Below are 144179 nucleotides of genomic sequence, written 5' to 3'. Positions count from 1 at the left end.
ATAGTGCAGTTCCAAAGAGGAGATATTCTAGGCCACACAATTCAATCTTTGCTTCTGCAGTTGCAGCTTCAGTTTCAGCAGTTTCCGGCTTCAAACTAGGGTAGTCGATATCTTGCAAACCGTTCGTCGGATTGACTTCATTCCACCACCAAAAGTTGCAGCTTTCAGAGGAGGTTCAGATGAACCTACAGCGCAGTTCCGAAGAGGAGATCTTCTAGGCCACGCAAGTCAATCTTTGCTTCTGCAGTTGCAGCTTCAAATTCAACAACTTCCGGCTTCACATGTGTGAGAGAGAGAGAGACCCATTTCAGCACAGTAGAGAAGAGACTCATATCTGCGCAGTAGAGAGAGAGAGATGTGATGAGATGAGTGAGTCTAAATGAGGAAAAGTCCTCTTATATTTATACACAACGTTGATGGGTGAATAGATGCGACTGTTGGGCTTCTGAGCCTACATGAGTTGTAGGTCGGCTTGATAATAATTCCATAATCAAAATAAATTCATATCTCCATGAATACTTATCGGAATTGGATGATCTTTATATCAATCCTACACCTCTCGACGAGAGGAATCTAATAAAAATATTATTAGCCATGAATAAGATGACCCACATGAAGTTTTTCCCTGGTTGCCAATTTTAACACTAATAGAGTTATTCTCGGTAAGCACAGTTGGAGAAGTGATATCTCTACGTAATGATTTGTACAAGATGAAGATATAAAAGCAAGGAATAGCTCCCTACTTCATGAAGATCTCTGATATGAGAGATCAACTTCAAGAACTAGGAGAAGTCATGTCTAACAAATAAATGACAATTGTAGCACTCAATGCTCTACCTAAAGATTGGGGCAACTTCACATCAAGCATATATGCCACGAAGGAAACTAACCCACTAAGTGAACTTTGGTTTCTAAGCAAAATTGAGGAGACTAGACTCAAATCCAAGGGTGATGTGGGATCAAAAGAGAAAGCATTTGCTACCATAGCCAAGAGAAAGGGAAAATTTGGCAAATTTGGTCCACGAAGAACAAACAACAGAGTTATGTCCAAAGTCCAATGCTTTGGTTGTCAAGAATATGGACACTGCAAAAGGGATTGTTCCAATCTTAAGAAGGACAACAACAAGAGAAAAAGAGAAGAAGTGAAAGAAGAAGAAAAAAGCAGAAGAAGGAAGATCCTCCAGATCTCTACTATGACTAAGTCAACTTCTTTACGTAAGTCTTCTTTCAATGTTTTGAGTATCGTAGGAGCATATAGAAATAGGATAGAATGAATGGTTTAAATATACCCTCTAGCATATAGGAGCGTGATGTAGACATAGCTCAAGATATTCATGTAGAAAGAATATACCTATTAAAGGACATCATCCATGATGAAAGAAAATTGATCATGATTAATACTTAGAAAGCCTCCATCATCAAAAAGGAGGAAGCATTTGCAGGATGAAAGTCTTCAAGATCCTCTGACAAAATCTTCAAAATAAGGTTCATAAATAAGCAGATGTATCAATAGGAGTTCCATTCATGGTATTCAAAGAAAGGATGATATGCAGGTGAGAAAATATGAAGCAAGAAAATTGAGGAAATCTCAATCAAGAAGGACCAACAAAAGAAACTGAGATTATCAAAAGAAGAATCAAGATGAGGTATGTATGCATCAATATTTAGACATGTTATCATATGTATTATTGAATCATGGGAATAGTTTTAAACATGATCAAGTATAAAAGGATCTCTTTCACCAATGACATGCTCGAAAGCATGGATTACAAACCAATGAAGGTCAACATGAAGAAGTACCCTCATAAGGAGTATGAGATGGTTAACTAAAAAATCTATGAAGAAGCAGATGAAGAAAGAGATCAAAGATGTCAAAACACCATGGTCACAAAGAATCATTATCTGACAAGATCCATCAAGAACATATCCTGAAAGAAGGCATGACAACTCTGATAAATAAAAATATCAAAGGACCCTTGACATCCATGAAGACCTTGGACATATTAAGATACAAATAACTGATTGAAGTTTACAAAGATTTCATGATGGAAGGCCATCCAACAAATCATTATTTGATGAATTAATATCAGGATGAAGTCAAGAAGGGCTACAAAATCGAAGTATTGGAAAAGATAGGCATAACGAAGCATCCATATGATACAGATTCCGAAATATAGTCAAATGACAAAGGAGTAGCTAGATGACGAAATATCCTGACATATATCAAGAAGGCCACTATCCACAAAGGAAGAAATGACATAAAAATCTAGGAAGGAAAGTGATTGATGGTCAATGCCCTACAAAGAAGAAGCTCAACAAAACTTCATGACATCAAAGGAAGAAGGAGATCCAGCAGCTGAAGGACCCATGGAGAAGAAGTTGTTGATGAATGGACAAGTCCCTAGCTAAGAGGGAGTTCCAACAAGTTCCTAATTACAAAGGAGCTTGAGCAAGTTCCTTGTCAGAGGAAACTTGGGCATACCTTCCCCAATTAAGAGGAAGAGATAGACACAACATTCTTGTCTTCACTTTGGAAGAAAGAATGGAGGATTGGGTAATCATCTGGCATCTAATGCTCTTTGAGGATGTGTAGGGCATCCAAGATAAGAGTAGGCAAGAGGACCGATATTCTTTGAGGGCTCGGAACCCAAGACAAGAATAGTCCTAGAAGGTCATACTCAGTGAACACCCAGGTGGGTATGTACCTTGAGAGACAATGATAAAGGTGTCTATAAATCATTGGTCTCACCAACATTGTGCTTTGATCTTATGAGAGGTAGAGTTTTTAGTCAAGGCCTTGCTATAAAACAATGTTGGTTACTATGATTCTATAACAGATGGATTTCCAATCTGGTTTCTCTTATGTGAATTCTTCAAGATTGAAAAAATATCCAAACACCTTGTAATGATTTATGAATACCTCCCTAGTAAAGAGGGAGTGTTGAAGAGAGTGTAACTAGGTTAGGTCTTCATAAATGTAATTTTGATATTTGTATTTATAAAAGAAAAGAAATATTATTTTTGTTATTTATATCAATGAGTTTCTTGCTCATTGAATAGGTCTAGCACATGTTAAAGTGCTATAGGGAAGTGAAAGAGTCAAAAGAAATGATGAAGACCCTTAAGGGCATGTTACACAATGTATATACTTGTATTAGAGTAAAAATAATACCTCCAAGCAAAGTCACAAGTCTCCTCCATGCAACACATCACCAAAGAAGAAAATTCGAAGTGAAAATGATAATTCGGCCTCAAGTCGTCCTAAAGGAGGGACATACCTCTATATATAGAGGTTGTCCACTCCTCCGACAAAAAAGGACCATCATCTCTGAAATCAACAAGAAACAAGACGAGTTAAGGGTGATAAAAAGTCGAAGTAAGGAGCCTCTAGTGCAGTGAAGGAAAGAGAAAGTATATCGAACCTTGGAGGATTGTTCTAAGGCCTACTGCAGCCAACGTACAAAGATATAGAGGGTCTCTATTGTCTTAGCATCCCTCTACTACAGTCATCCATATTTCATTGTTTGGGCTAGATAAATAGGCCTACAAGGCATCTCACTCAAGTGAAGAAAAAAGAGGACATTCACCTAAGGAATCCCCTCACACGTGCAAAGAAATAGGGTTGCACTGTTGTCATATCATGACTGCAACTATTTCGAAGAAAGAGATCGGTTGGGTAAAGAGAGAAGGCACTCCTCATATGTGAAAGAGTCCACTAAGGATAAAGGAGGAATATCTCTTCTAGAGATAGAATATCTAGAACTAATATCAGTTTTCGGAAGAAGAATGAAGTGTCGGAAGAAGGGGGACGAAGTTCCTTAAGAAGGAGGACGAAGTGTCAGAAGAAGGAGGACGAAGTGTCAGAAGAAGAAGACAAATAGTTGACTTGTAACTGGAGGATATTCTTCTCAAGGGTCTAAGATTTGACATTTATCAATAGAAGCTTCAATAAGAGAATTTTGAGAAAGGGTTTTCCTCTCTAAGAGAGAGAGGCTTTACCCTAGCAAAGAGCCAACATCTTGTGTTCTTGTCTTTTGTATTTTTGGTAGAAGTTTGATGAAGTAAGAAGAATATACACTAATAATAAGAAGAATATCAAGCTAACAAGAAAAGTAAAAGTTCTTCACAAATTGTTATCATTGCTAAAAGAATCCTATCATAACTATTTGCCCTAGATTCTTCAACACTTCGCTCTCATGGCACTTATTAGCAAGGCATTGTTCCCTATACTCTTGAGAAAAATGGAGTGTTCAAGAGTAAGAATAGGGAAATCATGGAAATGAATTATTGTATGCTTCATTACCAAAATATGAAGTCGTCTTTCAATGGGAGAGGTTGTTTATGAACATATCATCATTTCCACCCTTAGACATGCAATCATTTATATGACTCCTTATGCATTGTTGGATATACATGAGCCTTGTATCTCAAACTATGTATCTTTAGATCAAGTGCTTAGATACCCTCACCTCATCAAATGTGACGAAATATAGCACATGTCCATCATACTTCTCACAAGACTGTTTGGCTATAGTGAGGCATTTCAAGGCCCAGCTTCTCACCAATTCACTAAACTTCATGATGTTGTCACTAATGAACATTTTTCTCATGCTCCACCAAGACCTCTTCCATCACTTCTTTCTCATGATGATCCCAATGATGTGTCTTCGCATTGTTATGAGCTGGTTTCATAACACGCATGTATCCATGGATCATGTCTTTTATCCTCTCACTAGTTTGTTTGTTGATGATCCCCTACTAGATGTAGTGCCCCTTTCATCATCTCTAGATGTCGTTGGTCCACCTATATGTACTCCAAGTACTTCCACTATAGTTGTAAGACCGTGTATTGGGGATCCATGTTCCTCTAGTCCCTCCTCTCTCTTAGATTTTTCTTCTAGTTCTCTGTTTTCGTATCGAAGTACTACCACCTAAAAAGTGTAACGTATTGATACTTCATCTGGTCACACTCAAATCAATGATAACCCTTTCCACTTGGATGACAATGATGATGATGATTATACTCATCATTATTCCCATCCCCACCTAAGTGGGTTGTCACTACTCTCATTAATGTTGATCTTCTCACATGTCCTTCCAAACAACAGTTAGCCACCACACCATGGGCCTTTTATTTCAACAAACCCTCTTATTTTCAAATAATTGTGTGTTTCATTGAAGATTATTTAGCATGATCAATCCCAATGAAGATCATGAAGGTATTCCTTGCAAGCAGTATGACCTTTCAGGACCCCTGGCTTAGCTTTGCAAGGAAGTATTATGATAATCTACTGTAATGCATATTGCAATAATTTGTGGATGTAATGAGGGTGTCAATCCATTAAAAAATATTTTTAGCCTAATCAATTCCAATGAGGATGATGAAGGTTTTATCTACTAGTGATATGGTTTTTCATGACCGCCAACTCAACATTAAAAGGGAATACTCTGATGATTTATTGTGTTGCATATTGTGATGATTTGTGTATGTAATGTCGTCAACAAAGTTACTAGCTTAATGAGAGAATGACCTCAAATTAAGAACTCTAGTTCTAAATACCCATAATTTTTGGTAAAAATTTATGAAAATCAACCCTTGAATCAAAAAGTGGTGCTCCCAGAATCATGCTCTTTTTTTGGTGGGGGATGTTAGAATTTCAACATTTTTTCTACCATCACCTTAAAAAAACAAAAAGTGGTGCTCCCAAAACCACCCCTTTTTCCAGGTTTAAAATTACAACTACATTAAATTTGTCGCCTTGACAACCAATACCATTCTAAACAAAAATCTTAAAATCGACTCTTAAATAAAAATTGTTAGTAGCAATAGCACTCGCTTTTCTTCAAGATTAGCATTACAACTTGTCTGGCATTGTGATCTTGGCAATTAATATTATTACGAATTGAAAACATGAAATCAACCTCCAAATGAAAACATACTACTAAAGTAGCACATTTGTTATTTTAAGAGGGATTACATTGAGAAGTGTATCAAGAAAGGCTCAATTTGGCTTAGCCATGGTCAAATTGAGAAAATTCGAAATTTCCACATCAGCAAACAACTTGGAGGTAGTTAATTGAGGTGACATGGCTCTTTTCACTCAGTTAGATTAGTAAATTCGAGTTAGAGGACTTGGAGTTCAGTTATGCATGTGTGATTTCTAATTTATAGCAATCCAATTCAGTTATTTCCAATTGTACTCAGTTAAACTAGTTCTAACAATTAATAGAACTAGTTGGAGATCAGTTGTGCAGTGGGACAGTTGTCTAACTCAGAGATCATCCAATTAACTAATCAATCAACCAAAAATATCTCATGCGTGCAAGGAATTTGAATTGCTCGGCTATGGTGGAGATTCCAAGATAGTATAACATCAGTTGTAAACTAGTGTTGAGTGTACAGGTGTTGTAGGCAATCAGTAATCAATCCTTGGGAATTGCACAATAATTTTGGAGGAAGAATAGGGGCTAATTTCCTTAGCATTTGTGCAAGGAAATAAGGGCCTTGGTGAGCAAATATTTGGCTAAGTGTTGGCCAGAGCTTGTTCATTGAGAAGGAGAACAGTTATTCTTTTGTAGGTTGAGCTCAGAGCTAGAGCTAGCAATTGTAATAGTTTCTCAATTCATTGATTAATGCAAACATGCTTGAGGGGTTTCTCCCAATTGGGCTCCCCTAGAAATCATTTTTTATTTGTGATTTTTCTTATTTCATGTCTATACATGTTCTAAATTATGAATTTAATTCCACAAATCAATGGAGTAGAATTGTGTCTCTTTATTTTAGATTTAATTTCTTGATCAGTTGTAATTCTATCAAATTTCTACACAGTATCGAAGCAGGATTCGCATTAGAGCAAGAATTTTGAATTTGTTCCTTGCGAGGTTCAACTTTACAGCATCAGTGTAGCAGGATTTCCTTAGAGTTGGGAGAGTGGCCTTCAATAGACTGACATTAGAGTATGTCTTGGAAAGCAGCTCAAATTTCAAAGCCTGGAAGGATCACATGGAGGTAGTGCTTGATGAAAATGGATTATTAGATTAAGTCAAGATAGACATTCCAAAACCAGGATCATCTAATGCCTAGCACCTAGCCCAATGGAAGAAATATGTAGTCAAGGCAAGGATAATAAGTTTGGAGGGAGTGAGAGACCACACTGTCTCAAATCTCCATGGTAAAGAGACACCATTTTCCATATGGAAGGCACTGACTGAGCTATTCGAAAATAGCAGTGACCAAATAAAATTTTGCCTCAAAGACAAACTTTGAAACATTAATATGCAGAAGAATGATATTATTCTGCATTATCTCACCAAATTTACAAAAGTCTAGGATGAGCTTGGAGGGGTTGGTGTGAATGTTTCATAAAATGACTTGGTGAGCCTAGCTCTTCTAGGCCTTCCAAAATCCTGGCACGGCTACCAGGACTCTATGAATGGAAGGGAAAAATTACTGAATTGGGAATGCTTATGGTATGATTTGATACAAGAAGAAATTAGGCGAAATAATAAAGATGGAGGTTCATTCAAGGGAGAAGATGAAGAGAATTTTTCATTGGTTGGGAAGGGAAAGAAGGGAAAATGGAATAAATCTCAAACCAAACCAGGTTCCAACCAAAAGGGAAAGAAGAAAGACTTGTCCAAAATAAAATTCTTCAATTGTCATGAATTCGAGCACTATGCTACAAAGTGTCCACACAAAAATTCTAGCAAGAAGAACTCAAGAGGAGCAGTAGGTGAAGCATTGGCTTCACAGTTCAAGTTAGAATTCACCGTGATCGTATGCATGGTCAGCACTCGGATGGGGAGTGTGTGATACTTGGACTCAGGTGCCTCGTTCCATATGAAAAGGTGTAGAGAGTTTTTCAGTGACCTGGAGGAAACATATCTCCAAATGTATATTGATCTTGGGGACGATGGAAGGTACAATGCAGCCGGGATTAGTACAGTGACCTTTAAGAGGGAGTCGGGATCCCCTCTTTGACTCAAAGATGATATGTTTGTACCATGCCTGACGAAGAACCTCATATTTGTAGAAGTTTTGGAAGATTATGGCTATGATGTTATTTTTAGTAAAGGGGAAGCCTTTCTGAGACACATGGCTACTGGGTAGGTGAAGAAGATCGAGGTTCGTGTGAAGAACTTGTACAAAATTGATGTGGAATATTATGTTGCATGAAGCAGTAAGGTAGAGAAAGTGCAGAGTCGAGATGTTGGTGAACTTGGGTACAGAATACTTGGTCATTTGCACTATGGTGCCCTTAAAATTATGCAGCAAATAACCATTGGCCTACCTAAAGGATCACTTGATCAACAAGATGTTTGCAAGGGTTGTACCTTAGGGAAGTATGTAAAATCTACATTCCATGATTGAGACAGCAAAGCAAATGAAGTCTTGGAGAAAATCCACTCTGATGTTTTTGGACCCTTCTCGATAGCCTCCACTGCTAGACATAAATATTATGTTATTTATATTGATGATTTCTCAAGAAAATGTTGGATCTTCTTCATGCAGAATAAGGATTAGACATTCTCAAAATTTGTAGAATTCAAGGCACTAGTTAAGAAAGAGACCGACAAGATGGTGAAGGCTCTCAAGATCGACAATAGAGGTGAGTATGTTTCGAATGAGTTAAAGGAATTTTGTGCCTAGGGAGGAATTCAAAGAAAACTGACATCTCCCCGCAACCCGCAGTTGAATGGTGTAGCTGAGAGAAACAACCATAGCATTGTGGGAGTTGCGAGAGAAATGCTACATAACCAAGACCTGCCACTGCATTTGTGGCCAAAGGCATGTAACATAGCAGTCTACTTGCAGAACCAAAGTCCTCATCAAATTCTCGGTATGATTACATCAGAGGAGAAAGCCAAATGTGTCTTATTTGAGAATTTTTGGAGCCTTTATTTATTTCCATGTCTCCAAAGATTCGAGGAAGAAACTTGAGTCAACAACAGAGTTGGGAGTTTTTGTGGGTTACACCGAAACTCCACACAATTACTGGGTGTACTTACCTTCCCTCATAATGACAGTTGTGAAAAGGGATGTAAAGTTTGATGAGGATAAAGCAATGAGATGCTCTCTTGAGAGGAAGCTTTAAATCCCACCATAAGAGGAGCTTTTAGCTCCAAAGGAGGAGCATCTGGAAGTTGTGGAGTAGCCACAAATGGAGGAGCAAAGAGGAGGCAAAGTGGAGACATCCACTCAAGCAGAACCATCTAGAGAAGGTAGAAAAAGAACCAGGGAATTTGAAAGACTAATGAAGGATGTGAGGGAGAATGTGGGAGCTGCTTCAAATCCGCGCAAGAAAGGGAGGTCACCTGAGAGGTACACTAGCTACATGGCTCTAATGATTGAACTTGTAGAGATTGAGCCATCCTCTTTTGAAGAAGAAGTTGAGAAACCAAATTGAGTTGATGTAATGGTTGAATAATATGAATCCATCATAAAGAACAGTGTTTGGGAAGTGGTCCAAAGACCGACAGAAAATTCAATTGTGGGTTCGAAATGGATCTTCAAAGTTAAGCATGCAGTAGATGAAAGCATAGAGAAGTATAAGGCCAGATTTGTGGCCAAAGGATTCTCTCAAATTGAGGTAATTGGCTATGAGGAAACCTTTTCTCTCGTAGCAAGGTATTCATCCATTACATCGATTCTTGCACTCGTTGCACAGATGGGGTGGAATATCCACTAGATGCATGTAAAAACAACATTTTTCAATGGTGTTATTAAGGAGGAAGTGTACATAGAGCAACCAAAAGGTTTTGAGACATTTGATTGGAAGTCTCATGTGTGCAGACTCAGGTGAGCATTATATGGTCTCAAACAAGAACCCCAAGCTTGGTACACTCAGATTGATAGTTATCTCACTGGATTTGGCTTCACCAAAAGTGAAGCAGATGCAAACCTCTATCATATTTAAGTAGAAGGTAAATTGTTTATCATTGTTTTATATGTTGATGATTTAATATTGGCAGGTGATTAGAAGTTGATCAAATCTTGCGAAGAGGACCTTGCAAGGGAGTTTGAGATGAAATACAAGGGTCTCATGCACTACTTCCTCATGTTTGGAGTATGACAAGGTGATGGGGAATTGTTTGTGTCTCAAGGAAAGTATGCTACCAAGATACTTTAGAGATTTCACATGGAGAATTGCAATCCCATGGAGATGCCTCTAGAAACCAACTGGAGGAAGGAGAATGGAACTTGAGGTGAAGAGGTTGATACTACCATTTACCGGCAGCTATTGGGTTCACTAATGTATCTTGTGAACACACGACAAAATATGTGTTATGCAGTCAACTAGCTAAGCCAAGTTATGGTTAAGCCGACCAAATTGTATTGGAAGGTAACAAAGCATGTTTTATGGTACCTCAAAGGCACTATCTAGTATGGATTATGGTACACATGGACAAAGGGAGTGAAGTTACATGGCTTCACACATGCATATTGGGGCAGGGAGCCCATCTGACCGAAAGAGTACATCGGGTGAAATTTTCAGTGTTGGGCCTGCAGCAATTTTATAGTACAGTAGGAAGCAAAGATTTGTGGCACTCGGCTCAGTAGAAATTGAATACGTGGTTGCAATTCAAGAAGCATGTGAGGCAATATGGATGAGAAAGATACTTATGGGATTGTTTGGTCAGGAGACGGATCCAACTGTGATCTATTGTGATCATCAAAGTTGCATTAAGCTCTTTGAGAATCAAATATTTCACGACCGATCCAAGCATATAGATATCTGATATCATCATTTACAAGACTGTGTACAGAGGAGGATAATGTTCCTACAATACATTCTGACTAAGGAACAAGACATTGACATCTTAACAAAGGCATTGTCAAGAGGGAAGTTCGAATTCCACAGGTACAGGATAGGGGTGGTTGATAATCCCCTTCTTGATAAGAGGGAGTGTTGAGAAGTGTAGCAAGAAAAGCTCAATTTGGCTTAGCCTTGGTCAAATTGAGAAAATTCGCAATTTCCACATCAGTAGACAACTTGGAGGCAATTCATTGAGGTGACATGGCTCTTGTCACTCAGTTGGCACAGTAAATTCGAGTTAGAGGGCTTGGAGTTATTTATGAATGTGTGATTGTTAATTTATAGCAATCAAGTTCGGTTATTTCCAGTTGTACTCAGTTAAACTAGTTCTAACAGTTAATAGAACTAGTTGGAGGTCAGTTGTATAGTGGGACAACAGTATAATTCAGATATCATCTGGTTAACTGATCAATAAACCAAAAATAGCTCATGCATGTAAGGAATCCGAATTGCTCAGTTGTGGTGGAGATTCCAGGGTAGTGTAACATCATTTGTAAACTAGTGTTGAGTGTACAAGTGTTGTATGAAATTAGTGATCAATCCTTGGGAATTACGCAATCATTTTGGAGGAAAATCCTAAAGAATAGGGGCTAATTTCCTCAGGATTTGCTCAAGGAAATAGGGGCTTTAGTGAGAAAATATTTGGCTAAGTGTTGGCCAGAGATTGTTCATTGAGCAGGAGAACAAATATTATTTTGCAAGTTGAGCTCAGAGCTGGAGCTAGCAATTGTAATAGTTTCTCAATTCACTGATTACTGCAAACAGACTTGAGGGGTTTTTCCTAGTTGGGTTCCTCTAGAAATCACTATGTATTTGTGGTTTTGCTTATTGCATGTCTATGCATGTTCTTCTAAATTATGAATTTCATTCTGTAGATCAGTAGAGTAGAATTGTGTCTCTTGATTTTAGATTAAATTTTTTGAGTAGTTACAATTCTATCAAATTTCTACAGATTAAAATTGCAAAGTTTGAGATCATAGCTTAAAAAATCAACATTGTTCCAAAAAAACATTAAAAAAGAAAGTAATAATAAGAAAAAAGAATATATATAAGAGTATTTAAATTTAATAATTTTAATAATATATAAATTAATAATAAAAAATTAGAAATATAAAAGGAAAAAATAATTTTAAAAAAATAAGACAAATTAATAATAAAATTATAAATGGTAACTTTTTTTTGAATTTTTATTATGTATAATTGTGGAGAATGTAATAAAATAATAATTAAAAATAATAATAATAATAATAATGGGTTGATAAGAAGAAACCCTAGCGATGGCTCTACAGAACCCCGTCGCGCTCCTGTTGTCAACTAGGGCTCGCTCTGTAGTAGATTTCGGCTAAATGTTTACACTCTCTTCGTTTTGGTGAATGTTGTTATTCCGCTGACACTCACCGGCTCCTGGCTCCAGGGATTATTGTCTTGACACAGTTGCACAGTGGTTTTTGGCATATGTCGGCGGGCAGCACTTTTTGTGAAACACCCATCACTTTCTATCAGTTGAGATGGAGGATGACTTGATCGATTACTCCGAGGACCCCTATGACTCGGTGCCTATATGGACAGTTTCACCATTTCAGTTGTTTGTTGCTACCTCCCCCATCTACTTGCAAATCCCATCTTCTCTAGCGGGTGACCCTAAGGGTTTCTCGGTGCCTTTCTTCTCTCATCCTTTCCCACCGACTCAGAATTTTGTGTCGTCAGTCGATCCAACCCCCTCCTCCCTGTATTTTTTGGGCTCTCCTAGTGCATCTCTCCTCCCGGACTCCTCTTTTTCCTCTCCCTCTTTGACATCTCTGCAGTTCCTTTCCTCCTGTCTTAACACCCCCAGTACCTCCTACCCATCGGATCTATTGAGTACCTTCTCACCTAAGGTTCCTCATCAACCTAACCCTTTGTTCCAGGGCCCTCCTTTCCATTACTCTACGACTCCACCTAGCCCCTTTTCCTCTCATGTTGCCTCCTTTCCTATTACATCTGGAAACGTCGATGGATCCTCCCTCCTGCCTCCTGACAATGGTGTTGGTATTAGGGTTTTTTCTGCACATGGTCCAGTCTCAAACGTCCCGATCTCTCCTCCTGCAGGAAAATCCCCCCGATTGGCTAAAAAGTACAAGGGCATCAAGACCGAAAACAAAAAACTCTCGCTCATACTTAGTGACGGGCTGCAAATGGGGGACGTTATAGAAATTGTTGACAGGGCACTTGTCGTACGTGTGTGTGGGCGCTCTTACAGCACGGCTCGCCTTCGGCAATGGGTACTGGAAATCTGGGGACAAGTCCTCGAGGAACTACCGTCCGTAGTCACACTTTCTCGGGGATGGTTTGCACTTAGATTTCAGCGTCCTAAATATATCCCCTAGGTATTGTCTAAATATTGGCATATTGAGCTCGCCCCGGTGCTGCTCAAGCAGTGGAGTCCCCTTTTTGACCCGAATCGCGAACATCTGGGGGTCGGCCCTATTTGGGTTCGTCTGCCTAGACTCTCGCTCCATTTCTGGTCAGAAGACATCTTCAACCGCATTGGCAACACTCTGGTCACCTACTTGGATTATGATAAATCCTATGTGATTACTAGCAACATGGCCATGGCACGCATCCTTGTTCACCTGGACACTCGGGAAGGCTTGGAGGAGAATCTTAACATTCAATGGCGGAATACCAGTCACCTTCATATCCTTGACTACAAGGGGGTTCCCTATAGATGTTGTCACTGCCACAATATTGGCCACCTATACAAGGATTTCCCTCTGTTGGCTACTGATTCTGCCTCTGCACCACAACATGATAGCAACACCGTGGACATTCCTTCTGGTGCTTAGAACAAGAGGACTACTTCGAAATATGGTCGCCCCCCTTCTACAAAGGATTTGTCGTGTAGTTCGAGCTCGACTCCTGTTCGTCCACCCTCTCCTCGCATTACCAGATCTCGGGCAGCGGCGACAGCAGCCATCTCATCAGGTAATCCTCCCCTCTCTCCCCCTCATGTTAATCCCTTTATTACTAATGCTCTCCATATTGCATCTTCTGCACTTTGCACCTCTGCACCTGCATATATTCACACTCCTCTCACTTGTCCCTTTGTTTCCTCCCCTCCCTTCTTTTCAGACACCCTCCCTACCATCCCTGATATCTCGCCAATTGCTCCTCTCTCTGAGTCTTCCTTGGATTCCCAGCCGAGTCACTCCTATAATCTTCGCTCGATGGTTAAATTTTCCTCTGATGACTATTGCGGTCTTGCCATTGTCCCCCCCACCCAAACCGTCCAAACCGACCAAGGGTCACCACTCTTAAATCTCCAAAGCTATCATCCAAGTTGGTCTGGATGTAATCGAAGGGCGTCAACTTCCTATTGATAGGGTCCTTAGAGCATTGACATCCCCTACCTCTGGTCCTCCATGAAGTCGTTATCATTTAATTGTCGTGGGTTGGCTAGTCCTGCAAAAAAATTAGCCTTTCGGACACTGTTGGAACTTGAGAAGATGGACATTATATTTCTACAGTAAACCCTTGCCCTCATTAATCATATTATTCTTACCCTTGAAGCACTTGTTACTGGATGGTACTTTCATGTCCTCGATGTTCGAGGTCATTCTAGAGGCATTGCATTTGGTTATAACCCTAGGTCTATCAGACTTCTTAATGTTTTGGGGGGTGATGGATTTAATGGGGCTGATATTTTCTCATCTGATTTCGATAGAGATTTGGGATTGATTAATGTATATGGTCCTTGTATTAATTGGGCTACCTATTAGGAATCACTCCTTGATTCATCCTTCTTGCAAGCTAATAAGATCATTTTAGGGGGGACCTCAATTTATCTATTGGCCACACCAAATCATGGGGTCGGAATGCACGGGTTTATCCTTTCTTTGAATCTATCTGCACCCTCCTGAATGAACACCATTTCATCGGTATTCCTATGGCTCGTCCTCAACCTACCTGGTGCAGTATAAGAATTGGGGATGTTATGCTTGCCCATAGACTGCATCGTTTTCTCATCAAAGAAGTATTACTTGTCCAATTTTCCCTGTGTCATCAATGGGTGAGATCCGGGGGATTATCTAATCATTCTCCCATAAATCTTGAATTTGCAACTGTTGATCGAAAGCCTAAATCCCCCTTCAAGTTTAACTCTACTTGGCTCAAGGACGCAATCTACACCAACATGGTCTCAGATTACTGGAAATCCCATCCCCCTCTTCCTGGCCAATCCCATACTGAATGTTTTGCAAAGAAGCTCCTCTGCCTCAAGCACAAAACTATTGAATGGGCAAAGGAAAAAAGAACCAGGGATGAGCAGCATCTTAATGATATTGAACTCGAACTTACAAACCTGACTAGAGTAAATGGGAGGGGTTTTGAATCTGCTGAGTCTAAAGAGCGCCTTATTCATCTTGAAGCAGAGAGAACCAGAATACTAAAGGACAAAGAGGAGACTTGGAGACTAAGGAGTTATGCCATTTGGCTACAATATGGGGATGACAATACTAAATTTTACCATCAATTTGCTAATGGGCATCATGCTATCAATACGATTTGGCACCTGGAGGATGAGACTGGTCAACAAGTTCATTCATTTAATCATCTTGCTATGCTCAGCTCCTCTCATTTCAATAGGATTTTCAAAGTGCCCCAAGAAGCTACACTTGCTAAAATTCTTAAAGCGGCAAGGTTTTTTCCTAGGTTTTTTGATTAAGAAATAGTTGAGGACCTCACCAAACCTATCACTATGGGAGAACTGGAAGGCACCCTCAAATGGTTCAAGAAAGATAAGAGTCTTGGCCTAGATGTTTGGCCGATTGAATTCTATCTAGCATTTTTTGAAGTATTGGGAAACGACCTGCGATAGGTTATTGAAGAATGTTAAACTTCTAGATGCATGTATGATGCCTTCAACTCTACTTTCATTGCCTTGGTTCCCATATCCGACTCCCCTTTGGCCTTCAATGATTTCAGGCCCATCTCCCTCTGCAACATACAAGATCATCACCAACCGCCTTAAGCCTATATTATCCGAACATATCTCTCTGGAACAATTACCTTTCCTCAATCATCCTCAAATTCATGAAGCAGTTGGTACTGCCCAAGAGGTTCTTTATTCCATTAAGATCAAAAGGCTCAAGGGTATGATACTTAAGATTGACCTTGCAAAGGCATTTGATCGTACAAGTTGCCTTTACCTGAGAATTCTCTTGACACATTTGGGGTTCCCCATTGGTTTCATACAATGGATCATGTGTTGCATATATTATGTTTCTTATAGTGTTCTTATTAATGGTTCTGCATCACCCTTCTTCCATGTCGAGCAAGGACTTAGACAAGGATGTCCTCTCTCCCCACTTCTTTTCTTGTTGATCATGGAAGGTCTAAGTTGCCTTATATCTAAGGAGAAAAGGTTGGGTAGATTACAGGGTATCAAAATTACCAATGGATGCATACTTACTCATTTATTTTTTGTTGATGATGTACTAATCTTCCTAAATGGTTCTATTGGTGATACTACATCCCTTTCATTGATTTTCAGAACTTTCTGCTTGGCAACTGATATGGAATGTAATAGTCAAAAATCGACTGTGACTGCGGTTGGTTGTTCACCTCATGAAGTTCACTATGTTAGCCAATGATTTCCTTTATTGTTCTCCCTTTTGAAGAAGGGCTCAAATACCTTGGATTTCAGCTCAAGCCTATACAATATAAGATCGCAGATTGGAGTTGGCTAGTGGCCAAAATTGAAAGGCGACTGAATATTTGGCACCACAGATGGTTGTCCCGGGTTGGTCGACTCATTCTCATCAAATTGGTTCTTGAAGCCACTCTAATGTACTGGATGTCTTTGGCTTGGATTCCAAGGGGCATATTGAATAGGATACAATAGTTATGTTGCAAATTCCTTTGGAAGGGGCAACATGAAGGGAAGTTATATGCTTGGGTCAGATGGGAACACATTTCCCTTCCTAAGAAATGGGGTGGTTGGGGCATGAAAAATCTTGTTGCATTTTCCAAAGCATTAGCTGCCAAAATGGGATGGCACGTCATGACAACCAAGAATCTATGGACTAAGGTGGTCATACAAAAATACGTAAGTCCCCTACACCCTCTGGACTGGATCAGGCTACCCTCTTGGAACAGGGGTCATATCTCAACCATTTGGAGAGTTGTTCTAAACTCTCTCTCATATATTCGGGATGGGCTTACTTGGAGGATTGGATCTAGATCCCTGGTCCGATTGGGAATGGATCCTTGGTCTGGTTGTGGGAATGCTTATCATCTCCCACCTGAGCTCTTACATCTCCTCTCTATATCTGGTCACACTTGCCTTGCACACATTGTTGATCCAGACAATAGCTCCATATATTGAAAAGCCTAGAAATCTGCTAAACAATTGAATATCCAGCACAAATGGCATAATGAGTGGTAATCCTACATAAATTCTCTCTCTGAATCACATGTCAAGATTACTAAGGGTGAAGATGTACTTATTTGGGCACATTCTCAGCATGGACAATACTCTCCTAAGGATGGATATCCCCTTATCTTTGCAGCACAAAAGCCCCAGATCACATATTGGTGGTGGACATCTCTTTGGAAGCTGAAGGCTCCTCCCAGAGCCAGACTATTCATGTGGTGTATCCTTCGCAACATTGCTCCTACAGGGGATAATCTTCAGAAGCGAACCTTTCATGGCCCCACCTGGTGTATCCTCTGCAAGCTAGCATCTAAATCCATAGATCATCTCTTTTTGCAATGTTCATGCACCATTTCCATTTGGAACAATGTTATTACATCCCTCCAACTCCCCTCACGCTGGAAAGGTAACAATCTCTTGGAAGCTTTGCAATTGTGGTGGTTTGTTGCACAACCCATCAAGGCTAGGAATATCCCTCTGCTGATATGTTGGTGCATTTGGTTACTAAGAAACAGATATATTTTCTCCAATCATACCTCGCATTGGCCTCATGCGACTGCACATATCATTTCTATATACAACAGCATACCTAATGACGATCGCCCCCAAAATGCTCATATCATTACCGCAGAGAACATTGACAGGAACATCCCTTGGGCTTACTTTGATGGTTCAGCACAGCAGCAAGGCTGTGTGGGAGGGGGTGTCCTATTGCATTTATCAGACATTCACTATTACAAAATATAGATGGGTCTAGGAGAGGGTACAAATAACTTTGCAGAGCTCATCACACTCAGACACTTACTTTATTTTGCACTTGAGAAGGGTTGTACTTGCATCCAAATTTTTGGAGATTCTAAACTCATCATAAACTGGTTTAATCATCAAATTGCATGTCACGTGCACACACTCCAGCATATATTGGATGAGATTTATCTTCTGAAATATCATTTTGACTATATCTCTTGTCATCGCATATACAGGGAGCGCAACTAGATTTATGACAGTGTTCAGTTCATCTCCTGATGACTGTTCACATTCCTAATTTAATTATTTACATAAATTCACCCAATCATGAGGATTAGGTGTCAACATTTCCCCCCTTAATCTGAAGGGATGTTGGTGAGTCCAAGCATCGTTCTAAATCTTTCAAGTTTTTCTCTTCCAAGCGCTTTGGTGAAGATGTCTGCAATTTGCTCATTTGTGGAACAACGACGGAGATGGATTGTTTTGGCCTCAACATGATGTCGGGTCAGATGATATTTAGTATTGATGTGCTTTGTTCGATCATGGAACTTTGGGTTCTTGGCCAACTTTATTGTAGAGGTGTTGTCAATCATGAGTGAAGTTGATTGTACTTGTTTTACCTGCAAATCTTCAAGAATTTTCCTGAGCCACACAATTTCTTTTGTTGCTTCAGCTGTTGCCACGTATTCTGCTTCTATTGTGGAATCTGCTGGAACTGATTGTTTGCGTGATCTCTAGGAGACAGCTCCTGATCCAAGACTCATAGCATATCCTGAAGTAGATACCCCAGTTTCTTTGTCTCCATCTAAGTCTGAATCAGAGTATCCGATCAAGCTGAAGTCATCCACCTGTGTGTACTTGATTCCAAAGTCTTGAGTTCCCTTCAAGTACTTTAGAACTCTTTTTGCAGCAGACCAATGTCCCTCACAAGGCTTTTGCATAAACCTGGAGAGGATTCCAACAACAAATGAAATGTCTGGTCTGGTAGTAGTTAGGTAGTTGGGACTTTCTACAAGCTGTCTATACTTTATTGCATCCTCAAATTCCTTTCCTCCAATAGATGTGAGCTTTAAGTTTTGTTCCATTGGAGTAGTAAGAGGATTGCACTCTGTCATGCCAAACCTGTTCAACAAATCTCCAATGTATTTCTTTTGAGAAAGAAATATGGACTTTGGATGTTGGGTTACTTCAATTCCAAGATAGTAATGAACATAGCCCAAATCAATCATTTCAAAACTTTTCCCCAATTCCTTCTTTATGGATGCAATGTAGCTTTCATTGTTCCCTGTCATTAAAAGATCATCTACATATACCACAAGATATACAGCTGTTTTGCCAACTTTCTTGACAAATAAAGTTGCAACATCAAGATCAAAATGATTGAAATTGAGTTTCAGAAGATGCTCAGTTAGTTTTTCATACCAGGCTCGCGATGCTTGTTTGAGGCCATACAAGGACTTCACAAGTTTGCATACTTTATGTTCATGTCCTTTCACAGCAAATCCTTCAGGCTGGGACATAAAAACATTCTCTTTTAGATCTCCATTCAAGAAAGCAGTTTTTACATCCATTTGATGGACTTTCCAACCGTTCTGAGCTGCTAGTACAAAGAGTGTCTAGATGGTGGCCCATTTTGATGTGGGGGCAAAAGTCTCCTCATAATCGACCCCTTCCTTCTATGAAAAACCTTTTGCCACAAGCCTAGATTTGTGCTTGTCAAGTGAGCCATCAGCTTTATACTTGTTCTTGTAGAACCACTTGCAGCCAATTGGTTTGGTTCCAAATGGAGGATCAACCAGCTTCCAAGTGCCGTTCTTTATGAGGGCATCATACTCCTTTTGCATCGCTTCTTTCCATTCATCATGAGAAGCAGCTTCTTTGAAGGAAGTTGGTTCAAAATCTGTAGACAAGTTGAATTCACAATCATAAGAAACATCCATATCAACAGGTGAAATAGAGTCATCTACATCACCTCCATTTTGTCGATTTGAATTTCTGGTTCCTGTTTTTCCAATTTCATCAGGATGAACACTTTCAAGTGTCTTCGTCAGCCACTTTGGGGGACCTTTCTGAGATGGTCCAGGCTGCTCTGTTGATTGAGTTGGGACTGAATCAAGATTGAGTCTCCCAATTCTATCAATTACATCACTTAAAGCATCATCCGTTGTTGGAGTTTCATGCGGGGGAGAGTGTTCTTCAGAAGAAGATTCCACATGTTGATCTAGTATAGGAATCCCCCCTTCAAGATGTGGAATCTGATTATCAAATTCTTGAAATGATTTTGTTTTTGCGAATCTATCCAAGCGATCAAGTTGCTGCTCAACAACATTGTCAGTTTTGGATGATTCAAGAAAAATTACATCTCTAGATACAACAAACTTTTTATTTAGTTCATCATAGAGGCGGTATGCTTTGGAGGTGTTTTAATACCCCAGGAAGATACACTTACGACTTCTAGCACCAAGTTTGTTTCTATGTACCTTTGGTATCAAAGCATAACAGGTGGAACCAAAGACCCTGAGATGTTTTACCGAAGGAACATGTCCATACCACAATTCATAAGGAGTCTTGTTTCTTATAGCATTAGATGGACATCTATTCTTTATATATGCAACACATAGAACAACATCAGCCCAAAACATTATCTTTACATTATTTAAGAAAAGCATGGATCATACCATATTCAAGATTGTTCTATTCATTCTTTCAGCTACACCATTCTGTTGGGGATTATAAGGCACAGTTGTTTGATGTTTGATCCCATGTTGGCAAAGATAGTTTTCAAATTCATTTGATGTGTATTCTTTTCCATTATCAGTACGAATAGACCGAATATGAGATTGTGCACCATTTTCAATCCATTTATGGAAATTCTTGAATGTTTTAAAAGCATCAGATTTGTTCTTCAATAAATAAACCCAGCACATTTTGGTGTAGTCATCAATAAACGTCATGATATATTTATTTCCATTTGCAGAAGAAACAGACATTGGACCACATAAATCTGAATGAATGAGTTCAAGTTTCCTATGTGCTCTTGAATGTGAATCATGAAAAGACTGTTTGTTATGCTTTCCTAGAATGCAAGCATCACATTGCTTAAGTTTTCTAGGAATTGTAGGCAAACCAGCAACACCATTTTTCTTCAGTAAGCGGAGACTGTCATAGTTCAAATGTCCAAATCTAGCATGCCATAATAAACTTGATGGAAGTGTACCTTCTTCATGATGAGAATTGTATGAGAAATGTTGTGCATGAGCAGATGTTCCTTGCAGTTTGAGAAGCCTTTCTTCTTCTATTCCCCAATTGACAAGTGAGTGGTTAGATGCTTTTCTTACCTCAAGCTTGCCATCAAACATATGAATGGAGTGACCTTGCTGGCGGATGTGGAACAAGGACAGCAAGTTTCTCTTGAGCTGTGGGAGATATAGAACATGATCCAGAAGAAAGTCTGGAAGACCAGGCAGTTTAAGCCTGATTGTGCCAAGCCCTGATGGCTTGATTTTTTATTGATCTGCAAAGTATACTGCTCCATCAACATTATTAGTGAAATCTCCAAAAAAATCTTTTCTATGAGTCATGTGGCAGGTTGCTCCTGAATCAAGCAACCAATCATTTTTCCATGAAGCAAGTGAAGCATTAAACAAATCTTCATTGACTCCAATGTTACATTGTGCCTCAACATAGTGAGCGGATTCAGGTGCTTTACCTTTGTCTGTATCATCAATTTTACCTTTCTGTTGGTTTCTTTTCTGCTCAATTTTGTCCCATGGTAGCTTGCATGTAGAGGCATCATGTGATCGATTTCTTTTGCAGCGAATGCAGTGCAAATATGCCTTTTCTCCGTGAGAATATCTGCCCCCCCCCCGCCTTTGAAATATCTTCCTCTTCCTCTCCGTCCTCCTCTTCCTCTTGTAGAATCTTGAGCAGGATGCTTTTCTTTATGAGCAAGGCACACAGTCTCTTCAGAAGATTCAAGGGTTGTCTTCTTTCCAAAAGCTTTCTCTCTTTCAGCAAACTTTTTCACAAGAGAGTCAAAGGTTATATCTTTGAGATTTCCATTTGCTTGCAATGACTCAAGATAATTGGAGTAAGTAGGATAAAGTGCCTTGAGAAAAGCAATAAGAGGAATATCCAATTCAACCTTAGTGGATTTTATATCATGCATTATAGACTTTACTTCAGATGCAAGAGCAAGAGGATCATTATTTTGCAGTTCAAGAGTGAAGAGTTTAATCATGAGTTGAACGACTTCAAGTGCAGAATGTGAGTCATAGAGTTCTTTCATCTTTTGTAAAGCTTCAAAGGCAGTTGAATATGACGAAATATGGCGACTCACCTCTTCATTTACAGATGCTGCGATTAATGCATAAGCTTTGTTGTTCTTGTTTTCCCAAATGATGAGCTCTTTGTCTGAGGTAGGCTGTACTGGGTCATTGTCTCCTTCTCCGACACACACTCCTTTCCACAACTCATTGAAAATGAGGGTGTGTTTTATCATCCGGGACCATTCAGGATAGTTCTCCTTGCCAGTGAGAACTATTCCTACCATGGATATGATTGAATGCATTCTGTAAAAAAAACTTTTGCTGATAGAATAGAATACTTCTGCCAATATACAGTAAAAATGTACTCAAAAGGGCATTCTCAAAGGGTATTATTGTCCACTAAAACTTCTAACATAAGGTTTTCATGTACCCATTGAATCACTGCCATCACAACTTCAATACACAGAGAGAAAATGACTTTCAAAATGTACACGGCTACCAATAAAAACATTCAATGCATACGTAGTATACGGCCTCTTTTAAAAGGGCTCAACGCATCATGGACGTTCTGGCAGGCCAGCGTTTAATTATTTGAAAGGATATACCATGACCAGCGTTCAAATATTACAACAGCGTTCAATTATATGAAAGAATATTAGAACAGTCAGAAACAAGTCCGCTTGTTGTTCATGTAACCCATGCATCCATGTGTATGGTAGCGGCCAAGGGATGTCTGCATGCGGCAAGGGAAGGGCGAGGCTCCTCAAACTGCCTTCCTCTAGTGATGGTCTCCAGTTATGGTGGTAGTCTCCTCTGACTGGAACAGAACTCTCTGCGGTCCTTCTCCAGATTCAATCACTCAAGTTTACAACCTTCAATTGACAATCCATAAAAAAATCAACGTAGAGGGAAATCCAGCGCCGAAAATGACTGTGCAAACTAGAGACTAATGGTGCGATGATGGCGTGATTTGCAACTTAATGGTGCGCTAGCAATGAAATGGGCACAGGAAAAACCATCATAGCAGATTGAGAGCCTTGATAAAGAAATATGAAGAAACACACATTAGAAAAATATGAAACGCATGTCCGGATGGAAACCACTGAAACGCACCAGTGAAAAGACTAACCAATGCAGGTTGGAAAATAACGCACACTGACAGACAGGCGGGGGCGTAACAGAGTAAGGGCGGCTAGATTTCAATAGACAGCGTTCAATGGAATGAACAGCATTGAAGGGTATACACAGCATTCAAATGTCAGACCATTCACAAAAATTTTAACGTACAGCGCTTCTTTCAGGACAGTATGGACAACGCTGGACAGGACAGTATGGACAGACACCTTCTAGCTGATAGAGAGCCAGGTAAAAGGAATATGGCAGACAGACAGAGGAGTTACAAGGAGCATGAGAGCTAAAAATGGAGTTGGCTCTGATACCATGTCAGGCCAGGCAGTAACTCCATTAGGCAGAAAAACTGATTCTTATTATTCCATCAGGTATGTCTTTGTTATATACAATAGGGTGTGACTGTTCAGTTCATCTCCTGATGACTGTTCACATTCCTAATTTAATTATTTACATAAATTCACCCAATCATGAGGATTAGGTGTCAACAGACAGATTATCCAAGGAGGTCGCACTCCAGCCACAGTGGCAATGGTTGATTCAAGAGCAGACTGACCATGATTTCTACCAATATTTCCACCGACCATATGAGGACCAGCCACTTGATGGGGCCAACAGGCCCTGATTTGATGATATTTTCTGATATATCTGTGTATATATTTATATTAGCTCTTTCATGTATATATTTTTGACAGACTTTCTATCAGTTTTGTTTAGATTCCCAATCTGGGAAATTTTTGATGAGTTACTATATGAGAGTGGCACAGCCACCTATACAGCATATGCTCTTTAGCATCTACAACATGTAATTTTCAACATCTTAATGAAAATTGTGATTTTTCCTTGGGGAAAAAATAATAATAATAATAAGTTTTAAAATAAAATGGGAAAAAATGATAAGAGAAAGTTAAAAAGAAAATTAAAAAAACTTAAAATTAAAAAGGAGTGGGTTGCTATGTGGTGAGGAGCAACATAAACATTTTTAAATGTAAATTTATATATTTATTTCAATTTTTAGAAATTTTGAAGTATAAATTTATTTATTTATTTCAATTGTTTTCTTAAAAAAAATTAAAGTTTTCTAAACTTTTTAGATTTTAGAGAAAAAAATATAATGATTTAATTATTTTTTTTCAAGATTGAAAATTTTATATTTTTTTAATTAATTTTTTGTAATTTCAAAATTATTTTGCTTTATTTTTTAATTCAAGTTTTTCTTTTTAATTATTATTATGTTTTCCCTAAATAAAGCGATATGATGTTATGGCAATGGTGTCTCTCCGCCCATAGCCATATGTGATGATAAATCTTCAAATAGTATTTCCATGCAAAGGGATTGGGAACATTAATGGAGTTGAGTGTTAGAGGATGTATTGCATTTAGGGCACACCAAAGGACATGACTATGGGAAGGATAGAGATGGTTTGATCAATGTGCGCCCAACTTAGCATACAAAAAATAATCTGACAATCATGGCTCCCCAAAAACATAACAAGCCCTTACAACCACTTTAACAGCTCGATGACAGAAAATTGTTTGGCTGATTTCCTATTCAATCTCGTAATCCTCTACTTGCATGTTATTCACTGCCAATTTATGGTATCCAGTTTCTATTAGCATTGGTATTGTTTTTATGGCTCCTCGTCCAACTTGAAGTCGATGTCGCATCAACCACCTACGCTTTTCTCTAAACCACCCCTCTTTGTTCGTAATCATTTGCAAGCGACGAAATCGTTGTAGGCATTGAGCATGCCAATAGTGAGTAAGAAGAGGTTGTCACCATGGTAACTGAGTTTATACCAAACGCTGGTTTGACTCACGCTAGAGACATTAAATTCCACTGCACCATGCAATTATGTTGGGAACGTTAAAACTTTTGTGGCTCATGCCCTAGCTCTCAAGACAACAATCGTAAGGACATCTATGACCATCTAGAGCTCACTGATAATCAAAATCATTTTCTAATCACTCTTATTTATTATTGGTGAGTCAAGACGCATGGAGGGAGGATACATGTTGAAACTCCCTGATCCTTTGTTCTTTATCAGAAGATGCAGGCAACAACACTACTTTCTGATCACTGGTTTTCATGGTGTTTTCTCAAATTTTATTTTATATTTTTTGTTTTATAAATTTCTTTAGACATTTTATATCTACAGGTTCAATTACCATACTAGCAAGCCTTTTAAAAATTGTATTGTTTATAACTCATATGATTGTCGTTGTGACTTTTATATTATCAAACTTGGTTCCCTACTTGCGCAGGTCCCTTTGTTTTGTTGTTTCTTTAGGATTGTTTATAACTCATATGATTGTCATTGTGACTTTTATATTATCAAACTTGGTTCCCTACTTGCGCAGGTCCGTTTGTTTTGTTGTTTTTTTAGGTCTCTATTATGAAAGATCATTTATGCTTTACTTGCCTCCATAACATTAAGCTTTTGCTTGGTAGTAGTCCATCTTAGCAAATTGTGAATGTATCTATGAATCATATTTGGAGTATATCAATATAGATCCATCTCAAGCACAAATCTGCCAAGAGCCGAGAGATCAAATCTCATTATATGTAAACCTCTTTTTAAAATGCAATACTTGAAGAAAGATTTACACGTCAAGAGATTTAATCCCTTTTAGTACTTGATAAATCTGTGATTAAGATAGCTCTATGGTGGTTTTTTGTCTCTCCATATAGACTGTGTAATTTTTCATTGTTTAAATTGTACTTTTGAATAATTTATTATTAATAATATTTTATATTAAAATTTGAATTAGTTACACACTTTCCTCTTATTAAAGAGTAACTAAATTATTTTACCATATATGTGTGTGTTAATATGGATATTCTAATAATTTATTTAAGTTCTATATTAAAATATTTATAAGAGAAATGGAAGGTTTTTTCTTAATTTTAATTATTTTATTTCTTTAAAGTTGTATAAAACTATATTATTTAACTATCAAAATATTTTATTTAAAATTATATTATTTAACTATCAAAATATTTTATTTATTACTCCAAGAGAAAAAGTGAAATATCAAGGAACTAAGTGAGCACAATGAAAATGCAATTATTAATATTCTATAATGTTTTTAATTAAAAATAGCCAAATATGTATAATCATTTATGTTTTTATTATATCCAACAATATTTTTTCATTTAAACTCTTTTTTAAGGGGTATGTGTCAACTCCAAGTTAAGCCCGAACAGAATTACAAATCCCCCTCATACTAGATTGTAGAATGTTTTGTTGTTTTTTTAGATCTCTATTATGAATGATCATTTATGCTTTACTTGCATCCATAACCCTGAGCTTTTGCTTGTTAGTAGCCCACCTTAGCAAATTGTAAATGTATCTATGAACCATATTTTGATTATACCAATAGAGATCCATCTCAAGCACGAATATGAGCAGAGAGAGATCAAATCTCATTATATGTAAACCTCTTTTAAGAATGCAATACTTGAAGAAAGATTTACATGTCAAGAGTTTTAATCCCTTTTAGTACTTGATAAATTTGTGATTAAGATAGCTCTACAGTGGTTTTTTGTCTCTCCATATAAACCATGTGTAATTTTTCATTGCTTAAATTATACTTTTGAATAATTTATTATTATTCAAATAATTTATTTAAGTTCTATATTAAAATATTTATAAGAGAAATGGAAGGTTTTTTTCTTAATTTTAATTATTTTATTTCTATAAAGTTATATAAAATTATATTATTTAACTATCAAAATATTTTATTTATATAAAATTATATTATTTAACTATCTAAATATTTTATTTATTACTCCAAGAGGGAAAGTCAATGAACCAAGTGAGCACAATGAAAATGCAATTATTAATATTTTATAATGTTTTTAATTAAATTTAACCAAATCCAAATATGTATAATTATTTATGTTTTTATTATAGCCAACCATCTTTTTTCATTTAAAGCCTTTTTTAAGAGACATGTATCAACTCCAAGAGCTAAGCCCCGGTTGAATTACACATCCCCCTCATACTAGATTGTAGAATGAGCCTCTCTCCTCAATAATGAAAAAGCATGCTTACAAACAAAACAAAAAAACCATTATGTTTTTAGTTTAAAATGTTCGCTTTGTTTTTGGTTTTGTTTCTCATCTTTCGATGTTTTTCATCTTTCAATGACAATTTAGGCCGTCATCATAGAAACATTGCAATTTTAAGCCAAATACATAAATAAATAAATAAATAACAACAGAAATTAAAAGAAAGACAAACTAAAAAAAAAGGTGCTACTTGTAACACTAAGTTTCAGTTAAAAGGTTGATTTTGTAATTTCAACACACAATAATACCAGTTGTCATGGCCACAGTTTCAAACAAAATAAATTGTTAACCACAAAGAAAGTTGAGTGATGTTGCTAGCACCACTTTTCATTTTAGGGGTCAATTTTATGGTTTCTATTTGAAAAGGTATTGAATATGGAAAACATGATTTCAATCAAGTGGTAATTTTAACCTCAAAAAACAAGGTGATGTTGAAAACACCACTTTATGTTTTTTGAATGTCAATTTTAATGTTTTTGTTCGCAATCTTACAGAGAATAGTTGCAAAAGTTTGTGAACTTTGAAAAGTAAAGGTTGCTACTAATGGTACCAATTTTTGAAATAGGTTTGAAATAGTCACTAGATGCAACCTCTAAAAACACTAGAACTCTTTAAAATTCTCTTAACGTTGTTTTTTATGTGGCCCTTCATTCAATTCAATATAAAGAAAGGCATAGAAATTATAATTAATTTTTGCTCAGACCACATTTCTATCCTATATTTGATTTATTGGTAGGCTTATCGAGACTACATGTAATTAACCCATTTTATTGTATTTTTCTATATACGACTAGATTAGCTTACGCACCCTCTTGAGGCTAATGCCTTAAAACCCTAAAAAAAATGTCCATAATTAACTCATTTTATTTTTCTATATATAACTAAGTTGGTTTACTCACCCTCCTAGGACTAATACCCGTAATTAACTCATTTTATTTTTCTATATATAACTAAGTTGGTTCACTCACCCTCCTAAGACTAATGCCTTGAAACCCTAAAAAAAAATGTATGCATAAAGCAATGTTCAATTAATGTATACATACAGCAATGTTGAATTATACCTTGTTCACTAGAGTTATTCAATTATAATTATACCTTGTTCGCTAGAGTTATTCAATTATACCTTGTTCACTAGAGTTATTATTTGATAAAAGATTAGAGATTCTTCTAACGTACTTGTCACTTGTGCTCATCGTTCAAGCACTATTTCATTTATGATATATTTTCCACTTAATTCAATTCAATTCAATTGAGATTTATTGGAGATTATTTCATTTATGATGTATTTTCCACTTGATTTAATTGAATTGAGATTTATTAGAGATTCTACTCTTTATCCGTTATTTTATGATCTCGACGTCATTAACAATAGCAACGAACCAAGATTTGTTTTTTACAAGGAAGATATATGGTCAAATGCTCATTTGACCACACCAAAATGCATGTTTAAAAAAATACCAACGTATAAAAAAATACCAGATATATGGTCAAAAGGCTATAAATACCAAAATGCATGTCTGCAAAGGAGGAAAAAAAACCAACAAATATCTAATGAGATTGTTTTCACCGTCCATAACTCTGGAGTTACAAAAATGAAAATAGAAATAAAATAATGATGGAAAGAAAGAACGAACCCAAAAAAAAGGCTGTTGAATATGGCCATGGGAAAAGAGCAACTAGAAGAGGCTTCACAATACTCCTCTGTGACAGCGGCATATGGGCGTCACAATGTTGGACTTTGAGAGATGAAAATTTGTCTCCATATGAGTGACATATTGTCTAAACTTATAACTTGAGTCTCCAAATTAAAGGGGCAATGTTGTGGGTTTCCTCGATCAAAGACATTCAGATATAATTCAGCCTTTGACCATGTCATTTAAGGCCTTGAACCCCATTTTATGTGCAAAAGCGCGAAGACCAGAGAAATATTGTAGACCTAATCTTGAAATGAGTGCACCTAAACATATTCTTTAACCCCGGAATATGACATCGTCCCAGCCATAGATATCAGAACATTCTAAATCCTGTGCCTCACCTACGTCAGAACCTTGATAACGATCATATTTAGAAATCCCTGCACCAATAATTATTTTCAAGATCTTCCTAAGGTATGGATCAAGGATGCATCCCATGATGGATCCTTAGTGTGCTTAAATCTGTGATAGATCCTGCTCTAAGAATCTAATAGAATTATGAAAATAACGGATAGAAAATGAAAACGTAACGTACAAAGACCATAGATTAAATTCTGGAAGGTATTTAATTGAATTCAATCTATATTCATTTTCTAACATTTCGTTTACATTTATTATGTAAGAATTACTTGCATTTCATCACAACATATCCCTTACCGCCTTAGAAAGCATGACCCAAATGCACAGCATGAAAAATATAGATTTCAACAGATTTGGAACCAGCATTGACGTTTCTGTATGCAGCTATTTCCAATAACCATATTGGACTCTTATATTTCAGCTATCTCAAGGCAATGTCATATTAGATCGATACGTGAGATAACAAAATGCAAATCAAACATACAACAGCATTCTGTGAAAATGTTGCATAACATTGCCGAAAAATCAGGGTAAAGGTAGTCAATATATCAGAAAAACATCTGGATCATCAAATATTCAAACGAAAGGACTAGGGTTTCAAAACATTTATTGTGCACTTATTTGCACTTTAAGGAAAAAAATAAACATCTATATGCCCTTGCAACATTTTCTTTGCAAGATTTCTGCTGTCAATGCAATATTTTCCGAGTTCCTATAAATATTGCCCCTTAAATTTCTAGGAAATCTTTAAAATCTGTTAAGCATGTCCTAGATCATCTGTGAACAGTTTCCAAGTCCGATGTCAAGCTGATTTCTGAAAGTGTCATCCACAAGCATTGATGCTAAGAACAGCTGCCATATAACAAAACCATATATGCATCAGCATATCCACAAGACAAGCATGATGGCTGCCTCTAGAAAAGTAGCGCTACATTTCTTTAAGAAAAACATTCTCAGGTCAATATCCTTTAATTCAAGGACACTGCTCGAACTCCTAGGAAGCAACGATAAATACATTCCCTTGAAAGTTTAATCAAAGGAAAGAAATAAAATTCTGGACTCTAACCTACTGAAACAATGAACCAAAGGACTTTCAAAAATCATTACGGTTCATCAAAAAGAGAAGTTGGTGCTTAATGACTAGAATCCTCCTTTTCACAGAATGCCGTATATTGATCTACATCCAACAATGACTCCAAGTCTGCAGCGTTATTCATGCGTACTTTTGCTATCCATCCACCATCGTATGGGCTTCCATTAACCTGGAACAAAAACACAATTATCATCCCTACAAACATTGGGTAAGGAAGGTAGTTTATAAATAGTACAAGAAATTCAAGAGCATGGCAAGCAACTTGAAATTTAAAAACTACGCCAGACTTATGCAAAATGTTATGTATCATGCTACAGTAAGTGGAATTTGCTCAACCAATGCAAATATGACACTGCACACAAATTGGCTAAAGAAAAACACCCAAAAATTCTGGCTTATATTAAATGTGTAAGTTAACTTTGTATATAGTTAGCACGCTTGTATTCTTGTTTGAATGAACAATCATCCAATGGTTCTCGAGGTTAATAGTAAATGGTAAATTAAAAATCGTGAATTGATGACTGACTGACCAAGAATATACGCGGCAACTCCTGGCCCTCAATGAATCATATAATCAGTCCAATTGCTAGTCTAGCATAGACCTGCAAATCTGCATGACCTTAGATTCTATGCTGAAAACTCTCATTGCAGGTGTCCAAGCAAACAGATTGCTCCACCCCATGAAGTGAACAATTTGCATCCAACCAAAAAAACCTGAATTGGGAGACTCTTTCAACAACGTATTTGGCTCACGTATCATAAAGTTGACCTTCGTTCACCATAGTCTTGTCTTGTGTTTGACAAAAAATAGTGAAGAATATAACAGTTAAAGAATACGAACATTATATAAAATTTCAAAAAAAATTAAAAATTATAAGAAAAAGAGATGTACGTGTATTGTTGATTGCTTGCTACATAGTTGAACAAGTTTTGGTTACAAAAGAATTTGCAAAATGTGTTCTGCAAAAGTTTGTTCAGAATCTAACAGTGAAAGAATACAAACATTATATAAAATTTCTAAAAAGTTGAAATTCTAACAAAGAAAGGAGGTCTATGTGTATTATTGATTGGTTCTCTATGAGGCACGTCTTCAACAAGGGCAATGTTATGGACAGTTGCCGAGGTGATTTCCACCTTCAACATCAAAATTAGGGTAATAGCAACCTAATGGAATATCATTGATGGGTTCCGGGAAGATGCATTTGTCGTTGCACTGAAGACACGATGAATGCCGCAACTGCTTATCCAGGTGACCCAACGGATAGGCATTAACCCATGTGCAATCTTCACATCGATGGCTTTTGCAAAAACAATTATTGAGTTATGGAATTTAAGTTTTCTATTCAGGGGGTGAGTAAAAATTAAAGTGCAGTTTTTATATTTGGTGGGCGGGGGGTTGGTCAAAGTAAGGCAGGGTGCTAGGTGAGATGATAGAGAGGTAACACTCAATATAAGGAATCATTATGAGACATCAATACTTATGTCACTTTATATATTATTATGTGACCAATGTGACTTTAAATGTTGATGTTAGAGGTTAGATGGTTAAACCACCTAAGGATGCTATATAAGCTATGTAATTATTATTATTATAGCATTCTTTTTAATCTTTATTATTATTATTATTATTATTATATATTTTTTCATTTAAAATTTGGTCAACAAATCCCTTATTCATTCTTTGCTTCTTACTCTATGCTCTCATCCCTTTATTTATTCTTAAATTATGGTCAAAGACTGTTATTCTTAAATTATGGTTAAAATTTGAATTTTTTATTAACGTTCACATCAATGTTTACTTAGTCATTTCTTCTAGCGTTTACATAGTTAACTACTTTATAAACATCACAGTATTCTTTTCTTATCCATCTTGCTACTTGAGTCCCTGATGATGGGTGGCAAGACCACTCGAAACGTAGAACATCATAAAACCTGCACACAGCATTTATCCAGAAACTTATCAACATGATTATGGGCTGTGGAAATATACATGATCAATGTTGCTAGGCATTTGGCTAATTTTGTGGCAACAAGAGCCCAATCCAAATCCCACTGGGTGAGGAACACTAGACTACACCAATGAATTTACTGGGGACAACAACCAGGAATGTGGAGAAGTGTCCTTAGGTTTTCTACAAGGTTTCTCTTCATAAATGCTTAGATGGATAGTTGTAAATAGCCCATGCTTTGGTACTCTTCATGTCGCATTAGTGATTTATAATGATGTGGACTAGGTCACTCACTACATGCTACATGGATCTCATACATAGTTCTTGAACATATAGACTTGGCACATGATAATGATCTTTGAGGAGCATTCCGCTTATCCCTTGCTTGGCACATGTTTTGATGATGGCTGTCCTTAGAGATCAGGGTTCATAGCACACGTTTTGAAGTTTCCTTAACACGATAAGTAGATATAACAGCTTAGCACAAACGTGCGTCCTTAGGTTTACCCACTAAGGTTTTCTCTTCATAAATGCTTAGATGGATAGTAGTAAATAGCCCATACTTTGGTACTCTTCATGTTGCATTTGGTGATTTATAATGACGTGGACTAGGTCACTCACTTCATGCTACAGGGATCTCATACATATACTTGAACTTATAGACTTGGCACATGATAATGATCTTTGAGGAGCATTCCACTTATCCCTTGCTTGGCACATGTTTTGATGATGGCTGTTCTTAGAGATCAGGCTTCATAGCACACGTTTTGAAGTTTCCTTGACACGATAAAGTAGTTATAACAGCTTAGCTGTGGAAATCACCTTTATCATGTTTGTTATATTTTATGATAATCTTCTGGAGATCTGAAGTTTGAACCTATCAAATTCCCACTCAGAACCCAAGAAATGGAAAATAATGGATTATACTGCTGTGAAATAAGATTCCCAAAGCAAGAAAACGTGGCCCAGAAGATCAGAAAATGCCCCCATGAGTGAAGATAGTGAGACAGGATAATTTCTATCCTCAATTCGAGGTTTGTTTTCAATCGTGTCAAGCATTTTGCAGCATAAATATGTGGATATTTCAGCATTATCTTAACATTTTGAACAGTCAGCAAAGCAGGGCACTCTTCCTCAAAGATCATGAAGTTATATGTCTACAGGACAAGCACAAAAAAGACCCTCAATTAAAACCAGTATTGCAGACCTTCAGGATAGATAAGGAAAATATTAAAGTACTGAGCAGCAGCACCCACAGTTCTGGGTTGCCATGACTCATGATAGCCACTTGTCCTCAATCTGGATCCATTTGTTAATAGTTTGTTCTAGACAATCATTGAATTTCTTGCACATATTCCATGGGGATCCACTCTTTGTGGATGTTGTTAACTTTGTTTGAGCACCTCCCCTAAGAAGTGAATGACAATTAGCAGAGATTTGCTACAGCAGAAAAGGGTCCATTCTGGGCACTTTGTCTGGCCGCAGAGGGCAGCCTGGAGGTGAAGATATTTGTCAAGGTATCTCCTTGCCATATTTATGAGTATGGGAACATAAAGAAGTTTGAACCTATCAAATTCCCAGACAGTAACCCTAGAAATGGAAAATAATGGACTATACTGCTGTGAAATAAGATTCTCAAAGCAAGACAAAGTAACTCAGAAGATCAGAAAATGCCCCCATAAGTGAAGATAATGAGAAAGGATTATTTCTATTCTCAGTTCAAGGTTTGCTGTCCATTGTGTCAAGCATTTTGCAGCATAAATGTGGATATTTCAATGTTATCTTAACATTTTGAACAGTCAGCAAAGCAGGGCACTCTTCCTCAAAGATCACAAAGTTATATGTCTACAGGACAAGCACAAGAAACACCCTCAATTAAAACCAGTATTGCAGACCTTCAGGATAAATAAGGAAAATATTTAAGTACTGAGCCGCAGCACCCCCGGCTCTGGGTTGCCATGACTCGTGATAGCCACTTGTCCTCAATCTAGATCCATTTTGTAATAGTCTGTTCTAAACAATCATTGAATGTCGTTCACATATTCCATGGGGATCTGCTCTTTGTGGATGTTGTTAACTTTGTTTGAGCGGCTCTTCTCTAAGAAGTGAATAACAGTTAGCACAGAGATTTGCTACAGCAGAAAAGGGTCCATTCTGGGCACTTTTCTTGGCAGCAGAGAGCAGCCTGGAGGTGAAGATATTTGTCAAGGTATCCCCTTGCTATATTTATGGGTATGGGAACATAAAAAAGTATCAAGACCTCGAGTATGGAGCACCTAGTTCTCTTTAAGGGCATTCATCAGCTTTCCTGAAAAATGCCCAAGTATGAAAGTCAGAGGTATATGAGCAGTCCTAAATACAACAAGTGCAAGGAAGGGTCAAAACATACTTAGGGCATACATGTTAGAAGAAATGAGAATTGGAAGCACTTTGGAAAAGGATCATAGAACCAATACTGCTCCAAGAGTATGGCTGGATTGTTATGGAGCAAAAGCACTTGAATTGCAACATGGCGCAATTCGTGTCTTTGGCTAGGGATCAACTGCATATGCTTTTGAAAGCCACTGGAGCAACTTCAACCATATTCACTCCGAGAAAAGTGACAAGTTATTCTCTAGAAAACCACAACAGAAAAACTTGTCACAGTGGCTCATTAGGTTGATGAAAGTGAACTGTTGTGATCACCCGGACAAAGTTTTAAGTCTATCCAATCATGATTGTGGTCATGTCTGTTTTGCACATGTGCTTGCAATAGTGGTCAGGGCCAAGTGCAAGTCCTGGACGACTTTGGCGCAACAGATATTCCCAACTCATGGTGCCATTGACTAAGGACACTAATTTGAATGTTACAAGCTAGCTACAATAACTGTAAACTCTCCCAGATTGGTGATGAGAGAATTTGCTGCAAAAGGATATTGGGAAACCAATTTTAATCTCTCTCTCTCTCTCTCTCTCTCTCTCTCTCTCTCTCTCTCTCTCTATATATATATATATATATATATATATATATCAAAAGAGCTTGTTTATGTTATCAGTGATTTGCACTTGCTTTAAACAATGTGACCAAAGATTCATCTAATTCTTCTTCTTGATGGTTTGAGCCCCTTCCAAAAGCATTAGTAGATCAAGATGATCTCGACACTGATTGTGATAGAATAAGTGGTAAATTTAATGGTGATCATGATTCTAGTGGCTCCACTACCTCAAGTGCTCTTAATGATTTAGAGCTTTACGATGTAACAAGTAAACAATCCAAACACACTAAAATTTGTGTTAATGTTCTATTGTTTAAGGGGTCTCAATTTTGTAAAATATTTCAATGTTAGTCTAAGGGCATGTTTTTAAATCTTCAAGATAATCTCTTTGAAATATATCTTTAATGAGAAATATTCGATGTATTGGAAACACGACATGAACGAAGGAGCTTGGACTACACTTACAATCCAAAAATTTGATTTATCCCATATTTTTCCGCAGTCGATTTTTCATATAATATGATAACACCAAAAAGAGTTATTTCTAGTTGATAGAATTGTAAAGTTGTATCCACATCACAATACAAACTACGATTTTTTTCTATTCCTTAATAATTGCATACATTAGCAACCCAATCACGACCTTTATCCTTTGGCCATGTGTAAAGATCTTCTCAACTAGATCTTTATAGAATTCCTCTCCTGAAAAGCTAAGTCGACCAGTACAATATTCATATTCATCCCAAAAGTTGATCAGCATGTTCATATGTCACATTTTGTGCAACAACACTCTTGCAATGCCATAATAGTACAAGGCCTCAAAAAGAGGAAAATTTCTTTAGGTTTTTCATTCAATCTTTAATCTGTTACATTGCACAATTAGACAAAAATTAGAATGTAATGCCTACCATTACTGATCCCAGTGATTATTAATGCTACCAATAATTCTCCCGTAGCAGACTTCATTCAACACACAATGGAGGAGAAAGAGCTATGAGTCAATTGAGCCCCCAAGTGATTTTTAGGAGAGAGAGGTTGATTAAATAATAAATCCTTATTCAATGGACGAAGATCAAGTCAAATATAAGGATTTTGTGAACCTGTACTATTGATAACAGGATTTGGATTAATAGTACTTAATAATTGAGGCCCAACTCCAACAAAAGACTTAAAGGGCAATTGTGTGCAAAGCTCTTCTCTCTCTTTTTCCTAACGAGTTAATCACCATGCTTGTTATTCAAAATTTTACTTATCTAGATCAATACTGCAATGCCAAGGAAGTCCAGTAACCAGGGTAAGTTGACAACACAAGCAAAGTAATGGCTTTGTAGTAATTATCCTAAATTTATTTCATTCAAAGGAAAAAAGTAACTTACAAACAACAACTAGCCATGAATATTCTCACCCACCTTCTTTGTGTGGGAAGGGGGCTCCTATCTTACCACTCAATAGATGTAGCAATCATGATGAAAATGTATTTTGATTCATAATTTAATGCATGCAGCACTTTTCAGGAAAAAAAACTACAAATAACAAAAAATTCATGTATGCATTAACACACGTCTTGGGCATAGCATCGATGACAAGACTCTAACTCATGGGATTGCAACTGCAACTCCTAGATATTCTATTAAACTTAAAAAGTACACAAACACTTCAGTCACTCAGTGCTGACATAATTCTTTGAAAAACCAAGTTATAGACAAAAGTTGCCACATTGTTACTTTTAATTACAAGGTTGTACACACATTTCATATTCTTTATACCTAATCAACTCCCAAACTTCTTTGTTTTCTGCAAAACGTGGTTGTTTAGGTTTGCACTGCTTCAATTTCCAAGGCATTCTATCTTTCTTCAATGGAAATTTTCAACCTTGCCTTGTGAGCCACCCCATTTCAGACCCTACCCTTACACATACCATGAAATACCCTTGCAATTTCTCAATATGCCACAAACTAACTTTGCAACCCATCACAACATAACCTTGTAATCTGTATCCACACTACCTTGTACCTTGCAATCTACTATCATGCCACAACCTATCCTTGTGATAGTAATTGTATAAGAAGATTTGATGGTCCTTAGCAGTACAAGCTTCAGGACTGATTTTCTATAGCTTGCCTGTTCATATGCCTTCAATTTTTGCCAAGATTGTTTTAAAAATATGTCTAATATATATCAATGGGGCCTGTATGTCTACAAGGAATTGATTCATTAACTACTCCTATCTAATCATATATATAAATAAATTGGTAATTTAAATGTCAACCATGAACATCACTCACATATTAGCATTGCTTCAACCCTCAAAACTTTAAAACTTTAACCTCAAGTGCCCTCTATGCAATGAGGTAATATTGTTGTAATTTAACCATTTTATATATAAATATAAAAATAGATATATATTAATATTCAGTGACTGGTAGATGAATGCACATGCAGGCAGCCGGTAAAGTTGTTCTGGTCATAGAGGAGAAACAAGACTTCAGCATCAGCACTAGAACTTTGTTTATACGAGTTGGAATATAACAAGCTCTGTTAACTACAAAAAACCAGTGTTCCACGGGGACGCGTCCCCCAGGGTGGGGTGCACGCACCCCGCGCACCCCACGCACCCGGGACGGGGAGACTCTCGGGGGTGCGTTTCCCCACGTCCCCCTTTTGGGGAGACTCGGGGAGACGCAAGGGGGTGCGTTTCCCCAGTGTGGGAGACTCGACTCCCCGAATGGGGTTCTTCTGGGCGTCCCCCCCGAAAATGGGGTTCTTCTGGGCGTCCCCCCCGAAAATGGGGTTCTTCTGGGCGTCCCCCTTCATTTTTGTCTAATTACCCTTTATAAACTAAAAAAAAAATAAAAAAAAAATGAAAATTCATTTATTAAAAAAACATAAAAAATAAAAATAAACTAAATTAATAACTACAAATAAAAAATTACATTAATATTGAAAAGTAAGTTAGGGTTAAAAACTTAAAACTTAATTCGACTTTTTAGTTTTGACTTGCCGCCTTTCATGAAAACGCATTACCCTTCATTGTTCAACGCATTTTTTCGGTTCTCTTCCATTTTCTGAGTTCTGAACAAACCTTCAGCGCATACTCCAGGCAGTCCAGGCAGCGACAGGTTCAGGTTGCTGTTAGGTTGAGGCAGCAGCATTCTCCCACAGCCGCAGCGAAATCGTGGACAGGTTCAGGTTGCTGTTAGGTTGAGGCAGCAGCGTTCTCCCACAGCCGCAGCGAAATCGTGGACAACATTCTCCCACGCCGGCAGCAACATCCTCCCACGCCGGCAGCAGCATTCTCCCACAGCTGCAGCGAAATCCTTCCACTCCGGCAGCGGCATTCTCCCACGCGGGCAGCGCCATTCTCCCACGCCGGCAGCGACATTCTCCCACAGTCCCACGCAACAGATGTTAAGTTTTAGCACTGAACAGAGGAGGAATTCATTTCTGAAGTGATTTTGTGAGGAGGACGTTCGGAGGAATTAGTTTTAACACTGAACAGAGGAGGACGTTCGGAGGAATTCGTTTCTGAGGTGATTTACTGATTTTGTGAAGTAATTTTGTGGGATTTTTTGCTGTCTCTGAGGTGGTTTCTGAGGTGGTTTCGTTGGGCTTCTCAGCCTTCACTAATCTGGCAATTTATTATTTAAATTTTAATGCTGTTATTAATTATTAAATTGTTTTAACAGACTTGTGCCAAACCCTCCACGCAGGCAGCATTGCTGCTATACCATGGTCCTCCACCCAGCCGGCATATTTCAATATTTGCTGTAACTGTAAGCCTGTACAGTGTAAAGTGTAATGCAACGCAGCTGCTCCAAAGTCCAAACTTCCACGCAGCTGCTCCAGACTGTACACAGTGAGTTTGACTGCAATTTTTTTTAATTTTTTTTTTCATTTTTCACTGTTTCAGTGTTAAAGTTTTGAAGTTTTTTCATTTACATGTCATTAAAAATTAAAAAACTCAGAACTGTAAATTCAATTGTTTGTCAAATTCACTGTTAATTTTTTTTTTTTTTTAACTCAGAACTGTAAAATTTAAATTGTTTGTTAAATTCACCGTTTAATTTTTTTTTTTTTTAAAGCAAACCCTTCTTGCAGGGCATTAAATAATACAAAATCTGCAAAATAAACTATTTGCAAAATGAGTGACAGCGACCAAAGTGGCAGTGACAGTCAAACTGAAAATGAATATGATTCTCAAACGGAAACAAGGAGTCCTCTTCAAACTGAAACGCAACCAACAAGGAATGAAACCCATTTCAGTAGTACAGCTAGTGCTAATGTCATTTCACCGACTCCAACGGCAACCCCATCAAAGTCATTGGCAGAATATGCAAAGGGGACATTCAATCCAAGCAAACCTCTTTTGCTATATGCTACCAAAATCACTGGCCCTTCAACCCAACCAAAACCGGGAAGCACAAGAGGTGGGACACGCCATTGGAAATGCAACATTTGTGCCCATTCTTGGGCTGGGAGTTATAGTCGTCTCAGGATGCATCTTTTGGGTGTAGGTGGCAAAGGGGTTAGCATATGTTCACATTTAACACTGCTGCAAAAATCAGAGCTCTTGAGAATGCAAATGGCAGCAGATGCAAAGGGCATGTTCTCAAGCAAAAATGTCATGGCCCAGCCTCAAGAAAATTCTAATGAAGCCACAAGCTCAAGAAGAAAATCAAAGAAAGATATGCCTCCACCACCTCATATTGGGACTAAGGGTTCCCGCTCTTGTGCAGTGGGACCAACTCTTGCAGGGATGTACAGTGAGTTGAATCGTGATGATACAGATGATGCCATTGGCAAATTTCTTTTTGCCAATGGAATTCCTTTCCATGTTAGTCGTTCTCCTTACTAAAAGGAGATGGTCAAGGCAATTGCAACAGCAGGACCCTCATATGTGCCCCCAGGTGAACATAAGTTGAGGACAGTGATATTAGAAAGGCAAGTGGCCAATATTAATGTGCAAAAGGAAACTTTGAGGCAGACATGGGTGAGGGAAGGTTGTTCTATTGTTATGGATGGGTGGACAGACATTGCCAAACGTCCACTCATCAACATCATAGTCACTTGCCGAGAGGGGCCTTTCTTTCTTAGAGCTATTGATTGTTCTGGAAAGCGCAAAGATGCAGCTTTCCAATTTGAGCTTCTTCGTGATGCTATAGAGGAGGTTGGCTCTACAAATGTTGTACAGGTTGTGACAGATGCAGCAGTAGTGTGTAGATCAGCAGGATTAATGGTTCAGAGTAAATACAAACATATTTTCTGGACCCCTTGTTGTGTGCATGCACTCAATAATGCATTGAAAGACATTGGCAAAATTGAGTGGGTATCTAACTTGGTGACAGCTGCAAGAAATGTGCAAATGTTTATTTGCAATCACCACACCTCCTTAGCCATGTACAGGTCTCATGCGAGGAAGGAATTCCTCAAGCCTACTGATACCAGATATGCTAGTTATTTTCTTTTATTAGAGAGGATGTTGGAGGTGCAGTCAGCATTGCAGGCCATGGTTGTGACTCCAGATTGGAACAGATGGGCAGAATCCAAGACAGAGGAAGGGAAGAAAATCAGGATTCAGATATTGGATAATGATTGGTGGACAGATTGTGGTTATTTGGTGTCACTCTTACGTCCTGTAGTTGAGGTCATTCGCTACACTGACACAGATTCTCCTAGTCTTGGAGAAATCTATGAGACTTTTGATAGTATGTTGGATCAAGTAAGGGTGGCCATTCGTGAGAAAGATCCTTCCTTAGAGTTCTATACGACTCAGATTCGACCCATTATTCAGCGTAGGTGGGATCGAATGAATACACCTTTGCACATGGCGGCATATGCACTCAACCCAAAATGGTATGTGGCAAGAAGTGGTAGAATTCTTCCCATTGAAGATCCAGAGGTCAAAAAGGGATTTCGAGCAGCCATTACAAAGATGTATAGTTCAGAAGAAGGGAGATCCATTAGGAGACAGTGGATGCAATTTTCAAGTCTAAGTGGTCCCTTCAACAAGCCGGATGCAAGGGAAGATCGCAATGATTTAGGCCAGACTGACCCCATTGGTTGGTGGACCATGCATGGGGATGAGGCTCCAGAGATCCAACATCTTGCTATTCGCTTATTGTCTCAGATTGCTAGTTCCTCTGCAGCAGAGAGGAATTGGTCCACATATAGCTTCATCCACTCTATCAAGAGGAATAGACTTTCCTCTAGGAGAGCAGAGAAGCTAGTTGCAGTGCATAGTTCTCTACGTCTTGCACATAGGAAGACACCAGAGTATCGGAGGGGACCAGCAACACGATGGGATGTGGATCCAGAGGATAGTGCACAGATAGATGATGAGGATGGACCAGATGAGTTGCAGCATGGTTTGGTTGGAGTTCCATTGGTTACTCAAGAGAGTGACTCTGACTCAGATAACGACATTCCCATTGATGTTCCTGATGACTTCATGCAGCAGATGGATGTAGAGGACCAATCATTGAGATTGAGTCCTTGAAGTTGATTTTATTTTCAGTGTTCATTTTGATTTTCCATTTTTACTTTTAAGTTTTAACTTTTAACATTTGAGTTGTGACACTAGATATTGATGACCGACTCTTCACTCTGAACTATTTTTGAGTTTGAAACTTTGAGTTATATAAATTGAAAATTTGAATTTAGTGTTCAATTTAGAATTTAGAAGACTAGAATGATGAATGATGTATTCAAAATTTTCAATTTAATTTTTAGCTCAATGATTCAATATAACAGTAAATTATAGAATGATGTAAATTATAGAATGATGATTGATGAATGATGAATGATATGGATCAATGTACATTGTATTTGAATATTTCATATTGAATTTTATTATTGAATCTTGATGAATTAGCATTATTGAACAATGAATATGAACATGAAAATTTCAAAATTATATACATATATATAATATATATAATTAAAAATTATATTATATATACCTCGACGTCTCCCCGTCTCCCCTAAATTTCCCTAAAATTTCAGGGTTCTCCCACACGTCCCCTTTGTGCGTCTCCCCGCACCCGCGTCTCCCCGTCCCGGAGACTTGGTGGAACATTGCAAAAAACTGATAGCTACCTTAACTTGTTTCAGTGCACTGGGAAATTGGGAGCACATATAATATTAATCAAAGACCCATGTAAGCTTGGTGTGAAAGTTTGGTGTAGAACCCCAACTCAACTAGGATTACATATAGAATTGTCCAAATGAGTAAATCTAATACATACTGGATAGCTTATGGGACAAGCTCTCACCAAAAGAGGAAATCTCATAACATAAAACCTGCTGTGCATCAGCTGAAGAATACTTAAATAACTACCATGTTAAAGGACAAATAAATAATCATACATTGATATTAAAACAAAGCAAATTCGGTCACTGTTGAAGACAGCAGGAATTAAAAAACCTTACCAAACCAGGAGAGCCACTAAGCTCAGAGTTGACTTCAGCAACTTCCCCAGAAACTGGCGAGAATACATCACTGGTTGCTTTCACACTTTCTACAGCACCAAGAGTACCCCCTTTTGAAACAGTAGCTCCAACATCTGGTAGTTCAACAAACACAACATCTCCCAGATGATCCTGCAATAAGCAAACTTGAAGAATTAAACAAATAAGAAAAAAAATGCCCAATAGAAACAGATACCCATAACAGTAAGTGCATTCTCTCTCATTGCTCCAAAGAAAGTAATAAGCAAATTTAGCACAAATAGTCTTGGTTCTCTGTACATGCTTAAACTTAAACAAAACCTATAAAACAGCAGCATTGTGAACAAATCAAAACAGGCATGCTGTTGTCAAACTGTCATTCAATATATAAACAAAACGACCAAAGTCAAAAACTGGATGATTTAAAAGATAAGATATCAACTCAGATCCTGCATTCTCTTATTAATCCATTGAGAGATCTAACTCCTAAAATACAGGCAAATTGACCAAACTTATTACCAACCTGAGCATGGTCAGTTATTCCGATAACAGCAAGAGGGCCATCAACTTTGACCCACTCATGTGAATCGGTATATTTCAAGTCCTTGACAACTGCAAAAATTGATATTAAAAATCTAAAATCAGAAATCTGAATTTGCTGAAATGTAAATTAAATCATCATGTACTCTTTATCACCTTAATTGTGGTTAAGATAAACAAATAAACAATAAATGTGTTATATGTATTAAAAATTTAAAACAAGCAAAAAGAATGAAATAAACAAATATAATAGCCAGTAAATTAAATTCCGGTATAATTGAAGACAACACATCTTGGCATGTAAAGCACACATGTGAAATCCATGAACTACACATACTAAAAGAATGATGAATGTTTACAACTTTGCACCAAGTCACTTCATGCCTTAATTTTTCTGCATAAATGCTTTTATTTTTTACCTGAATTAAATTCTCAAGAGAAAAGGGATACTTCAACAACCCCACTTACATTGCACTCACACAAAGTCAAAACCCCTTCTGTACCTCCATTCTACTTGCTCTGAGTGATATCAGGACATCACTCTAAGGTCGGGACTCAACCCCATGAAATTCTTATTAATCAAGCTTAATGTTTTAGTCTAGCGCAGCAGAGGTGTCTGCACAAAGTCAATGAGTACCTTGAACTTAAGTCTTGGTCATGCATTCCAACTTGAATCAATAATAAGTTAATAACTATAGTTGTTGATGACACAGGAAGCGCTCGTCAGTCAAGTAGTACCATTCATATATTTCTGACTTGGAATAAAAACTGTGTTTTTTCAGCAAGATAAAGGGAATTACCATTGTTTCGCGCAGTTAATTCTTCAGGTCAATTTCCAAATGACAACGAACGAAATGAATAACATTCCCGAAGTTCTGCTTAATCCTTACACAGATAACACCTGACACATATTAATATACCTTCCAACTTCATATAGTCCACTTCTACCTCCTTTGGACTGATGTAGAGAACTTGGATCAGTAGATACACATAGGGCTGCCAGCCCTCAGCACAGATGAAGAAACAAGTTACTAAGGTAAAATAGTTCATCACTAAATTGCCAAGATAACGATGTGTGCCAATTGTACAAATCACATGACTACCTTCTTTACACCAATGAGAGTTCAACCTAGGATGCTATAAGAGATACTTCTGAACTATGACGCCACAAGATACCCGATTGCCACTGCTTGTATTTGGCAGTTGTATGTTACTTAGCAGCATTTTTTGTTTGACATTTGTACCACGGTTCATTGTTAAGTTTAATGCATGAATAGTTTCATTTCTATTTAGTTTGCCACTGCTTGTCAGATGAAACCCACAAATAGGTTTCAAGAGTAATTCCCAACAAGGAGGTGTTTACATTTTGACAGTTGTATGTTACTTAGCAGCATTTTTTGTTTGACATTTGTATTGCAGTTCATTGTTAAAGTTTAATGCATTAGTGGTTTCATTTTCTATTTAGTTTAGCCTCCAGATGTCTTATGCACTGGCCTCGACCTTTTGCATATGACGTATTTGATAATCATATTGGACATCACAGGTCACCTAGAACATTAACATACATAATACTTCTGTCTTCCTTTTTCTTCTATAGCTAATGGCTATGAACCAACTGTAAACATAAAACTGTTGAAAGCAGAAACTGAACTGTATACGTTGATTTAGATGAGCAAGGAAAACCAGCTAAAGTCAGGACAAACCCCTCGTTTTATACTGTCTTATATGAAAACAGCAATGATAAACAACTTACTTTGTATGTCCCTCCACCATGCTTTTTGAGTAAGAAACAAAATGAATTAACAGTGTGTATGTATACATGTATCTATTTGTATCATAGATGAACAATGGCCAAAAGATCGCAATTAGAAACGTTAAACAAATTCACAATTTTTTGTAAACATCACACATTTTTTGGAAACAAACACCAAAAATTACCAGGCTGTCAAAAAAGGCCAACGTAAGCCCAACATTTGATTTCTTCTGGTCATTTCTCTGACTTTATTTTTTGTTGGAAGCCATAACTAGCAATATTAAATTCTTATACTAAAAGTTGACATTCTCCTTTATCTTTCATTCTCTATCCCTTTACTTAAACTTTTAACATTACCATCAATAATTCTAGGATGTCTGAGAATGATCCAACCTCATCAAACTTCATATGAAGAAAATAGAATTTCATATCCCATTGAGAATTCAACAAACTTGTCAGTTTTCAAAGTTTCAAGTTTCAACATTTCAGGATTAGTGGGATTTCAACATCTCAAGACTGGATTCTATCATGTAAAGGGTTTGGGATTGGCATTTAATCAAGAGCACCAAACCCTTGATGTTCACTTGTGAACTCATCTGCTATGACCTTGGTAAAAATGTACCCTTCACTCGTGCCAAAACCACTAATTAGGCATGTTAAGCTTTCTGCCTCGTTTTAATGCATGGCTAGCCAATTTCATCAAAACTGGAGAGTGTTGACTTGAGAAACAACAATATGGATGGACTTGGATCCACGACTAGCACCAAGTGTTGAGAAATGTAACTAGTATTGGTCTTCATAATTGTATTTGAGTCATGACATGATGTATTTATCAAGAGAGAGAAAAGAAAAATTATTTATAAGCATTGGTATCATGCTCTATTTATTTTGTTTCTAGGTCAAAGCACCCATTGAGTGCTTCTAGGGTTTGTGTCATGAGTCATTATCCATGTCATCATGTAATAGACCCTTCTTGGGCTTATTGTGTCAAAGAAACAAAATTTATTTTATGTAATTGGTCATGTAAACCATCCTCCACCAAGTCGGCTTGCCATTCATCAAGTCAGTCTCATTAAGAGAGCTACAACCACTATAAATAGCAGTGTAACTCAACCTATTGGTGCATCCACTCAAGAAGTTCGATCTGCAATTCTAAGGAGGTGCGAAGACAAGGAAAAGAAGCGGCAAGGCTAAAAAAAGGGACAAAGAAAGCCTAGTGAAGAAGGCAGAAACTCTAGCGAAGGAAGAAAGGATATTTTTCTCTTGTTTCCCGCTCACACGTGCGAGGATCTGAAGCTGCAGGAGGGCTGAAGTTGCAGACCTTCAGTAAGGCTGAAATTCTTGATGCAGGAAGCTAAAATTTTGTGACTGATGTAGTATTGATGCAGTTTGACTTGAGTTGACTTTTCGAGTTTGGCTAATCATCTTGGGAGGCTGACTTGGTGGATTGGAGGTGGTCTTTGTCTTGGTCTAAGGGTCTTGGTTGTCTCATTTGATTTGGTTCGAAAAGAAGAGGAGAAGTTTTTGGGTTTTCCCCTAGAAGAGGGGTTTTGCGCTGGCTGAGAGCCTACATCCTGTGTCTTTGTTGTGCTGATCTTCATGTACTTACGTTTTTGGTAGCTTCTTGATGATAAGAAGATATAAAAGAAGGTAATAAGAATTCAAAGAAATCACAAGTAACTATAAAGATAATAAAATCTTTCTGCCTTTATGATTTTCTAACATGATATCAGAGCTAAGGTGAAGGAGAAAGGAAAAGGAAGCTTGAAGATCTTTGGCTCTCATCATTAGCACATCTCTAAATCAATTCAAAAGATTCTCTATTTCAGTTAACTAGCTAGATACAATACGAATTCTGGATTGTTTCAATAAGTACTAGTGATACAGTGAAGGATGACGGTAAAATTATTACAAGCCACAACATGCCAGATTCATAACCTGATTGAAATGCAAAGGGAGATTGGTACAGAAATGCGAAGCAGTCTATACTACAAATAGGCCATATGACAGTGACACATTCAAGATCCATATGACAGTTGTCACCACAATCTATGCTCTACTATCCACCCATGTGATGAGAAGTAAATCTAAGTATGGCAACCATCCTCTCTTTGAGAGAAACAAGAAACATAACAGATCTCTTTCTATGATAAAGGACTGTCCTATAATTCATGTGCAGAATAGCTATCCCTATTACAATTCAAAAGAAGGTTGCATAGGTGAAGAAAGCAGCCCTTGACCTCGGCATCTTTGAAGTAATCATGACATCTTAGAGAAAACGTTGTAGCAAACTTCTTGTGATCATGAAGGACTAAGGTAAGTAGAGGTACATACAATTGTTTTTATCCATATAATATCTATTCCATATTAGATTAGGGTTTTGAAATCTCATTTTTTATTGGTATCTAATTTTGGTCCCTCGTAGAAACCCTAGATTTTGGTCTCTAGGGTTTGTAGGTAAAATGGTAAACCCTATTAAGGATAAAATTGTTTTTTCAAACCCTAGGATTGATGTTTTGAATGATATCATCTAGAAACTGAGGGTTTGGATCTGAAAACCCTAGGAATTTCTCCTCCATAAAGATACTATGAAATCCCTAGTTTGTAATCATACTCTTGTACTTGTATACTTTTGGTGGTACTTGTCAAGTAAATGTTGCAGGTACATAAAGAATTGATGATCATATGCTATGAGGATGTTGATGCTTCATAGTAAGAGGGGGCTCTTCAAGAAGAAGATTCCACCTTCTCGCAAAAGATAAGTATTCTTTATCTTTTTCATTATATTTTATTTCTTTATATATATAGCTTTATTATTGTTGCTCATATATAATCCTTTTTCTTGTAAGTTATATTCTAAAGGATGTAAATAAAAGGAAGGATTGTGGCTAGATTCAAAGGGAGACGTCAAAGGAAAGAATTGAATCATGAAAGAAGCCTTGTTGCAGAAGAAACCCTACAAGGTTTGTGAAAGAAACAACTTAAGGTATGTATAAAGATTTGTAGCAGGTCTTCTTCATATATGAAGGTACAATCAATTTGTATTTAAAAGTTTGCTTTATATTACTAACTCTAGGGTTTTGCTATAGAATCATAAAGATTCTTATATTGTTAGGTTGATGGATCTCTAGATTAAATCAACCCTTGTCATACTCTCTATCTTTTGTTCACTTTGGTAAAACCCTAACCTTTAGGGTTCACTATAAAACCCTAGCCTTTTGATGTTTGGGGTTTGATGTTATAATGAAACCATAGCCTTTTTAGGGTTTGATGAATTAGGGTTTATGACAAAACCCTTGCAGAAGTTAGTGTAAGATCCTAGGAATGAAACTCTAGGTGTATACGCTGATTGAAACCCTAACTTGGTTGTTGTATATCTAATATTATAGTTTTGATGATTATATCTAGGGTTTACGACAAAACCCTAGTAGAGATTGATATAAGATTCTAGAAACCCTAGATGCAAAATGCTTTCGCTATGATTGAAATCTTAACCTGATTTAGTTGTTGATATCTAAGGTTTAGTTTTAATGATGGTATCTAGGGTTTGTGACCAAAATCCCTAGCAAAGATTTTTGTGAAAGTCTAGGACATAAGTGTAACCCTAGTTGATTGCTAAACTAGGTCTATGTTTTGAATATCTAAGTGTTGATTACCCTTGATTGATAAAGATGAATTCATGCTCTTCCTCTTGCACATATATATATATATATATATATATATATTTGTGCTTGGTTGTACTTGTTGAAGATTTACAGGTACATAGTCTTCAAGGTGTTGAAGATGCTTACCCACCCCATACTTGATGATGATGTCGAGCATCATGAAAAGGGCGAGTTGTAAGAATCTTGATGACATTGAAGTTTAGATTGATAGATGACCTTGTTACCATATGAAGATAAAGAATGATGTTCCTGAAGGAATGAATTTTTGGAAGGTCAAAGTTCTCCGATGATATGATAATGTGAAAGAAAGAGCCTGTGTGGCTAGAAGAATAATATTGTTGATGGACTTGTCCCCTAGTTGAGAAGAAGCTTCGATAAAGGAAAGTGTATATCTCCCTAGTTGAGAGGGAGACATATTGTGACAACTATAATGAAGACCTTGAAGAAGGAATGAGATCAGAGAATGGCTAAAGCACGACAAATGGTTATTCGTGATTAATAAAGTTGCAAATAAGACTTGGATGTGTTGAGACGTGGTGAGGATGAGTTTGGTGCTGCTGAAGAAATTGAAGAAGGAAGCTTCCATCAAGATGTGTTTGGATATTGTGATGACCTAAGCAGCATCAGAATGATTGAAGACCCTAGAGTTTTCTGCTAGCGTATAAAAACATATATATTGGAAGTTTGATACTGGTTGGGGTCATAAAGCTATTGGATGTTCTAATGGTTGAACAGGTAGTTGATGTGTGGATCTCTCCCTAAGAAGTTTGAATAATTGATAAGGATGCTTGGATTGGTGGATATCTTTGATTTGGTTAAGAGGGAGAGATGAGTACCATAAAACTACCCATATGATGGTACTTGGGAGGACATCTTGGCCTGGTTAGTATTGAGATCTCACTTGTTGTTTGGCCTTGATGATGTCTGGATCCTGGTGTGGGACAATACCTTGGTCATGTGGAGCTTTGTTTGTGTTGACCTTGTTGAGATACCTGGATCCCTAAGGGTTGGTGTCAAGATATAGAGCCCTGTATGGTATCTATATTGATACCAAGGTTGTAGCTTGATGGTACCTATAGTGGCAAGTTGCCTTGATGACACCTTGGTCCTTGTTAGTGTCTTAGATCCTTGTATTAGTGTCTTGGAAATGACACTTGGATCCTTGAAATAGTGTCATTGACACTTGGATCTTTATGTGTTTGATACCTTCGCAGTTGTGGTATCCCTAACATTGTGTATGATGTTGTACTCTTCTTGGAACATTTCAAATTGAGGTCAACCTTGTACTGGTTGAACAATTATGAATACCTCGCTAGTTAGGAGGGAGTGTTAAGAAATGTAACTAGTATAGGTCTTCATAATTGTATTTGAGTCATGACGTAATGTATTTATCAAAAGAGAGAAAAGAAAAATTATTTATAAGCATGGGTTTCATGCTCTATTTATTTTGTTTCTAGGTTAAAGCACCTATTGAGTGCTTCTACGGTTGTGTCATGAGTCATTGTCCATGTCATCATGTAATAGACTCTTCTTAGGCTTATTGTGTGAAAGAAACAAAATTTATTTATGTAATTGGTCATGTAAATTCCTCCACCAAGTCAACCTGCCCTTCATCAAGTCAGCCTCATTAAGGGAGCTACAACCACTATATACATAGGAGTGCAACTCGACCTATTGGTGCATCCACTCAAGAAGTTTGATCTGCAATTCTAAGGAGGTGGCAAGACAAGGAAAAGAAGTGACAAGGCTTGAAAAGCAACAAAGAAACCCTCGCGAAGAAGGAAGAAACTCTAACAAAGGAAGAAAGGATATTTTTCTCTTCTTTCCACCTCACGTGCAAGGATCTAAAGCTATAGGAGGGCCGAAGTTGCAGACCTGCAGTAAGGCCAAAATTCTTGATGCATGAGGCCAAAATTTTGTGATTGATGCAGTTTGACTTGAGTTGAGTTTTGGAGTTTGGCTAATCATCTTGGGAGGTTGACTTGGTGGATTGGAGAAGGTATTTGTCTTGATCTAAGGGTATTGGTTGTCTCATTTGATTTGGTTCTAAAAGAAGAGAGGAGAAGTTTTTTGGTTTCCCCTAGAAGAGGGGTTTTGCCCTGGCTGAGAACCTACATCCTGTGTCTTTGTTGTCTTGATCTTCATGTACTTTTGTTTTTGGTAGTTGCTTGATGATAAGAAGATATAAAAGAAGGTAATAAGAATTCAAAGAAATCACAAGTAACTATCAAGATAAGAAAATATTTTTGCCTTTATGATTTTTTAACACCAAGCACTAGTACTGATGTCCCTAGAGAATCAAGACAAAAGGCCAGAGGAGGATATGTAGTTATTTGTTGAAGCATGATGTTTTTTAGACTCTAGAGTCCAATTAGAATATTCACGTTAATATATTTTGTTGCAAATACATATTGCACCTAGTGCCATTTTGTTATATTAAATGGCCTAGATGTTATATGCATGAGCAAACTTTGCATATTTAGTATCTTATGGTTTGAATTTCAATTGATGTGCTTGTGTGTGTCTTTGCATGGTGGAAGGTGGAGACTAAAAGGCTCAATATGGAGGAGGTACCTAAGTAGTTAAGTTGCCTAACACAGTGACATGGGACATGGAGGACACAGAAATACAAGTACCCAACACGTGACACGGCAACCCCTAGAACAAGATTTATATTTATATATATAATGTGTCTGTCTGTCATGTTCTAGGGGCCCCCGTGTTAAAAAAGATATATATATATAATTAGTGGATTACAAACAAAAAAAATGAAATATAAACAAAGATTCAATTTAAAAACTAAAACATTTACATGATGATGATACAAATTCAATCATACATACAACTAGTACTATATCAATGATAATAAATTGACAAACACAAAAGAAATTAAAACCATACACTGCAATTTTCTCACTAATTCATCAAAATCAAAATGTATTACATAGATACTGACATCGAGTCATTGCTACTATAGGTGGGAATGTAAATGCCAAATACAAAACAAGGTAGATACTAGAACCATAGATAAAGATGGAAGAATCTCATAACTCATGACTATTAGTAGTCCCCCATGTCATCAACATCACTGCCACCATTGCCCTCTCCTCCATCCTCCTCTGTATCCAATCTAATCTCTGCATTTGTTGATGTGGGGGATGACCCCTCAATAGGATCACCATCATCAAAAGTGATTGATTCTTGCACTAGTTTTTAATATCCAAGTTGGCCAATCCCAACGCAACAATGTTGTCCAGACTCCAAACCCATATCAACGGGAAACACATCCCACATATTTGTCTCTCCCTTCAACCACTCCTCCCTCTACCTATAAATAAGAAGGTTGGTGTGCACATACACCATTGTCTTTGCCCTCGATTACTCAAGCTTGCTCTTCTTCAAACTATACAAATTCCCATATGTGCTCCAATTCCTCTTGCGACAAGAGGATGAAGTAACCTAAGAGAGGAGCCTCTAAGCTAATTGTTGTAGAAGAGGGCATGTTGCTCCATGAGTTGACTACCAAGCATAAAGCTTCTTAGCCCCACTATCTACAATCACGTCATAGCCTCCACATCTCCTAGTGCTAGTGTATAACTCTACAAGGCATCCTCCACCTCATCAAGAGATGCTCTATCCTGATATATCCCTCTAAATGCATCCTTACTCCCTTGTGAAATCTCAACATCCATGTGAGAAGGGAATCTATGTGAAGATTCTCCACTGAGCCATTCATTGTTGTAGTATTTGGGATTCAATGAGTGCGCCAAGCAAAACAAAGGTGTGTAATTCTTGTCTAAGTTGCTGACAAGAATAACATGTATGGTGGTGAAAAAAGTCCTCTATTGTCTCCTAGTCAGGGCACTCATTCTGAAAAATAATGGTCCTCACAGACTCAATCACGGAATCCCACCCTATTACGCACTGAAATGGGTGTGACTCGATAGGAGGAAAATGTTCTACTTTTGACAGCCATTCAAACAACCAGCCAACCAGTAGCCTCTAATATTCACTTCTTGATGATGATATGCCATGTGCCTCCACCATCTACATCAAGCACATACCTTTCACCATCCGACGTTTCCACTTGGATGAAGGTGGGTTGCTATTCAAAAGGTACTTTGATCATTTTGCAATTGAGTGCTTATACTTGTTTGTTTTGGGCATTTAGTATGGATAAAGGGGTGATCTGGAAGATTGACCAATCTTGATTGTAAATATGTTCTCTCGTCTTACCATGGGTTTAATCTTTAGCCCTAGTCCAGTGGGACCTCCCTTAAGGCTTAGGGTTATAGGAGGGGCACTACTTGGAAAACCCAAATTGAGATAGCATGTTCATTATCCCCTACACCATACTTGACACTTTCCATGTCACATTACAAGCCCCTTATACCACCTCCATTCTTCAAGTCTAACTTGTCATTAGTTCATTGGGATTTGGCACCATCATGTCCACACTCCTTGAGTAGGGCCAGAAAAAATTGCCCTGGAGGTTGATGCAGTGAAAAGAATGAAGAGCACATCATGGCCACAACAAAAGAAAAAGAAGAAAATAAAAATGCAAAATATGGTTGGGACATAATATAGTGCATGGGCAAAAGCCTAGAATGAGCTCTACCCTCCTCATTTTGCAATCACCTGGTTCCTAAACGCATGATGCTCCATTACATCAAAAGGAACCCTTGCATGTCCCAACCCTGATGAGCGATGAACTGTCTCATCTTAAGGGGTAATATTAAATGCTACATCATAAAGAGCAAGCTCTAACCCTTGAGCTATGCACCATAATACAAAGCATTATCAAGAAAAAGTAAAAGGCGCACTAGAGGGGTGAAAAACACAAGTCGAGCAGGGTAACTCATGCATCCATGATTTCTCCCTCCTTACATCTATACACTCAGGATACGGACTCCCCATCAGCTAGTCCCCTTGACCTTTTCCCCTCCATTGCCATACATTTACACTAACACCTATTGATTGAAGGGTTGACCTCGGAAATGCCACTTCCCCTTAAGGGTTGGAAGCACCTAATAGGGTTGACCATTAGCCAACTCTATCAAGGTAGGGATCACCTTTACGGGACTTGGTCGAGTTACATATCAGAAGGAGATCAAGTTTGAAACATTAATATGCCCTTAACATCCAAGTTTGTTCCACTTAGATGCTCATATGGTCTTAGTCTCTAATGGATAGTTTCTTTCACTTGAGTTCATGTTGATTTTGTCAAGTGGTCCACATCAACCGAAGCCTTAAGGGCACCCACTCCACTATTAGAATAATGCTATTTAGTGATTAATGTTCATTCTTATTAGTTGTTTCTATTTTTATCTTTTTAGCAGTTTCTTAGAAGAAACTGGTTGTTTCTATTTCCTAATAGAAACTTGATGTTTCTATTTCTGTAAATATCTCTGTATTACTTATTGAGCTTCATTTTGCTCATGTAAATTAATTCAATTCATTCATTGATTATGGTATCAGAGCTTAGGTATTTTTCGAAATAATTTTTCATTATCTGAAAAATTTTGCTTCATTTCGAAATAGCTCTCTAGGAATCTGGAATTTTTTTTGGGCGTCATAATTTCTACGCTACAAGAGGTTTCGTTCTGATTAGCGCAGTAATCGAAGGTTTTTTCCGCTCCTATCTCTAGTGCCTGAAGGATAAGTCGTGGGGATCGAACCTGGGAGTTTCATTGTTTGCTGTATAGGCGGTATTCCTTCTTTTTCCCTCAACTCGCTGCTTAATTCGCTCAATTGTATCATTGGGTTCAATATCAAATCTCGATTTCCTTTTTTCCGCAAGAGTGCGCCCTTCTTCTAGCTGTCTCCTCGCAAATATTAATCTCTGTTGATATGGAGGGATAGCTTACGGGATAGTTGTTGATTTTATATTATCAACGGTATCGTTGCATCGAGAGTGATCGGTCTTTCCTGTGATAGTCTTCGCATCTGCCAAATTTCCGAAATCAGCGTTCCAACCAGTCTTTAGTTCGTCACCGTCTGCCGATCCCTTCGACAGTCGCCCCTTGCTGACTTCTCCATCATTTCGAAAATCTGTATGCAATTTTAATCTTTCACCAGTGGTTGTCGTTTTCCTTGGGCGACTCACCCGTACCGGTGATAGGCTCGGACCCATGTTCGTAATTGTAGTTGTGAGGCAGCTCGAGAACACTTCGATGGAATATCCAGGGGTTCGATCCAGGTGCGGAAGATTATAGATGGGCTCCCACTCTCATATTCCTCGTACCTTGACTATGACTTGCGCCCATTTGTCAGCAAACGAAACAAAGACACAGACAACCCGTAGCCAATCAAAGTGGGAAATAACTTGGACAACAGCACGTATCCAATACGCTACCTCGTTCAATACGTTGTTGTCACTGTCGTTGTCTATCTAAGTTGTTGCCGCTGCCATTGGAGGAATCCAATCAAACGCAACCATTTTTTTTATTATTTTTTTAATCGGCTGTCAGCACATACAAACATATTGAGCAGCAGAGAAAGATGTTGCTGCCATAAAGAGACTGCCGTGAAGAAATACGGCAAGAGCGTTCTCATCTACAGGTGCTCTCAGCGTAGGGTACTGGACATATATACACTCAGTTTCCAAGATCTATTATTTGTTGTATTTATCAGCACTCTTATACAGTGTATTCAGTGTATCTTTTATTGTTGGCTGAGCGTGTCTTCTCTGTTGAACGTCATTTCTCAAATTAATTATTGACTGCATAATTTTTTTTAGGCATCTGCATTAAAATCCGGGTCAGCCTTCTTTGTTGTTTTTCTGTGTCTTGGGAAACGTGCAGATGACCTCAGTAATAAATCTGATGTTGGAAGGCAATCAGCGCTTTAATGGCACCAATTATGACATCTAGAAACAGAGAATGTTAACCATTTTTTAATATAGGCGTCTTGACCAGCTTGTTTTGGGCAAAGAGCTCAGACCTCGTATAGCTGGTACTGATCAAGATAAGTTTGATGATCGAAATCAAGAGGTTGTTATGCTTCTCAAACTCTCTGTGACTGATGATCAGTTAACACAGATTCCTTCCGGCAAGATAGTTGCCGAAATCTGGCAACATTTGAAGGAATTGCACGAGACGTCTGATAAGAGCACAACTTTCTTTCTCAAGAATCAGTTGTTCTCCATCATGATGGACGAACATATGTCTTTACAGGAACATCTTAACAGGATTAAAAACATTCGAGATCAGCTCGAAGCCATTGGTCAGACCATGGAGGAAGAAGATATGGTAGTCATCACTCTGAAAAGTCTACCAAAATCTTATGCGCACTTCATAGAAACCAATGTTGCACGAAGCAGGAGCGAAGCGGAAGCGCGAAGCGGAAGCGCGGAGCGCGGAAGCGTCATTTTCCAAAAATCTAGGAAGCGAAGCGTCCGCGGAAGCGTCTGCTATATATATATATTTTTTTATATTTTTTTGCATTTATACTCAAAACAAACATCCCAAATACCAAATTAATTGTAGAAGACATGAAAACATGCATATTTTTGCATAAATCAAGATAGATATGGCATCCATGATTCCATTGTAGTTACTAGTATGTACAACAATCATCTATATTCTAGCTATTACAAACATACATCAAATTTTTAAGCGGATATACGAATCTCTGTGGCACATTTTGGTTAAAAAACCGAAGTTTGCACTTAACACTTCGCTTTGGTGCAACCATATACTACATATGGTATAACAAAGACCCAACAGTGACAAGGCCTTGTGGCATCAGATATGATATAGTCGTAACCATATGATAAACATAAGCTCAATTGAACCGACAGATGATATGTTTGAGTTCCGCACGGCATATATTTGATAACTTTGGCATATGCATTATAACCAAAGTCCGACGGTGCGCCATCCGTGATTGGATATGACAATTATAAAAAATGTAACCTTGGCATATGAGCGCATGAACTCCGATAGTTATGTAACTCCCCTCAGTGGTGTGGCAAACATTGACGGTGTAATATTACTCCGACCCGTGGCATATATCAAATATAACCAAAGTTTGACATAGCTCCCTGCGGAATATTCGTGATATACGATTTGACTTTGGAATATGGTGTTGCCGTAAAATTTCTCCACGCCGAGTTTGGTGGAGATTCCTGTGATATTTGGAGTGTTGCTAACCAACTCCGGAATGCCAAATATAATGAACCAGCGGACATATAAACCAAAGTTTAGACATACTCCGCCATATTGACTTCGCGCTAAGTTGCTGCTATCCATGAGTTTCAAGCATTGATAACATTGTCTAATGGTTTAGCGGGGCTGCTAGGTTGGCGGGGCTCCACCAATCCTTACCCCCATTAGCATTACAACAAAACTTTAAATAAGACTTGTGCGTCACCATAAATAAAATAAACTCATAGCGGATGGTAAGCGGATATTCCAGGAATCGTTTCAAAAAATAGGAATCGCGCTTCAGAAAAACCGGAATCGCGCTTCGCCTGGAGGTTCCGGAACGCTTCCGTACGGGACGCGATTCCGGCTTAGGATCCGGGGGGGGGGGCGATTCCTGCAACTATGATAGAAACACTCAACATTACCTCCACTAATGTTGATATGAAGTTTCCGGAGTTATGCACCAAACTCATGCAGCAAGATTGTTGGAAACAACAGTTTGGTAGTGGTGCTTCATCAACGTCCTCAGAAAATGCTTTTGTTGCCAAATATCAGTCCTTTCAGCAGAAAGGTTCTTCTCAATTTTTTGATTCTGCTAAGAAGAAAAATGTGCAGTGTAATTACTGTCACAAATTCGGCCACATTAAGAAAGATTGCCGACAGAGGATTGCTTCTGAACAGAAGAAACAGGGAGGGCCCCATCAGACAGCGAATGTTGCAGAACATTCCGAGCAGATAGATTCTGCCTTTTACGCCTTTATGGCTAAAAGGTCTTCAGATCATGTCCCGTCTTCGGCCTAGTACATTGACTCTGGTGCATCACGCCATTTCTCTCACAGGCGTGACTGGTTTATTGACTTCTCACCTTTCAGTGATTCAGTAGTATTCAGCGGAGGTGAAGAGTACACAGTGTTTGGCAAAGGTACAGTTCAGATCTAGTCTGGTGGGCGCACACTCATCTTCCTGAATGTATACTATGTTCCTGGTATGGAAATTAATCTGATGTTTGTCAGCCAGATTATGAGGAACTCTCCTCAGCTTGATGTAGTGTTCAGTGTGCACAAGTGCTCCATTATCGACAAGGACACTAGTCTTACGGTTGCAGTTGGCCTAGAGGATCATGGTCTATACAGGGTTCTTGACACTGGAGATTCTCCAGAAGTAGCTCTAGCAGCTCGTGTTTCCCCCATCAGCGCTCTATGGCATCAGCGATATGGGCATCTAAACATGCAGTATCTCTCTCAGCGCTCTCGGGAGGGACTTGTGTCAGGGTTACCTGATATTCAGACTCAGCGGTTGGGAGTATGTGGCGCCTGTCAAGCCGGCAAACAACATCGGTCTTCATTCAAGGATGGGGAATCTTGGCGCGCATCTAAGGTACTCCAGTTAATTCATGCTGATATTTGTGGTCCTATGCATACATCTTGTATTACTGGTTGCAAATATTTTTTGCTTAGTGTAGATGGCTTTAGTAGAAAGATGTGGGTGTATTTTCTAAAATATAAATCTGATGTATTTAGTATCTTTCAGAAGTTTAAATCCTTAGTTGAAAAAGAGTCTGGCTGTAATATCATAACTCTTAAGGACAGATAACAGGGGGGAATTTTGTTCTTTTGCTTCCTCCAACTTCTGTGATACTCATGGCATCAAACGTCAGTTAACTACACCCTACACCCCTCAGCAGAATAGTGTTGTCGAACTTCGCAACCGTACGGTTGTTGAAATGGCTTGTTCCATGTTACAACACAGGAATGTTCCAAACAAATTATGGGCTGAAGCAGTATTTACTGATATCTATCTTCTTAACCGATCACCTACTCGGGCTGTTAAGGGGAAGACTCCCGAAGAGGTTTGGTCTGGCGGTAAGCCTAAGATCAGTGACTTCCAAGTATTTGGCTCAGTTGCATAGTTTGGATTCCAGCTGCTAAGCGCTCTAAGTTGGATTCCAAAAGCCCGAAACTGATGATGACAAGGTACAGTGATCATGACAAGGCCTATAGGTTGATAGATATAGCCATTGGTCGTCTTAGCTTCAGTCGTGATGTAGTATTTGATGAAGACAGAGGATTCTTTTAGTCTCCTCCTTCTGAACAGTGTTCTGAGGATCAGCCTCACAGTGTTCTTCTTCCGGTAGGTCCACCTGATGGGAGGGATGATACAGCATCAGTATTTGGTGATGCACTACTTGAGCTTCCTCCAAAAAATAACCTTCCTCTTGCTGCTCCTATTGTTCCTGAGCCTTCTCCATCTCCTCTTGATTGGTTCCTCTACTCTCCGGCCTAAATGGTGGGCCAAAACCATTGGTGATCTCCGGGATAATGAGCTCCTTGAAGGTAGAACTTCTAGACATAAGAGCAAACCGCAGTCTATAGTAAATTATGCTCTTATGGCTAACCTGCATAGTATTTTTGAACCTCAAACCTATTCAAAGGCTAAGGGTACACTTGAGTGGGAATAGGCTATGGAAGCTAAATTCCAGAGTCTTCAAAAGAATCACACTTGGACCCTTTCTGATCTTCCTGCAGGGAAAAAGCCCATTAACTGCAAATGGGTGTATAAAGTGAAATACAAAGTAGACGGAACCCTAGACAAGTATAAAGCTCGCCTTATTGCTCGAGGGTTCTCACATAAGGAAGGCATTGACTACGAGGAGACCTTTGCTCCTACAGCCAAGATGAGTACCATACATCTTGTCCTTGCCTTAGCAGCTCAGTTCAATTGGAAAGTCCATCAAATGGATGTAAAGAGTGCTTTTCTGAATGGTGACTTACAGGAAGAAGTCTACATGACGCAGCCTCCAGGGTTCAAGGTTGCCGGTCAAGAACAGAAAGCCTGTAGATTAGTCAAAGCACTCTATGGTCTAAAACAAGCTCCTCAGGCTTGGTACATGAAAATTGATCAGTACCTCACCGATCATGGTTTTCAGCAGAGTCCATCTGATGCAAACCTATATATCAAGCATACTGGTGATGATATTCTGTTTGTGGTTGTCTATGTGGATGACCTTATCATTACTGGCAGCTCAACACATTTGATCCATGGGATCAAACAGGACTTGTGCAGCACTTTTGATATGGCAGATTTAGGACTTCTTCATTACTGTTTGGGGGTTGAAGTCTGGCAAACTGAGAACAACATCTTTCTGTCTCAGTCCAAGTATGCCAGAAATCTTGTGGACAGATTCAGAATGCAGGATTGCAAACCTGCCACAACTCCTATGGAACCAGGGCTCAAACTTTCAACTCAGTCATCCTCACCCCTTGTGAATAAAACTTTATTCAGGCAACTAGTGGGCAGCCTCATCTACCTTACTACCACTAGACCTAACATCAGTTTTGTAGTGAGCTACATTTCCCGCTTCATGTCAGCTCCTAAGGCTAATCATTGGATAGCTGCGAAGCGTGTGCTGCGTTATGTGCGTGGCACTCCTGATTATGGACTTCTGTACACTCGAAGTTTTGATCCTATACTTAGTGGTTACACATATTCTAATTGGGCCGGTTCGGTTGATGTCCGTAAATCTACAGCTGGGTATGTGTTTAGTCTAGGATCCGATGTTGTCACCTAGACTAGTAAGAAGCAGCAGGCAATGGCTCTCTCCTCAACAGAAGCAGAGTATCGGGGAGCAGTTAAGACATCTTGTGAGGCAGTTTGGCTTTGACGTATGCTTGCGGATATGCATGTTTTCCATACAGGTCCTACTCCCTTGTTCTGTGATAATCAAGGAGTGCTCAAACTTGCCAAGAATCCAGTCTTTCATGAACGAACAAAGCATGTAGAAACCCATTGTCACTACATTCACCAGCTTGCTGAAGACGAATCCGTTCAGTTGCGATATGTTCCCACAACAGAGCAGCCCACCGACATCTTCACTAAGCCTCTTGGTCCTGATAAGTTTGTAAAATTTAGAGGGTCTATCGGTGTTGTAAATAGATTGAGCATTAAGGGAGGGTATTAGAATAATGTTATTTAGTGATTAATGCTCATTCTTATTCGCTGTTTCTATTTTTATCTTTTTAGCAGTTTCTTAGAACAAACTGGTTGTTTCTATTTCTTAATAGAAACTTGATGTTTCTATTTCTGTAAATATCTCTGTATTACTTATTGAGCTTCATTTTGCTCATGTAAATTAATTCAATTCATTCATTGATTATCCACAAGTACCCAGACCTTTCAGAGAGATAGATGACTTAGCAAATGCACCATTGAGAGCGTTGGGCCTTATGATGACTTTAGCAGATGATACATGTCCCAAAGTACCCTCAAAACCTAGGACGTTCTTCTTCTTTGACCCAACACAGAGGATTCTTGATGATTGCACTATTGAACCTAGCATGCCCTTGGGCTAGCCTTGACACTACCTGATGGGCAGGTCATGATTCAGAAGCCCAAATGAGGGTAGTCCTCCATGAGAGATTAGGGGAGGCTTGTTACAATTGATGGATCCCTAAATCTAGAGAGACGAGGCCCTATTTTAACCATTGGAGACCCATGGAGATGACATGTTGACACCCCAACTTGAATTGGGACCCTAAAGGATGATTTGAGGTGGATTTGATGAACACTCCTTAAATGTTGGATGATGTTAGCGCACACATTTTTAGCATTCATCACACCATGACATGGCATTTGGAGCCCAAAACGAGCATGACATCAGCATTAATGAGGCTTACAACTCACACATGTGGGCATTAATGGCATGTTCTACCATTGAGCTAGTGGGTTGGCTTGTAACCGAAGGTTCATTTGTTTTCAAACTTTTTTGAGGGGCTTCATTAGCTAAAACCAGTTGAGGTAAACTACATATCAATAGAGGTCACCTCATTGTTGTATCTCATCATCAATTGTGGAGTATTTTGGCCTCCCTAGAGGATTTTGGCCTATCTATTTTGACTTGTATTCTTATGGAGATGTGATCTATTGAGGATAATTTTGCTTTTGGAGACTAGCTCTTGTTGTGGAAACATCACTTTGGGATAATAAAGGACTTGTTCATGTATATCTTGTAAGTACTTTTATTGTTGATTATCTTTCTGAATGGTTATTGCATGGAACAGTTGTTGCTAGGGTTTCTAAGCCCCTATTAATTTGAATATTTGTTAAAATTGGCAACTAGGGCCAAACTTCGTGTGGGTCTTCTTAATTATGGCAGCTGATATTTTTCTTGGCTTCCTCTCGTCGAGAGGTGTAGGATTGATCTAAAGATCATCCGATTCTGACAAGTATTCATGGAGATATGAATTTATTTGTGTTATGCGACAATTTGTCAAGGTCGGCCAGCAACCAAACTGCCCCCATCTACCCTCAATGTTTTACTATAAAAAGAGGTGGCTTGCAAGTCATTTGAGACACACCTCTTGTGATCTCTTCCTCTCCACTTGTCTTTGGGTTTTGGTGGGAGGAAAGATCCTAAGAGTATACGCTGCCCTAGACCTAGATGTTGTCAAGGAAAAGAAGGATCTACGTAGCCCTAAAGAAGATGCCCAACACATTTATGAAGATAAGCTTCTGACGTTGTCCCTATATGCCCTAATGCTACCCTAAACGCAATCATGGTGAAGAGACCTTAACGTTGTCCATAAGAGAACTATACATTGCCTTATATAGGCCCTAAAGGAGATCTGTAATACGTTGTTCTAGGCCGCAGTTTGGGGAGGGTTTTCATGTGCTCTAACCACTGTGAGTACAAGCCCTACCCGTAGTCCTATTGGGAGGGCTATAGTCTTAACCCAGCCGCAGATAATGAAAAGAGTTGGCCGCAGTCCTAGGGGATCTCTAGCTGTCAAAGAGAGTAACAATACGCTACCTAAAAGGTTCCTCATCCACAGTCTAAACACCCAGTCTAATCCGCAGTTCCAAAGAGGCATCTATCTGCCCTAGCCACAGTGAAAGGTGAAGGTTATAGCCACTGAAATAAGGGTCAATAACAGTTGTCATTTGTGCTTCAAACCGCAGTCAAAGTAGGGCCAATACTGCCCTAGTCTCAGCCCTCAAGGAGGTCATCTTGGCTGCAGTTGGAGAGGACTCTTTCAGCGACAAATGATGAATTTAAAGAGGTCCATATCTCTGTAAGGAAGGAACCCTTAGACGCTGTAAGGAAAGGTGACTCTACATCAATAAGGCTGATTGGAAGACTTTGTTGTTCAAGGGTAAAGATAGTTGGGTATTGTATGTCAACCTTACTTGCTACTGGGCTAGGCCGCGAGCCATAGGCAGCAGCATAGATTGTGTTAAGGGTTGCACAAGTCAGTGTTGAACCTCAACTTATCATGACTGTATAAGGACTGAAGTTTGATGTCACTGCTTGTACTGACAGTATGTTTAGATGCAGCATACTTGGATGGATGTAGCATGGATAATGAATGCATTGACTGTTGGGGGCAACATGGTGCAGTATGGTGCAACACAATGGATGCAGCATGATGTATTGCAGCAGCGTGATGATGATGGGTGCAACAGCATGATGTATTGCAGCAGCTTGATGATGATGGGTGCAGCAGCATGATGTGAGTAGTGCAACAGCTAGAATGTATTGCAGCATGATGTATTGCAGTAAGCATAGTGCAATGAAGGGTCCAGCATAGTGCAGCATGAAGGATGCAGCATAATGATGGTGAAGAGCAACGTGATGGGTACAGCATGATGATGAGGTACAACTCAGTGATAGGAGCATCATAGGGATGAGAGCAGCACAGTGACGAGTGCAGCATGATGATGAGGTGCAGCACAGTGATGGGTGCAACATGGTGATGGAGTCAACTTGAAGGATCAGTTGAAGCAATATGCCTTCACCTGAGTTCAGATCAGCTACCTCATGTGTTATCTTCATAGAGAAGATCTCTGCTCTTATTTTGATATGTCAAAATGTTGACTTCTGATGTATATGTACTATCTCTCTCTCTACTGAACTATTGAAGAACATAAGAAGAATTGATCAAGGGTTTCCCCACATTGGGGTTTGTCCCTGGCTGGCGCCACATCTTGTGTCCTCTTGTTTTGGCTTGTCTTCTGCGATTTATGTTTATGTTCTATCTGCATTTTACTATCATGTTAAATGTGATTGCTAATATGGAATTGATATTGAACTAATGTGAAAAATTAAAGTAAATTGCTCTCAGCATATAACATACCTAAAATTAACATGGTATCAGAGGTGAGGTGAAGACAAAGCCCAAGCAAGAGTGAAAGAGCAATCACCAAAGACAGTTGGAAAGGACAAAAGGCTCAATGGGTTCCTCATCCCTCTTCAAATTCACCAAGGGTGAAGTCGAATCAAGAAGATTATCAGAGTGGCGCAGCAGAAGCATCTGATGTCCTACCTAAAGATCACTTCAATGGGAAGTCCGGATCTAAGGGTGGAAGGAAAGGCGGAGGCCTTGCTTGCAATGAGTTTGGCCATTATGCAAAGGAGTGTCCGAATAGAAGGGACACATCACTTGATGATGATAACAATCATTCCAAGGGCATCTTCAATGATTGAAGGAATGACAGGTACAATGGCAAAGGAAAAAGGAATGCAGGTCATCAAGGAAATGGTCGACTCTTCAAAGAAAGCAAGAGGTATGAAGAATCAAATGTTGTTTCTGATAAGCTGAAGGAGTATTATCTTATATTGGCCCTCTCCACTACTTCTCCTCCAGACTCTTTGGGAATCTAGCTTATTGATAGTAGTGCTTCAAGGCACTTCATCAGATAGAAGGAAACTCTCTCAAATTTGATAGAGGGAGATAATCGTGGAGATTATTATTGGAGACGATGCCACCTATCCCGGAAAGGGTGTAGGGAATGTTGCCCTTAAATTGAATGAGGGTAGATCAATTCATTTTCAAGAAGCTCTTTATCTCAAGAAGAACCTAGGGTCCATTTCGGCAATGGAAGACAAAGGTGGCATTCATTAATGGAAATGTATGTGTGTGGATAAGGAATTTTTAAAAGATGCTTTTGAGTTCCAAGTTGGCAATTTGTATCAAGCTGCAGGAAGTCCATTAGGGACCATGTCAGTTGACACATCTCTTCTATAGCACCGGACGTCTGCTCATTATGGGGCCCTACCCAATGTGTGTCAAATGGTGACAGGAATGCCTAAACTCAAGAAGAGCATGAAGGTACATGTTTGAGATGTACCGAAGGAAAACTTACAAGGGGACCATTCCCCTCATGTAGCAAGTCCACAGATTTGGAACAACCTGAGGGGTTTGAGATTCATGATCAGGAATCTCATGTATGCAGGTTGAAGAGAGCTCTCTATGTTTTAGAGCAAACACCCAGAGCTTGATATGAGAGGATTGATAGTTAGCTAATGAAGCTAAGATTCACTAGGAGTGAAGCCGATCCAAACCATTGCTTGAAGGTTGTGGATGATAGACCTCTCATACTGGCACCTTATGAGGACGACCTCCTTCTAACAGGTGCAGACCCTCTCATTTGCAAAAGTAAGAGGGAGTTGGATTCTGGATTTGGAATGGTGCACTGTTAGCCCATGACTACCTCAATGAAACCTAACTTTAAGAAGTTATGCAGTAGTAATGCCGGACCTGATTTGGGAAATGCCTCTAAGTTCCATAAACTCATACTAGCATTGATGTTCTTGGTGAACTCCCATTCAGATATATGTTTTTCAATTAGCATGTTGAGCTCATAAATGGTTGAGCCTCACTAGATTGTTGCCAAGAATCTTTTGAGATATCTTCAGGGCATAGTCTTTCATGGATTGAGATACACTGCCAAAAATATAAAGCTGTGTGATTATTCTGATGCTGACTAGGCAGGCAATGTGGAGGATCGCAAGAGCACTTCTGGGTGTTGGTTCTCTTTGGGTTCTACTTTGATATCCTGGATGAGCAAGAAGCAGAAGTCGGTTGCTTTGAGCATCGATGAGGCCGAATACATAGCTGTGAGTATGGCCTCCTGTGAAGCTGTCTGGTTGTGGAAGCTCTTCAGTGAGCTGTATGGACACATGTTGGATTCCACCGTGATCTTCTATGACAACCAGAGGGGGATTCGATTGTTGAGGAATCCAGTGTTCTATGATCGCTCCAAGCATATAGACATCAGGTACCACTTTATCTGGGATATGGTACAACAAGGAGCAAGGATGCTCCTTTGTATTGAGACTGATGTGCATGTCGTCAATATTCAGATGAAGCCCATGGGAAAGGTCAAATTCTTGACTTTCTGAGAATGACTAGGAGTCGTGGAGAGACTCTCTCCTAAGGGTCCTGTATGATATGGACTTTGAGCTCTGGGAGCTCCGAGGGGCTTGGGGGTACATCTTGGAGCGATGAGCAACCAAAGGGTGAGTGGTTCAGCCTTCCCCTAGTGGTTTGCTATGTAGGCAGGATGAGTGGTTCATCCTTCTCCTACTGAGACACAGTCATAGGGTGAATGGTTCAACCTTCCCCTAGTGATTTTTTGTGTACAGGGTGAGTGGTTCAGCCTCCCCTAGGATACCCCATGGCAACATGTAGGCAGGATGAGTGGTTCATCCTTCTCTTGTTGAGACAACCTACCCATGCAATCTGGGACTCATGAAAAGTACCTCTCATCTGGCCAATGAGTAGGGAAATGAGGATAGGGACCATAGTAGTACCAATGGACGTATCATGTTACTACCGTACTCCCTAAGCTAGGATGATATTGATCTAGGATCAATTGGAACTAACTTCGGGTCAGTAAGAGTGATATAACTCACTCTCGTTTGGAACTGACTTTGGATCAGTATGAGTGGTATGATACTCTCTTTATTTGGAACTGATTTCGAATCAGTGAGAGTGGTATGATACACTCTCTTTATTTGGAACATATTTCGAATCAGTAAGAGTGGTATGACACACTCTCTTTATTGGAACTAACTTCAGGTCAGTAAGAGTGGTAGGAGACACTCTCTTTTATATGGGACTGACTTCGGGTCAGTAGAGGATGGTATGATACATTCTCGATCACTTCTTCTTCTTCTTCATAGTTCAGTAGAGCGGAGCAGTGCAAGGCACTAATGGCAGAGATAGTATAGTCTGGCAGATGGATTAGAAGATGGAGCTCTCCCTAGTTGAGAGGGAGTGTTAAAATTGGCAACTAGGGCCAAACTCCATGTGGGTCTTCTTATTTAAGGCAGCTAATATTTTTCTTGGATTCCTCTCGTCGAGAGGTGTAGGATTGATCTAAAGATCATCCGATTCCGACAAGTAGTCATGGAGATATGAATTTATTTGTGTTATGCGACAATTCGTCAAGGTCGGCCAGCAACCAAACTGCCCCCATCTATCCTCAACATTTTACTATAAAAAGAGGTGGCTTGCAAGTCATTTGAGACACACCTCTTGTGATCTCTTCCTCTCCACTTGTCTTTGGGTTTTGGTGAGAGGACAGATCCTAAGAGTATACGCTACCCTAGACCTAGATGCTGTCATGGAAAAGAAGGATCTACACAACCCTAAAGAAGATGCCCAACACAGTTATGAAGATAAGTTTCTAACACTGTCCCTATATGCCCTAACGTTGCCCTAAACGCAGTCATGGTGAAGAGACCTTAACGTTGTCCATAAGAGATCTATACATTGCCTTATCTAGGCCCTTAAGGAGATCCCTAATACGTTGTTCTAGGCTGCATTTTGAGGAGGGTTTTCATGTGCCCTAACCACTGTGAGTACAAGCCCTATCCATAGTCCTATTGGGAGGGCTATAGTCTTAACCCAGCCGCAGATAATGAAAAGAGTTGGCCGCAGTCCTAGGGGATCTCTAGCTGTCAAAGGGAGTAACCATACACTACCTAAAAGGTTCCTCCATCCACAGTCTAAACACTCAATCTAATCCGCAGTTCCAAAGAGGCATCTATCTGCCCTAGCCGCAGTGAAAGGTGAAGGTTACAGCCACAGAAATAAGGGTCTCTAACAACTGTCATTTTTGCTTCAAACCGCAGTCAAAGCAGGGCCAATACTGCCCTAGTCTCAGCCCTCAAGGAGGTCATCTTGGCTGCAGTTGGAGAGGACTCTTTCAGCCACAAATGATGAAGTTAAAGAGGTCCATATCTCTATAAGGAAGGAACCCTTAGACGCTGTAAGGAAAGGTGACTCTACAGTAATAAGGCTGATTGGAAGACTTTGTTGTTCAAGGGTAAAGATAATTGGGTATTGTATGTCAACCTTACTTGTTGTTGGGCTAGGCAACAGGCCATAGCTAGCAGCATAGATTGTGTTAAGGGTTGCACAAGTCAGTCTTGAACCTCAACTTGGATCATGACTGTATAAGGACTGAAGTTTGATGTGACTGCTTGTACTGACAGTATGTTTAGATGCAACATACTTGGATGGATGCAACATGGATAATGAATGCATTGACTGTTGGGGGCAACATGGTGCAGCACAATGGATGCAACATGATGTATTGCAACAGCTTGATGATGATGTGTGCAACAGCATGATGTGAGTAGTGTAACAGCTAGAATGTATTACAGCATGATGTATTGCAGTAAGCATAGTGCAATGAAGGGTACAGCACAGTGCAGCATGAAGGATGCAGCATAATGATGATGAAGAGCAGCATGATGGGTACAACATGATGATGAGGTACAGCTCAGTGATGAGAGCAACTCAATGATTGGGTGCAGCACAGTGACGAGTGAAGCATGATGATGAGGTGCAGCACAGTGATGGGTGCAGCATGGTGATGGAGTCACCTTGAAGGATCAGCTGAAGTTCTATGCCTTCACTTTAGTTCAGATCAGCTACCTCATGTGTTATCCTCATAGAGAAGATCTCTTCTCTTATTTGGATGAGTCAAAATGTTGACTTCTAATGTATATGTACTCTCTCTCTCTCTCTTTGCTGAAATATTGAAGAACATAAGAAGAATTGATCAAGGGTTTCCCCACATTGGGGTTTGTCCATGGCTGGCGCCACATCTTGTGTCCTCTTGTCTTGGCTTGTCTTCTACGATTTATGTTTATGTTCTATCTACATTTTACTATCATGCTAAATGTGATTGCTAATCTGGAATTGATATTGAGCTAATGTGAAAAATTGAAGTAAATTGCTCTCAACATAGAACATACCTAAAATTAACAATATCTTTCTATGAAATCTTGGTGTGATCCACAACTATCCTCGCATGGTCTACAACTTCTTGCACCAACATGATTGTCCTTGCATGGTTCATGACTATCCTTGCATGCGCTGAAAACTCCACTTCCTTGCTTGAACATAAAGATTCAAATTCCACTTGGCAGTTGACTATCCTTTGCAGTCTCCCTCTAACTAAACCCAAACTCCCTCTGAGTCTACACAACCTCCCTGCAGCTAAACTTGTGTCCTTTCAAGGTCATTCTTGAGCTGCAATTAAACACTAGGCCTAGTCCACTCTAGACCACCACAACTCAACTTTGCAAGCCTCATCCTCATTGGTCAAACACCTCATGTGCACATGGCTCAACTGTTGGATGTGCAGCTCTGCAATCCAATGAAGATACTAACTCGCAATCAACCTACCATCCACACGGAGCTACCTCGTCCATGCCAAAGCACTCCTTGCTAAGGCACCTGAACTATCTCAACTTACTTTGACAAGTCAATGAAAGTCCTTCATCAGCAACCAACCACACAACACACTAGTGTGCACCAAGTTCTCCACCAATCCACCAAAACTCCCATCCTCCCTCGTCACCAAATTGTTGGAATCGCAATGGTTTTTAAACTAAAACCCGCAGGTGTTAGTAAACAAACGCATTGCCATAGTTAATGGATCCACGAGAGGCGGTTAAGAACATGTCACAAAACACATGGGAAGCGTTGGTTTATTCAATCTCCAACAATCTCCCACCAGTGCAAGCCGAGTGTGATTCGAACTCATGACTTTTGGCTCTGATTCCACTTGTTGAAATCACGATTTTCGTTACACCAAAACCTGCAGGTGTTAGTAAACAAACGCGTCGCCAAAGTTAATGGATCCACGAGCGGCGGTTAAGCACATGTCACGAAACACACGGGGAGCGCTAGTTTATCCAATATCCAACAACAAACTAGTCAAGACTACATATCCGTGTATTATGTTGAACCTCCTGCTCCATGTCTAGGTAAGCCACAACACTATTGCTTCCTGCAACAATTTCACAACTCCCTCCTAAAGTTGACACTTGTGCACACTCTGATCTCGCTACCCTTCAAAATAGCTTTGATACCATGTTGAAATTTATCATGCATCCTAGGTCTGGTCTATGACTAGACTAGCACATAATCACAATATTAATGCTCAACAATGAACAATGTTGCACAACGGAATATAACAGCACACAAATCAACAACAATACACAAGTTTTATGGCCCAAAACATGTTTCTCATTAGTCCATCAATAAGAAAACCAAAAACCCTTACACAATTCTATAGTACACAGTCTCTCGTTTGACTAAAACCCTAGGGTTGAGGCCTAATCCATCAAGTCCCCATCTTCCCAAATATGAATACAAACAACCAACAAGAACTAAACTCACCTGGGCTTGCTCCTTTTAGCCCAGAGTACACGTATTAGTCTTATTATCTACCAGCAAATTGCTCCTTTAGCCCATTGATCCCTCCTTTGGCTACCTTTATAAGCTCCTTTGGCTCATTATATTTCCCTTCCACAAGCCTGCAACTTTACCCTTGACCTTCGATTGTCTTTCTTTCTTCAACCCTCCTAGTTGTAGCCCTCAGCAACCCTCACCCTCTGTCTGATTAGACCCTAGCCAACCTTGACTAAGCCACAGCCACCTCTAATTTACCCATGATTGGCCTTCAGCCTAGTCCTAAGGGTCTCGGTCCTGTTGTAGCAACTTCTGATCAATCTCGACCTATCCTCCTTCAATTTTGGGGCTCTCAACCTCCACTACAGAACCCTCTTTGCCACAAATCTAAGGCTCAGACTGCTTCCTGAGCCCAAGCAGACCTTGTAGCTTCAACGGCCCACCTTTAGGAGGCCCTGTAACACTTTGGCTTCCACTACTACATCTGTGGTTCACTTTAGGAAATCTCTTTAACTCCTCAGCCTGTCCAGTTCCCAATTTCTAAGGCTTCTTGACCCTCAACCTGCTCACTTAAGGTCACTATCTAGCCTCGTCCAATCTGTCCAAAACTCTCCAAACCTTAATATCCCTACAAAGAGCTCTCTCTTGTTGCAGCCAGGTTATCCTTGTCCTAAGCTACCCTGAGTAGGCCTCGACCTACTTCCCTTTCCACGACTTGTTGCCCAAGCAACCCTAACAGAACTCAGATGCTCTAGATTAGGCTGTAGCCAACCTGCTCCACCTCATCCTTCAAGAATTATCCTCCAAAAGACCTCAAACAGACTTCGGCCTCTTGCTAGACGATTTCTCATCCTTCTTGAGCAGAACTCGGCCTCTTCTAGGGCTCACTCTCACTCCACACATGTAGTCCTTCACATTGTGTGATTAAGCCTCTCCTTTGGCCTATATTTATAGCTCTCCCAAAGGTGCCTTGCCCTCTTTATCAATAAAGAGTTTCCTCAACATCTAATTAGAATATAATAATAGTTTCCTTGGGTTCCAAACCACAGCTTTGTGTCCAAAACCCCAAACTTGGGTACTTTTCCCAACAAAGTCACTTTTTGTGTTTTATCCACTTGGAAATACCTTCTGAGCTACCCAAATTTCAACAGTTCCCTCCAAAACTACCTCAAAAACTACCACCATGGATCCCAAACTCTCCCCGCTTATGTGAGATCTAACCAAGCAATTAGAGTTGAAATCGATTACTAAGGACCAGTTTAGTTCATGAACCTATACAAATTGACCCTTTGGTCTAGTTAGAAGGCTGGAACAATATTGCGCCCAATCCAACCAATCGGTTTAACCAGTTCCAATTCAGACCAAGTTGGTTTTGAAAACTATGGTTTCTCTAGCACAACCATAATTTCTCTCAAGCACACTTATGCCAGTTTATCTTTACTTTAATGTAGAATTTAGGTTTTTCAATTAGTTCCATTCAATCATTTCTCTCTCTAGTGACTGTCAACAAGATATCAAAGTGGGTGTGAACCTCCCTTACCCAATTACATAGCCTTGGATGACTAGGGGTTCAAATCATCATTTTATTGCAAATTTTCAGCAACAGATCCAAGGCTATTCAACTAGTGGCATCACTAATCTTCCCATGGTGAAATCAAGGTTTGAAATCATCTTTTTACTAGTAGTTTTCAGTAGTTGATCCCCAGCTATCTTGCTAGTGGCATTATTCATTGTCATTGAAGAACTATGGTTTCAAAGCATCTTTTTACTGCAAATTTCCAACAATTCATCTAAATACTTTTGGCTAGTGACATTGCCTAAGGGCCACAAAGCTATGTTTTTCGAATCATCTCTCCTTTTTTAGGGTTCCTTAAGGTATTAACCCTGCTTCAAAGACTCGCTTTAGCAGCTAGTCTAATGATTTGTGGCTACTAGCATCACTTGGGGTTTCATTTCCATTACAAAACTAGGGTTTTTGGATCCTATATTTTTCTAAAGTTTCCTCGAGTTTAAGCCCTCTTGCAAGGTTAGTACCTCTTTTATAGGGTTTCCTCAAGTTTTTCCTAGGGTTTAAACCTTTCCTCAAAACCAAGACACTAGAATTTTTTTCAAAAGAAGATGGGAATTCTCTTTCTCTTGGGTATAGAATGGCAAAAATTATCTTGAGGCTTCTATCTTGATGTTGAACCTAGACTCACAATGGATAATTGCTCAATTAAATGGGGCCAACTATGATATTTGGGCATATCAAATAACTAATTTTTTTAGAGCAAGGGTTGTAGATGTACCTAGAGAAAACCCTTCATATCATTGTTCAAGATATGTCTCCATCAATTTCACATCTTAGCATTTTTAGATCAAAACACAAACCAATATTCCAACATATTGTATACATCTATAGATGCTTTCTTTGATGAAGTTTCTATCCACAATTTGTTGGGGTCTATTCCACTTATTCTTACATAAGTATTCCACTTATTCTTACATATGATTCACCTACGGATTATTCTCAACATGTTTCAATGGATCTATATATTTATGATGTTGGTCCGTCCTAGATGCACTATATTCAACAACTCTATTCTCAAAGACAACCTATGTCAATCTTTGTACCTTCGACAAATCAACATGTTTTAGTGGGTCTTTCTCTTTCATGTTATGATGTTACTCCTACAATGACTAGGTAGACAAAGATGTTAAATACAAAGGTGTAATCTTCATTTTCAACTAAGGTTGACTTTTATTACACCAAGTATTTATAAACATACTCCCATTTTTAGCCAAGGCCAACTGGCAACCATATATTGAGTTGGGTATCAATCAACTTACTCTAATAAACCCACTCACTTGTATAGATTTAGGTATCCATAAACCCCCTCCCATCTATATCTTTAGAGCGACATTCATAAACCCACTTTCATTTGCATTTCTATTGTGACCAGCCCTATATTGAGTTGGGTATCCACAAACCCACTCTCATTTGCATTTCAACCATGGCTGACACTGCATTGAGATGGGTATCAATAAGCCACTCTCATTTGTATTTCAACATTTTTCTCCATGGCCCTCTATTCAACTTAAAAAGGGAATCTTGAGAATGGTGTAAGCTTCACTTTCAACCTTATTCAACATCATATTGTAATCATTATAGTATGTATTTCTACAAGTGGCTAAGGCCAACCTAGACAACATTCATGTATCGTATTTATAGCTTTCATTAAGGAAAATTTAGTTAATGTGGACCCATCAACCCTCTTAGAAAAAACATCCTACTCTTGACTTGTGTATATATATACACTAGTCTAGTCTATAATTCATTATCTTGTGATCATTCATTCATTCCTTAAACAAGTGATTTAGCCTTCAAGCACCATAAAGTGTTGCGCTCTATTGTTAAAGGGATGTTCTTCTTCCTAGAGCACTTGCTCTTGGTTATGCTTCTGTATCACACTTGTGCTTTCTCTCTCTAGCACACTTATGCTGCTTTATCTTTACTTTAATGCAGAATTAAGGTTTGCTGGATGGTTCTATTCTAACCTTGCTCTCTCTTGTGAATCTCTACAATTTTGGAGGAAGGGAGCCATATATTTTACCTTACACCCTCTAGGTCTTGCCTCTCGTTCTGTTGCTTTCTTTGTTTTTTGGGTTTTTTGGTAAGTTGGTAACATAATTGTTTACACAAGTTTGACGTAAAGTCCCTTTTCATAAATGAAGTTATGTTTCTCTTAATTGCCCAATTTTCTTGTTAGAGGTCAGATTCATATTTGATTCATTCTAACAGCCCCTTAAATGCCTCATAGGCTCATACCATTCTGATACTTGGATTTTAACCCACTGGAACCCACAAGCAGCAGTTTTACAGGTATTAGGTCGATTTGCTAAAGAATATCCGAAAGAACAAACAAAGCCATACTATTTGGTGGTGAAAGTTTAATGATTACAAGAATCAAGATTGTAGCTGAGAAAATAAAGCAATAAAACAAACTGAAAAGCAAGGATGTTGACCATTGATGCAGATTTGTTCTGCCATCTCCTATTAGAGGCAGTGTGGGGATTTCCAATGTCAACAGCCATGAAAAGCAACAACTAAAACAGAAACTTTCTGACTAATGTTGAGAGTGGAAAATCACAGTTTCTCTCGAAGAGAGAAACGACATACGCTTGTTCCAGTCAATCACAAGTAACTAGCAATGAAGTATTCAAAACTTCCTAGTCCTCCCTGTCACATGCAATGATCTTGTATCAATGTTTTTGAAAGAAGAAATGACGAGGAATCTCATGGATGCCCACAAAAGACCACAACCAGTAGATCGGACTGGCTTACATATAAATATTGAAAAGAACAGTGAGGGAGCATGTCAGAAGACTCAAAAAGTAGAAAATTGACAAGGTCACAATACAACAGACAACTAGCATAGATCCTTTTATTTTCAATTGAGGGCACCGAGAGAAGCAACAATAAGGATAAGATGAGTAATCATAAGGTAATAGTCATAAACTGAAATGAAAGAAAGTTGAGGTTGAGTAATCATAGGGTAATAGTCATAAACTGAAGTGAAAGAAAAGTTGAGGTCCATAATGTAAAAGTGAATACAAAGCCAACCATATTAAAATTTACTAATAAAAACCCATTTTAACCCCATTTTTAAGCATTAAAACCCACTGAGGATGGGATGTGGATGAGATATGTAATCATAAAATAAAAGTGATAAACTAAAATAATATAAAAGTGAAAAGAAAAAAAACAACCATAATGATAAACAATAAAACCAGAGTAGATCCTTCTTAACCCTAAGTTTACACATCAAAATACTTAATAGATCTGATAGATGGATCCTTTTGTTAGAGTTACAAACATACACAAATGAACATCTCCCAGCGCAAATATAGATTGGCTACCAGAAAATTACACCTGGAGTGAGTACTTAGAGTAATTAGCTTGAGGATTGATTTAAGATGCCCTACAAGGAGACTCCTCAATATCACCCTGGAGTAGTACAAACGGGTGATCTGTTGGGGCTGATGGAATGATACTCATACATACATTCAACATGCATAATGCAATCTTTTGTAAAGATTCTGAAGCTACTGAATGCAACCCTGTCATGGTTTGTTTTACGATCTCGATCCAAAAGCAACAAAGGTTTTTTTGTGTCAACCGTCACTTACGCGGAAAATTGATAAGTTAAACAGAAAGTATTACAATAAGCTGTTTCAAAATATCCCAGTAAGACAAAAGCCCAGAAATCCAGCATACAAATAGGTAAAAAAAGCAGTTACTATATCATACAGTTAGAGAAACATATTCTAGGTGGGAGTATTTCATCGATAGTTCAATATTCATTTGTTTATATATATATATATATATATGGTCGGAAAATTCTAATAGTATAAACCTTTCGATAATAGTTTTAAAAAATCAGTACATCCTAATACTCGGGGCAGAGTCTCCATTTGTGTGCTTCTAATATGACTAGTTTATATGCCATGAGTACTTTTTGACAGGTGGAAAATGCAGTGCAGGAGGAGGCAACTGAGAAGCAGACTTAAGAAAATGAGGCATTGTGATTACCAGAAGCGAAACCCCGGGAGTAAGAGAAAGGAAATCTGAAAGGCGGCCGAGAATCGACGCAGGTGCTTCTCATCCTGAGAAGAGATGCAGCAGCTCGTGAAGCCCGCCATGCCACCCTCGATGCCATGATCTCGCCTGATCTTCACCTCAAACCCTTCCCTTCCCCTGCGAATAATAATGACACTAACTCAGCTTCGCTGATCGGTAATATTTAAGCGATCGGCTCGGTTGCTCGATTGTAATAAATTTATTTTTTATTTATTTTATTTTTCTAAAAATATATTTATTTTGATTTTCTAAATATATACCCAACCTATTGTTGGTATTAGAACGTCAATACTGAAACCACCCACTAACACCCTCACCAACCCCGTTTCACATCAATGTTGTCATGGTCATCGGTGGTTGTCCTCATCTTCCTGCTAAAGCACGCCGCCTTTACAATGACAATTAAAATCACTTTCTTTTTGACTTTTATAATTAAGCTGTGCCTTGTTTTTTTCCGAGAAAATGATGGAAAAAAAAATTATATTTTAATAAAACGGATAGGAATTTTTCTAATTCTAAATTATAGTTGTCAAATTTCAATATTTTAGGTAATTTAGAGATTTTTGATGGTGCTGAATCGATTTTCACCATAAAAAACATAATTCAAACATTGCACTGCAAGATTTTTTGAAATTTTTTTTACCTTAGTTTCTGACCACTTTTGGCCATCTGGACAATATGTTTAATTTTAATATATATTTATTAAGAGTTTGAGTTTTGTTTTCAAGAGTGAAAGTTTACAATTTACACCTAAATTTGAAAACATCCATTTTCTCACTTTGTAATGGTAATAATTTATAGTTTAAGTTTAAAATATCTATGATATAATAAAAGTGGAAATTCAAATAATAATGAGATGTTATATTTATAAATAATAATTAGTATGATTATATAATTTAATTGTTACCAAGATATTAATCTTACAATACATCTTACCTTATTAAGATTTAAAAATTATAAATATTAACCAAAGTTTCATTTTAAATTATCATAATTACTTTAAATTATTATTAATTATAAAAATAATTAATATATGAGTTAAACATATATTTATTTTAAAAAATGTGTAATAAGAAAAACATGATATCTAACATGACATCATACACTCTTTCACATTACATTCTTTACAAATATTAGACTCCCTACTAATAATTGTGTTTAACTCGTTCCTCTTTACTTTTTCATATAACTAGCCATTTATCAAAGAATTCACTCTCTTCACATTTATGGGGATTCTCAAGTGATCATAAATTAGATGAAATGATCTTTTAGATTTCCATTTTATCAAAAAATTATTCAAAAAACTTCTTCTTTTTTCCAACTCACTTTGGATCAATCTACAGGTCAAGAAACATACATGTTAAGTCACTCTCCAAAATTAAACTGGGCTTGGCCCAAGGTCAAGGAACATGCATATTGACTCACTCTTCAAAGCTAATATGGACTTGGACAAAGTAACATGGAAAATCTTTAAAGAGAAGGAAGGCTAGCTCAAAATTTCTTTTTAACCTTTGGGGATAAATAACATGATTTTTATAATTTTTTTAGCTCTTATATTATCATTGTCAAGTAGTATGAAGTATTAGAAGAAGTACACAGTATGAATATATGTCATATTTTTTGGACAACTTATGGGCCTGTCTAGAAGTGTTTATTATGTACCATATGAAGTTAATATATTTTCCCAAAAAAAATAATAGAAGTGTTAGAAGTGTTTATTATGTACCATATGAAGTTAATATATTTTCTCTAAAAAAATAATAGAATTGTTGGAGCTAAACAATTTAATATGTGCTATCTTTGTTTTTTCTATTAGTAAAATTTTTGGAGCATATATAGTTAATTTTATGAAGGTATGAAGTCATGTGAATGTGTTTTGTTTCATATTAAATATAATTTATAGATTTTTTTCCCTTAGAAAAAAATGGAAAAAAAAAAATAGAAAAAAAGTATATAACATAACACATTTTTTGTTATGGTATTTTTTAATTAAATTGAAAAGAAAAAAATAGCATAACTACTTTTCAGATTTTACACCCTCCTAATTATTACTAGAAATATTCCATAAATATCATGTGAAAGTTAAATCCCTACCCTTAAATGAAAATTCTTAAAACTCTATTTCAAAACAAACATTATCAATGTAACAAATGATAATTGTTTTTACTACTAAATTACGATGAGGTTTACCATTAAAAAAAAAAAAACTCAAAATCTTTCTACCAAATTTATCAAAGTTATTAAAAAGGACATATTTTCTACCCAAAAATTGGGCAGAAGGCAAATCTAATAACATAAATTGAGTGTTTTCCTAAAAAAAAATGACATGGTAAAGGATCTTATGTAGTAGTTACTTCAATAATGTTTTTTCTAAAATTATAGATAAAATTAACATAGATTTATTTCAATTTCATTTTTATTAATTGTGGAGAGGGATCAAATCTTTTAAGATGTAAATTTCTTTTTAATAAAAAACTTGAGAAAACCCCAATGGGGGTGAGAACCAAGGGGAGTATAGGAGCAGACAGGCTCAATAACTCCCCACGTGGTGACGGTAGTGATAAAACATGGCAGCAGAAGGGCGTCAGGAAACGGCCTAGTGAACAATCTCAGAGCAACCTATGGTATAATTAGGATGGTGTAGGTCTGGTGGATATGTGGTTTTAACAGTGAAATGAAACAGAGAGATATAGTGGGTGATATCGGGTCCCTCTCTGCGCATGGACCCCTCGAAGTCCTGAGTTGTTCCTTAGGTGTATGGGGGGAGCCCTTATTGTGAAGGATGTGGCTTCTTAATGGAATAATTATTGTTGCAGCTGGATGTATCGTGTGGGATCCTGGTTCGTTTCTCTCTGGACGCCATTGCACAAAGGACCCCCAACGACAAGCAAACCACACAATATTTGCAGGCCTTAGTTGGGAGGTAAGTTCTTTTGCTAACAGTATGAGTGAGTCTCTTAGCTTAATTACCTTTCAAGAACATCTTTGCACTTTGTCTCCACCCAAAGAACTGGTAAGGAATTTTTTCTGTGTGAGGGTTGGGCTTACCTGTAGGTTGGGTGAATGGAAATGGTGTGGAGGGATTAAAGGTGTTAGTGAAGTCTAGTATCTTTTAGTTCTGGTTCGGTTGCTTGTGGAGAAAAATTATTATTTTGTTTTTCACTGCTAATAGACCAGTTTGTAAGACTAGAGATCAGTGGCCCCTGTCTCCTTGTGGCAGTTACTGGCTGGTGTCCTGCGCCTGGCTTGCCTGGGCTCTAGTTGATAGAATTCAGGAGCATACTTTTGTTGTCCGTATGTTGGACAAGCCTTGATGGTCTCAGTGCCTATCTAAGGCAAACTTCAGTTAAAGTGCTCCTTCTCTTTCGGCCAAGCAACAGTCATTAGCGACAAACCCATGTTGAGACAGGGAGGACACCCTTGTCGTGGGGGTGGCTAAAGGGGCAGGTGAGAGAGACGCCTGAAGGAACAGTCGGTGGAGGAAGGAGAAATAAACCTGGGCCAAGGAGGTTCATCGGGACATGTTGATTTTCCACCCCCATTTGACTCCATTGAAGCCCGAATTCGAGTAGTCCAGGTATCAGTGGACCAGCTTTCCTAGAATCATCAAACCGGTCCAATGAAATTATTAGTTTCTTCACTAAAATTTTGCACAATCATCTTGGATTGTCAAGCTTCATTACGCCGCAACCAACAAAGATTACAGGACTGGATGGATGGTTTCGAAGGGCAGACAACCCGTGTGGAATCTCATATCCATGATGTCTTTCATTGCCCACCAGATGGTGGGAATGCTAATAGTGTTGCTCGCACCCCAGACGAAGATAATTTGTAATGAAAAAAGTGGGATTTTTTTTTTTCGTTTTTTGCTAAATTTTGTACATGTTAGGCTCTTTACATGAAATCCTCTAGTTTTGTTGACATATTATTAGTGATTTTATGTATATATTTAATGGCCAACAAATTCGATTGAAATGAGGCTTTATGTCCATGGAAACAACTCTTCTCACGTTGTAATATCATTTTGAATTAATAAAAAAAAAATCGACTTACAAAAAAAATAGAAATAAAAATACAAAACTTATAATGGTTAACAACCATTATGATATATATAACATTGATAATTTATATATAGAGTTTAAAAATAATAGAGTTTAAAAATAAAAAATAAAGTTTATTGTAAATATTAAATTTTTATAATTAACTTTAGATATGAAATTTTGAAACGTGATGGTTATGAATTTGAATTATTACTATTTTAAATTTATATGATAGAATGAATTTATATATATATATATATATATATAATTTAAGCATAAAGTTAAATATTATCGCTGTGAAAATTATTCATAATTATTTAAATAATTTCTTTTATAAAGTGAAAGTGAAATTTCCAAGATATATTGATATAATGAGACACCATGAGCTCCAATAGTGGATAATTAAGCTATAATTTTTTTTATGCATGAAAGTGTGTTGGCTCAATGAGCTTCAAATTATAATTTTTTTTAATATGATATGTATATTATAATTTTTCCTTTGGAAAAATTGTTTGTAATTTTATTAATAAAAACAAAACAATAATATAAAAATTGAATTAGACTGATTTTATTATTATTATCATTATTATTAATTTTTTATTTTTTTTAATATATATAAAGAAAAAAAATATACTTAAAGTAAGTTTAATTTTAGATTAGGGTAGGGTATATACTTTATGCAAGTTGTTATTTGTGAATATTTTTCCTATGTGGTTCACGGAGTGACTCTTATGTTCAAAGAATATTTGTACCAAGCATATCCACTTAAAGGGATCACTTCTTCACCAAAGATATTTGTATCAAGCTCAATCACAAAGCCTAACCTTGAGAATGTTGAAAGAATTGAACCCATAATCTTTCAATAGCAAAAATACTACTCAACCTCCACTTGTTATTCATGAATATTAATATAATAATAAAGAATAATTTCATATCATTATTTACATAAAAATTTCCAATTTTAATGTAATATTATAAATAAAATTTATTTTTTAATATATTAAAAAAAATATTTAAATATTTACTTTTGTATTAATATATAAGTTTTTTAAATGTAAAATTATGAAAAAATTATATCCTTTAAATATTTAATCTAAATTAATAGTAAAATGGAAAATAAACCATTTGGTTATTTAAAAAGAGAGCATCCAATAAAATGCATTGATATAGTTTGTTTTTGAAAATTTAAATATTTTTTTTATTTTTTAGTGAAATATAATTAATTTTTATTAATTTTATAATAAAATGATATTTAATTAAAAAAAAAAAAAAAAAACATTTTTATTAAATTTATTAATTTCAAAATAATAAATATAAATAAAATATTGAAATAATTATTTATAATTATAAAGAATATTTGAATTGGTATTTATGTTCTTAAATCTTATGGAGAATGAATTCCATCCTTGTGACATGCGTTGTTTGTGGTTTATATTTGTAATATATAAGTAAAGAATGTTCAATGTTATTTATTAAATTTGAAAAAAAAAAGATGAAGTCAATATTTGATTTATGGGTGCTTTGTTTAAAACAAAATTATCTTTTTAATGGGAAATAATATAATTATTTAATTTATAATAGTGTGAAAATTAAAATTAATTATATAGATATATATATTATTTATTTATTACTTTTAATTTTATTTATTATAATAACCCTTCCTTAAATTGTGCCTATGTACCATTGTTTAAATACACCTTACCTACTTTTATTAGAATCGTAATTTTATATATATATGTGCAAAGATATTATACATGATATGCCTTAAAATAAAACTTGTATTCTAAGGGTTTAGTTGTAGCGCACATTCTTCACACCAACTTTGAGGGTCCAGCAAGTAAAGAAACTTGTATTTTAAGATTTAGGTGTAGTGCACACTCTTCACACCAACTTTTAAGGTCTAACTTATTATATGTCTTAGTGGCATGCATATTCGTGATAGGCCCACTCAGCTTTTACCTTGTCTTGAGGGTGTTGAGGTGTTGGTGTACGTGTGAAAAGTTTTATTCCATTTTATTAGTCCGTGAGGAAGGGAATATTGGAATAGATTACCTTACAGTGTTTAAATCTTTTTAATTATTGAATGTTTATTTTAGTGATGTCTTTATAAATTTGAAATTTTATTTTAAATATTATTATTAATTATAATTATGTTTTAATGTAAAGATTAAGAATATTAAAGGTATAAGATATTTAATCTTTTTATTATGGTTGGGGATTGAAGATAATTTTAAGTGATATGATATTGAATTTTAATCATAATAGTGGTTAAATATTATTGTTAAAATTAAAATATTTTTTGCAGGGGAGAAAAATTTCCAAAGTAGCACGATTTGCAGAGTAGTAATGGCTAGGGTTTGATATATATGGCTACCAAAGGGGGAGGGAGTGGGGCTCCTTCCTATTGGAATGTGGTCATGGACAAAGGGAAGGGGATCAAGATGGGCTTCAAGCGCATGCATTTGGTATGTCAGAGAATGTCCATGGATCAGCAAAACTAGTGGTAAAGGATAGAGAACAAATGAAGACAGGGGCCCAACAGGGAAACAAACAGACCAACAACAACAAAAGTCAAAAGGGTCCACAGGGTCGTGTAAGCCAAAAACAATAGTAATCCCAGCAACATTGATCATCGATCCCGAGACCCAAGCCTTCAAGGAATGAATGAGTTCACATGTTGTCATATGCAAATCCATGGGTCTCTGGCCCACAGAAAAAGCTTTGTGTGATTGAATCAAACATCATTGGAAACTAAGGGGGTAAATCGAAATACACCTGGGGTCAAAAGGCTTCTTCACGGTGGTATTTGCCAATATGGAAGACTGAGATAGAATTTTTAATTGTGGTCCTTGTTTTTGTTGAGATTGCAACAAGATGATGGAGCTTAGTGAAAAGAGTCACCTTCACTGAGTGGCCCGCAGGCTATTTTTGGCGCAAGTCTATTTTTAGACATATGGATCATGTCTATGGATTGCAGGTTGTTGTTTATGGATGATTGGTCAAGTTGGGAAAAATAGATGGACTTCTATTTTTTATCAAAGTGTGAGTGATCAAAGTCTATTTTTAGACTGGCTGTCAAAAATAGAAAAGTCAAATATTATTGTCTCATAATAATATTTGGACTATAAACTTGATCTTATTCTCTTGGAGCACTTCAGTTTGAGCTACATAGGTGGCACATGCAGCTGTCAGAAGGAAATACGCTTTTCTTATGAGTCAGTTGAGTTGTTGCATGCATGACTTCAGTTAGAACTCAATCAGTTGAGTTTGGTGGAGTTGATTGTGGAGTTGATGGAGTTGTGTTCAGTTTGACTTGGTTAAACTAGTTGTAATTAGTCTAACTGCAAATAGACTAATGATGAGTTGTTAAACTAATTATTAACTCATGATGCAACTAATGAATACATCAGTTAACTCAGTTGCATGTCAGTGCATGTTCAGTTCAACAGGGACAGGTGGTAGAGAATCAGATTGCTATCAGTTGTGACTATAGTTGTGCACCAGATCTTGCACAATCAAGGGATTGAGTATGCCAATGAGTTTGCTCATGTATTTGCCCAGTATTGTAGCCTTTGCTCACGTCCAACAAAGTGTGAGTGATTATTTTGAGGTGAAATACGAGTTTGGTAAGCCATTCTCATCAGTTCTTGAGCAGGTATTGAGCAGTGGAGGCAGGCAAGCAGTGGAATAGATTTGGAGATCAGATCTGAGCTGTATTGTGTGTAACAGGTGGAGCTGGTACTAGATTGCTTGTGATAAGCATTGTACTTTGTAATGTTACATGTTCTCAATCATTAATATACAGATAGTGTGGGGTTTTTAGCGAGATGCTTTCCCCGGGTTACATACTGTGTTAATGTGTGAATGCTCTTGATGTTTTATTGTTATTGATGCTGCTATATTGATGATCAACGTAGAGGAGCTTATGTATTGTGTATGTATTCCGCAATAGTACATGATCAGGATAATCTCTGTTGAATGTGTGTTAAATTATTCAAAATTTCTACATGGTATCAGAGCTGTTGATCATCAGATCTACTATTCAGGAAGTGTTTACATTCTATTTCTTCAGGCAGAGTCTGTAATCGGGCCAGGTAGCCTCTGGATTCATCCTTCCTTTGGAAGGTGAGATATCCGGTGAATGCCCATACAGTCAATCTCTGTACGAGAAATATTGTGTTCTCACGAATCTTAGATCGGAAGCAGTTGAGTTGGAGCTGGTGGAAATCAAATTTGCAGCAGTGTTGTTGAAATGTCTTTCAATGGATTGCAAATGTTATTCCAAAGCAAGAGCGACCTGGCGCTCAAGGATAAACTCAATAACAATAAGTATGAGAATGGATCTTCATCAAAGGTATCTGATGAAGAGAATTGCGCTTTGGCTGCCAAAGCAAAGAAGGGGAAGAACAAAAAGGCTTCTCATTCCGGTGCGAAAGGCAAGAAGCAGGACATGTCCAAGGTGAAGTGTTTTCACTGTCACCAGCACGGACACTATGCCACTAATTGTCCGCAGAAGAAGAAGAACAAGCAGGCTGCTGGATCTTCAGCAGGAGAGGCTCTAGCCTCACAGTTTGAGCTTGATTTTTCATTGATCGCATGCTTGGTTTCAAGTGTGATGGGATCAGTGTGGTTCTTGGACAGTGGTGCGTCTTTTCACATGACGGGAGATAGAGATTTGTTCTCTGATTTGGAGGACAAAGATCTTGGAGTGCACATCGAGATGGGCGATGATGGTAGATACAGTGCGACCGGTATCGGTACCATTTCCTTTGAGAGGGAGTCTGGTAAACCCTTCGTATTGAAGGAAGTCATGCATGTTCCAGGATTGACGAAGAATCTCATCTCAGTGGCGATGTTAGAAGACAAGGGGTATGATGTTGTTTTCAGCGAGGGAAAGGCTTTCCTGCGCAGCAAGACAACTGGTGAGACCCGGAAGATAGGGGTTCGAGTGAGGAACCTTTATCAGTTGCATGTAGATGGATGCACAACAATGGCGGGCAAGGCAGAAGGATTGGTGAGCCGGGATGATGGCGAGTTGTGGCACAGGAGATTGGGTCACCTTCACCATGGAGCCTTGAAGATACTGCAACAGATCACCACAGGGCTTCCTAAAGGCACACTTGCGCAGTCAGATCAGTGTAAGGGGTGTACTTTGGGGAAGTTTGTGAAAGCCACCTTTCACGAGAAGGATAGTCGCGCCACGACGATCCTTGAGAGAATTCACATAGACGTGTGTGGACCTTTCTCAGTTGCTTCGACAGCAAAACACAGGTATTATGTGATTTTTGTTGATGATTTCTCTCGTAAGTGCTGGATCTTCTTCATGCAGAAGAAGAGCGAGACATATTCAAAGTTCTGTGAATTCAAAGCACTGGTCGAGAAGGAGTCGGGGAAGAAGGTGAAGGCTCTTAGGAGCGATAATGGTGGTGAATACATCTCGGACAAGTTCAAGGATTTCTGCAAGGCAGAAGGGATTCGTAGAGAGCTCATAGCTCCCCATAACCCACAGCAGAACGGGGTAGCTGAGCGGAAGAACAGAACGATTGTGGGTGTTGCATGGGTAATGTTGCATGATCAGGGCCTACCCCTTCACTTGTGGGCGAAAGCATGCAATACAGCAGTTTATGTGCAGAACCGTTGTCCTCATAGGATACTTGGCATGAGTACACCCGAGGAGGCTTATTCTGGTAAGAAGCCTGATCTTTCTCATTTGAGGATTTTTGGTGCTAACGTTTACATGCATGTGACGAAGGATGCAGGAAGAAGTTGGAGCCGACCGCAGAAGTTGGGATATTTGTGGGGTACACTGATATGCCCCACAACTATCGTGTGTATTTGCCAGACAGTGGTAAAACTGTTGTGCGACGGGATATAAAATTTCAGGAGGAGAAAGCCATGAAGTGTTCGCTTGAGAGGGAGCTACACTTGCATGCAGATGAGGAGCTATTAGTTCCTAAGGATGAACTTCAGGATGTGGATCAACCACAGGATGAGGTTCATGGAGTGGACGAGTCCACTCATGCAACGCCAACCATCAGAGCGCGAAAGCGCTTGACAGAAGCTAAGCGACTGGCTCAAGATGCAGAGAAAGTTGTAGGACCACCTACAGCCCAACGCAGGCAGAGACAGTCACCTAATCGGTACACTGGATACATGGCTCTTATGAGCAAGTGTGTTGTGACTGAGCCATCCTCTTTCGAGGAAGCTGTGGAGGATCCCGCATGGGTAGACGCCATGGTGGAAGAGTATGATTCTATTGTCAGAAACAGTGCATGGGAGATTGTTCCTAGACCGGAAGGGAAATCAGTGGTGGGTTCGAGATGGATCTACAAGGTCAAGCAGGCAGCTGACGGGAGTGTGGAGAAGTACAAGGCAAGATTTGTTGCCCGAGGCTTTTCACAGATTGAGGGGATCAATTATGAGGAGACCTTTGCACCTGTCGCAAGGTATTCTTCCATACGGACGATTCTTGCTCTCTCAGCGCAGATGGGATGGCACATTCATCAGATGGATGTGAAGACTGCGTTCCTCAACGGAGTCATTGAGGAGGAGGTGTACATTGAGCAACCCAAAGGCTTTGAGGTCTTCAGCAGTGAGTCGCATGTGTGCAGGCTCAAGAGAGCGCTGTATGGGTTGAAGCAAGCACCACGTGCTTGGTACACACGGATAGACAGCTATTTCACAGGACTTGGATTCTCCAAGAGCGAGGCGGATCCTAACCTATACCAGATTGTGGTGGAGGGTAAGTTGCTTATCATTGTACTGTATGTTGATGATTTGACTCTAACGGGTGATGAGCTGTTGATACTGTCATGCAAGAAGGATCTTGCTACAGAGTTTGAGATGAAGGACTTGGGCCTCCTTCACTATTTCCTAGGATTGGAAATATGGCAGCACAGTGGTGGACTGTTTGTTTCTCAGGGCAAGTATGCTCGGGAGATACTGGAGAAGTTCAACATGCATGGCTGCAAGCCTGTTGATACTCCTCTTCCTAGAGGTTGGAGGAAGGAGGATGCCACTTCGGGAGAAGAAGTGGATGCCACTGTTTATCGACAGTTGGTGGGGTCGCTGATGTATTTGGTCAATACACGACCTGATATATGCTATGCAGTTAACCAGCGTTCACAAGCTATGGTTAAGCCTACCAAGCTCTTCTGGAAGGCGGGCAAGCATGTATTGCGCTACTTGAGAGCACATCGGGATATGGTTTGTGGTATAGACAGGAGGATGAGGTGAAGCTATGTGGCTTCACGGATGCAGATTGGGCAGGGAGCCCAACGGACAAAAAGAGAACATCAGGAGGGGTCTTCAGTATCGGATCGACAGCAGTTTCTTGGTACAACAGGAAGCAGAGATCCGTGGCACTCAGTTCAGCGAAGGCCGAGTATATGGCGGCAAGTTTGGCTGCATGCGAGGCTATATGGATGAGGAAGATCCTGGTTGGTTTGTTCGGTTCTCATTTGGATCCTACTGTGATTTACTGTGATAACCAGAGTTGCATTAAACTCTGGCTAATCCTGTATTTCATGATAGATCTAAACATATTGACATCAGGTACCATCATATCAGAGATTGTGTGCAGCGGAGGATCATGTTACTTTCATACATTCCAACGGAGGATCAGGATGCTGATATTCTGACGAAGGCTCTCACCAGGAGCAAATTCGAGTACCACCGAGGCAGGATAGGGGTTGCTGATAATCCATATCTTGTCGAGAGGGAGTGTTGAGATTGCAACAAGATGATGGAGCTTAGTGAAAAGAGTCGCCTTCACTAAGTGGGCCCGCAGGCTATTTTTGGCGCAAGTCTATTTTTAGACATATGGATCATGTCTATGGATTGCAGGTTGCTGTTTATGGATGATTGGTCAAGTTGGGAAAAATAGATGGACTTCTATTTTTTATCAAAGTGTGAGTGATCACAGTGTGAGTGATCAAAGTCTATTTTTAGACTGGCTGTCAAAAATAGAAAAGTCAAATATTATTGTCTCATAATAATATTTGGACTATAAACTTGATCTTATTCTCTTGGAGCACTTCAGTTTGAGCTACAGAGGTGGCACATGTAGTTGTCAGAAGGAAATACGCTTTTCTTATGAGTCAGTTGAGTTGTTGCATGCATGACTTCAGTTAGAACTCAATCAGTTGAGTTTGGTGGAGTTGATTGTGGAGTTGATGGAGTTGTGTTCAGTTTGACTTGGTTAAACTAGTTGTAATTAGTCTAACTGCAAATAGACTAATGATGAGTTGTTAAACTAATTATTAACTCATGATGCAACTAATGAATACATCAGTTAACTCAGTTGCATGTCAGTGCATGTTCAGTTCAACAGGGACAGGTGGTAGAGAATCAGATTGTTATCAGTTGTGACTATAGTTGTGCACCAGATCTTGCACAATCAAGGGATTGAGTATGCCAATGAGTTTGCTCATGTATTTGCCCAGTATTGTAGCCTTTGCTCACGTCCAACAAAGTGTGAGTGATTATTTTGAGGTGAAATACGAGTTTGGTAAGCCATTCTCATCAGTTCTTGAGCAGGTATTGAGCAGTGGAGGCAGGCAAGCAGTGGAATAGATTTGGAGATCAGATTTGAGCTGTATTGTGTGTAACAGGTGGAGCTGGTACTGGATTGCTTGTGATAAGCATTGTACTTTGTAATGTTACATGTTCTCAATCATTAATATACAGATAGTGTGGGGTTTTTAGCGAGATGCTTTCCCCGGGTTACATACTGTGTTAATGTGTGAATGCTCTTGATGTTTTATTGTTATTGATGCTGCTATATTGATGATCAACGTAGAGGAGCTTATGTATTGTGTATGTATTCCGCAATAGTACATGATCAGGATAATCTCTGTTGAATATGTGTTAAATTATTCAAAATTTCTACAGTTTTTTTGCTTTAGCTGGTTTGTACATGAGGCCATGGATGGAGAAATTCACCTTGGAGAAGGAAACCTTTACATGCATCCCAATTTGGGTTAGGTTGTATTCCCTTCCCTTGGACTATTGGCTTCCTACAACCTTAAAGCTGATAGGAGATTCTCTGGGTAAATTCATTAAAATATCATAAGCAACTTTACAAGGTAGATATACAACATATGCAAAAATTTGTGTTGAAATGGATGTCTCAGGGGCCCTGCCTAAAGCCGTCAAGCTAGAGTTATGTGATGAATTTTGGTTACAACTAGTGGACTATGAACAAATCCCTTTCATATGTAGAAGGCATCATGAACATGGCTACCTGATAAGGGAATGCCCCTTAAGAAAATTGGAAGAGCAAAACAAAGAGATAAACCGAAAGGATGCAGAGGGTTTTGTCAGACCCACCCCGAGGGGAAGATCTAATAGAAGACAACAACAACGAAATCAGGGAAAGAAAGCTCAAACAAATAGCTTTGAAGTTCTAGCCTAGGAAAACCAAGAGGGGGAAGAAGAGGACAGTGAGGAGAAAGGAGAAGGTAGAGAGGAAGAAATGGGACATCCGAATGGGGACTATGAACAACAAGGATATATCCCAGACCTATCAAAATATTTTGAGGGAGACACAGAATGACCCCAAGCGAAGTAGGAACAGAGGATCCAAAATTGCAGGAGATAATCGAGAGGGAAGGAACTGACATCCAGGATATGATGGAACAGGTGAAGAAATAAGGAATAGAAGCAATCAACGTAGATCAAATGGACATAATCCAATATCTATACCTGATGAGAGAAGAGACGAGATTATGGGGGCAGAAAAGACCACATCCAGAAAAAGCAATGGGATCTTTGAAGGGATCTCAGCTAGGAGTGAAAGCAACGGGATCTCATACGGTTATGGCACAATGGTAGAGCTAACAGAAAAGAGGGAGAAAGCCTAATAGTGTAGTCCTCAAGGAGTTGGAAGCTTTGTTAATAAACTCGGGTAAGATGAGAGCTATATGCTTGCCCTCCCTAAACCATAGTTAAATCATGAAAATTTTATCATGGAATATAAGAGGCATTAGTAGCCTTAGAAAACAAAGACTACTAAAGAAAAAGTTCAAATGGAACAACCTGCTATCTTTTTTCTACAAGGGTCAAAGTGCTCAGTAGAAAAAATAAAGGAGTTAAGTAGGAGACTAGGGAGAAGGTATGGCATAGTGGAGGTGGAAGCGCAGGGCTCAGCAAGGGGAATGGCCATCTATTGGAACCCCCAATCCTTGATCTTACTGGATTCTGAAGCCAATAGATCATACTTATCTGTAGAAATGCAGGTTATAGGAACCCCTGGCACAATGGTGTTTACGAATGTTTATGGGCCTCAAAGAATTGAGGAGAGAATCAAGCTTTGGAAATATCTAAGGAGGATAAAGAGCAGGAAAGGGCACCTCCCTTGGGTTGTGGGGGGAGACTTCAATATGATAACTTCTCTATCAGAGAAAAAAGGTGGTCAAAGAAGAGTAGACAAAGATTAGGAAGCATTTAAGGAATTCATTGAGGAGACCAACCTCATTGATATGGAAACTACGAATGGATGCTTCACCTGGAGTAATAAGTAGGGAGGACAACATCAAGTGGCATCCAAGCTTGAAAAGTTCTTTAATATCAGAAGATTTACTGATGAGAGGGGTAGATGCAGCAGCAAATATCCTTCCCTGTGGGGGATTTGACCATTGGCCAATGTTGTTAATGCTACAATTGGTAGGTACTCCCAAAAATAGGCCCTTTAGATTTGAATCCTTCTGGTTAGAGCACCTTGCCTTCATGGAGAATATCAAAGCATGGTGGATGGAAAGGATCCCAGTCAGAGGCTCGAAGATGTACACCCTATGAGCTAGATTAAAACATATTAAGATGAAACTAAAGCAGTGGAATAAGATGGAATTTGGGAACATCTTTCAAGCGAAAAAGGAATTGGAACAGAAAATGGAAGCACTGCAACAACGACTGATCTCTGAAGGTTACTCAGAGGGCAGCAAAGAATAGGAAATGGAATTACTAACGAAGTGGGAGGAGAGATGAAATCATATGGAGACAAAAATCGCGAGCGCTATGGCCCAGGGAGGGGGAGAAAAACACAAATTTCTTTCACGAGTCAATAATTGAGCATAGGAACTTGTTTGCCAATTTTCTTGTCTTAAATTGTTACATGAATTATCGACTGGAGTTGGTAAGCTTGTGAAGTGCAAGTGCACTATATATGCTAGAAGTCATTTTATTAAATCGGATTATTAATGTGCATGATTGAGTTATTGAAATTTACTTCTAAGGATGTAATTTATTCTTATCTTACTTTTCAAAGAAAAAAATGAATTTAACACATTAAATATTCCTACTTATTTCTAATGAAATAGAAAATGCTTTTCACACTTGCAAAATGAAACTTAAAGCAAACTCACATTATCTCATTAAGAAAACTTAACTGATCTATTTCAACACAAATTTAATCTAAAAGCATAATCATTCATATAACATTCTAATAATCATTTGCATAAAAACTAAAATGAAATTAACTTCTAAAATGAAAACCACGCATTTACTTATTATCAATCACTCCTGCTTTGAAATGAAAATAATAAAGAAATCACACATGCTTTGAAATGAAATACTGTAAAATGAAACTATAAAGAAATCTATCAACTCTGAAATGAAACACTCTGCAATAATAAGGAAATCTATGAAAAGAAATTATATTATCATTAACATCATTATACATCAACTTGAAAAAGGAATGATTAATGAAATATTGCTATTGTTATCTGAATGAAATCAAGATTGCAAATCAATTCTAAAATGTATGAATAATTGAAGCAAACGATAAATAAAAGATATGTGAATGCACAACCTTCACTGTTTGCAGGGGCCCTCCACAAATAGGCGGTCATATAACTTCAATCTAACAGTCAGCTACACATTGGAACTTCAAAGGATTTTCTTCATTAACAGAGTAAAAACAAAGTTTTAAAACATCACTTGTCGCATACATAAAAATCAACCTTCTGTTCATGTTTGTTGCACGGTACGTTGGGAAAAATACTAAGAAGGGGGGGTGTGTGAATCAGTATTTAAACTTTCACAATAATAATTTTTCTTTTTCAAACTGTATACGCGATTTTACAAAAGCCAAACAACGTATGTCCATGACTATAATGAATGAAACCAACGTATAGATAATAAACTTGTAAAACAGCTAATTCATTTTCTGTTGAACTTAAATTAGAGTGTGATGCATTTACTAAGAAGTAAACAGATGCAATAAGAACAGAATAAATCAACACACATAAGCAGCACACATGAACACCAGGATTTTTTAGGTGGAAACCCAATGTGGGAAAAAAACCATTGTTGTTGTCGTCTCAGTCTTCAATCTTCTTATTATAAAAAGTGTTTACAAGTTTTGCACTGGTGCAGGCTTTTTCCAGTACACAGGCATCTACCTGTTGAAGGCTACAACCTTCACTCATTTTCCAGCTTCTACTGGAAGGGAGCTCCAACCCCCTAGCTCTTGTACTGGTTGATATGTTTACCAGTACATAGGCGTCGGCCTACAGAAGGCTACTACCTTCACTCTTTCTCCAAGGACCACGTTTCATAAATTTTCAGACTAGATACTCCTGGTACACATCAACACAATATGTAGGCCATGTTTCATCAAATTTTCATACTGGACCCATTAGTAACATTGAAGCTCAAAATCAATCACCACAACTATAATACAACCATCAAATACAACTACATCAACCAATCACTGAAACCCATCAACTCTGAAGCAAAACACAATCAATAAACATGAACAATCAAGTCACTATCACCAAAACACAAAGCTGAACCCAAGCAACCTCAAAAATCATATGTCAGAATGTATACACTACTTCAATGAGGACAATCTGCGTGTATATGCTACTTTCTGTAACCCAACCTGCGTATACCTCTAAAGATACTGAATCATAAAACTTCTGAACCAAAAATTGTACTACCCAAAAACATTCTGAAGATATACTGTCATATTACAAAGTTCTAAACAGATAGCAGCAAAGATCACCCTTCTTACTCAATCAATCAGTCAGTCAGACTCAATCTCCTTATACAATCAGTTTTACTTCAGATCTAATGAAGACATCATTGACAAACAACAGTAAAACAACAACATTGATCAGATAGATCAGTCATTTCTGAACAACAAGCCCTTCCTCTGCATACGCTACTTGGAAGTGTCGAACCCACGTGTATACGCACCTTCACCGAGGCGAACCTGCATATAGATATGCAAATAATGACTTATAACTTCGCAGCTTTTCAAGACTTCAGATATACCCAGATCATAGCATTTAAATGATAAAACATGTGTTAGCACTTAGATCTAGCCTATCCATTATCAGATCATACAATGATAAGTCATTTCAGGTCTCATGATCCTGATCCAACATTGTATCCAAGGGTGCACAAGATGTTTCATATCTATATCATAACCATAACCCTTACAACATAAAATATACTTCAAATAGAAGTATTCATGAAAAACCCTTTCACTTGCACATTTAGCCCTTTGATCTTCTCCTCCTTATATACTTAGAGCCTTTGTCAATACCATGCACCAAAACAACACTTAGAACCTATGGTATTCTTAGATGGGATCAAGTAACCGTTATTTCGCTCAATATTGTGTGCTAATACCTTGGTATGGACCCTTCGTACTCTTTAACCTTAATTTTCCATCCCATCCGCACTTTTCCTTCTGTGAAACTGCGTGCATACATATACGTTCCTTTTATTCTGTGTGCCCACGTGTATACGCTACTTGGACTAGGTTAAACATTGTATACAACTGAAAACATTCTCTTTCCTCAATTTCTTGATTATGATCTGTAATCCTTTGGCCCATCATCTTGTTATTTTGTACCATTACTTTGTTACCTCTAAATATACCTGTTATAATGTGAGTTGCCCTTTATCATTTCTGAACTGACTTGTATGTGGATTGCCATCAAGAAAAAAACACTTGTACCATAATGCCAACAATCTTCCCCTTTGGACTTGATGGCAACCATATTGATGTTGATCACTTCAAGTTGTAGAACCTGTTAGATACATCAAGCAACACCAAGATACTCTCCCATTTTGACATCAAGGGAAAAGGGCGGACCAAGATATTCTCCCCCTTAGTACATGCTGAGATGCACTATACTATTCATGCTCCCCCTGAGCACATGCAGAGTCTGCAGAAATATTTTTCAAAAGAATAACATGACTCTATAACTCAACTATGTGAGTATGACCTTCCTATCACCAATGACTCATACATACATCAATCAAATAAACATCAATGAAAAAAACATGTCAGCAGACCGTATGCATCAACATCAGACTGAACAGGCATGTCAGAAGCTGATTTTGAGTCCACTATTTTTCTATCAAAAAAACACATACGCTACTACCAGCACAGAAAATCGCGTATATACGCGACTTTGCTTCATGAAATCCGTGTATAGAAAACAATCCTCTTAAAATATGAACAAATTGGTTTTAACAACAAGATGAGGCCAAAACAACTCCTTGATTTTGTTTGAGATATTCAAATGCTTCTCTGGGAAGAGGTTTGGTAAATATATTAGCAACCTAATCTTTGGAGGGAACATACTCTAATTTAACCTTTTGTTCAAGCACTTGTTCTCGTAGGTTGTGGTACTTAATGGGTATGTGTTTTGTCTTGGAGTGCATAACAGGATTTTTCAAAATACTAATCACACTTGTATTGTCACATCAGATGGAGATGGGTGGAGAACATGTAATTTGAATATCTTGTAATGTTTGCATCATCTAGAGAAGTTGTGTGCAGCAAGATGCAGTAGCCACATATTCTACTTCCGCTGTAGATAAGGCAATCGAACTTTGTTTCTTGTTGAACCAAGATACTAATCGTGATCCCATATAAAATGCACCTCCACTAGTGCTTTTTCGGTCATCAACATTTCCAGCCCAATCTACATTTGTATATGCATGAAGGGTGAGATATGTATCTTTAGGATACCATAGACCAAAGTCTTGAGTTCCTTGGAGATATTTGAATATTCTCTTTACTGCCTAAAGATGTGATTCCTTCGGATTGGCTTGGAATCTTCCAACAATTCCTACCGCATGCATGATATCTGGTCTAGTACCTGTTAGATAAAGTAGACTTCCAATCATAGATCTGTACTCTAGTTGATTCACTATAGGAGATTCATCATTAGAACTGAGACTACATCCTGTTACCATTGGAGTACATACTGGTTTGGAATCTTCCATTCCGTACTTCTTCAGAATCTGCTTGAGATATTTAGTTTGTGAGAGAAAGATGCCATCTTTTGTTTGTTGCACTTGTAGACCAATAAAATAGGTTAGTTCTCCAAGAAAAGACATTTCAAATTCCTGTTGCATAACAGAAGTAAAGTTTTGAATCATAGATTCTTCATTACTGCCAAAGATGATATCATCAACATAAACAACAATAATTAACAGTTTATCATTCTCAATTTTTGTATATAAGTTGTTGTCTGCAAATCCTTTTGTGAAGCCTTGTTGTTGAAGATATTTGTCAAGACGATAATACCATGCCCTCGGAGCTTGTTTCAGTCCATATAAATCCTTTTTGAGTTTGCATACAAGCTTTGCATCATTTCCTAGAATGAATCCTTCTGGTTGTTCAACATATACTTCTTCTTCTAAATCTCCATTAAGAAATGCAGATTTTACATCCATTTGATAAACTTTGAATTTTCAAAAACTTGAAAGAGCAATAAACATTCTTATGGCTTCAAGTCTAGCTACAGGTGCAAAAGTTTCTTCAAAGTATATACCTTCTTGTTGTGCATATCCTTTACAAACAAGCCTTGCTTTATTCCTAATTACCTCTCCATTTTCATTCAACTTATTCTTGAATATCCATTTTGTTCTCATAACATTTTTATCATGAGGTCTAGGAAATAATTCCCAAGTATCATTCTTTTCAATTTGGTCAAGTTCTTCATCCATGGCCTTAACCCAACATTCATATTTGCTAGCTTCATTTACATTTTGTTGTTCTATGGAGGATAATAAGGCTAGAAAACTAGAAGATCCTACAAGAGTTCTTCTTGTTTGTACTCTAGACCCTTTTTCTCCTAGAATTTGAGATTTTGGATGATTCTTTTGAACATACTTGGATATAGCCTTTTCCCTGTCAGATGTATCTTCTTCTAATGTTTCATTGGTTTCTTCCTCTATATCATTTTGATTTGGTACAGGAAAGCATTCACCGTCTTCATTATTAACATCTTCTTTTGTTGATGTCGCCTGTTTCAGATTTCTGCATGCTTCATCGATTACAACATCAATGCATTCAACAATTTTCAAAGTCTCTTATTATAACATTTGTATCCTTTACTTCTAGATGAATAACCAATAAATATTCCTTCGACTGCTCTGGGTTTAAACTTACCAAGTTTTTCATCAGTCTTTTTGATGAAACATTTGCTTCCAAAAACTCTGAAGTGTTTTACAGTGGGAAGCTTACCATACCAAAGTTCATATGGAGTTTGATCACTATTTACACGTACATGAGCTTTGTTGAGAATATTTACTGTAGTATGTGCAGCTTCACCCCAAAAGGTGTCAAAAGTTCTAGACTCATCAAGCATAGCTTGAGCCATTTGTTGAACTGTTCTATTCATTCTTTCCACCACGCCATTTTTGTTGAGGAGTTTTGGCAACAGAGAACTATCTCTTTATTCCATGTTGTTCACAAAATTTAAAAAAATCATCTGATATGAATTCTCCTCCTCGATCAGATTTGAGACATTTGATTTTTAGATCTAATTCATTTTCAACTAAAGCTTTGAAGACTTTAAACTTTTCAAATGCTTCATCTTTATGTTTTAGTAAACCAATCCAACACATTCTAGAAAAATCATCAATGAATAAAATGTAGTATTCTTCTCCACAAGGTGACTTTTTCCTTGTTGGTCCACACAAATCAGTATGAATGAGTTCAAGAGGCTTACTTGCTGATCCTTCTTTGGCATTGAATTGAACTCTGGTTTTCTTACCGAATTGACATGGTTTGCAGATGGTATTTTATGGGATGATGATATCTGGAAGATCACGAACAGCCTTGAGCCTGCATGATTTTCTTATTTGAGAAAAGATTAGATGCCCCAATCTTCTATGCCATAACCAGTTCTCTTCTGTTTTTCTTAGATAACATTGTTCTTGACCTCCTTTTAGTATATATAGATTGCTTGGAGTTCTTGTACCTTTGATTATGGTCTTTCCTGTGTCAAGCTCATGAACCACACATTCTTTTGATTGAAACACAACTTCATTTCCTTGATCACACATTTGACTAACACTCAATAAGTTATGCTTTAAACCATCAACATACATAACATTTCTAGCTTTAACCTTTTCTTTTAGATAAACAGAACCTTTACCCTTAATGACAACTGGTGTGTCATTTCCAAAAGAGACATTATTTTCCTTTTCTAAAGCATTGTATGAAATGAGTTTATCTTTATCACCTCTTATGTATTTTGAGCATCCGCTATAAATGTACCACTGATTTTCTTGTCCTTCTGCAAATATAGCTATGCCACATCTTTCTGCCTGTAATTCCTTCTTTTTCCATACCTTGGAGTTTGATGATGTTTGCTCCTTTTGATATGTTGGCCGAAATTTTCTCTTGCATTCAGATTCTTCATGACCAAAGTTATTGCAAAATGAACATTCAATTTCATCTTCAAGAGGTGAAAAGTTGTTATAAGAGCTCTTCTTGATTCCTGTCACGCTCCTTTGTTTTCTTGCTTCTCTAGTCATGATAGTTTTGTAAGCAACACATTGAGCAGCCTTATGACCGAAGTTATGGCATGAAAAGCATTGTCCATTAAAGAAGAAATTTATGTGATCATAAAATATTTTGGTATTGTTCACCTTTTGGTTAGTGCTTCTATTGATGTTCACCCTTGGAGTAAAATGAGCATGATTTACCTGGGGAGTACCTTTAGGATTTTGCTGAGGATTGACGCATTGTTGACTGGTTTTTGTTGCATTAAGATAGCTTCTGGTGATGGCTGAAGACTTTTCTAGATGGGATGTTTCTCTAGAGTATCCAAGACCAATATTTATAAGAGGAGAACGTTGAACCTTGATGATTTCATCTAAGGTTTATGATCCTTTAGCAAATCTAAGATTAAGAGATTTTGTCTTCTCAAGTTCCTTTCTTAGACCCACTACTTCGCACTCTAATTTTTCATTGTGCTTTTCCCTTTCCGTGAGTTGATGTGTCAAAGTGTCTATGACTATATTCTTTTCTTCCAAGAAGATTTTGAGTTGAGTGATTTCTTCAAGAAAATCTTCTTCTTCTAAGGCATCCATGAACTTATCATTTTCATAAGCCATGAGTAGTTTAATATCTTGCTCAAATTCATCTTCATCACTATTAGACAGGCCATCACTATCTTCATGAGTATAATAACTTCTTCTATTAACAAATTGTTTCCTATTACCTTTTGCAGAATCCTTTCCTTTGTCATGGTTATCTTTATGAGGACATTTAGCAACATAATGACCAACTCTACCACAAGCAAACCATTTGAAGGGAAGCTTACCTTTGAATCTTCCAATACCTAGTTGAAGTTTCTTCACAAAGTTTACCTCGTCTTCTTCTGATATATATCCCAATTCCTTGAGATCTTCCTTTTCTTTTCCCTTTGTAGAGTCTTTGAAAGTGGCTTCTTTGATTTCTAATGGACCTCCTTTCCTCATTTCAAAGGCAGTTAAAAGTCCATGAAGTTGAACAACAATAACATATTATAGAGTTTGCTTCTCTTCAATGGCATATACTTTTGACTCAACTTTAGAAGACTAAGATCTTAAAATTTTCTCTACTATAGTAACCTCTTTTATTTATTCACCCAGATTCTTCATACGATTTACAATCTCATCTACTCGTAAAAATTAACTAGAAATACTTTCATCACTATGAATCTTGAGAGTTTCGTATTGAATTCTAAGAGTTTGGATCTTAGCACATTTTACCTGGGAGTCTCCTTCGTAGCTTTGAATGATTTTGTACCATATTGCTTTGGTTGTGTTGAGCTGCATGACTTTGATGAATTATGATTCTGATAAACTTCCTAATAATGCATTCACGACTTTGGCATTGGTTTCATATGATTTCTTGCCTACTAGATCTGTGGGGATTGCTATTGGATACTAGTATCCTCCTTCCACAATTGCCCAAACATCAACTCCAAGTGACTGAAGATAGGCTCTAGTTCTTATCTTCCAATATGCTAAGTCATTTTTGTTGAAAATTGGTGGTCTGATAGATCCCATTCCTTCGTGATTGCTCATCTTGAGAGATCTTCCTTCAAGCGATCAAGCTTCTTCTGAAGGACCTACTCTGATACCAGTTGTTGGGAAAAATACTGAGAGGGGGGGGGGTGGTGAATCAGTATTTAAACTTTCACAATAATAATTTTTCTTTTTCAAACTGTATACGCGATTTTACAGAAACCAAACAGTGTATGTTTGCGACTATAATGAATGAAACCAGCGTATAGATAATAAACTTGTAAAACAGCTAATTCATTTTATGTTGAACTTAAATCAGAGTGTGATGCATTTACTAAGTAGTAAACAGATGTAGTAAGAACAAAATAAATCAACACACATAAGCAGCACACATGAACACTAGGATTTTTCAAGTGGAAACCCAATGTGGGAAAAAACCACCACTGTTGTCGTCTCAGTCTTCAATCTTCTTATTATAAAAGTGTTTACAAGTTTTGTACTGGTGCAGACTTTTTCCAATATGCAAGCATCTACCTACTAAAGGCTACAACCTTCACTCATTTTCTAGCTTCTACTTTAAGGGAGCTCTAACCCCTTAGCTCTTGTATTGGCTGATATGTTTAACAGTATCTAGGTGTTGACCTACAGAAGGTTACCACCTTCACTCTTTCTCTAGGGACCATGTTTCATAAATTTTCAGACTGGATACTCCCGGTACACATCAACACAATATGTAGGCCACGTTTCATCAAATTTTCATACTAGACCCATTAGTAACATTGAAGCTCAAAATCAATCACCACAACTGTAGTACAACCATCAAATACAACTGCATCAACCAATCACTGAAACCCGTCAACTCTGAAGTAAAACATAATCAATCTGAACAGTTAGATCATTGTCACCAGAACACAGAGTTGGACCTAGAACACTACATCAAAAACCAGAACTAATTGCAACCTCAAAAATCATATGTCAGAATGTATATACTACTTCAATGAGGACAATCTGCATGTATACGCTACTTTCTGTAACCCAACCTACGTATACCCCTAAAGATACTGAATCAAAAATTGTACTACCCAAAAACACTCTGAATATATATTGTCATATTACAGAGTTCTAAACATATAGCAGCAAAGATCACCCTTCTTACTCAATCCATGAGTCACTCAATCTCCTTATACAATTAGTTTTACTTTAGATCTAATGAAGACATCATTGACAAAAAGCAGTAAAACGGTAGCACTGATCTGATAGATCAGTCATTTCTAAACAACAAGCCCTTCCTTTGCATACGCTACTTGGAAGTGCCGAACCCGCGTGTATACGCGCCTTCACTGAGGTGAACCTGCGTATAGATCTGCAAATAATGACTTATAACTTCGCAGCTTTTCAAGACTTCAGATATACCCAGATCATAGCATTTAAATGATAAAACATGTGTTATAACTTAGATCTAGTCTATCCATTATCAGATCATACAATGATAAGTCATTTAAGGTCTCATGATCCTGATCCAACATTGTATCCAAGGGTGCACAAGATGTTTCATATCTATATCATAACCATAACCCTTACAACACAAAATATACTTCAAATAGAAGTATTCATGAAAAACCCTTTCACTTGCACATTTAGCCCTTTGATCTTCTCCTCCTTATATACTTAGAGCCTTTGTCAATACCATGCACCAAAACAACACTTAGAACCTATGGTATTCTTAGACAGGATCAAGTAACCGTTATTTCGCTCAATATTGTGGGCTAATACCATGGTATGGACCCTTGGTATTCTTTAACCTTAATTTTCCATCCCATACGCACTTTTCCTTCTGTGAAACTGTGTGCATACATATACGCTCCTTTTATTTTGTGTACCCATGTGTATACGCTACTTGGACTAGGTTAAACAACGTATACAACTGAAAACATTCTCTTTCCTCAATTTCTTGATTTTGATCTGTAATCCTTTGTCCCATCATCCTGTTCTTCTGTACCATTACTTTGTTACCTTTGAATAGACCTGTTACAATGTGAGTTTCCCTTTATCATTTTTGAACTGACTTGTATGTGGTTTGCCATCAAGGACAATACATGTACCATAATGCCAACACAGTATTTATAAAAGCCTGTGTCAATAATTGTTCGAGGCTTTTATGCCTACCTTATTTAACAAAATTCGAAATTAAGGTTCTAACAAATATCGAGATATCGTTGCTCACGAATTTCTATTTGGAAAAGCAAATCGTGAAGCGTAGGAATTTTGGACTCTTGCTCGCCTGTACAACAACCACGATGACTTTATCCTTTGACCACGCAATCAAACAATCCTTTTGATGATTTGGTTCAGGTGAATAGGAGGAAATCGGTAAGGGATTGATATTCACCTGTCCATATCTTTCTCCTCTTAGCTGGCACTTATGATTATGGTAAACCATGGAATCGACTACAGAAACATAGATTAGTTGCAAAATCGTGCGAATTCGGTAGCTATTACAAATATTGACCCAATAATAAGGAACATTACAAAATATGAAAGATAAGACAATTAAATACCTTACCATGTCGAAAACCTTGTAGTTTGACGCCTATTAAGTTGATGATTATGGTCAAGGAAAGGAAAAATAGGTAAGGGGGGGTGTTAAAATGAAGCAATCATGAGGCTCAACAGAACTCCAACAAAATCCTTATAATAAGGGATGCGGTGGGCAAACCTTCAAGGCTCACCAAGACATTGAGGAGGTACTGGTCCAACACTTCCAAAAGATAACTGAAGAGCCCCAAGTGAAGAGAGCAGAAGATATTCAAAGGATTGTGAGGCATATCCCAAAGGTGTTAACTGATGAGCACAACAACAATTTAAACAAGTCAGTCTCCATGGAGGAAGTGGTTATGGCAGTGAATGAAATGGATAATGGGAAAGCCCCTAGACCAGATGGATTTACCATAAATTTCTTCAAGGCCTACTGGGAAATTGTCAAAAATGATATATACGAGGTGGTGGTTGACTCCCAAGAATCACAAACAATTCTCAAAGCTCTGAATTCGACGTTTATAACCGTGATCCCCAAGGAAGAATTGGTTAGTACCCTTGAAAAGTTCAAGCCTATAGCATTGTGAAATGTTTTATATAAAATCATATCCAAAGTAGAAATCAATAGGATGAAAACAATCCTTCCTTATCTGATCTCGAAGGAACAATAAGGTTTTGTGGAGGGGAGACAGATTTTGGACAATGTAATCCTGGCACATGAAGTTGCTCCCTCGCTGAAGACCCAAAAAAAGGCTGGTATGATAATGCAATTAGATTTGTCTAAAGCTTATGATAAGATCAACTGGGAATACATGGTAGTAGTGTTATAGGCTTTTGGCTTCGATGATCACTGGACCAATTGGATCATGGTAATGGTATCATCCCCCAGTTATTCAATTCTTCTTAGTGGAGCCCCATCAAAACCTTTCTTCACGTCCAGAGGAATTCGTCAGGGGGACCCATTATCTCCCTTTTTGTTTATCTCAATGACTTGGGAGGGAAATAGGAGTGCTAACAGAGAAGGGGATATTACAAGACTGAAGTTGTATGATAATGCTCAGGCGACCACTCATCAACAATTTGTGGATGACACCATGCTTCATGGCATCCTTATGGTAAAGGAGGCCCACAATTTTAAAACCATTTTGGATACCTTCATGTAGGTGTCAGGTATGGAATTAAACCAGTCAAAGTAAATGATTTTCTTTTTTAACACTCACATTGTTATCTAGATAAATCTTTCAACTATCCTAGGGTTCCAAAGGAATTCCCTCCCTTCGAGGTATTTAGGGGTCCCCTTAACAACATAAGCTTGGAAGAAATCCAACTGGGAAAAGGTAATATCCAACTTGGAAAAGTTAATATCCAACTTAGAAGATAGGGTCAAAAGATGGATGGTGAGAGAGTTGAATTTGTCGGGGAGATTGGTGCTAGTTAAGGTGGTGCTTCAGACTATCCCGGGCTATATGTTATTTGTTCTTCCTAGGCCTAAAGGAGTTCTCCAAAAAATAAAGGATGTCCAAAGAAACTTCCTGTGGCGAGGGGCAGTGGAAAAACATAAATGGGCATTGGTGGTGTGAGGTAAATTTTTACTATAGATTCAAACTGCTAATGTGATATGCTAAAACAAAAGACATGAATCTACTCTACTCTTTAGCGAAAACAAAAATTGATCGATGAAATCACGAAGTAGAAAAGGAAGAATTTCAATCGCACATAACATAATATTTTTCGGGGGAAAACAACTGCTCAAAACCCCGAATATCTATATTGCATTAACTAGAAGATCTGACAAGAAAATAGAATGCTTGTTCAATCCGAACAATCTCTGCACAAGTACAATCTATCTCACTGCTCCACAAACCAGCTCAAGCTAACACTTAGCCAATTATGCTACCTTCCAATTCCCTTATTCGTTTCGCAATCCCTAAGGAATTATCCCATATTTAATTGGGAAAATCCCTTACCACAACTGCACAATCCATCATAGGCCTTCTATTGATTGCATGCACCATATGTACAAATCAGAAAATTATACAACTAGTAGTACATTGTCCCTAAATTATATTCTCAATTGGGTCTTCCTCTGAACTGACATGCATGATTTATTTTTTAGTGAATTATCATTTATCTAATTGATCACTGCATGTGAATTAAATCCAATTTAATTCGCTTAGCCACTCACTAGTTCCTCCAATAGTTAGAACTAGTTTAACTGAATTTAACTCGGTAAAATGAATTAAATAATTACAACTCAATAAGAACTCAACCTCGGCCCCTAAAATTTAGGGATCACTCTACATGACTCTAGATATATATCTAAATCGAATTTACTGAGCCAACTAAGTCAGCTTAACTTAGTTAACTGCTACAAGCTGTTATGAGAATAGAATTACAATTTAATTCCTAATTTAATTCAAGAACAAATTAATTTAGGATTTTGTTGTTTCTATTTTTAACACTCCCTCTCAACAAGAAATGAATTCAACTCTATCCCGATCTGGTACCTTTGGAATGTTCTTCATGCAAAACTTTGTCACTGTTATTGTTGCTACTACAACATTTGTAACCGAAAAGCATCCAAACAAAATAAATTGAATCAATTGTTTATGCAACTGTCTACTAGGAAAACTATGCTGATGCTGACTCTACTACTAAGCCTCCTGCTTTGTTATCAACTCTTCTCTGCACTCCTCAGTATCTGACTGACACTGATCCTCCTGCTACTGAATATTGTGGGCCCCCGTAGCAAGGTGATGATCCGTGAGACAAAAAACACCTCAATGGATCCTACCCAAATTTCTGAAACTCTTTAACTAAGGTTTCATATCGCCCCACCTCTGGCTTGGAGGTATGGCTACATGAGCTCCTTCTGCCCACTTGGCTCGAAATTTCCCTCTACTAGAGGTTTTTGCTTGATTGGATGCCTCCACTCGGTCTCCTCTCAACTTCTCCAATTGTGGCTGCTCCACAACTTGTTGAGGCTACTTCTGAGGCTGCATATGAGGTTGCATGTTGAGAGGTAATTTATGCTCCCTCTCAACCACCAAGTCTTTAACATTTGTCTTGCTATTCAAATATTTTCATGATTCTTCGACCTCGAGAGCATATAGGTTCTTGACTCACACACCGATCTGTTTCACTTGTCCCATGGCAATGTGTATAAGGAAAACCTTTCCTTTGCTAAAAATCACATCGTAGCCACGACCTTCCAATACTGTGATGGAAACAAGATTCTTCTTTAGTCCTAGAACATACATCACATCTGTGAGTGTGAGAGTGGAGCCGGAATCCCTCTGAAAAGTAGTTGTGCCAATGTCGATCGTGTTATACCTCCCATCATCTCCAAACTTTATGTTCTACTTGAGGTCTTTCTCCTCCAAGTCACTGAAGAGATCTCTATTCCTCGTCATATGGAACGAGGCACTGCTGTCGAGATACCACATGCTTCCCATTACAATGCTTTCCATGCATGCAATGAGAGTAAAATCAAGTTTGAATTTTGAAGCTAGAGCTTCACCTGCTGCTGCTACTGTAGGCTCCTTCTTACTTGCTTTCTTCTATGGGCATTTCATGGCATTGCATCTGAACTCGTGACAGTGAAAACACTTGATGTTAAACAAGTCCTTCTTCTTGCCACCCTCCTTGCCTTGGGAATTCTTTCCGTTAGCTTTATTTTCTTTGCTGACTAATGCAAATTCCTCTTCCACTTCTTTGGATGAGTTCCCATATCTGGTGTTCTGTTGAATCTCTTCTTGTACCAAGTCGGACCACAATCGCTCCCACTCTGATAGCTTCTCCCTCCCATTAACTGAGTCCTAGTAGTTGTGCCAGCTCTTGGGAAGTCCTAGAAGTGATAGGCTCACCAGATCGTCTTCTGTAACAGTAACCCGACACTTCCAAGCTCATCCTGACATTGGGTGAACTTGGTCAAGTACTTCGGAATTGAGTCGCCCTTCTCCATATTGATCTTTCTGAGCTTGTCCTTTAGTGCCAGCTTCCTGTGGTCACTGTTATTTTGAAACAGGTCCATCAATGCCTTCCACATTGAAAATGGATTTTCCTTACCATGGAGATTCGAGACAATATGATCTCGAACTCCTTCTAGGATAATCCTTCTCGCCTTTGCCACACACTTTCTCCATTCATCTAGATCTTTAGCATCAGATGTTGGAGGCTTCAGGATATCATGATCTATGAATTTCTTCAGCTCATTGTCTTCCAACACTACCTCCATCCTGTCCTTCCAAGCTATGTAATTCGAGCTTCCCTCTAGGGCATACTCAAGTCTCAAACCGTAGAATGACATCTTACTGACTCTGAAGTATGAAACTACAAATTCGATTTCACTTGCACAACAAACTCATATTCTCCTCTTCTATAGTGACTTCAGCTTCGATACCATGTAGAATAATACTGTAAATTCAAACTGCTAATGTGATATGCTAAAACAAAAGACATGAATCTACTCTACTCATCAGTGGAAACAAAAATTGATCGATGAAATCATGAAGTAGAAAAGGAAGAATTTCAATCACACATAACACAATATTTTTCTGGGGAAAACAACTACTCAAAACCCCAACTATCTATATTGCATTAACCAAAAGATCTGAGAATAAAATACAATGCTTGTTCAACCTGAACAATCTCTACACAAGTACAATCTATCCCATTGCTCCACAAACCAGCTCAAGCCAATACTTAGCCATTTCTGTTGCATGCCAAAACCATACTTCCTTTCACAATCCCTAAGGGAATTAGCCCATATTTAATTGGGAAAATCCCTCACTGCAACTACGTAATCCATCATAGGCCTTCTACTGATTGCATGCACCATCTGTACAACTCGGAAAATTATACAACTGATAGTACATTGTTCCTGAACTCTAATCTCAACTAGGTCTTCCTCTGAACTGACATGCATGAGTTATTTTTTAGTGAATTATCAATTATTTGATTGATCATTGCATGTGAATTAAATCCAATTTAATTCACTTGACCACTCATTAGTTCCTCCAACAATTAGAACTAGTTTAACTGAATTTAACTTAGTTTAACTAGATTAAATAATTACAACTTAATAAGAACTCAACCTGGACCCCTAAAATTTAGCGATCACTCTACATGAATCTAGATAGACTTCCAACTCGAATTTACTGAGCCAACTAAGTTAATTTAACTTAGTTAACTACTACTAAAGTTGCTATGAGAATATAATTACAATTTAATTCAAGGACAAAATAAATTAGGATTTTATTGTTGCTATTTTTAACTGACCAAGTACTGCTAATAGTTATTTTTAACATTTATTGTTGCTATTTTTAGTATGCTACTGAGGTTGAAGATGCTTGCAAAGCTTTGAGGAGAAAGGCAAAGGTTAGAGACTTGGTGGTTGAGAGGGAGCATGATTTACCTCTCAACATGCAACCTCGAGAAGTTGTGGAGCAACCACAATTAGAGAAGTGGAGAGGAGACTGTGTGGAGACATCCACTCAAGCAGAGACCTCCAATAGGGGGAAATTTCGAGCCAAGTGGGCAGAGGGAGCACATGCAACCATACCCTCCAGGTGAGAGGTGGGGCGATCTGAAGCAATAGTACCAAGAGCGTAGATAATTGGAACACGATATGTAAATCCAAGCATGCAGGTGGCCTTGGGATGCAAGATCTTGAGATACTTAACAGAGAAAATGGAGCCAAATTGTGGTGGAAATGGTTAACATGAGGGGAGAGACCATGGGAGAAATTATGGAAAACAAAATACACCCCTAATTTTCAACTAAAAGACCTAGTAAGGCTCATGGGTTCAATCCAGGGGTTCTCTATATGGAACCTGGCATGGACTAACAGAGAAATTATACAAAAACACAACTTTTGGGAAGTAATAAATGGAAAGGATGTCCTATTCTAGGAGGATGCCTCATAATAGCAACTGAAACTAAACAAACCGGAATGGATGAGTCTTCAGGAAACCACAGTGAGACAAGGGTACATGGAAGTCCACCAATTTTGGGCTCAAGGACTAGCAAACAACAAGTGGAGAACTTGGAACTTAAACATCCTCCACCAGGCAAATATCAGAGATTCAAACATTCAAGATATTATAAAGGAACTAACTAAAATAAAAATCCTATCTAATGAGGATTGAGACAAACTCCAATGGGGGCAACGAGAGGGGGGAGATTTCAACATCAAGGAAGTCAAGGGTTACCTTCGAACTGAACATTTCGAAGTCCATGACCCAACTTGGAGTAAAATCTGGGAGACCTCTCACTGACCAAAAATTAAAATGTTTTTGTGGTTAATTTTACACAGAAAGGTGCTAACTTGGGAGAATCTTGTTAAGAGAGGGATGATCGGTCCATCATGGCATTGTCCGTGTGAGAGGGAATAAGAAAGTCTAAACCACCTACTAAATACTCGTAGATACATGAAATCTCTATGGGACTGGTTGACTATCATCTTCGGACAAACTGACAGAAATAAGGAAAGTATACAAGAAACAATTAAAAAATGGAGGTTACAATACACCAAGAACGAAGTGGTGAACATGATCTGGAACTTGATTCCATGATTTATCCTCTAGTCAATCTAAAAGGAATGCAATTGTTGAATTTTCTATGATAAAAAGCTCCCTGTTGCAAACCTGATGGAATAAATTCATCGTCATTTTAAGGAAACCATTAGTAGCAAAATAATTTAAACCTCAAAGGAACGACCATCCACTTAGAAAGTAAGAATTTTAAAGGCTTTTGACCTTGAATACCTGAGGGATAGGATCCTCAGACCCAGAGAAATTCTCTTCAAGACGAGCTCTACAGTGTGGCAGGTTCCTCTGGAGGGTTTCTGGAAATTAAATTTTGACAGAGCGTCCAAGGGCAATCCAGGCAAGGTTGGAGTCGGAGGAATCATTCAAGGCTAGAAAGGTAAAATTCAAAGGTTATACTTCATCAATATGGGACAAGACACAAATAATGCAATGAAGTTCCAGGCCCTAGAGTAGGGGCTAGAAACATTTCGAAAGGCAAGAAGGGTGAATGTAATAGTTGAGGGAGACTCCGCATTATCTATCCAAGTAGCATGTAAACTGCAAAGTGGCACTCAAATGAATAAGGTCACAAAGAATTGATGTCTCTCCCAGACAATCCAAAGGATTAAGGACCACCTAGAGGAGTTGAAAACGTAGAGTTTACCTTAGTTCGGCGCTCGACCAATTCGTTGGCGAACAAAGTGGAAAACAAAGGGGTTGAGAGTACCAGGGTGATCACTGAAATGTTATGGGAGGACATGGTGGATAGACAACTAAAGGAAGATTTTCAAGCACTGACGAAGCGAGTTCAATCCACGTCAGAGGGGCGAAGTGATCGACACAGGGTGGGCTAGGAGGAGGGTAGTAACCCACCTGGTGAATGGAATGTTTAATAATTATCATGAGGGGATAAGTAGCAGGTATTAGAGAAGATCGAGGAGGTGCGTGTCATCAAGACATGAAGGACATGTCGGTAGATGATGGGAAGGAGTAGAACCCAGGTTCGCTTAATCATTCTCTAGGAGGTTGCATTAATGGGAAAGGATGGTTTAAGGAGCGGAGAAGGACAATACACAATGTGGATCAATACTGGAGCAGAGTTATAGTTATAATGGGCTTGTACAGACCGTATGCAGAGGCGAATGAGAAGGAAGATGGTCTCGTCCTTGCACGAATGTACTATAACCACATTGGTAAGAGAAAGTTGCCAGAAATTGACAAGGAAGGTGCACAAAATATGGGGCAAAATGTGTTGCTCTAGGCTTTTTATTTATATGTTAAGGAGGGGAGATGCATGGGGTGTATAGTGATAAGGTCAAGCGATACAAATCCTGGGAACAATAGCGAGAGAAATCCTGTTCATTAGATAATTACGACCCCTAGAATAGTTATGGCGAGAAATAGGGGTGGCGGGCTGAGGTGGAGGTTGAGAGCGGCGGCTCAAAGCTCCACAACTAGTAAGAGAACCAGAATTGAGGAGGCGGCGAAGGAGGCAACACTCAACTATCATGCGATCGTCCGAGAGAGAGGCAAAGAAGTTGTCGAAATATGGGAAAATGAAGTGAGGTGTCTGCGAAGGAACATCCCGGACGAGAAAGTCGAAGAAGAGGTGGACTAGATCATAGACACGAGGAAATACTGAATGAGACAGATGATCTATTAGAGAAATTCAGAGACAACATAGCACATTAAAACTTTAGGTCGAAAGTTATAGGCAGAAGCAATGAAAGAAATAATCTGACGTCAAATGGAATACTAGCTGCAACTGGAGGAAATTGAGCAATGACTGTGGGCGGTAGAGGAGACACTCAAAAGGGTGGCTAACATAGAATGCCTACAGGATGATCACATTGGAGATATGAACAAAATGTTCTCAATTTATCTGAAATATGTTCATAACCTGGATGTTATGCTAGGGTAGGGACAGGGAGATCTAGCCAAATTAAAGAAATATAGGGTTAAAGAGGTAACTGGAGCCAAAGGCAAGCAACTAGTGACGCCAACACCAGGAGTGATTGTTGCAGCAACTCCCATGGAGAAGACTACACTTGCATCTGGATCAGGTGTGGCAGAGGATCCATCACTGTCCCTGGATAAATGACCATGAATATGTGTCTAATTTTATTTTATTTTGTCGATTGGCTGGTTAGGCCAATTCATAGTAATAGGATAATATGTAGGTTTCTAGGTGGAAATCAGAATGTTAGATATTCAAATAGACCTCCAATAAGTCGTAAATGGAGAAGTAGTAGTAGAAAAGATAATTTTACAGATATCCCTAGGAGATACCATAGACAAAAAAACCTTTTGGCATGTCTGGCTAAGTTCTAGAACAAGGCTATATTTTACTGTAGTTGGTTTGGCATCCAGTCTGGTAGACCAACAAGCTATGATGTAATTTTTTGTTCTATCGTAATATAAGGTTTCTACTCTGACATACAAAAAAAATAAATCATATATGTAATTTATTGATGTAACACTCCCCTTTGCCCCCTAGCTCCACCTAGGTCGAATGGGAGATGTTACTTTGCTTTAATCCAACTCCCATTGTCTCATCATGGAAATCAGGTTACAAAATTCATATTTTCCCAAAGTTAGTAGAAATAACTTTAGCCGATAGTATCACATTCAACTCGCCGAAATCTTTCCAGTGATACAAATTTTTCTAAATTTTATACCCAAATCAAAAGTTATGTCTATTTAAAGCACTACCACTTAAACCTACCACATGGACAAGAACTTACCACAATGCACCCATGTGGTGCCCTTGTGGAAAACCCACCTCACCTAGGTGGTTCCACGTCATCCACAACACCCACATGGTCGTGGCTACGTCCACACGACACTTGAAACATCACCTAAGTCCAAGGACCCTAGTAGCCCGACCCACAACATGAAGTGCACAACCCTCATTTTATAATTGGCTCTCCGAAGATCCAGATTTTCCATAAACTTACACTCGTAAAAGTTTTGGATGCCCAGACCTCTGCACCGAATCATATCGGTGCACATCTCTGGCCTGACCCAGATCTAGCCTGTTTGGCCCCGCTTCCTCGTGCTCGACCAATATACCCAAGACCTTTGGTTCTATCCAATTCTAGTCCAACCTCGCACTACCTTTTCACTATGCAAGCCCTGCCCAAACCTTTTATCCATCTAACCATTTTTGGAATCCGATGCCATGGCAATGTAACACCCACCTTTCCTCCTGAACGCTCAGACTCTCAGACTTGTCCGAACTAGCCTCAATCTAAACTCGGAAAACAAGTTTTTTAATGCCTTAGGAACTCAAAGCAAATTGATGAGATTTTCCTCACTTTTTCAAGTTTTTAACCAAGGTTCTCCTGAGAGCATGGTTACACAAAAAATGCGCTCAACCACAGGAATTCATCTTGACTTTAACACACGCAAATCAAATGCTAACTATTAATGCAATACACTCATGGAGTCATAAATATACCTATCACACAGGCATTGAAACAGGCCATTCCATGGCCCCCGTGCTCTGAAACTCCACTATAGTATCACCAGACCTCTCTAAAAGCGGATCTAAACAACTCCATAATCTCTTTGTGTTTTTCCATGTATAATGAAATATTTCATTCATTGCTTAAGGAAGCAATAGTTAGTGATGCATAACAAAGTTCCATGTTATTTCTTAACAAGATACACACAGTTGTTTTATCTTCTCTTTTTCTTTCTCAAGGAAATATCCGAGCAAATACACTAATAGGGATCACGTATTGATGGCTTATTAGTAGAGCCTAACACCAAGGGCATTGAGGAGAATTGACCTATGACCTCCCATTAATGAGGTGCTTTAGCAACGGGAACTCGACCAATTGAGCTAACCCTTGGGTCTCACACAATTGTTTTATCAACTGAGCTCATTAATGTTCAAGCACATAGATCCTCAATTGCTATAACAGTTAAAGTATGGAATTTTAATTACCACAACAGTCTAATTAAATTTCTAACATTCATTAGCAATCACACTAGTAACTCTGCAAATCAGGGAGTATTTTAGCAATTATAAGGATTCACCAACCCCTCACATCATGATAACAATTACGCAACACATCTTTGTGTAGGAAAATAGGAAAACACATTCCTTCTTTAATCAGGTTAGTACACACCCATTGTTATATAAAAACATCATTCGATATTCAAGTGCAACAAGTATATAAGTAAACAACTTATCTTAATGTCTTGTGTGATTGGCAACTGAGGAAGGGACTTCAACTCTTCGCTCAACCACAAGCCAGCTACACTGTAATTTTTCTTGCAGTTGACTACCCTCGAGCAGGATTCAAAGTTTGAGGATTTAAGTGCTCAAGGGTATTCACATCAGTACAATCAACCAAATAGATAGGAAGAGAAGCCATTGTCCATGTAGTTTATCAACTTCCTCCATCAGTAATCACCACAGTAGTCCTCAATTCAACCACAATCAAGTCACATATCAATAAGGAGAAGGTCCCACTATCCAGGTGGTTTATCAATTGGCTCTACCGACAAGCACCACAATGACCTCTACACCGATAGAAACAAATCACAAGGAATCCACCCAAGGCTCTGTGAGATATTGTTCAGTTCCAATAGAATGAATACATTACGTGGGTGGTTTATTAGTTGTTCCTCTAAGATAGCATTGCAGGAATCAAGAGCCCACTATCAAGGTGGTTTATCATCTTACTGAGCAAGCACACAAGTGGGCTATCAACCCCATGGCAAGAACTTGGTGTTTTATTAGCTCCTTTCAGCAAGCACCTATGTGTCTCAATCTAAAAATGGTTTATCAACATACTTCCAATAAGAACCCCAGTGGTTTATCAGCCCTAAGGCAAGAATTGGATGATTCAACTCCATTGAACTCCCATTGTCCAACCAAATCAACAGGTACATGCACATGCCTTATCACATACAAGGAATATCATTTCTAGGTCAGAACACAGGTTATAAATGCTATTATCCCTAGAATGTTTACATCCACTATCATAGCTTTGTGTTCCCCTGTGCTGCACACCACCACACAGTCGTTCCCTATTGAATTTTCCTTAGCACTTTAGAATTAAGTCTATGTCTAAAACACATTCGCAAACACACTAAAATGCCACAACACAAGCACTTTGCACAACAGAAAATGTACTATAGTTGATCAATGTAGTACACAAGAATTTTCAAAACCCAAAACTTGTTATATTACAAATCTAATACAACAAACATAGGGCTAATGTACCAAGGATCATGGCCCTTACAATTAGCCCTGATACAAGGAAAACTAGGGTTTGATGTCAACAACGTACGACAATCAATTTTCCCTTGAACAAGACATACACTATTTACTTGTTGAAGGAGATCTCACACTAGCCCTTTCATTCCACATACCTTGAACACCTGGTAGGTCCTTTGACATCTATACTTGCAAATGATATTGTTGCTCCAATACCTTTGCTACTATTGCTCATAAGTTCTTCTGCTTCTCTAGAATGGCTTGCATCTTCAACTCATCAAACTGCCTCTATCATTCCTTCTGTTGTTCCAATTAGACTGAACATAGGTCAAGAAAATCTTCCCCCTATCAATCCTCTAGTTTCTCCTTAGATCATTGTTCTTGGGGTCTTCAAAGTCTTCCCTCTATCAGTCCTTGTTCCTCCAAGAATATTGATATTAGGGTTTCAACGAACACTACCCTCACATAACAACTATGCTCCACCAAAGTCATTACTCTTAGGGTCTTATGAAACAATCCACTCAACAAATATTATCACACAAAATCACAGTACGTAAGGCTTCTCAAATAATCCCACACATAGCCCCTTTTTCATATGTCAAGGTGACTGATCTAGGGCACACAAAATAGGTTTGCAACACATATTGAATTCTCCCTTGAACTTAACAATCAACACAACCCTAAACTACGTTGTACAAGCATCCCTTGTTGGAAAAAATTTAAATCATATCCTACATCATTCTTCTTCCATGCATACATGTCCATAACCCTTGGGTTAGACCTCGTTATCCTTAAGAGGGTTGACAATGGTCCTACGCAAGATTATAGGTCATATTAGGCCTCCCTTGAGGTCACGACTTCCCTAGAAATATATGTGTTGACTTATAATCCTTGTAGCCTCACACAATAGACATTCGAGGCATATTAGGGCCTCCTTATAGGGCTCAACCCTTACCCTAACTGCACTACACAACAACCTTAACTTTGGGCCGCTTTTCTCCTAAACACAAGCCTGAAACAAACAAAAAATAACATAGAGACTTACCCGAGACTTCGTCTAACCTTGTTGAGCTTAACTTGGCCTTCTCCAATCACTAGGAAACCAAAAATATACTCCTCTTCAAGTTTGACCTCTTCCTAAGGTAGTTCAACTCCTTTCTTAACTTGTGATGCTCTTGAGAAGATGCTCCAACAAACTCGACATTCATCCCTTTTTATAGTGTTCTTTGGTCATGTCATTTCTCACAAAGGCTCTCATCACTTAACCAAGTATACCTAAGCAAATATGCTTAAAAACTGTTTCCTTAAGGAATAAAATTCATTTCATTTGACCTTTTCCTTCACCATTGAATCCCTAGGTGCCCCTTAGCCCTTCAAGGGTGCCCTTCGTGCTTTGAATGGTTAAACATTTTTTTTCACCTTTGTCTTACGCCTAAAACTTTGGGTACAAAGCCCACTACTTGGGTACATTTCCCACCAAGCTTCGTTTTCGTGGTTCAACTCCTCACAAACCCAGTACCCCAAGGGTTGTGGCAGTACCTCCCAAGCTACACATTTTAGCATCCCCTACGCATATGCTCCACATTATCTCTATTGAATTTTGTAGCTATGGTCGACCTTCATATTGATATATTTGTATTGATGTACTTGTTCACGTGAAACATGGTCTTCATGCTCACAAGAAATTTAAATTATTTTATTTTGTATTTATCAAAAAGACAAATTTAAATTTTGTTTTCGACCACAAGTAGTCAAAGTCGGCTCTCTACCCTTCAAGTTAGCCCAACTATTCTTGGCACCCATGCAATCCATGGTTCACTATATATTTAAGTCATTTGTCCTCCTCTCCAACCATCAATCAATATGAGCATCAAGAAAGAATATCTTCTAGGCTACGAAGCTAATTAAAGAGCAGAAAAAATATTAGGGAGCTTATACAAGGAAAGTCAAATCTCTTGAAAGGGTCGAATCTCTCTATGGTATATCTTTGTGTAAAGAAGCCAAAAATATGAAGCTTATCTCTGTGCAAGGAGGTTGAATCTTCGTGAAACAAAGATGTCTAATCTCTATGCAAGAGAATAAAAATTCTAGTGGTCTAATTCTGTGAAAGAGGGCTGAAGTTCTATGATTTGTCTCTATGGAAGAGGGCCAAAGTTCTGTGGTTCATATCTGTTGAAGAGGGTCAAAATTCTATGATTTATCTCTAAGGAAGAGGGAGCCAAATTCTTTGAGTTGTCTTTGTGGTTGCAATTAGATTGAGAGGGATGACTTGGACACTTGGTGGATTCTCTTGTTGGTTATTTTGTGCATAGATTTGACTTTGGCATCTCTTGTTGAATTACTTCTCTAAGAAAATAATTGTTGGGTTTTTACCCCAAGTTGGTTTTCCCAAGTAAATATTGTGTTGATCTTGTGCATTATGATCTCTTCTTTTCTTATTATTGCATGTTTGAATTTTTGAAGTATAATTGCTTGATGAAGAAGTTGTAAATGATAAAAGGAAGTTGAATATAATTGTCAAAAGTAATTATCAGTCTTAAAAATTTGTGATAGTCTACATTGTACTAGTTTTTTCAACACAAGAGCAGGGCTTTGGTGAAGGAAGAAAGTTGAAGTTCACATCTTGTTGAATCTCTCTCTCTCTCAAGGAAGAAGTCTCTTATCTCTATGTCTAATATTTATGAGCAAATGGCTCCCACTTGCAAGGAAGGCAACAAACTTGAAGGAGCCTCTAACTTCAAAGCATGGAAGAAGAGGATTGATCTTGTCCTAGAAGAACATGAAGTTCTGCAATATGTCCAAGGAAAAGTACCTAAACCAAATGAAGATGACAATGATGATGAACATAAAGCAAAGTTTACAGAGAGTGAGGTAAAAGCTATAATAATTCTATTTGAATCTCTTAAGGACCATCTAATTCCATTTGTTTCAAAATTGGCTACTTCAAAGGAAGTTTATGATACTCTTGTTAATTTGTACTCAATCAACAACATTGGTCAAAAGATATCTTTGAGGAATCAACTTCGTGATGTAAAAATGTCAATGGATGAACCTGTGGCTTCCTACCTCATGAGAATTGCTCACATAAGAGACCAACTGCAAAGCGTTAGTGAAGTCATTTTTGAATCTAAATTAATTACTACAACAATCAATGGCCTACCAGATTCGCGGGATTCATTTCCAGCTGGAATTTATGCTAGAAAATATACTCCAAGCTCTGAATAATTTTAGACCTCTTGCACTCAAGAGAAATCTATGATTATTTCTAAAGGAAAAATCCAAATACATGATGAAGGAGAATCTCAAGTATTTTCTACGCAAAATCTATAAGGAATAAAGTCAATAAGAAGTTTGGTTTTCAAAATAAGAACGAAGGTAGAAGACCTAATCCTTAAGGAAAAAGAGACTTGTCTAAAGTCTAATGTTATGGATGTCACAAGTTTGGACATTATAGAAATAATTGTCCTGAAGCATCAAAGGATAAGAAGAGAAAGGGAAAACATCATGCATCTACAACATAAGATGAGGAACATCCCAAGAAAGTCAAGGATGAAAGTCACAAAGATTTCTATTACATCTATGCTCTTATAGGTTCTGATGAAGATGATGATACATGGGTGATTGATAGATTGCATCAAGGCACATGACATGAGAACGCGACCATCTCTCAAGTTTATTAAAAATAAATTCATCTCATAAGGTAGAACTCGGAGACAAAAACACCTACGTCGTTGAAGGCATTGGATATGCATCTATCAAGATGGAGTGAGGAGAGAACGTTCATCTCAACAATATACTCTTTGTATCAAGTTTGAGAAATAATTTGGTTTACATTTATTGTTTGAAGATAAAGGTGATAGAGTAGCATTTATTGATGGAAAAGTAGTTGTATGGCCTAAAGGCTCTAGTATAGAAAATGCTAGAACCATTGGCATTTGAGAAGGAAGGTTGTATAGACTTCTAAGTCAACCTCCTCAAGCCTTGACACACATTGATATCAATCCATGTGAATTATGGCATAGAAGGTATGCCCATCTTCATTACAAAGTTTTGCCTTCATTAAGTCAAATGGTTTTAGGCATGCCCAAGGTGCAAGTAGATCATGAAGGAGTATGTAGAGGGTGTGCTCTTGGAAAGAATGTCAAGAAATCATTCCCTAGTAGTGATAGTAGGTCCAAAGAAATTTGGATCTAATCCATTCTGATGTGTGTGGTCCCATGTCTGTGAAATCTCTTGGTGGTTCTCTATATTATGTGACCTTTATTGATGACTAATCATGAAAGACATGGATCTATTTCATGAAGACTAAATATGAAGTATTCAACAAGTTCCAAGAATTCAAGGTTGAGGTTGAGAATCTATCAAGGAAGAAGATCAAGATTCTAAGATCTGATAATGGAGGAGAATACACTTCAAGAGAGCTTATTGAATTTTGTAAAGGAGCTGGGATTAAGAGGGAGCTGATAGTTCCCTATAATCCACAACAAAATGGTGTACTTGAAAGGAAGAACATGTCTATTGAAGAATTCGCTAGGGCTATGCTATATGATAAAGACCTTCCCAAGTTCTTATGGGAAGAAGTATCCATGACAATTGTATACATTCAAAATAGAAGTCCTCACAAAATTTTAGAAGACATGACTCCTGAAGAAGCATTCACTGGTCAAAAGCCAAGGGTTGATCATTTAAGAATCTTTGGTTGTCCTGTCTACATTCACATTCCTATGGACAAGTAGAAGAAACTTGAACCTTCAGGTAAGAAGGGAATCTTTGTTGGATATAGTGAATCTTCAAAAGCCTATAGAATCTACATACAAGGACAATGCCAAATTGATGTAAGCTAAGATGTTAAGTTCGATGAGAACTTTGCTTTTAAGAAGTCCAAAGAATTCCTCATGGACTCCGATGACAATGACGAGCTTGAGTATCCTAAAGAAGAGAGTCCAATACATTCCCATCCTTCAGAAGCACCTGTTGATCATTAAGAATAACTTAGTAAACCAAGAACTTTCCACAAACAAGTTAAGGGGAGATCAAATCACAAGAACTCCTTAATAAAAGGTTATTAGAACAAATCAAAAATTTAAAAGATGAAAAAATTAAATGTCAAAAAATTGAAAATAAGGTTGATGAATCAGAAATTGAAGAACTATTACGTCTTAGAAGGGCCAAGTGAACCCGTAGACCCCATTATTGTTCCTGAAAGCAAGAAGAGACCACTATGGCACATTTAGAGAATACAAGAAACCAAAGAAGTATTCTAGCTATGCAGCCTTGATGACTAATTTCATCAATTATGAACCTTCTACTTATGAAGAATCGGCAAGTCAACAAGTCTGGAAGGACATGATGATGGAAGTGTATCAATCAATTATAAAGGATGATGTTTGGGAGATTGTACCAAGGCTCGGAGGAAAGTTAGTTGTGACCTCCAAGTGGATTTATAAGATTAAGCATGTAGCAAATGGAAGCATTAACAAATATAAGGCTAGATTCGTGGCTAGAGGATTCTCCTAGAAAGAGGGAGAAGATTATGATGAAACCTTTGCTTCAATTACCAAGTACACAACTATTAGATCTCTTATTTCTATTGCAACTGCTATGGGATGGAATATACATCAAATGGACGTGAAAAAAACTTCCTTAAATGGTGTAATTGATGAAGAGGTATACATAGAACAACCTCAAGGGTTTGAGGTTCATGGGAAAGAGTCTCACATATTCATATTGAAGAAATTCTTGAATGGATTGCAACAAGACCCTAGAGCTTGGTATTCTCGAATTGATGCTTATTTGATAAGGCTTGGTTTCATCAAGAGTGATGTTGATCTGAATCTATACATCAAGATTGTGAAGAATGAGGTTGTGATTTTATTACTATATGTAGACGATTTACTTTTGACAAGTGTGAAGCATCTCATTATTTAGCATAAGAGGGATTTGACCATTGAATTTGATACGAAGGATCTTGGATTAATGCACTATTAATTGGGACTTGAAGTGTGGCAAAATATTGGTGAAATCTTCCTTGTTCAAGGGAAGTATGTTATCAAGATCCTCCAGAAGTTTGACATGATGGATTGTAAACCTATGGAAACTCCTATGATAACTAATATGAGGAAGCCAAGGAATTCTTATTCTAATCCTATTGATCCATCTATGTACTTATTCATGGGAAACATGGTCTTCATGCTCATAAGAAATTAAATTATTTTATTTTTGTAGTTATTAAAATGACAAATTTAAATTTTGTTTTGGCGCCACAAGTAGTCCAAGGTGTCCCTCTACCCTTCAAGTCGGCCCATCTATTCTTGGCACCCATTTGATCCATGGTTCACTATATATTAAAGTCATTCATCCTCATCTCCAACCATCAATCAATATGAGCATAAAGCAAGAATATCTTCTAGGCATATGAAGCTAATCAAGGAACATAACAAAGATTAATGAGCTTATACAAGGTAAGTCAAATCTCTTGAAAGGGTTGAAACTCTATGTGGTATAACTCTGTGCAAAGAGGTCAAAAATATTAAGTTTATCTCTATGCAAGGAGTTGAATCTCTGTGAAACAAAGAGGTCGAATCCTTGTGTAAGAAGGTCAAAATTACAATGGTCTAATTTTGTGAAAGAGGGTTGAAGTTATGTGATTTGTATTTGTGGAAGAGGGCTGAAGTTCCGTGGTTCGTATTTGTTGAAGAGGGGCAAAGTTTTGTGATTCATTTATGTGGAAGAGGGAGCCAAATTCTTTGTCTAATTTTGTGGTTACAATCAGATTGAGAGGCATGAATTGGACACTTGGTGGATGCTATACTTTTAATTTGTCCATAGCTTTGACTTTGATATCTCTTGTTGAATTAATTCTCTGAGGAAAGAATTGTTGGGTTTTTACCCCAAGTGAGTTTTCCCAAGGTAAATATTGTGTTGATCTTGTGCATTGTGATCTCTTCTTTTCTCATTCTTATATGGTTGAATTTCTGAAGTATAATTGCTTGATGAATAAGTTTTAAATGATAAAAGGAAGTTGAACATAATTATCACAAGGAATTATTAGTCTGAGAAATTTGTGCTAGTTTACATTGTACTATATTTTTCAACTATGTTTTCCCTATTCATGCTACTCTCCTCCCTTCGTTGGGGCCTTTTCCCACATCTTTCTCTTGCGGTTTGATCATGCCAACACGATCCATGAGAACATGGTTGTATGCTCATCTTACACTGAGGTAGTCCATACTTAAATTCATTACTTGCACTAACAATCCATAAATTCATTAGGGAGATAGGTGGTGAAGTAAATGCAATGGCTTAGGTTTACAAGCAACTCTTCCTCCTTATAACTCTGATTATGTGTCCACTTCCCTCATCCAATCAATGTGTTACATTTCCACATTATTTACATGAATTATAATTCATAACAATATTTACAAAATGGATTAGAAAAGGTTGTCACATACCTTGCCCCCTTAGGGGAACACTATCCTCAGGGTTTTATACTCGAGCACACAATCTACAAGAGATTTATATACACAATTCCTTTACAATCATTTACATTTTCTCAACCAATAAACAAAAATGGGTATGATACCCCCATATAATCATCCATCTCACATGTGCCCTCACCTAGTCCAAAGTGTCGTCACTACACCTTGAACTTCTTGATTACTTAATTCCTAAGCACGATCTGCCTTTGACCAAAATGCATGGTGGCTATGACTAGAATTATCCCCCATATTCCACCCATATCATAGACCAATCAAAAACATGATTAGCATCATGTCCATACTTTTTAAGTAAAGAAATATGAAAAACATCATAACCCTTCACTGTGGGAGGTAAGGCCAATCTATAGGTCATTGACCCCACTCTTTCTAAAATTTGAGATGGCCCACGAAACCATGGTGGAAACTTGGCACAAGACCCAACCTTTAATGAAATTTTCCTTGGTCTGATGTGGAGGTAAACATGTTCCCCTACTTGAAATTGCTTGTGCATCCTCTGCTGATACACATAGCTCTTTTGCTTGTCTTGGTCTATTTTCAATTGTTACATGAAAATAATTATTTCATGTTCCATCTCCTTTAGCATATCAGGCCCAATATGCACCATGTTCATTGGATCATTCTAGCTGATAGGTGTGTTGCACTTCCTTCCATAAAGAGCCTCGAATAGACTCATTCTTAATAACTCTTGGTACCCATTGTTATAGGAAAACTCTACCAAAGGTAGAAATTCTTCCCACCTCTTTGGTTGAGGCATGGCATACATTCTCAGCATGTCTTCTAGGATTCTTTTAACTCTTTCAGTCTGAACATATGTCTAAGGATGGTAAGTTGTGTTGAAGGCTAACTCCATTCCAAAACCAACAAATAATGCCTTCCAGTTTTATTTTTTGTTTTTAAATGTAAACTTAGCATATCGATGTAAAATAATCTTCTTGGGTACACCATGTAATATAACTATTTCTTTTATAAAAATATGGGCAATTTCGCTTGCTAGTGAGTAGATTTAACAACTACAAAGTGAGCTACCTTGCTCAACTTTTCTACCATCACCATTATGGCATCATGTTGCATAGTTGTCCTTAGCAATCTTGCGATGAAGTCCATTGAGATGAGATTCCACTTCCATTTTGGGATGGTGATTGGCTCTATAAATCCTGCTAGATGTATACACTCCACTTTTACCTATTGGCACTCCATACATTTTGTAACATACTCAACTAAATTCTTTTTCTTACTTGGCCAATAATACAACTTCTTTATAATTGCTACCATTTTATGACAACTTAGATGACTTGAATATTGTCTTTTATGAAAATCATCAAAAACGAGCTTCTCCAAGTCACCCACACAAGGTATATACCACCTTCCTTTGAAATTTAGCAGTCCATCTTTCGTAAGTGAGTAATTCTTGCTCAATGACCCTTCAAGCTCTTGTTGTAAGCATTCTTTGATTTGTTAATAGTGTCCATCTTGCTATATGACCTCTTTGATCTTTATTGAATGTCAACCTCACAAGAACTTATGGCTACTACATGAACTGCCTGTAGTCTTCTACTGAGTGCAATAGCTACTTTGTTCTCCTTTCCCTTGATATCCTTGATATCAAAATCAAACTCACCGTCAAGACCAACCATCTTGCCTTCCTGACATTCAACTTAGGTTGATCAAATAAATATCTTAGCCCTCCATGCTTTGGCACCAATACAAATTTTCTTTTGAGGAGATAATGCCTCCACATCTTCAGTGCATGGACTATTTTTTCCAACTCTAAATCATGAGTAACATAATTATATTCATTTTCATTCAACTTTTTAGACTCATAGTTGATCCAGGTGGCTCTAGAAAAGCTCAAAAATCAAAGTCCTTGGATTGCAATGAAACTAGGATAAGATAACATATCTCATTGCAAGATTTAGGATGACGCAAATGGCACCTCAATCCGAGTTCGTATGCAAAAGTTATGGCTAGTCAAAGTTTTGGTCAAACTAGGCAAAAGTCAAAGTCAAAGTCAACATTTTGCCACGTGGCAGGACATACAGATGACACATGGAAGAAAGTCAGCAGGCCTAGTGGGACCCATAGAGCTAATGTGGCAACCCAGTTAGCAAACCAGGTGGACTTACAAGCAGGTAATGTGGCAGCACCACAAGTTGACACATGTCAAATAGGTGACATAAGTGGCATATGATGTGGACCAATGAGAGCTTTCCACATGGCCCAATCACATGGTGCCACATGGCACCTCAAATTAGGCCCAAGTGGCCTTGGCATGGTGTAACCTTCATTTTTGTCTTATTCTCATGGTTTGGGGAGAACCAAAATTGGGCTTTAAATATCATATTAAAGCAAAATTGGGAGTCCAAGAGTTTTGAACCCAAGGCCTCCCCAACAACAAGTAACTTAATATGACTATGCCAACCATTGTACCAACCACGCACTTTATATTATTCACTCTCACACTTTGTTATAAAATGTCGTTCAAATGGTTCAAATGGAACGATGGAGAATACATGAGAGACGAGGGTGAAAGCAGGCTCAATGAAGTCATGAATCTCAAAAAGATTCTAGGAATATTTTTAGAGCATATGTTAGGGAATATTTCAAAGAATATTCTCTATGAGGAATCTTTAAGATTCCTCGAGGGAAGAATTTTGAAGGTGTCAGAATTATGTCGAGTTTATACTCAAATGAATTGGTTTTTCACTAAAAGTCTAATGGTGTAGTCTATTTCTTCATCCAAGCAGCAAAATTTTTGCCCGTGTCCAAGAAGAGAATCTTGTGAGGAACCTTTGAGATTCCCGAGGAGCCCATATTTGACCTAGTTAGATAGGGGTCAAGTTTACAGTCATATTTCACGGATTTTTGCAAGGAACGTGATGGCATGAGAAGTTCCTTCATCCGAGTAGCCAATTTTCAAGCTCTCCCCAGACTTGGAGGTATAAGGTGCATTGTTGCTATGTCCTCATTTGATTTTGTTGAGATGATGTTTTGATTTTGAGATCCATGTATGCCAAGTTGTGAGAGGATCTTTGTATGCCACTTTATGTGAGAGATCGTTATTTTTTCATACTGAAGGAGAGATTTTATGAGTGAGAATTCTTATAGAAGAACGTCTCCTAGGAGACAAACCTGCCATTCTAGTTAAGGGAGTTCTTCCTTGTATTGACAGAGATTGTGTCATGTACTCATCATCTTCCTGCAATAACTAATGAAGCAACCTCCCCACTCTTAACACTAGGCCTAGAGACGTAATCCACACTGGATGAACTCTGTTATCATATCATTGAGTTATGGTTGTTCATAATTATGGCTTCTTATTTGTACCTTATTTCATGTTGATGGTTTGCTAAAAAGTGTCGTTAGAATATGCATTTCTCATGATTTCACAAAGCAAATGTAAGTGTCTATAAAAGGTCCTGCATAATGGGGATTTTTGTTTGAAAGCATTCATGAAAATTCCCTGGATCAATGGTAGACCACTTTCCCTTTTTGCATTAAGACTCCACTGAGATCCTCCTTGCAAGCATCCGTGAACACCAAAAAATATTTTTATGGGTTTGTTATCTTCAATATCGGTGCATGTTTGGTCAAGTTTCAATTACTCAAAGTTGGTCTAACATTTCGTTGTCCAAAGGAACTTAATCATTTTTCTTTGCAACTCTATTATTATATGCCCAATCTTAGAGAAATTCTAGATAAATCTTCGATAATAACCAACCAAAACCATAAAGGATCTAACCCCTGCCACGTTATGAGGAGTAGGCCACTCCATAATGGCCTTAATCTTCTCCGGATTCACTACTACTCATTCCCTTGAGGCAGTGTGTCCCAAATACTGATCTTGTGACTAGATTTACATAGATCTTGTTCTCTCTCAATAATTGCAAAACAGTTTCTAGATGCTCTTTATGCTCCTCCTTCGTTTTTGAGTAAACCAAGATGTCATCGACGATAACTAGTACAAATTTTTCCAAATACAAACTTAAAACATTGTTCATCAAACAAATGAATGTTGTTGGGGCATTTGTAAGCCTAAACAATACAACTGTAAATTCATAATGCCCATACTTGGTTCTAAATGTCATCTTATGAATGCATTTATCTTTGATACACACTTGGTGGTACCCTAACCTCAAATCAATCTTCAAAAATACCATAACTCCTCTCAGTTGGTCAAACATATCATTAATCCTTGGAAGAGGATACATGTTCTTGTTTGTGGCTTTATTGAGTTGTCTATAATCAATACATAGCCCCAATGTACCATCCTTCTTCTTCACAAGTAATATAAGTACTTCCTAGGGTGACATGCTAGGTTTGATATATCCTTTGTCTAGCATCTCTTTAAATTGTAGCTTCATGTCTACCAACTCTGGTGTACTCATTCAATATGGAACTTTGGATATTGGCCCTAATCCTGACAATAATTCAATTGAAAAGTCAATTTCCCTATTTGGTGGCAGTCCCTGGATCTCTTCAGGGAATACATCACTAAATTTATTTATTAGTAGGCACTCTTCAATTCCACTCCTTTCCACCTCTAACTCATTGGCCACTTGGACAACATATATCTCACATCCATTTCGATAACACTTCTTTAGCTGTAGTGCGATTATTCACTAACTTGTCACTAGTTTTAGTTTTCCTTGCAACGTCATCTTTTCCTCCATGTCACCAGGCATTTAATTTATTTACTGAAGCAATCTACTTTGGTCCTATGATTCTCCAACCAATCCATGCCGATTAACACACCATATGAACCTAATGGTAGCAGGCCCAAATCAACTGATGTAGGCATATTTTCCATTATAACTGGACATGAATTCACCACATGTTTGATTTGTTTCTTTGTCTCTATGGCCAACTAGACTAACCATGATTCCTTCTGTGCTCTCTTCAGTGATGCACACTTCTCTACAATATTGGTGCTAACATAACTGAAATTAGAACTTGGGTCTATCAAAATTAAAATAGGATGGTTATCGACCTTCCATCTCGATCACTGAGTCTTGGTGATTGACCTGCTTATTTTCCAACACTACATATATGCATGGCATGCTTTGTGCCACATCTCTTACCATCTCGATTTCTTGCACATTGCACATCCTTGGAACACTTTGTTTTCACTATGATAAATTCCTATGTAAGTGGTTTTCTCCACAAATCCAACATTACATGATTCCTCCCTTAAACTTCTTGGCTTCCTCTCCTACTGGTCTTGTAAATTGGTCCTTCCCAGTACTAGTAAAAGTCTCCTGCTGAAACTTGCCCCCATCTTTGGTGGCGAACTTCACACTTTCTCTTCATAACTAATGTCACACAGACTTATGTCCTTTCCCTTCAAAACTAGGTTCACCCCTCATCTTTTAATCAATCTTGAAATCATACTTGTGCTTGGATTGTTCATAACAATACTTTATCTTCCTGATGGCATATTCTGAGGTTTTAGGGTCATCAAACTATTATGTCCTTAAATGTTTGTGTTAGGCCGCTGAGATACCTTTGAATCTTTGTCTTCTCATCCTTGATGTAAGGCACATACCTTAACAACTCCAAGAATATGGTTTTATATTCATCAGTTGACAACTGCCCTAGTTTGTGTTCAGAAAACTCCTTGGTCTTACCATCATAATATCTCTTAGATAGGTACATTTCCCTAAAACACCTATGAAATCTCCTCCAGGACAATTATTTCTCTCTGATATCCTTTACATTCCTCAAATATTCCCACCAGATATTAGCCTTTCCCTTTAAGTTGAAGATGGCTACTCTTGCTTTCATATTTTCAAAGTAGTTATGAACCCTAAAATAATTCTTGATTCCTAGCAGCCATGCCTATGCTTCCTCAACCTTCTTCACCTTCCATCAAATTTAGGAGGCTTCACCTTCTTAAATTATCCTAACATGAAATATTTCTCCTTCCTTTTTGGTGATAATGATTTTTAGTTGAAGCACTATACAACTGCTCATGACTGCCTATCTTCCTCTCTAGAGTACTTAGAAGAGTTCCATCTCTCACTATATCCTCACTTACCTTCCTATGTTGTTTCTTAGATCTATTTCCTTCTACACCATCAGTTATCAACCCCTATTTCCAGAGTTTTGATGAAGCCGACCTAAACTTGTAATTGGCACCTAGTTCATGTTTCTTTTGTCTTTACACATCTGACAAGCCTTCCAATATGACTGCATTCACTTCTGCCTATTTTTTCCTAGGCTCTGATAATCTCCTCATTATCGACGTTGTAGCTCCTTAACTCAAATATTAGACTGCTAAGAGTATCCATTAAGTCAAGGGAGCCTTCCTCTCTCCTTTTTTTCTAGTAACTCCTTTTCATGTTCATGTTGGGATCTATCAATTCTATACTGCACCATCCTATTGCTCATTCCTTTTTCTCCTTTTTGTCTCCTTTGGCATCTTCTTATGTGTTATCATACACATAGCACCGTTAGCCAATCAAAATATAAATAACCACATTTACCAACACCTTGGGTCAACTATAATAAACCTGCTAATATATGGCTATCTGAAACACCAAATCTCAAGTGAGCATGCTTGTTAAACACCATGATCGTATGGAAATCAATACTTGCATGCAATATTTATTCAATAACCTAATGATACAAGAAGCACACAACCAATCAATATAGTTACTACACTCTTGTAATAAATATTTAAAAATTATCCTTCTAAGCCCATTCAGTCCAAGTGTTCAGAATATAACTCCAAATATATTCATCTCCGAGCCCATCCAGGTCCAATATTGAACCATGCTCTAATACCACCCTGTAATGGTCCCTCCCACCCACTAGCTCCACTTAGATAAAATGGGAGGTGTTACTTTACTCTAACTTGACTTCCATTGTCTCATCATGGAAATGGGGTTACAAAATTCCTCTTTTCCCAAAGTTAGTGGAAATAAATCTTGATGACACCATCACATTCAACTCCTTGAGAGCTTTCTAGTGATATACATTTTATCTAAGTCTTATGCCTAGATAAAAATTTATGTCTATTTAAAGTTATACCACTTAAACCCTTCCACATTGGCAAGAAACTGCCATGTGGCACCCACGTTGTGCTCTTGTGGCAAACCCACCTCACCCAAGTGGTTCCACGTCATCCATAGTACCCACGTGGCCATGGCCAAGTGGCACCTGACACGTAAGCTAAGTCCAAGGGCCCCACAAGACTGAGCCACAATGTGAAGTGCATAACCCTCACATTATAACCATTTCTTTGGAGATCTGTATTTTCCATAAACTCACACTTGTAAAAAGTTTTGGACCCATAAACCTATGCACCAAATCATATCAGCATGCACTTCTGACCTAGCCCACATCTGGGCCCTTGGGCCCCACTTCCTCGTGCTTGGCCAACTGAGTATGCTTTAGACCTCTAGTTCTATTTGGTCTTAGTTTGGCCCTGCATTACCTTTTCATTGTGCGGTCCGCTCCCAAACCTTTGCTCCATCTAACCATGTTCGCAATATGGATCCATGGCATTGTAACACCCACCTTTCTTCTTGAACGCCCAAAATCCTAGATTTGTTTGGACTAGCCTCAGTCCAAACTTGGAAAACAGGCATTTTCACACCTTAGGAACTCAAGGTGAAATTCTAAGTTTTTCGTCACTCATTCAAGGTTTTGACCAACATTCTCTTGAGAGCCTAGTTACACCAAAAATGTGCTCAATCATAGGAACGCATCTTGAATTTAACACATGCAAATCAAATGCTAACTATTATAATACAACACACTCATGGAGTTGTAAATATGCTTACCTCACAAGCATTGAAACTGACCAGTCGATGGCCTATGTGCTTTGTAACTCCACTATAGTAGCACTAGACTTCTCTAAAAGTGGATCTAAACCACTCCATAATCTCTTGGTGTTTTTTCATGCATAAAGAAATATTTCATTCATTGCTTAAGGCAGCAACAATTAGTCACGCATAATAAAGTTCCATTTTATTTCTAACAAGCTACACATAGCTATTTTATCAAGCAAGCTCATTAATGTTCAATAAAAAGATCCTCAATTGTTATAACAATTAAACCATGGAATTTCAAGCACCACAATAGCCTAATTAGATTTCTAATAGTCATTAGCAATCACACTAGTAATTCTGCAAATCAGGGAGTATGTTAGCAATTACAGGGATTCAGTTGTCCCTCACATCATGAGAACAATTACATAACCCATCTTTATGTAATCACGCAGGAAAACAAATTCCTTCATTAATCGTGCTAGCACACACCCATTGTTATATAACAACATCATTCAATGTTCAAGCGCAACAAGTATTTATGTAAACAACTTATCTTAATGCCTTGCGTGACTAGCAACTGAGGAGGTGACTTCAAATCTCCACCCAACCATAGGCCAACTACATTGCAATCTTTATTGCAGCATACCACCCTCGAGTAGGATTCAAAGTCTCAGGATTTAAGTGCTCAAGGGTATTCACATCAAAACCAATCAATGAAATAGATATGAAGAGAAGCCCACTATCCATGTGGTTTATCAACTGCCTCCATTAGTAAACACCATATTGGCCCTCAATTCAACCAAAATAAAGTCACATACCAACAAGGAGAAGTTCCCACTATCTAGATGGTTTATCATCTGCCTCCAATAGTAAGTACCACAACGACCTCTACCCTAATGAAAATCCATCACAAACAATCCACTCAAATCTCTGTGAGATACCATTCAATTCTAGGAGAATCACTACATCATATGGTGGTTATCAATTGTTATTCTAAGATACCATTGCAGGAGTTAAGATCCCACTATCCAGGTCGTTTATCATCTTACTGAGCAAGAACATAAGTGGTTTATTAGCCCTAAAGCAAGCACTTGGTGGTTTATCAACTATTTTCAACAAGCATATGGGTGTCTTATCCTGACAGTGGTTTATCAACTTACTTCCAACAAGCACCCTATTGGTTTATCAACCCTAAGGATAACATTAGATGATTCAAATCCACCAAACTATCACTAAATAACCTAATCAATAGGCACATGCACAAGCCTTATCAAATAAAGGGAATATCATCTCTAGGTTATAACGCAGGCTAGAAAGGTTATTCTCTTGTGCAGATTTGCATCCACTACCAACTCAAGCTTTCCATTCCCCCACACTACACACAATCACATAGTCATTCCCCTTCACATATTATTTGCACTCTCTCTTCCCCATTCATGCTACTCTCCTCCCTTTGTCAGGGTCTTTTTCCATGTCTTTCTCTTGCGTGTTGATGATGCCAACATGATCCATAAGAAAAAGAATGTATGCTTGTCCTATGCTAAAGTAGTCCATACTTGAATTCATTGCTTGCACCAACAACCAATAAATTCATCAGGGAGATAGGTGGTGAAGTAGATGCATTGGCTTTGGTTTACATACAACTCCTCTTCCTCATACCTTTGAATTCATGTCCACTTCCCTTAGCTAGTCAATGTGTTACATTTCCATGTTATTACATGAATTATAATTCATAGCAATATACAAGAAGGATCAAGCAAAAAGGTTTGTCAAAATTGATATCTACAGAATTCAAATTTGAATATAAGCATACTATTTTCTCGAAATCTCATTCTATCATGTATTGTGAGAAAATGTTTCTGAAGTTGATCGGTTTGCTAGCATTGCATCATTTTTTAAATCAGGGGTTGTCCATGTTGATGGCATTATTAATTTCCACCGTACTCCCTAATCATGAGTACCAAGACACACATAAATCATTTAATTATTTGTGTGGCTTACACCATTGAGCATCAAACTAAGTATTGAGCACATTCTGTGATGAGAAGTCCATTCCCCCATCACGTGCCTAGATTTGTGCTTTTGCATGCATTTGAATCCTTGGTTGGAGATTACCTTGATCGAGGTGGAAGTTGTGAAAATTCCACAAGAGGAACCCCTACTGCAGCAAACCGATGTTACTTCTCCTACTTGTTAATCCATACAAGTTATTTATTGTGTTCTACGGTAAATATCAAAGTAAATACTACTGCAACCTTCACTTAATTAAATTATAGGCAGAAACAAGATACTGAGCAAGAAAGAAAATACAACACAATAGACACCGTTATTTTTGGACAAATATCCCCAGAAAAACCCAATGCTGGAAAACTAGTGCAACAGTTCTGAGGGTTTATTATTATTAAGTAGTAGAAAATTCTAAATACATCTTTGAATACCTCTCAGGATATTCAGTTACAAAGAGAAACATTGGCATAAAGATTTGTGAGATTACCTCACACAATCACTGAGTAAATCCTCATTAATCGAGATACTGAGTGAAGTGCCTCTGGCAAGCCCTACGCTGCTCTGCGCAATCCTCACGCAGGATCTGTGTCAACCTCTATAGGCTCTGCGTCACTCAGTTTGTTGATCAATTTTCTGCCTGGAGTCTCTGTTCTCAGCCTTTCGGTCTCACACCTCAGCTCCCGGCTTCTGAAGTTGAATCTCCTCACCAAAATCTCGGTCTCTCTCTCACCCTCTGCGTTGCTTCTACGTGGCCCTTCATGGCCCCGCGTCAAACCTCTACGTCTAGGCTACTGGATCACTCTCTGCCTCTCTCTGCTGATGATTCTCTGGCTAAGAAAATCTATCTCTCCAAATGTTATCCCTACCCCTCAACTGCAATAAATCTCCTCAATCGAATTTCCTCCTGAGAACTTCTCACTTTAGAAATTCGATCTCTTGATCTCTCTCAGTGTGTTTTCCAAATGACCCTCAATCCCCTTCTTATATCTTCCCATTGGTCAACCAACATCCTAGATTAACTCCTAACCAAAGGCTTAGATCATTTTAACTTGATCTCCATCTTTTTCTAGAAGTTACACCTGCAATTAGATTAATACCCATTAACATTTTAATTTTCTTAAGTTTAGACTTAGGAACTCCATTAAAAATATAAATTATTTTAATAAAATCGTCTCTGGGCGGAATTTCCCAAAACGGTTTCTGGGTTCTTTGGAATGCATATGCCCAAGACTCCTTGCTAAATTTGAGCCCTATAGCACAACCGATGCTATCCCAGATCAACACTCCCTCTTAGCGAGGAATGTGCTCTAGCAATATACTGTTGCTGTATACTGGTCTGACTATGAAGCATCGTCCTCTGCGCTACTAATGTCTGACATGCTGTCCACCAACTACTATGATGCTGCTACAACTCTACTGCTACTTTTGACACTGCCACTGCCAATGCTACATTTGTGCTACAACTCACTCTCAAATGCTGCATCTGTTATGCTGCTAGCACTACCACTGTTAACACTACATCCATACTGCAACTCAGTTGCTGAGAGAAGCAACTGAAAAAAATCCAAAATTACTGAACTAACTGTGTTCAGTATGATACCACGTGAATGTTGAAGCCTAACTGTTGCTAGTCTCCGACCCTCTGAATCTACTACTTTGCTGTTGACCTCTGCTCTGTGCCACCTGCACTTTTGCCAACTCTGCTTTGCGTTGTTTAGTTTCTGGCATTCCTAGCTAGTGCAACTGTCTCCCTGACAATCCTTGGCACCATTTGACACTAGTCCATCCTGCTACTTCAAAACTAGGCTCCTGTAGCAAGGTATTGATCCAAGAGTTGGACTCCTCAAGGATCCTGCCCATTTGTAGCTCTTTCGAACTACAACTCCAAATCAGCGCACCTCCCTCCTAGAGGTGTCTCCTCTGTCATGGTGAACTCCTCCTCTTCGATCTTCGCAGATGCAACCTTCGGACCATGTTTCTCATCCTTGTCATTCTTCCTGAGAGGACACTGAGATGCATAGTGTCCCATCTCGCCACATCTAAAAAAATTCACCTTCGAGATGTCCTTCTTACGTCTCTACTTCTCCTGATGTCCCTTCGATGCAAGGGCTGCATTATCCTCCTCCTCCTCGGGTTTCAACCCACTACTGCTGCTGCTTCTATCAAGTTTGACCTTGAGCAAGTCTCTCCTCAGTTCCTCTTGTTTTAGAGCTGCCCACATCTCATGCCAATTAAGCAATGTTGCTCTGCCCAGGATACTCTTGACAAAGACTTGCCACTCATCTGAGACATAATTGAGGGCCAATCTAACTAACTCTGAATCCTGAGGTGTATGCCTTGCAACAAACAACTCATCACGAGTTTCCTTCAGCTTCGTGAGGAATGGATCCACACCTCTCCCTTCTACATCTAAGCAGGTTTCAACTTCTTCTCCAAGTACATCTTCCACTGCTCAGAATATCCCTGATATAACGTGGCCAAGGCATACGACCTCTCCTCAGTAGTCCCTCTGCTAGCAACGTGACACACTACGTGATCCTTGACTCCATCTAGGATCATCCTCTTGGCCTTTTCCATCTCAGCTCTGTACTTCTTCAGCAAATCTGCATCCGCAGGTTCAACCACCACGCTGTTGACGTACATCTTGAGGGCATGCTCATATAGAAGGAATGACATTCTAGCCTTCCAGATGACGTAGTTGGATGCTCCATCCAACTTGTCCTGATCCCTCAAGCCACTGGTTTCCATATCTGCCAAAAATGTCGAAAATCCCCTCTCTGCTTCTCACTGCTGCTGCTCAGCTAATGAGAAAACGGACTTCTCAGTGGTGGAAAAGTTCCCTCAAGGTGCTTCTCTTCTCTCTTTTGACATTTTTCAGCCCAACAAATGGTCTGCTAAAAATCTGTGTCCCACCAGCGCTCTCACACTGAGGCTTCATCATTGTTCCCTCTGCCCCTACAGAAATTTGAACTGGAAGTCCTTCTCTCCATCAACTCATTGATCCGGATTTAAACAGGAACGCAAAAAATTACAGATATAACCATAAATATAGAGATGCAACAGAAATAACACTTCATTTCATTAATATCAAATACTGAAATATGCTTACAAACATAATGGAAATAAGACTAGCTAGGGCAATGGTAGCTTATCTCTGAGAAGAGATGTGGCAGCTACATGCCTTTGAATTGTGTTACAATGAGGATCAAAGGCCTATTTATTATTGAGAAACAATGGAAAACCATAAACATCGAAAAACCTAACCCTAGGAGATGAAGCACCAAACTATAGGCCCCATTTGGGTAGATTGGTACATCAACTTCCCGGGGTCGTAACTTTGGCATATGATCTCTGTTTGACGCTCACAATACCTCGTTAGAAAGATATATCCAAGGACTACAACTTTTGGACATGGGTCTATGACCCATGTGGGCCTCGGTTTTCGAAAAAAACGTCGTTTAGGGCCTCAAAACGGCTCTGGAAGTTCAGGACCCGAAAAAACTGCCAAAAATAGTAAATTGTGCTACAAATAAGGAAACTGAAAAAATGAAAGAAACAATGGTGGGGGTCCAAGTGGAATAGGCGGGTGGCCACCAATATCCACCTGGATCATTCCTCCCCCCTTAGGAAGCAATGGTCCCCATTGCATTGAGTTCCTCCATGAGATGAGGAAACTTCTGCTGAACTTGGTCCCTGGTGAGCCACTTGCCTTGGTGAAGGAGTTGGCCTGCTTTGACAACTCGATATAGTTGGATCCTTTGTTGTCAGGTGTTCTTGATCTACGTGTCCATGATTCGATTAGTTGTGGCTTGTTCCATGCAGTCTGGATTCAAATCTATAGGTGTGAGCTATTCTGCAATGTCTGATGTGTCCAACAATGGTGGGAAGTATGGTCGAAGGCGGTCCACATTGACCACTGGGTGCAGACCAAGGAATGAGGGAATGCTAAGCTCAAATGCATCGTCTCCCACAAACTTTGTAATGGTGTAAGGACCATATCAGAGTGGTATGAGTTTCCGTTAGGCTCTGGTAAGGCGTTCCTTCTGCAAATGCAACCAGACTTTGTCGCCCACCTGAAACTTGTGTGGCACCCGATGTTGATCATGTCGTTGCTTGTACTTGGCATTTGATTTCTCCAGAATGTCGTGGACCAACTTGCGGATGTGTTGGATGTGCTTAATGAATCTATTTTCCTTATCGACTTCGGACTAGACATGAGCCGGATCTGCCTAAGTAGTTGCAAATGGTATGACCACATCAATGGGACATGGTGGCTAGAATCCCAAGCCCACCTAAAAAGGGATGTGGCCAGTCGAGCTGTGGAGAGCCCGGTTATAGCTGTGCTGGACATAGGGGAGGCTCTCATCCTATGCGCGTGGATTCTTTGAGTTGTACATGCGTAGAAAGTGTACGATCATGTTTTTGACGACCTCTATCTAGCCATCAGTTTGGGGATGGAAAACTGTGGACTTAGTGAGCTTGGTGTCTAACATTGACCAGAGACTAGACCAAAATGTACTGAGGAACTTTTTGTCCCAATCTGAGATGATAGATTGTGGGATCCTAAAGTGTACCCACACTCGTTCAAGGAAGAGTTTAGCAGTGGCTTTTGCTGTGATATTCTTCTTGTAGGCCGCCATAATGGCCATCTTCGAGAATCTACTGACGACCACAAAAACACAGTTGTTGCCATGCTTAGTAGAAGGAAGGCCCGACATGTAATCGATGGAGATGGATTCCCAAGTTTGACTAGGGGTAGGTAGCGGAGTATAGAGGCCTTGCTTCTTGATGGTCAGTTTGGCAATGATGCAGGAAGTGCCTGATATGATGTACTTCCCAACATCCTATCGAAGATTCGGCCAATAGAAATACTTCTGCAATAATGCCACTGTTTTCTCGACCCCAGAATGCCCAACGGCTCGACTGTAGTGTGCTTCCTAAATCATCTTGGCATTCTCGCTTGAAGGAACACAAAGGTGTTCTAGGTGGCATAACATAGCATCCTGGAGGTGAAAATTTGGAACTTGTTGACCCTCCAAGGGCGTCTGGTATGTGTGGCCGAATTTTGGGTTGCTTTTGTAGAGAAGTGGCCAATCAGAAGTCTCATGCCCACAAGAGTTGAGCATAGTGGTTAATGCCATGATCGGTGGTCGGTTGAGGTAGTCTGCAACATTATTGGTGCTACCCTTATTATACTTGATATTCAAATGGAACTGTTGTAGGTATGTGGACCACTTCTGATGGTGATCATTCTGCAACTTCCCTTGTGTTTGTATAAACTACAGGGGTCAATGGTTTGTGTGGATGACTGTTTCCTTCCCCAAAATGTAATGATTCCACTGTCTACAGGCCTGAGCAATGGAATACATCTCTTTTTCATAAGTGGGATACTTCCGGACTATGTCTGAAAGTGTCTCATTGTGATATGCCACTAGATGCCCCTGTTGTGTAAGGACTGCCCCAATAGCATAGTCAGAGGCATCTGTCTCGATCTCAAATGGTTGTTGAAAGTATGGTAATGTGAGCATTGGTGCAAAGCGGAGGTGATGTTTCAACTCTGTGAATGCCTTCTGTTGAGATTTAGACCAATTTTTATTTTCTTTCTCTCCTCCCTTGGTGACTTGAATCAAGGGCCAAGTGATATGAGAGAACCCCAACACGAACCTGTGAGAGAAATTGGCAAGACCCAGAAATCTCCGGAGCTCTATCAGAGTGGTTCAAGTTGGCCAATCTTGAATGACTTGGATCTTGGCTAGATCCACATGCACCCCCCATTCATCAATAATGTATCCTAGATACTGAACTTGGGTCATGCCAAAAGTGCATTTCTACAAATTGGCACACAGCTTGTGTTGCCGCATTGTTTTGGAGAACAAGTCAGATGTGGTGGAGGTGGTCTTCCCAACTCTGGCTATAGATCAGGATGTGATCCAAGTATACCACTAGAAATGAGTTGGTGAATGGCTGCAAGATGTCATCCATGAGCCTCATGAAGGTTGCAGGAGCATTCGTCAACCCGAAAGGCATAACCAACCATTCAAAAAGGCCCTCATTGGCTTTGAAGGCAATCTTCCACACATCAGAGGGTTCAATTGGTACCTGGTGATATCCGGACTTCAAGTCGATCTTGCTGAAATATTTTCCCCCTTGAGTTGGTCCAAAAGGTCATCAATCCGTGGGATCGGGTACCTATTCCGGACAATGATCTTGTTCAGTGCCCGATAGTCAATACAGAGTCTCCAAGTCCCATCCTTCTTCTGCGCCAACATGATCCGACTCTGACAGGGTGATGAACTCGGTCGAATGTGACCTTTTTGCAGCAACTGCTGAATCTACCTCTTGATTTCGTCATTCTCCAGAACAGAGTGCGGATAGATTGCTCCATTGGGAAACGACGCACCTGGGGTCAGATCGATGGAGTGCTTGGCTTGACAGTGCAGAGGCACCCCTGTGGGGGAGGTGAATATGTCATCGTACTCCTTCACAACCTTCTCCATCTATTGTTGTCGTGCGGAGGGGCCCTGTCTAGAGGTCGTGGCAACTGTCTTCTTCTTTCCCTAAGGGTGTATCATCGGGAAAACAAATTTCCCGGTTTTGGAAATGACCTTACTGCATTGTTTTGTAGTAACCAAAGAGATGGCGGTAGGCGGTGCTACCTCTGGTATCCTATACAACTTATTTCCCAAGGTAACAATAACAGTGCGAGGCCTTGACTCATACACAACATGTCGCTTCCACAAGTATGGTTGGCCTAATAATACATCACAAACATCAAGGGGAGCAACGTCACATAATACCTCATCTGTGAAGGGCTTGATGTTGTATGGAAGGTGACACTGTTGGCTCACGCGAAGATCCCGTCCTTGGTGAAGCCACCTGATGGTGTATGGTTGTGGGTGTGCTGTGGTCGGTAAGCCCAACCACTTCATGACCTCTGTTGAAATGAGATTGTTTTGACTCCCACTGTCAACAATGAATTGTAGCGAGGAACCCTTTACCCACATCTGGGAGTGGAAGAGGTGCTCCTCCTCCTCTCGATCTTCGGGTTCATCCATATGAATGTTCGTGGTGGTAATAGTGGTGTTGGGCTCCGCATCGATAATTTGCCTCCCTTTGCCATTCCCCTTGTCGAGTTCTGACTCAAAGTCGTAACATGCATCTGATTCCAAAGTCTTCAGCTCGGCCCCCAGTGACTGCTTGGCTCAACACTCACTTGAGTTTTGAGTGGAGCTCTTATGGAACTCACATCACTTTCCCGTGTCCTTTTTCGGCTTCACGATGTTGTTTTTTGCTTGTGGCTTTGGCAGGTTGTATTGGGTCGCCCCACCTTAGTTTTGTCCTTTGTTCTATGGTTTGGGGGCACCTTTCCCTTGCTTTGGATTCACAGATCGAAAGTCTTGCTTCTTCTGTTTAAACTTTTGCTTGATCTTGACGGCGTATCGGTACACCGTGCCGAGCGAGGAGATGTCCAGGAACTCCATCTCATCCTAGATGTACCTGTGTAGGCAGCCGCGGTACTTGAGTACCAAATGTTTCTCAGAATCCTTGATACCCAACTTTGTGCGAAGGGTATGAAAAAAATTGGTAAACTCTGGCACATCTTGGTCCCTTCCTTGTCGCATTGTGGTCCACTTTATGTATTTATCCTCATAGCTCCCAATAGGGTAGTACAACTCATTTATGGCATCCCATAACAAATTCCATGTGGGTGTGGTTGAAAATAATGATGTTGTACTTTCATCCTTCTGCTCACAGTAGGTTTCCCACCAGTCCTTGACATGGGGGGCGACTTTGAGAAGAGAAAAAGTAATCTTTTCCCGGCTGGAAAAATCATGAACAAAAAAATTATCCTTCTAGCAGATTTAACCATTTATCTACGACATTTGCATCTATTTAGCCCTCAAATATGGGAATATCAAAGTTTACTTGTACCTTAAAAGGAATGGAGCCTCTAGAGTGACTGCTGGATGTGGATGCGCTGCTGGTGGGCAACCGTTGAAGGATCTGGGCAAAGTTATCCATCATCGTGTTCCTTTGTTTCTTGAGGGCCTCCTTGAGCAAGATTTTGATAGGATCTCCTACTCCCTCATCTTTCTTTTCTTCCCCCATGGGTGGGTGTTAGGGTTTGCGAGGTTGATCTTGTAAAGGTTCAACCAAATCGAGCCCTAACTCCTTATATCCCGACCTTGTTGGGGATATGCAAAGAAAAACAGAGAAAGAGTAGACCGCTCTAATACCACTGATCCAGATTTAAACAAGAATGCAAGAAATTACAAATATAACCATAAATACAAAGATGCACCAGAAATAACACTTCATTTCATTAATATCAAATATCGAAATATGCTTACAAACAAAATGGAAATAAGACTAGCTCGGGCGATAGTAGTTTATCTCTAAGAAGAGATGTGGTGGCTACATGCCTCTGAATTGTATTACAATGAGGCTCAAAGGCCTCTTTATTATTTAGAAACAATGGAAAACCCTAAGAATCCAAAAACCTAACCCTAGGAGATGAAGCACCAAACTATGGGCCCCGTTTGGGTAAATTGGTACATCAACTTCCTGGGGTTGTAACTTTGGCATACAATCTCCGTTTGACGCGCACAATACCTCGTTAGAAATATCTATCCAAGGACTACAACATAGACCCGAGTAGGCCACATTTTTCCAAGAAAACGTCATTTAGGGCCTCAAAACGGCTCCGGAAGTTTAGGACTTGAAAAACTGCCAGAAATAGTAAATTGTGCTACAAATAAGGAAACTGAAAAATTGAAAGAAACAATGGTGGGGGTCCAAGTGGAATAGGCAGGTGGCCACCAATATCCACCTGGATCACTCACTCAAAGAGAGATTGCCTTGAAAATCTGCACTCCTGACTTGGAATTGTGTCAGCCCTTTGGGGGTTTCAAACTGCTGCCTCTTGCAACTTTTTTGAGCTCCCTTCTTCTGCTCAGCGCTAGATCTACCGGCTCTACTCTTCTTGCTTCACTTGCAACTCTGATACCATGTGAAAATTCGGCAAGAGGAATCCTTACTGTAGCAAACTGATGTTACTTCTCCTACTTGTTAATCCATACAAGTTATTTACTGTGTTCTAAGGTAAATATTAAAGTAAATACTAATGCAGCTTTCACTTAATTAAATTATAAGAGGAAACAAGATATTGAGCAAGAAATAAAATACAACACAATAGACACTGTTATTTTTTGGAAAAATGTCCCTGGAAAAACCCAATGCGGGAAAACCGGTCCAACTGTTTTGAGGGTTTATTATTATTAAGCAGTAGAAAATTCTGAATACATCTTTGAATACCTCTCTCGTTATTCAGTTACAAAGAGAAATACTGGTAAAAATATTTATGAGATTACTTCACACAATCATTGAGAAAATCTCGGCTGATCCGGATACTGAGTGAAGTGCTGCTGGCAAGCCCTACGCTGCTCTGTGCAGTCCTCATGCAGGCTCTATGTCCACCTCTCTAGGCTTTGCGTCACTTAGTCTGTTGATCGATTTTCTGCCCGGAGTCTCTGCTCTCAACCTCCTGGTCTCACACCCTAACTCCCAGCTTCTGAAACTGTCTCTCCTTAGCAAAATATCAGACTCTCTCTCACCCTTTGCACTGCCTCTGCATGGCCCTGCATCAACCTTTGCGTCTAGGCTACTGGATCACTCTCTGGCTCTCTCTGCTGATGATTCTTCGACTGAGAAAATCTCTCTCTCTCTTCGGATGATATCCTTGTCACTCAACTGCAAGAAATCTCCTCAATCGAATTTCCTCCCGAGAACTTCTCACTTCGAAAATTCGATCTCTTGATCTCTCTTTGTGTGTTTTCCAAATGACCCTCAAGTTCCTTCTTATATCTTCCTGTTAAACAACCAACGACCTAGATTAACTCCTAATCAAAGGCTCAGATTGTTTTGACTTGATCTCCATCTTTTTCTAGAAGTTACACCCACAATTAGATTAATACCCATTAATATTTTAATTTTCCGAAGTTTAGACTTAGGAACTCCATTAAAAGTATTAATTAATTTAATAAAATCGTCTCTGGGTGGAATTTCCCAAAATGGTTTCTGGGTTCTTTGGAATGCATGTGCCCAAACCTCCCTGCAATATTTAAGGCCTAGAGCACTTCTAATGCTACCCCAAATCAACAGAAGTAAGGAAGTTTTAATGGGGAATTATAAGTAGGAAATTTGGAAAGAGACAATTTTTTTTTTTGATAATGAATGTATTTGTTTCTCTATTTTAGGCTATGTTTAGTTACAAGTGTGCAATCCTCATAACATAACTTTGTGCAAGAAGGGTTCTTGATTTTCCAGGTTGTTATGCTCTTAACCTGCAAAATGATACCCAAATACAGAATATGCGAAGAAAAGATACCCAGAACGCAGAATAGCAATGATTTTATTATTCAGAGAGTAATGTTCACTTGCCTCTTCGAGGGGGCAACCTCCAATAGAGCAGAGCTCGATTACAAAATAAGACACGATGCTCCTCGCAGGGAGTCTCTATCCTTTATATATGACTCATACATGCAATACCAGGGGCCAATACCGTGGGTTTTATTAATACCATCTATCTAATACTACGACCCATTTGCAACTAACTGTGGTTCCGTCATTAATTGCGATTAACCACTTACAATTATTAATATGGGCTTTATTGACTCTTGACTATGACGTGATCCCATTACATAAATAAGGGGGTTAGGGTGGGACCCTAACATGCCCTCCCCCTTAAGACTAGCCTTGTCCTCAAGGTTGAAGTTGCGGAAACTGCTGAAGAATAGTGGCTGGTTCCCAAGTTGCATCTTCCGGAGAGGTGTCTTTCCATTTGACGAGGACTTCCTTAATCATGCGGCCACACAGTTGCTTGTCTCGTGTGTCTAGGACTTGTTCGGGTTGAAGCCAGATGGACCTTCTTCGTCCAATTCAGGTAGACTGGTCTGAATTTTGCAATTGTTCCCAATCACTTTCTTGAGGCATGAGACATGGAAAACTGGATGGATTTTTGCAGTAGGTGGCAAGGCCAACTTGTAGGCCACTTCTCCAATGCGCTGAAGTACTTGATATGGTCCGTAGAATTTGGGAGAGAGTTTTTGACACCCCTTGTCTTTGAGTGATGTTTGCTTATATGGTTGGAGCCGTAAAAAGACCTAATCCCCTTCTTGAAATTGGCGCTCTGAGCGATGCTGGTCTACCTGTTGCTTCATGCGGTTCTGAGCTTGATGAAGATTCTCTTGAAGATGGGCGAGCATGGTTGCGCGGTGTTCTAGGAGTTGATCCACTGCTTGTACTTTTGAGCATCCCTTGAGATACGAAGTAGGTGAAGGCGGGAGTTGACCATATACTGCTTCATAGGGAGTCTTTTTGGTGGTGGCATGATAGTTGGTGTTATACCACCATTCAGCCAGAGGTAGCCACTGTACCCAAAGGTGTTGCTTTTCTGAAGTGAAACACCTAAGGTAGGTTTCTAGACATTTGTTGACGGCTTCGGTTTGACCATCTGTTTATGGATGATAGGAAGTACTGAGTTTTAGTTGAGTGCCTTGTATTCTGAAGAGTTCCTGCCAAAAATTACTAGTGAAGATTGGGTCACGGTCGGACACAATAGAAGTGGGCATGCCATGCAATTTGAAGATATGATCCATGAAAGATTGAGCAACCAAAGTTGGTGTAAACGGGTGGGATAGGGCGCAAAAATGAGCATACTTCGACAGTCGGTCCACAACCACCATGATGACTGACTTGTTCCCTGACTTTGGAAGACCTGTAATGAAATCCATAGAAACCTCCATCCAAATTGATGCTGGAATGGGCAATGGTTGTAATGTGCCTGGTGTGTTGACGGTTTCCCCTTTGTGGCGTTGACAGACATCGCATTCTGTTACGAAAGTAAGGATGTCCTTTTTCATGCCTGTCTAAAAAAATGATCTTCTGGTGTGAGCATACGTCTTCTGAAAGCCCGAATGTCCTGCAATGGGAGATGAGTGCAATTCTGCCAAAATGCGACTTTTGAGGGTGGATGTTGGTGATATTACGACTCTGTCCTTGTAGCGAAGAATATCATCCTGCCACGAGTAGCCCTTGGTGGAATTTGGATCTACCTGCAATTGAGAAATGAGTTGGGAGAGCCCGGGGTGTAAAAACCATTCCCTGCGAGCCTCTTCAATCCATGTTGGAATGGGGAGGGAAATTGCTAGCAGAGTACTTTCCTCCTCAAATTGGCGAGATAATGCATCTGCTACACTATTGTCTTTCCCTTTCTTGTAAATGATCTCATAATCATATCCCAGCATTTTGGCTAGCCATTTATTTTGTTGTGGGGAGGATAGGCGTTGCTCCAAAAAATATTTAAGACTGTGATGATCTGTGCGGATTTGGAAACGTCGCCCCAATAAGTAAGGTCGCCAGGTCTTGACTGCATGTAAGATGGCCATCATTTCCTTCTCGTAGGTAGATTGGCCCAGATTCCTCCCACTAAGTTGTTGGCTTGTGAAGGCCAACTGTCGCCCTTCTTGCATTAAGACCGCCCCAATACCTGTACCCGAAGCATCACATTCAATGACAAAAGATTTGGTGAAGTCAGGTAGTGCTAAGATTGGAGTGGAACACATGGCATTTTTTAGAGCTTTAAAGGCCTGTTGTGCTTCCTCATTCCAGAAGAATGAATTTTTCTTTAGGAGTTGGGTGAGGGGCTTTGCTATGCGACCATAGTTGCGGACAAATTTACGATAATAGCCTGTGAGACCCAAAAATCCTCTCAAGCTCTTCAAGGTCTTAGGTTGAGGCCATTCCTGCATTGCCTGGATCTTTTTGGGGTCCACCTTGACACCTTCACGCCCCACAATGTGGCCCAAATACTCTACTTCTGCCATGCCAAACGAACACTTGGACATCTTGACAAATAATTTATGCTTGCGGAGCAGTTGCAAGAGTAGATCTACATGCTGAAGATGTGCGGCCCAAGTGCAACTATAGATGAGGATGTCATCGAAGAAGACAAGGACAAATTTCCTGAGATATGGTTTGAGAATGTGGTTCATAAGGCTCTGAAAAGTAGAGGGGGCATTACAAAGACCAAATGGCATGACCAGGAATTCATA

At 38.6% G+C, this 144179-nt stretch overlaps 1 protein-coding gene across 2 annotated transcripts; it reads right to left on the bottom strand.

The window, feature by feature from the left end:
- Window positions 1-30047: 30047 nt before the first annotated feature.
- LOC149238393 (glycine cleavage system H protein 2, mitochondrial-like) lies at window positions 30048-76335 on the bottom strand. 2 transcript variants are annotated; one of them, XR_016246375.1, is made up of 5 exons: window positions 76132-76335; window positions 43488-43576; window positions 42947-43117; window positions 30568-30763; window positions 30048-30353 (listed from the first exon to the last, which is right to left on the bottom strand). XR_016246375.1 is itself a non-coding variant. In XM_089373018.1 (5 exons), the coding sequence occupies exons 1-4, from the start codon at window positions 76256-76258 to the stop codon at window positions 30635-30637; spliced, it is 516 nt and encodes a 171-aa protein (XP_089229144.1). In that variant the 5' UTR covers window positions 76259-76334; the 3' UTR covers window positions 30048-30353; window positions 30609-30634. The 2 variants fall into 2 exon arrangements, 1 of the variants encoding a protein (XP_089229144.1); XM_089373018.1 differs by having other exon boundaries at window positions 30609-30763; window positions 76132-76334.
- Between the last annotated feature and the right edge of the window lie 67844 nt (window positions 76336-144179).

This window comes from Pinus tabuliformis, chromosome 8 (assembly GCF_031772625.1).
Source record: "Pinus tabuliformis cultivar Carrire ecotype Pingquan chromosome 8, CPIR1, whole genome shotgun sequence".
NCBI classification, from domain to species: domain Eukaryota; kingdom Viridiplantae; phylum Streptophyta; class Pinopsida; order Pinales; family Pinaceae; genus Pinus; species Pinus tabuliformis.
This window is presented reverse-complemented; position numbering and strand designations above follow the sequence as displayed.

Excerpts from the sequence above, each read along its gene's own strand:
- LOC149238393 (XM_089373018.1), bottom strand. The coding sequence starts at position 76,258 with ATGGCATCGAGGGTGGCATGGCGGGCTTCACGAGCTGCTGCATCTCTT. Across the intron at positions 43,118-43,487 it reads GAATAACTGACCATGCTCAG|GATCATCTGGGAGATGTTGT; the intron begins GTTGGTAATAAG and ends TGCTTATTGCAG. Across the intron at positions 30,764-42,946 it reads TTAGTGGCTCTCCTGGTTTG|GTTAATGGAAGCCCATACGA; the intron begins GTAAGGTTTTTT and ends TTTTTGTTCCAG.